The following is a 144,179-nucleotide window of genomic DNA, read 5'->3' on the forward strand; positions in this document are numbered from 1 at the left end:
AATTTCATGTGACCTCGAGCTTGAATATTTCAGTCATTTTTAAAGATATCAAAAAAGTAAAAATACAGTATTCATTCTAATTTTTTGTAGTTTTTTTTGGCATCTTCAACAAAAATTGTGCGCCATGTCCATTACAGGTCGCTCTAGTTTCCTTATCATATTTTTCACAGTGGCGTTGCAAATGTCCGTTGAAAAAAGAAGATTCGTCGTTTTGAAATAGATTTTTTAAATGAGGCGGAAAGATGTCACGGCTCTTATCCTCATTTACGTCCCTCGCCATTCTAATTTCTGTAAAATTGCTATTGTAAACCGTCAGGATATATATTCGTAATTTCGATGCCTCCTGCTAGGTACGACAAATTAACCAATGGGGATGTTGCCTGGGTCAAAAAGCAAGAGTTTTAATTAGTCCGTCAGTTAACTTATCAAAAAATACTCAACTCGTATTTTTCACTTTTTCAAACTAATGAAAATTTAAAGAGATAAAGCGCCCCAAAGTTCATAAGAAGAGGCCCGTGACGTCAACGCTTGCTTAAAAATGCCGCACGTTGTGACGTCGTGCGCAACTTCAACGCACCATAACTATGTAATTATTTGTTAGATTGACAAATAAAATTATACGTGTCCAATATTTTTTGATATTAAACATTACGGACTAAAAAAATTTTTTTAGGCAACTAGCCTATTGTAGTCCGAAAAATAAACAAGTTGAACCTATTCCTACAGGAGAAGGACAAAGGAAGATAAATGCGAAGTCTTAGATCTATGACTGCGTTAGACTCGTGAAATTCTATGATAAAATCAATTTCAGATTTTATCATAGTCTGATACGGAAACTGACATCACCTTTGAAGATTCGGAGTCAATTGACGAGTGATAAGTACTTCCTATCCGATATATCTGATTGAGCAATTTGTTAGTGTTTGCCTTGATCACTCAAAATAAAATTAAAGTTAAAAAAGTTTTAGTCATTTATCATCATAGTGCACGTATTACGTTTTTCCTTGGGTTATTTTATTTATTTTGAAAAATAGATAAAGTTAAACTTTTTCCTATATTTTTTCTTAAATTATTCAAGTATCTGAAATTCATCATTTCATGTTGAGCTGATGATGGGAGGTAAAACTTCTTAACGTTTACAAGTTGGAGGATAATTATTTAAATATTAAAGGTACGAATAGACCGACATTTGTATTCTTTCAGGTTATTAAGGTTGGCTGATGATGGAAGGCTGACATTTTAGGTTGCCAATTTACTAACTTGTAACTTACTAACCTGTAATTTGTAGGGAAGATGTCTTTTACACCTACTTAACATGGGAAAAATATTGCGTGGCGCAGCACGGTGTAGGTACTCGGGAAAGAGTTTCATATGCCTGAGTGTTCTCACTCTAAAGGTTCGACCAAAGCAACGCGCCATCGCCATCGCTCTTTTGACAGGGTGCGGTACAGACTCAGACAGAGCACCACTCGCGGCGTCGTCGTCCACGCATAGCCCGACACAACACCATGTTTTTATATTAAGATGCGTATATTTATTTTCATATCTTTAAAAATCAATAACATCTTAAGATAAATTATTTGCAATATCGCTCAGTATCTTAAGATGCTTAAGATAAAATATATATTAAGTTCGTCGTGTGTGATGGTTCATAGGATTTCTATGGTGAGCGATATTCTAAAATATGCTCTAAGATAATATACAGGGTGTCCCGTAATGCAACGTCAAGCCGGAACTGGGTGTTGAGGCAAGTTATGCTGGTTATCAGAAAAATATAAAAAAAATCTATGTGGCATTTTGTCAAAATAATAGGCATTTAAAAAAAAAACAAAAAAATCTACTCCCGGTGACGGTCTTTTTACTCGTGTTGTCACAAATATTCACTTTTTCCAAATTTTTTTTTGTTATGTAACCCTGAATAATGCTTCTCTAAATTGTTATCAAAATTACAAAACCAGCTGCTCCAGCTTGGATGAAAAAAATACATTATTCCCAAAAAAAATTTCGAAATAAAAATTTTGCTTAGTTTAAACTGACGACTGTAGTGAAAAAAAATTGTACGACGCGAGTGTGGCAAGTGACGTCATAATTTGGCGCATTTAGTAAGGATTCCAAAATAGTATAACACTTGGTAAATTCTTGCTTTAATTGTCGACAATTTTTGGTTATTTGGAAATAATCCCGTTTTTAACTTCTCGTATCTACCTTGGTTAAAAATTATTATTCTAATGTGCCCAAAATTCAAGTTTCTGGCTTAAGTGAGGTGGAGAAGCCATTTTAAAAGGTATGAGCGGAACGGAGAGGGCCATCTTACCAAGCAGGGATGTTATGGATATCCGTAACCGTAACCGAAACTATCGGATATCCGAAATAAAAAAATATCCATAACCGAAACTGATTCAAAAGTTACGGATAGTTTCGGATAAAGGCGGAGTCTAAGGGTACAATTATTCCAAACTGCAAAACTCTATGAAATCTGCAGTACATGCCGCAGCAGCAATGCCGCGCTGCCGATTTCATAGAGTTTTGCAGTTTGCGGTCTGCGGCACGTCTTGGAATTGTACCTTTTAAATCTTAATATTTGTTACCAACTTATCTGGCATTCCCTGGCACCATCTAATATGCCAGCCTGTTTTACCTTTATCATACATAGGTGTCGTCTTAGTTGGTACATAAAGTAGCTATGTGGGTTACGCAGCATCTTACTATTTGAATTATACCTACATTTTTGAAATTCTAATAATTCCGTAACCGAAATTATCCGAAACTTTCGAATATTCTGAAATGATTTCATATCCGTGACCGTAACCGAAACCGGTATATTATTCTAATATCCGTAACCGTATCCATAACAGAAACTTCATATCCTTATTATCCCTGTTACCAAGTACAAGTGCAGGCAGAGCAGGTAGTAAAGGCGCGCGCGCACGGGTGACTTTTGTCACAGTATGTCAACTACTAATTACTGTGATGGTGACAAAAGTTTCTGTGACTGACTGTACGGTAGTCAGTGTTTGTTTGGTAGATAAAGTTAAAAAAACCAAAAATTGTCGACAAATACAACAAGAATTTACTAAGTGTTATACCATTTTGGAATTCTTACTAAATGCGCCAAGTTATGACGTCACTTGCCATACTCGCGTAGTACATTTTTTTCAGTACAGTCAGTTTAAACTAGGCAAAATATTTATTTTGAATTTTTTTTTGGGAATAATGTATTTTTTTCATCCAAGCTGAATCAGCTGGTTTTGTAATTTTGATAACAATAGAAGCATTATTCAGGGTTACATAACAAAAAAAATTGGAAAAAGTGAAGATTTGTGGCAACACGAGTAAAAAGACCGTCACCTGGAGTAGATTTTTTTGTTTTTTTTTAAATGCCTATTATTTTGACAAAATGACACATAGAATTTTTTTTATATTTTTCTGATAACCAGCATAACTTGCCTCAACACCCAGTTCCGGCTTGACGTTGCATTACGGGACACCCTGTATATTGTATATATTATCTTCGCCGTGTGTGACGCGCTTAACATTTCGTAGAAACGTTGAACTTTGCGAATATACAGGATGTCCCAAAATTAGCACTGCCGCACAATTTATAAACGCAGTAAGTAACACATGAACAGTTTCGAGAAAAACGCGATCAAAGTTGAAATTTTATTTTGGGGTGTCTACAATTAGTTACGCAAATATTTGTAAAAAAAAATATATGGGCTTATAGAGCTAAACTCAAAGTTTATTTTGATATGAGGTTTTTGTATTTTAATTAATATTTTGTATTTAAAATTATTAAAAAACTGTTTATGTTATGGATTAACTAAGTTTTCGTTCGATACTTACTACCCATGAATGCAGTATGATTATTCCTTACTGCGTTTATCAGTAGTTTTCGTTACTTACGGTACATGTGTTAAATGATTGATTTAAATTTTAGTTCTTACAACGTAATATATGCGCCGTATCTTTACAACTTACTGCATTTATGAGTGGGAGTGTGAATCAAAATAATTTATCAAAACTTTAAATGCGCAGTAATAATACAATTATACTGCGTTTATCATAAGCCAATAACGCTTTCATGTTGAACTTTCCCAAATGACCAAGGGGTAAATGAAACAAGTATTACAAAATAATTGCTGAGATCGCTTGTTATTCAATCAAAAATTAAGATATGGCACCCACTTTTAGATCTTAAATATACCAATCTAATAAAATAAAGACTCGGTCGTTCGTTTCAGCCGAAAGACGTCCACTGCTGGACAACGGCCTCCCCCAAGGATTTCCACAAAGACCGGTCCTGTGCCGCTCGCATACAGGCACCTGACGCGACCTTCACCAGATCATCGGTCCACCTAGTGTGAGGCTTGCCCAAGCTGCGTCTTCCAGCTCATGGTCGCCACTCAAGAACTTTCCTGCCCCAGCGGCCATCAGACAACTTATAGTGTCTCCAACCTTCAGAGGAGTGGGTACAGCACGGCATTTGACATGATTTTTGTCTTGTCCATTAAAGACCCATTTGTTGAGAGGCTCTATTGAGGCAATCGAGGATTGAGCTTAGATCCTCCACGTTCTCAGCCATGACTACGATATCGTCCGCGAATCAAAGATGGGTGATGTACTCGCTGATGATATTTATGCCCAATCCGCTCCAGTCCAGAAGCTTGAAAACATCTTCCAGAGTGGTAGTGAACAGTTTTAGAAATATGACATCTCCCTGTCTGACCCCTCGCTGCAACTGAAGTCCTGATCCCGGAGACGGACTGACATTGTGGCCTATTCGTACAAGCCCTTCATGATTATAAATATCTATAGTAAATTTGGCACCGTTGGAGAGACTGTAGCTTGAAGAGAGTAGTCTTACTCATAGACCACAAATGCCAGACAAAGTTGCTGATTATTCTCCTCAGTTTTCTGCCATAGATAAGTATGTGGTCTATCATACTAAAGCCTTATCGGAAACCGATTTGTTCGGGAGGCTAGATGTCGCGGGAAACCATTCATGATGACTCTCAAAGACAGAATCAGAAGTGAGATGGGTATAAAATAAATTCTTCAACAAGGTTTTGTTGCCTTTTTTGAAGAAGAGTATCACCACACTTCTATGCCATGCCGTAGGCGTTTTTCCCTCAAGGATGACGGAATCGAATAGCTTCTAAAGAGCCTTTAGAACCGGCGTTCCGCCTGATTTCAGAAGCTCAGCCGTGATTCCATCATCGCCCGGTGCCTTGTTGTTTTTCAGCTGTTTGAGAGCCATTCTAATCTCGTACAAACACGTCCGGGATATCTTCGGTATAGTGTCGGGTCAAACTAGCTCTTGGGTCTTCGGCTAGATTTGTCATTTGGACAGGTTTTCAACTTCTTCCAATAACGTAAGAGTCAGCCACTGCGTTCATAACATGTTAACACCTAGGCAGCACTCTGACAATCCTTAGTATGTACGCAGTATAATTGTAATTACTGCATTAATATTAAGTACAAGTCATCTGTTTTCCCTATGGAAACATAATATCAGTGTGTGTTTAAGTGGAATTACTGCACATATACTATGTGCAAGGTGAACTTAACATTTGTAGAAACATAATTAGAATGATGTAATTGGCACATACTGCACTATTACTGTGTAGCAAATTAAGTAAATGCGAGTATTCACGTAATATTAAGTTATTACGTGCTCTTACTGCTAACATAGTATGTGAAGAAACCTACAATCTGCTCTTTACTGCGTTTATGATAATACGTATCTTCCGTTCTAAGATAGATAGAAAAAAACGGGTCTTTGATTCTTATAGATCGCGATGTCAGGATTCAGAATATTCAAAACAATCATAAACGCAGTAAGTGGTACTTACTGCGTTTATAAATTGTGTGGCAGAGCACGTCACTCACACTGACACCGGAGGAGGTAGCCGAGTCTAAGACGCATCGAACAAGCTTAATAAGTCCATAGAAGTTTCATAAGTTTTAAGATATGACCAATTTTATTTATTCATTTCCATAGAAAAGTTTCATGAGTTTTGAAATATGACTCATGTATTATGCTTATAATAAGTCAATTCTGTACATGAAATATATTTTCAAAATAACTATCAGGGGGTGATTAGTGATCGATACTGATGCCAAAAATGCAATCAGTAAAATTTTTGCCTGTCTGTCTGTATGTTCCTTATAGAAACAAAAACTACTCGACGGATTTTAACGAAACTTGGTACAATTATTCTTCATACTCCTGGGCAGGTTATAGTATACTTAGGAATTCCCACGGGTACGGGAATTAGCGGAAAAATCCTTTTGTATGAAAAATCTAAACCGCTTAAGTTAGACGCTTGAAATTTGGCATGCAGGTACCTTAGTAAACTTAAAGCTTAGTTACAACAGGATATTGCAAAATTCCCACGGGAACGGCAGTTAGCGGGAAAAAACATTTGTATGAAAAAATCTAAACCGCGTAAGATAGCTGAAGGGGGTAAAACGGGATCCACGCGTACAAAGTCGCGGGCGGCCGCTAGTGTTGTAATATACTTGTTAGATGCGTCTTAAGCTCTTTTACGTCTGGTGTCAGTGTGACGTACAAATGGCAATGCCAGATTTTGTATGGAAAGTGGCGTCTTTTTTTTTTCGCGCGGCCATCGACCAAACTTTGTTTTTTGATTACAAAATAGTGTAATAAACCAAACTTACTATAGCATGTATACCTCTAAACTCAGTCTGAACTGAGTTACGAGCGTTAGAAGTTTGATGATTTACATACTAGATTTGCTTTTTGCGCGCAAGTTTTGTAAGAAATTGCAACAAAATATTTCGCTATTTTTTTATTGCGCTGATACTACTCCACACTGATGTCTGGAGCCTTTAATGGACGGTATTGTTTGTTTACACATACAATGTCACTATTTTGTTGCAATTTCACACAAAACTTGCGCGCAAAAAGCAAATCTAGTATGTAAATCATCAAACTTCTAACGCTCGTAACTCAGTTCAGACTGAGTTTAGAGGTATACATGTCATAGTAAGTTTGGTTTATTACACTATTTTGTAATCAAAAAACAAGGTTTGGTCGATGGCCGCGCGAAAAAAAAAAGACGCCAATTTCCGGCATTGTCTTTTTGGGACACCCTGTATTTCAATGAGACAGACCCTTGTCAGGCGGCTGTCTAGATTAGATTTAGCTCGATAGCCTAGAGATAATAAATTGCCACTTTGTGCTGAAGATAATCACTACAATCATCTCAAATCTATCCTCCAAGTCTGCATTCGTCAACGCAAAGGATGTGGTGTTGTGAAATGTGATGTGTTAAAAATATTTCGTGAATTATTAAAATAGATTGTCTTTATTACCTGTGACAATGTTGGATTTCTTACGAAATTCAATTTTGAAGCAATATGCTGTTGTGATTGTTGGTAAATACGAAATCCTTTTTAATTACCACAGAAAAGTTTATAAAAAAATGCTAAGAGTTTATCTTTGTCAAGTCATAGGTACCTTAGTTACTTCTGATTTCGTAGTAAAAAAACTTAAACTACTTTAACTCTATTTAGATAGCAAGTCTACCTAGAACTTAACATTTAAGTTAAAATCGACATCAAACATCACAATCGCCCATGTTATAAGTAGGTATCTACGACATTAAAAATTTGTAACCAAGTTTGCAACCCTGAAAAACCATGTGCTACCTAAGAATTCGAAAAACTGGTAAAAACATTTCCTCTAATTCCAGTGAACTTAAGCGTCCTCTTAAGCGGTATGGGACTAGCATGGCCTTCCCCAGTGCTGGTGAAGCTGATGAGCGAGACGGAGACAGTTCTCTCGCGACCCATCACAGAGGAGGAGGGCTCGTGGATTGTGTCCATTGGTCCTTTTGTTGGGACTTTCTGTAAGTACCATCGAACTCCTCCTATGTTCTTCTGATTAATTTCGTAGCGAGTCCAATGACAGTTTAACTTTCCCCCGGGACAAACTTGACCTTCACTTGGTTTTTATTGGCGGTCAAACTGCATATCCTGGCTACACAGGAGTTTCAGTGGTGGGAACGAGAGTTGAGAACAGTCTCACATGCTCCCGAATGATGATGCCGAAACATACGGTTTCGACGGGAACGCTCAGCTTTGCCTGGCCTCCTACTATGACTATGCCATTGAATTTATTTTCCAGCCGTCGTCATTCCAATCTTACTCGTGGACCGCATCGGCAGAAAGCGCTGCATTCTCCTTGCAGCAGCTCCGAAGCTAGCAGTGGGTCTGCTGCTGACGCTGGCCAGTGACGTGTGGATGCTGTTACTGGGACGATTGATCTGCGGAGTTTGTGACCTGCTGGTGTTCACTGTGGTGCCAATGTACGCGGCTGAGATTGCCAGCGTGAGTATCAAGTGAGAATCAATCAACAGAATGCCATACAGAGATCCGACTTTGTTTTCATAACGTAGCTCAATGATGCCTACCTTCATTTCCAGACCACAGTCCGAGGCTCTTTGGGCACTATCCCGCAGTTGATGTGTTCGCTCGGCATGGTCATCATGCTGTCCATAGGCCCCTACACCTCGTACGTCACTCTCAACACCATCTACACCTGTGTCGCCGTGATCACCTTCGCCCCACTGCTGTTTCTGCCGGAAAGTCCTTACCACTTGTATTCCAAAGGTAAAAAAAGTTTTTCACCCGCATACGTATCTGCGACGGCTTGCGGCCACGAGTTAGAAGTTCGGCCTTTGGCCTCGCAAAAATTGCATGACCTCTGGAGCTAAGTTGCAAACGATAACCACCCCATGTGCATCATGTAGCATCAAAAAGTACCAGAACTTTGTTGCTTTTATACAGGTAATCTGGGGGCACGGCAGTGCCCCCGCCAAGTCGAGCGCGAAGCAAACACTGCCGTACCATCCTTTACTGGAACCATTTCGCCGCATTTTCAGGCCTCTATTTGAGAACCTTTAGATAAGACCAGAACGCAGAAATTTTCGTCATCTAGTAAGCTATAATCACACACTTAAAATCCAAAATTTCAAGTCTGTAGGTCAATTAGTTCCGAAGTTAAGCGAAAGCAAAGTTTCGCATTTATGACACTCACTCACTCACTGATGATCATCAAAATAGAACTAGTACTTCCCATTAACTCAGAGAGCTGAAATTTGGTACAGAGTTAGGGTTTAATGGCCACATAAAGGGAAAACTATAAAAACTAGGAAAATCGAAGATCTGGAGTAACACCACATTCATAATAATCAATACTACTAGCGCCACACCGGCGCCGTGGTGTTCGCCTGTACCGCTCACCGCTAGATGGCGCTAGCACTTTGAGCGTCGATTTTCTGCACCGCGGTGTCCAGATTTTTTTTCCCCTCTAGTTATTATTAAATCAATTCTGATTCGTTGTCCTTTTTAAAGATGTGTTTAATATCGTAAAAAAAATGACGATAATATTAAAGGACGACGACGTTAAATAATTATGCCACATTCTACAAAAAGAAGTGAAATCCCACCAAAAACATTCTGTAAAAAACTAGCCAAGTCTCGATGGAGCTGCTTGTTTATCTCTAAAAAGTAATGAAATCTAGACAAAGTCGTGCCAAGTCTATGGTTCTTTACTGCGATTTCTTTTTTATTATAGTTAATGTTGTGTGACTTGGCCGTTGAACAATCTTTATTAAGATAATCAATAATTATGCATAAGTATTATTGAAATACGCAGCTTTATTAAGCCTACAATTCACTGGTTATTAAATCAACGTTTTCCAAGTGGCAATTTTCCATCGTCAATGGGTAGTGGTTCTGGCAACAGATTGGTGCAATGGTGTCATGGAGCACCTGGTTTTGTACCCTTCAACGGCCAAGTCACACAACATTAACTATAATAAAAAAGAAATCGCAGTAAAGAACCATAGACTTGGCACGACTTTGTCTAGATTTCATTACTTTTTAGAGATAAACAAGCAGCTCCATCGAGACTTGGCTAGTTTTTTACAGAATGTTTTTGGTGGGATTCTTCTTATCGCTCGGCCTTCGGAATCGCTTTTCTATTTGTCACTAGGCTCGTGTTCAGTAAATTATCTAAGAAGGTTTTTTTAAAAGAAAGTTGACAGCATCAATTGTTTCAGAAAGAAACGAAGAGGCCATCAAACTGCTGATCCATCTCCGGGGCTCGGAAGCTTTGGCCAAAGAGGAAATAAAGGAATACGCCCTCAGCCAGACTGATGAGAAAATTAGCAAGAAAGCACTCTTCAAGAACCGAACATTTCTTAAGGCTCTTGGGATATCCATAGTTTTGTTGATGGGAACTCAACTGATCGGGTTCAACGCAGTTTCTTTCTATCTTCAGACAGTTCTGAAGTCCACACAAACCAGTGTGGCTGAGGAGACGGCATCAGTTGTGATAGGCTGTATACAGTTGTCTGCAACTTTTGTGACCGCACTCATAACGGACAGGTTCGGCAGAAAACCGATCCTGTCAATTACGCTGATTGGGATGACCTTTGGAATGGTAACTAACTGCATTTGAGTATCATCTAAAGCCCGGCCCGTGAGCACGTAGATTTTATTTATTTATTTATTTAAACTTCAGCACACATAATAACAATGCACTGTTTGGGACCGATCCCCGATCCAGTTTAGCCAGGTGCCTGGAGCTCCCCAGCACTATCGCCTGACACTTGCCAGGATTGACCCTCACACCGAACTTTCCGGACCAATCGGCAATACTGTGTAGGTCAGCATTTAGCCGCGAAACCGCATCAGATATCTCAGAAGGGTCAGCTTGCACGTAGAGTTTGAGGTCGTCAGCGTAGATGAAGAAAGGTGAGAAGTAAGAATGTTGATGAAGACGGAAAAAAGGATAGGTTAGAGCATACCCCCTTGAGGTACGCCGGTAGCAAGGTCCTTCCACTCCGAGTATGCTCGATCGAAACGCACCGCCTGTCTCCGACCGCGAAGATAGGATGAGAACCAATAATATAGAATTTTGTCCAATGACCCCAAGGTCCCCAAGCTACCCATCCTTATCGCTCGCGCGTAATTATAATGCTGTCGCGACTGTGCGACGGGCGCGAGCGATACTTATTTGGTAGCTTGAGTGGAGTCATTGGACAAAATTCTACGTGCTCACAGACCAGACTATAGGTAGGTAATATCTATAAAAGCGAAACGTCACTGACCCACTCATCACAAAATCTCAGAAACTACAAGTGCCCGGAGTCTCAAATTTTGCACAGGGGTTCTTTATAGAACGAAGGTGCCCACGAAGACGAGATTTTGCAAAATTCAACTCCTAAGTAAAACGGGATCCACGTGTACGAAGTCGGGGGCGGCTGCTAGTTATCTTATAAATACTTACAGGAATATGATTTCTGCTAACGGCATAGGTGGGTAGGTAAGACTGGCAAAATCCATCGGGCAGCGTCGTCCTACACACATATGCTTGAAAACTTTCATTAAACCCTTGAGGACTAGATACAATACCTACAATAAATTAAATAAAATATCTCCTTTCGAGGCCCATCATAGAGATTAAAAAACTGGTTTTTCTACGAGTACCTAATACCCACATACTTAGTTTTTGTTTCATTTCAGGTGGGTCTTGGAGCGTTCTTCAAAATACAGGAGAAAGATCATCCCATTTCAGGATTCTTGAATTACTTACCTCTCATTTCCCTGATCCTGGTAGTTTTCTGCTATAATGCAGGTTTGTGAATGACAAAATTTCTTTATTTGTATAGACTATGCAGATAGTATAGTGCTTGTTTTTTTTAATAATTAACAGTTTACTAAAGTAGAAATCTTTATTAACGCGATGCAGGTTTATAGGCGCGGAAGCATGTGCCTTAATAAGCTTGTATCAGCGCCATCTATTGGGCAATGCCTGTCACCAGTAGAACAGACGGCCGATGGGGCAGCAAAGTTCTGGAGTGGAGGCCACGTACCGGAAAACGCAGCGTGGGACGTCCACCCACAAGGTAGACCGATGACCTGATAAAGGTAGCAGGAAGACGCTGGATACAGGCTGCTACTAACTGTACGATGTGGAAGTCATTGGGGGAGGCCTATGATCAGCAGTGGACGTCCTGTGGCTAAAATGATGATGATGATGATGATGTCACCAGTTTGTGCTGGCAAGTCGATAGGTGTTTCCACATTTCCTTTGGATCAATAATCATTTTTACCTTCTCAGGTATCGGCTCTCTAATATATGCGATATCAGCTGAACTCTTCGACGGACCAACGAGGGTTTATGGCGTCTGCATATCCACTATCATGTCAGTCCTCTTCATGTTCTTAACCTCAAAATACTTCGCAATGGTGTCCACCACCCTTGGACCACCCACCACGTACTGGTTCTTCAGCGTGAACTGCGTTTTATTATGCATTTTCATACTCTTCTGTTTCCCTGAGACTAAAGGAAAGACCTTTTTGGAAATTCAAGAAGAATTGGGCGCCAAAAGAAGCAGGAGTAAAGATGGTATTGAGAAAAATGGTACCAGTGTTAATGACATTGCATAGAAACATAATTTTTGTATAAATCGTGATAAGTAAGGTACTAGTTGTTTTATGTAAATTGTTACGTAAGTAAATGAATTTTAATAAAAGTCTGATTTAATAAAAAGTTTTATTTTAATGTGCCGTTGACAACACCACACAACACCTAAAACTGTCCCTTTAGACCATTAGTATGTAGGTAAATAAACCTTTACTAACATCACATAAAAAGATAAAAGTTAATCAATGTAAAAAAATAAACAGTCTACGTTTGTCCAAATCCAACTCAGAAATCTGTCCTATTATTGACGAATCCACTTAGATCAGTCATCATCCATGTCTACATTCTTCTAAGGGCTGATTTTTCAATCGTCAGATAACTTTTAACCGAAGAATGAGTTTGACAGTTTCAGTATGAGAAATATGTCAAAGTGTCAAGTTTATTCTTCAGATAAAAGTTATCTGACGATTGAAAAATCGGCCCTTATTCAGATAAGGGTTATCTACCTTCGCCATCCTTCACAAGTTTCCCTTCCAGAGCCATTTGTATTTCGTCAAACATCTTCCCTTTCGTTTCTGGGACACACGTCATTGTAAACATAGACAATATAAAGCAGATGATGCTATACATCCAGAATATTCCGGAGAGACCAATGGATGATAGCAGGATTGAATAAAATTTGCCAACGGCAAAAAATCCTAAGGATAGAGCTATGAAACTTATTGATACACCTAGAGCCCTCTGTGCACCTTCAAATAGTTCTGGAATCAGGATGAACACTATGGATCCATAGCCTGGAAAGAAAATAAGCAAAATTTTAACTTGATTGAGATCTATTGTTTTAAACTTTAATGGTCACTAACAGAATAATTTATTATTGACGGGATTGCTACCATGTAAGTACCTTAATTTCGGGTGTCCGATATTTGGCACTGTTGCAAGCGCCATGATTAATATGATCATGGAGTAAATTGATTTGATTGAGATCTCAAAATAGGTGTCCAATCGATTTTCAGCTCATCTCTCTATGACTGTTAGGTAATCTTTAGTTGGTAGGATGTTAAAAAATCAATTTAACATTTTATAGCAGGTTTATTTGCTGTTCATTTAGGAAGATCGATAGCAATGATGTAAAACCTAGTTCTTTTTTGTTAATTAATCTTCCAACAATAATATTATTCGTTATCGTTTTTTCAAACTCAATAAAATTTTCCATGTTATGGAATTATGTAGCCTTTTGTCTTTAAACAATCCTAATTAAAACAAAAGAAACAGAAAAAATAATCTTACCAGATCCGGCGAAGCTAACGATCGAAGCGGAGAGCAGTGGTAATATACTCAGAAATGCGTTAATCTCGTAGCCGTTATCTTTGCACCAGAAGAATGTTCCTAACATTACCTGGAAATAGAAGAAAATGAGAACCTAAACACCACACATTACCATGAAGGTACCAAACCACTGCAATATCTAACATGCGTTGTAGATTGTGGCTTCATGTATCGCATGCATCTTAATATCAACTCACGAAACTCATAACTGTAGTGATGATAACGATTCGTGATATATTTTGGTCTAAAAATTAGTTATTTTCTAAAAATATTGATATAGGTATTTTAAGTACCTACCTAGAAGCACAATACCGACTGTGCATTCAATAGGTAAGGACGTAGCTACGAGATTATGAAATTGAATCTATCACGAATGTTACAGTGTACAGAAAGAAACCAGGACGTAGTAAAATCGGTAAACACATAAATTTTTGGTTCCAGAATAGTATAGATTGGTATAGTACTAGAACTCACCATTCCAAAAGTCATAATGATCATATTACACGACAAAATCGGTATTCTTCCATATTTGTCTGACACGTATATCGGTGGAAAGCACGCCAGTATTTGAACTACTCCTAGGATCACCGATGCTACCTCAGGTTTATTGGTTCCTGCTTCTTCCATGATGTTTTGGAGATAGAAGACAATTGTACTAAAACCAGTACAAGTTCCAACACCAGTTAGGAACACAGATATTCCCATGGATTTCCAAAAAACTCGCTTTCTTAGAACCTGTTTAAAATCTAGCTTTTCTTTGTTTTCGCCTTCTGAAAACATTCTGAGCTCGTCCTGTACTTCTTGTTTGGTTTCCCTCAGGGAGTTAAGTACTTCTTCTGATTCTTCGATTTTACCTGAAGGTTTTAGATTTACATTATTACAACATTATTACAACTATATCAACATTTATGATAGCTTTTCAATTATTTGAGGTATTGAAAATGTTAAACTTAATTCATTTTTAATGTACTATTATAAAACCATAGTTCTATTTAGAACAAATCCTACTCAAACATGATAGACGGACTATAGAGAGAGAGATGATTCTGTTGGTTGTTCTCTAGGTCTAGTCCAATGGACTATGGAGCCATGGATACCATGGTAGGGATTTGTAATTATATTCCAGACTCAACACTAAAGCACCGTAAAAAAGCTCGTAGGTTTGTTACACCCTTTTATTAGAAAATCTCTTTCCAAACTTAATGAAGTTGATGATCTTACCTTTAGAATACAAGAAGTAGGGACTCTCAGGCAACAATACAACAGTAAAAGCGGATACGATAGTGATGGCGATGTAGACAATATGCAGGTTCAAGTAGTTCAGGAAGGGACCGAAGCTAAACATGCCCACGATGCCGAGCGATCTAAAAATCTGGATCAACGTTCCCAGTGAGCCTCGAATATTTTTCTGGAAAAAAATACAATAGTAGGTAAATATTGGAGGATTATAAAATTTTGTTACTCATAAGTTAGTATTATTAGTTTGCACATTGGATTAGAATAGAGGTCTTTTTTAGGTCGTCATTCCATCTAATAGCCCTGGGCTGAACTTTTGGACAACAGTTGAACTGGTGGACCTAACAATACATTGCTTTTTGTATTCTAGATTTTTTTAAATCTTCTATGATGTGAAATATTGTAGAGCTCTGTAGTTAGACTGAATTATGATTGATTAAACCCCTTCACAGTAGGTACACTGTGACAACACACTTGGAAATCGTACCCAAAGATCTGGACTTCCTCAGGGTTCGATTTTCGGACCGCGAAAGCAAAGGGGCTTTAAAACATTTTACTTTCATCATCATCATCTCAGCCATAGGACGTCCACTGCTGAACATAGTTGGTAGCGGCCTGCGTCCAGCGCCACCTTTATGATGTCGTCGGTCCACCTTGTGGGTGGACGTCCCACGTTGCGTTTTTCGGTACGCGGCCACCACTCCAGAACCTTGCTGCCCCATCGGCCGTCAGTTCTGGGTACTATATGCCCTTAAACATCTTACTTTACCTTAACATAAATAAACAAACGTAGAAAAAAGTTCTTACATCAGCAATTTCCGCGGTATACGTAGAGGCGCTCACATAACTGAAGGCTAACGACACTCCCTCAATCGACCTGGCCAGCATCAATGCCCATATCCTGGTCCCGAAGATGAAGAGGAGACAAGCTACCAACTTTGGAAGGTAAACCAGTAATAGACCGTACTTTCTCCCTACACGATCAACGATTGGTGACCCTATGAGTAGAACTGGAAAAAAGATGAAATAGTGTCAGATATCAAATAAATTGTGGTACTCGTACACTGTTAAATCCACCCTTTGTAACAGGTTCATCGTTCATAGCTTACAATAAAGGTAGGGTAGTAAAGTTTACAAAATTAGTATCATCATTAATAGGAACCTAGGTACTTAGTCTTGTTCGTCTATCCTTAGTTCACAATACTGTATTGAAGCGGTCGTGATAGACCTAGAAGTAGGTCTATTCTTTTCATTGGTCTGTTTAAAAGCTTGTTCTTCTGCAGGTTTGACCAATTCTACATTATATTGAGCCTTGTCAATGAGGGCTATCGTTTTTATACTCAACAGTTGGCACCCCTGGCGATTGACAGGACCTTACTCTACAGTGGCGCCATCTTGATGAGTGCAAATGCGATAGTCCTCCTACGACTCGCGCTCACCAGTTGGCGCCACTGTCTTCGCTACTAGCAAGTGACAGGACCTTACTCTACAGTGGCGCCAACTGGTGAGCGCTAAAACGATAGCCCTCATTACCCGATTGAGCTACCTGCGCACCTCGCTGGAATGTGACTCTCTCTCACACTCAACCGCATACCTCCGTCCTGCCTCCGTCCACCTGCATTCGCCAGGTCTCTACCAGAGCGGCGATGTGTGATCACGGCTGCCAGGTACAGTCGCGGAATGAAAAGGTTCGTCACCTTAGTGTCGGTTTTCGCTTGCACTAGGTACTGTAAGAGTCAAACCTGCCAACATAACCGTGCAAGAAACAATGCTGCTAATATTTAAATAAATATGACGTTTGCTAACGAATGAGGTTTTGCTTGTTTATTTTTCTATCCCATCAGTGCAATATTGTTACAAAATGTATTTTTTTTTAGTAGATAATGGCAGGTTGAACCAACAAGAAGGTTTTAGTTTATCAATCATAATAATCTTCTTGACAAGTTAAATCGTCAAACAACTTTGATCTGAATAATTTTGAACTTTATTGACGAACAGTTAAAGATTATTTTCTCTAACTCGAGATTATTCTGTAACATAGTTTCAAAAGGTAAAAATTAAATGTGCTCGCGATTCGTTGAAGGAATCAATTGAATTGAAAACTGACGAACCTTTTCATTCCGTGACTGTACATAGTTAAGTCGATCGGATTGTAAATAAGTTTTATTTTACTCACAAACAATACAAGTCAGTTGTGGAGCCGACACCAGCCAAGTCCCTTCATCATTGGTTATCAGCTCAGGCAGAACCGTGGAGTTCCTGTCCTGTAGCTTTACCAGCACTGGAGACGACCAGCCGACGCATAGCCCTGATGCCAAGCTACATAGGTCTGCTGGAAATTACAATTCATTTATTAGACCAGAAGCACAAGATGTCTGCCCTGAGTGCCCGAGCAACTGCAGGCAGGAGGATTTCATTAATGCTGCTGACAACGCCACTCTTGTAGCGGAGTTTCGGGCTGACACTGTGTAGGTTTGTTGTCATAAGAAGAAGAATAACACCAGGGGGCTAACTAAGAAATGTATGCTGTTTACGTAGTTTCGGGCTATCTGTCGCCATCTGTGGCATCATCGTGGCTTTGGTTGAGAGAAACTCGGAGAACATCAGAAACTTCAGAATACGTTTTTCGGAGTAGCCCTACACTCTGTAGGACATGGGACTCTTCCCGTGGATGTCGTAACTCCTAATAGGCAATTAACGGACAATAAAATTATGCGAACATTATGCAAGCTAGCGTGGGGAGTGTTGGCCAAATCCTCCACTTGCCTCTGTTAAATTGAGGAGAGTCGTGCTCCTGCAGTGGATGTGACTAATTAAATGGATGATAATAAGTAAAGTAGGTATAGCCTGACCAGGAACATAAAAACCCTGGCATAGAGGCGCGTCAATTGCATTTGATAGTGCAACACTGAGTACAGTCGTACCTGTGTTAAATTAATAGGCTAACTTTATGTATCAGGATTCAGGATTACGGGCTAATTTGATATTTTCATAAATTAACGAAAACATATTATTATAGGTAACCTGGTTTAAATAAATTAAATGAAACTATCAATCGAGCTAGTAGGATTTATTTTATTATTCATCAATAATCAAATTCAGAACTTGAATATTCAACTGCAATGTCTGCTCATGAACGCTTCAAACTCGGTACTTCTTTCCCAATTCCATAAAATTCAACACTTACAAAGTGACAAAAATCTTTAAAATAGGTAGTTGAAACAAACCACAGCTCATTTTCATAGTGGACTGCACTATACGATAAACATGTCAGTCAATTTGACAACCTTTGTCGGAAACATTATTCAATGAAAATATTGCCGAACCCTTAGTATTTCTCTTCGACAAATACTTTAACACATTGTGAACCACTTTTCTTTCTTGACTATAAAAAGATTTTAGCAATTTAATTCACAAAATCAATTGCGCACATTTAAAATAAAGTTTGTTTACACTTTGACAGCAATAGACTGACATGCTAGGTGACATATCAATGAAGTTTTTAGTTACTGTGGGTCTAGACAAAGTGCAAATTATAATCGCAAACCAGTCGCAAAGTGGTCGAAAAGCCCCTTTTTTGTATGGAGTTTTGACGGATTCGATTTTCGATTCGATCAAAAAGTGAGTTTTGTCTAGGGGGGCTGTTGCCATTAAAAGAAATTAGTACCATTCGTTTTCCGCAACATGGCGAGGGTTTTTATGTTCCTGGTCAGGCTATAGGTACTTTTACGTGTACCTACGTAATTTTAACGAGAAAGTTCGTTCGAACAAAGTAATAAAGAATATTCTACTTACCGACCATAACATAAATACATTGTCGCACTTTAGGTGATAGCGAACAAAATAGTTTCATTATTAATCTGAAAAAGTTATTTATTTTGTAGCAAACTTTTGGGACCTACAATACAACCCTTATAACTCGATTCAATCTCCTAGATTATAATCCTGAGCTGTCTAAATTCAAACGATCAACACTTCAAAAAGCCTTAACCTATTCTTGAAATTGAGTAAAAGTTTTGAGTTTCGTTCTGATACACACACTCTACCCTGCTAGATTTGTTATTACATTTTTGTAGTACGAATACTTAGTTCACTAAAGTGTCTTTTGTTGGATCATTATCTTTATTGTTATATACCACGCACATGTGACGGCGTGAACAAAAGTACGAATGCGAAATTCTTCTTTAGGTATTGTAGTTACAGCCAAAACAGCATTAAAATGCACGTCACGTATATCCGTGAAAAGGCGTAGCGAAAATTTCTTTTATCAGTCTCGCCAAGGTTGACTCTACTAGTAGTTAGAATATACCATGTCCTTATTTTTATACACCAAAGTAACTGTCCCACAGCCGTTGTTAGTATTTCTCTGATCAGTTAAACTGTCCTGTCCATTGATCGCTGTTTTCTCTGTCCAATTGCAACGTCACTTTCTTCTTGGTCGTCTTCTAAGCAAATTTTCTTTTATATTTTACTTTTACGCATGTAAAATATTACTTAAAAAATCTATTTTTACACACGACCGTATTCTTAGCGAATGTGAATTTGACTTTCAAATGTTTTAATTTGATCAAATGGCAGAGCACACGGAGCGATAATAAAAATAAAGAAAAAACAGAAGATAACATGTTTTTTCAAGTTCGTAACGACTTGTTTGACATCTTTTTGCACTAAAATAACAGCATCATTTATCACAATATACGTGAGTTCAAAATCAGCAAAGTGCGAGTCGTACCCACATAGGGAGGGTTTCGTACCATTGCAGAAATTGAACCTTCTATTGGCATTAGTAACATTGAACAAAAATGTCAATAAAATACCAGAGGTAACAAGAAATGCGTCGACCATCCGACTGTCTCATCGAGATTGATAGTTAAGACGCAGTGAAAATTTTAGATCGATAGTTTTTATCCAGGTTTTTGAAAGAGAGTCATGTCATCTTTATGTATGTATAAGACAGATCGAACTTCACACGGGCAAATCCACGGGCAAAAGATAGTAAAAAATAAAAACAACCAAATATGGTATACTATATTTTTCTTCCCAAAGTCTTCTGGATTTCAGAGAAAGTCTTTCCTTTAGTTTCTGGTATACAAAACGTAATAAACAGTCCTCCAAAGATGCACACGACTCCGAAGCTCAAAAACGTCACTGCCGGTCCCACTGCATCCAGTACTGCAGTCAAGTATTTTGAAGTAAGGAATAATACAATGGAGCTAGTGCAGGACCCAATAGACACCCCTAAAGCTCTCGCAGGTCCCTCAAATAATTCAGATATTACAGCGTAGAATAGTGATCCTTGTCCTGAAAAGAAAGAAAATACATAATTGACAAATACAATACATCATTATTTACAGACTTGAGGGATGATTTTCCTAAATCGTGGAAACATATTGTTACGAAAATTTTATTTATGGATATCAATTTGTGATCATGTTTAAGGGGTTTTACGATAACAGATTTTTTCCAAGATCAAATAGCTCGCGCGTGTTTTTAGCGTGGAATCGTATTTTTTACATTTAGTAGCTTTATTTAAAGAATTTATAGTTTCTCAGTTGAAGTTCAAGGAGATAATTATTATTCTCTTACCAGCACTGTCGCACCAAACGATCAACACCAAGCATATAATGGGTATGTAGTTGATAAAGGCATACATGTCTTTGGTATCACTACTGATGTAGAAGTAAGCGCCAAAACCAACCTGTAAAATATAAGGTCTAACAACAATATTAGCAGCATTTGTTTCGGCAGTTGAAGGTAAGATAGCCAGTTCCTCTATCGTTGAGGATTTTGGGTGAAGCTCGCTTCTATCTTCGCTCTGATCATCACTTTCCATCAGGTGAAATGCAGGCTAAGAGCTTCCTCGTTGTGGATAAAAAAGTTTGAAATCGTTGTGGATAAAAAAGAACTTGGAACTATAGCTGCATTCTTATATTTTATTTGAACAATAATTACTTAGACCTTTTCTAGGCGAAAGTGACTAATTATGCAATTAATTTATCTGTCTGTAAACATGATAAATTCGAACCTGTAAGCCAGCTGTCTGAAATCTCACTAAATTAAAATTCTTACCATTCCAATAGTCATTCCAAAATACGTCCAAATCAAAATAGGTTTCCTTCCAAACCTATCTGTGATGCTTGCGGTCATAAAGGCACCCACCAACTTAATAAGACCTATCACTGCTGATGCTAGCTCAGTACTAATATTCATCTTAGTTGACTGCAGTATTGGTTGCAGATACAATGTTATGGTGCACGCTCCTGTTAATTGATCGAAAGTACTGAATATGATCACCAGGAGTATCGTCTTTAGAAGAATAAAGTCCTTCAACAAACTTAGCTTCTTGACATTTTTGTCAGATTTTGTCATATCGTATTCCACTATTTCTTGCTTTGCCAGCGTTTCTGAACCTCGCAATGTTGTTAAGTTTTTCAGGGCTTCGTGGCTTCGGCCTGGAAATGTTTGAAATACAGGTATAATAATAAATAGAGTTTGTTATAATCTAAGATCATCAGTCTGATCCACAAGATGAGCCTAACTACGGACGCTGTCGAGCATGTAGAAATGCGGAGTGCATAAAGCACCTACTGTGTGAATGCGACGCGCTAGCGAGAACTAGGATGGGTCTCCTGGGGTCGCCCTATTGGGCGCCAGAAGAATATAGGTCCCACTCACCAAAGCACTTGATTCGCTTTATGGATAGGATTTTTGCGGATGAGAGGGAATAAAGGTAAAGGGAAGAACTAAAGATCCCAATGGGTTGACATGGACTGCGCTCATGCGCGGTTCTGAATAAGAACATTTTCGACATTCCACCAGCTCGCACTAAGCGTTTCGACGACTCCTTTATAATGCGAACAGCTAGGGACTGGAATTCGCTGCCTGCTGCTGTATTTCCTGAACACTATAATCCGGGCGTTTTCAAGGCGAGAGTGAATAGGCACTTACAGGGCAGATATGTACCATCCTAGACTGCATCTTACTTAACACCAGGTGCGATTGCGGTCAAATATCTGCCTTGTCTAGCATAAAAAAAATACTGTGGGTCCTATTTAAGTCTTAAAATAATATTTTGTTTCATTTTTTTTTCTTTACCACCTAAGTATTTTTTGATTGACTCTGCATCATCTTAACTGTCTATGGTTCTTCTTTTCTAAATTAATAAAATGTTAACGTTTAATTACCTTTTGAATGCAAGTAATAAGGACTTTCGGGCAAGAACAATATTGGCACTGTTGTGAGCACAGCAAAAATGGCGTATACTACATTCAGGGACAAATATGAGACAAATGGTCCCACAGCCAACATTAGAGTGGCACCAATACAAACTGATATTTGTATTATAGTTCCTAGGGATCCTCGGATTTCTTTCTGAAATAGAAACTATAAGTATTAGGTCATCGTTATACAACCCGATCGATCAAGCTTACTGCGCACCTCGCTGGAATGTGACTCTCCTTCCCCCTAACCCGCACACCTCCCCGCGTTCGCCCCTTCCGTACGTGAGTGTCGATGTGACGTCACGGCTGCAAGATGCGCAGTTTACTCGACCGGGTTGTAAGTTAATGGGATGCTCATTATCGAACTTATAGATTTCATAAACAACAGGCTTATACTTCCGCAAAAGAAAGCAATATAATAAACGGTGTACTGCAAGGTTCTATAATAGGACCACTTTTATAACTGTAAAATTCATAGATACAACGAATAGCAACATTGTTGCATGTAATAACAAAGTTTTCTGCTGAAATCGTTATTCTAGATAACCAACAGTAAACGAATATAGGGAATTGCTTTCAAAATAATTATAAATAACTTGAAAAAATCGAACTTCTTAAGGCAGGAATCGGACCTTCGATCTTTCGCTTGCCAGGCAACTGCTCTTCCATCTGAGTTACTTAGACACTGGATCAGTGGTTCTTAACCGGTGGTCCGCGGACCACTGGTGGTCTCTGGAGGCATTCCAAGTGGTCCACGATGTGCACTTGCACACCTTGGTCAAAACCACTTTTAACTGATTTTTGCAATCAAACTGGTTTTGACCGATTTATGAGGTGGTCCCTGACAAGACAGAATTTTGGTTAAATGGTCCCTCATGACTTAAATGTTAAGAACCACTGCACTGGATGAACCAGTCGAAATTTTCAAGTGTAATATACACTGTTGCGACCGTTGATGGCTTTCAATTAGTCATAATATGAGGCTGTAGTATTAGAAATGTAATGTAGGTAGTAAGATATTATCAAGGAAAAGTTACTTACGCTAGCAATCTCAGCAGCATAAGTCGGAGCCACATTAAAGCTCATAGCCATAGACAATCCCACCAAGAATCTAGCTAGGAACAACAGCCAGACTTTACTTGCGAAGACCATGGCCAGGCCTCCCATGATGAGCGGCACCATAGCTAGGATTGCGCTGTACCTTCTACCTAGATTATCCAGTAACATTGGAACTACGAAGACAGCTGCAAAATAAAACAAGCAGGTAGTTACTGGTACAGTCAGTCAAAATGGTTCGTGATACCCAAAGTGGCCAAAAGTTGACAACACAACTTTATCGTGTTAACTTTTTGGCAACTTTGGGTGTCACGAACTATTTGACGCTGACTGTACATTAAATTAGTTGAAAAAGTTACGTATGTAACGGAATTTGATGCAATCTATAGTCTGGTCCGTGAGCACGTAGAATTTTGTCCAATGACCTCTAGCTACCCATCCTTATCGCTCGCGCATAATTATTATGTTGCTATCGCGCTCGCACACTCACTGCGGGCGCCCGTCGTACAGTCGCGAAAGCAATAAATTACGCGCGAGCGATAAGGATGGGTAGCTAGGGGTCATTGGACAAAATTCTACGTGCTCACGGACCGGGCTTTAGACTGTAAAGGTTCGGCTAAACCAACGCGTGTGCTTTAGTCAGTTCCGAATAGCACAAATAGATGGCGCTCTCCATAATTAGCTCGCGATATCGTTTAAGTTAATCCTTCCGCCACTTGCCACCAGTTGATGCTGAAGAAGCTTTTCTAAACTAGAAGAGGTCCTCTGAAGATTACCTGCCTATTATCAGCCTAAAGATATTTTTTACTCAAGCATAAATCAGACTATAGGTATACATTTTCAATTCAATTATAACTACAATAATGTCACAGTATCTATACTTCTATACTAATATTATAATAATATTATAAAGCTGAAGAGTTTGTTTGTTTGTTTATTTACTTGAACGCGCTAATCTCCGGAACTACTGGTCCGATTTGAAAAATTCTTTCAGTGTTAGATAGCCCATTTATCGAGGAAGGCTATACAACATCACGCTACGATCAATAGAAGCAGAGCAACAATGAAAAATGTTGCGAAAACGGGTTTTCCGCGTACGAAGTCGCGTTCACAGCTACTTAGTTTAAAAATAAAAGTTTGCATACCGAAAGTACACGTCAAAAACACAGTAGACACGATCCAAGACATATCGCTACTCGACACGGGCTCGTCGAACCCCGACTCCGTGACATTCGCCAGCTTCACCAGTATCGGAGAGGACCAGCCCAGGGTCATCCCTGCGCTGAGCATGCTGAGGTTTACTGGAAACCAAAATAAAAATATAGTTTTAAATAAACAACTTAAAAAAATGTAACAGCCTAAGACGGGAATCGAACCCACGACCTTTCGCTTGCCGGGGAGCCCGGGGACTGCTCTTACAACTGAGCTACTTAGACACTGGATGAACCACGGGATGAACTCGTCGAAATTTTCAAGTTTATTACGCTGTTATGGACGCGTTTTAAATAAAGGTTCTATCGTTTCAGCCAAATGACATCCACTGCTGAGCCCCGATTACGGTAACTTTTAACGTCTACAATCCAGACACGCTTCATCGATTCTGCGATACGATTGGTCAAAACAGCTGGCGTACGCTGTTTACGCTTGCGTACGTCAGCTGTTTTGACCAATCGTATTGCAGAATCAGAAACGCGTCTGGATTGGAGACGTTAAAAATTACCGTAATCGGGGCTCTGGACAAAGCCCCCCCCCCCAAGGATTTCCATAACGACCGGTCCTGTGCTGCCTGTCCAGGATGCGGGCAGCTCAAGACCGTATATTGTGGAAAACCTTGGGGGAGGCTTTTGTTCAGCGATGGACGTCATTTGGCACTCACCTGTTTGTCCTACTTTGCAGTTATCTACATTATTTTATTTTGCAAATCATGAGTATAATAATAGCCTTTTACGTGTTATTATTTGTTACTAGGTATTTTATTTACCTACCTAATAAAGAAAACTATCATTGCACAGTTGGAAAAAGATATTTTTCTACAGGTTTATTCAGGTTCAGGTCAGATTTTTACAATGAACATGATCACCATGTCACTGACCCATGCAATAATGTAATTCACAACTTGCACAAGTGTCGATTCCATTATTATGGTTATAGTAAGTCAACAAGAATAATCTATAAATAATATCTATTTATGTACAACAATATACGTTAATAAACTATCTGAATAGTTAATAGGTAGCATGATTGGCTTTTTAGGGTTCCGTAGCCAAATGGCAAAAAACGGAACCCTTATAGATTCGTCATGTCTGTCTGTCCGTCTGTCCGTCCGTATGTCACAGCCATTTTTTTCTGAAACTATAAGAGCTATACTGTTGAAACTTGGTAAGTAGATGTATTCTGTGAACCGCGTTAAGATTTTGATGCAAAAATAAAAAAATAATAATAAATATTGGGGGCTCCCCATACTTAGAACTGAAACTCAAAATTATTTTTTCATCAAACACAATACATACGTGTGGGGTATCTATGGATAGGCCTTCAAAAATGATATCGAGGTTTCTAAAATATTTTTTTTCTAAACCGAATAGTTTGCGTGACAGACGCTTCCAAAGTGGAAAAAAGTTGCCCCCCCCCCCCTCTAACTTCTAAAATAAGAAAATTAAAAATTAAAAAAAAACATATGATGTACATTACTATTAAAAACTACCAACGAAAATTTTGTTTTGAACGAGATCTAGTTTAAAAAAAAATCATAAATCAATGGTACGGAACCCTTTGTGCGTTAGTCCGACACGCTCATGGCCGGTTTTAATTATTTAGGGAGTAGCGACGGCACTGGGAAAACCTTGGATTTAGTGTGTTCGAGTTCCATAATTTACTTCTCATAGCACCTATAGACTATAGAGTATTTTTGAGGTTTTTGCCTACAGCCCCGACTCTGCAGCGCTGGCCAGACAGATTAAGGAACTTGTACCCCGAACCCAAATCTATAGTATCTGCGCTGTTCTAGTTTTCAATGTCCATATATATAGCAAAAAGTTTACCATAACTTAACGAAAACGATATTTTTTCGTGCTCAGAGTTCGTATTACGTACACCCACAGAAAGAGTGGTCCTATACTCGACTCTACCGGAACCATTTAGCGACTTGGTCCCCCCTGTACCCCCTTAGGAATCCCGTCTTAGTGAACACCTTCGTTCTAAAAGAGCTTACATTAGCCTAGCATTTGTACTTTATGAGATTTCGTGATGAGTGAGTCAGTCAGTGACCTTTCGCTTTTATAATCTAGATTTAGAAAACTCACCTGTTATAACCATCGCGTATTGGCGTAAGTGCGGCCTTAATTTTAACATCGTAACACTTTTAATTAAATTAACTTAAATTAATGGCTGATATTGTTAACTATTTTAAATTAAATAACAATATTAGAACATTAACAAAGTAAGGAATAGAAAAATCTATTTTAAGTACGCGTGTTTCCACATACGTTACAAACGGAATAATAATAAAAATATACTTACTTAGCTGTAAATTGTTTATTAGAAGATAATAATATTGTACTGTTTTTAGTCTAGCTACGTAATAGAGTTGTTAAGTTGCCTACTAAGTACCTACCTAGATATTTTATTGCTTTTTGTAGAGGTTTTACCTATATAAAGTTATACCTAAAACTATTATTTCGTTCATCACAGTATTTACTTACAAAATCACACGCCATTTTAGCCACGATAGCCGAACGGAAAATGGGTGGGACTGTCCGACTCGAGATCCGAGGAATGCGGGTTCGAATCCCACCATTCGACTATTGTGGTGAACCCACTCGTAACACAAGCTTTATTTAGCTTAACACTAGGGGCTAGCGGGACTATTAGTAATTTGTGTAATAACAAATTACTAATAATCTTTAAAAAAAAAAAAAAAAACAAAACAAAACAAACAAAACAATTTGTGCAATACAAATTGCTATTAATCTTAAAAAAAGCAAATAAAAAAGCTGCGCCAATAGATTTTGGAATTTATTTCAAACATCATGACCTTACCTACCTCTTTGGTAGATCTGAAATAACTTTATTGATCTGTGAATTTACTTTCTGATTGTTGTTCTCTCAAAATTGACATAATTTTAACACAACAAAAATGTAATTTTATAAATTTTAACAGTTTATTTAGTTTTTCGATGCAAAATTCTAGTTTTACGCGATGAAGCTATTCAGATTTATTCAAAGATTGGTCCCGTTGAGTTACCAAGTCAGATTTTATAAATGTAAACCACAGTAAGTAACAAACTGTTAATTGTGCTGAAAGTCCAGGGTTCCGATCCATTTCTAGGTGGCATAGGATGCTGGTTGGTCAGTATAGCCATACAAAAGGACTTCGTCCCAACTGTTCACACTTCAGAATGTCTACCTATTTACACCAATACCTACTTATTGTAAAGATGAAAGATTTGTTTGTTTGTCTAGAATAGACTCCGAGACTACTAGACCGATTTAAAAAATTCTTGCACCATTATGATCATCGGGTCAGCTAGTACCTAACCTACTATAAAAAACAATATGAATTTCAGATCTTCAAAACCCCGTCACCTGATCTGCTTCAAGCAATGGACGGCTACCATGGTAATGGACATCATCACGAGTGCCCTCAACCTGAAGTGCCGACACGTGGACACACATGGGAAACGACTGGTTGGTGGTGATCATCAGATTCATCAGTTCACTGGTAGGGTAAAAAGATTATGAGACATGTAGAGGCTCCTTAAGAGCATATGACGATTTGTAAGAACTATTTACCTATTTAGTCCAGTCATTATAGTAAGTTCACCTCGGAATTCGAGATACCCAGCTGTAAGTCTGTAAATACGTGTATACTGACACCCTAAAAGTTGTCTCAAAACCTACATATGGTAGGGTGTAAGCAACTATTAAATTTCAAGGTCAACGGTCACAAAAATCGGTTTTTTGCGCTTTTTTTAGAAATATCTCATTTCCTGTGGGTTTTTTGCTATTTGTATTTATTATCAATATTGTAGAATACTAAATTCTCTACAAATTTTGTTTAAAAACTTTTTTTATACGGTGAACCGTTTTCGAGATAGAGGGCGGAGAGCGCGCGGTCACTGCATCACTTCAGGTCTACTTAAGCGGTTTAGATTTTTCATACAAAAGGATTTTCCCGCTAATTCCTGTGGGAATTTCGGGAATTCCTTGTTGTAACTAAGCTTTGAGTTTACTAAGGTACCTACATGCCAAATTTCAAGCGTCTAACTTCCGTTAAGCGTTTAGATTTTTCATACAAAAGGATTTTCCCGCTAATTCCTGTTCCCGTGGGAATTCCTAAGTATACTATAACCTGCCCAGGTGTATGAAGAATAATTGTACCAAGTTTCGTTAAAATCCGTCGAGTAGTTTTTGTTTCTATAAGGAACATACAGACGGACAGAATTCTATACATGAAATATATTTTCAAAATAACTATCAGGGGGTGATTAGTGATCGATACTGATGCCAAAAATGCAATCAGTAAAATTTTTGTCTGTCTGTCTGTCCGTCTGTATGTTCCTTATAGAAACAAAAACTACTCGACGGATTTTAACGAAACTTGGTACAATTATTCTTCATACACCTGGGCAGGTTATAGTTTACTTAGGAATTCCCACGGGAACAGGAATTAGCGGGAAAATCCTTTTGTATGAAAAATCTAAACGCTTAACGGAAGTTAGACGCTTGAAATTTGGCATGTAGGTACCTTAGTAAACTTAAAGCTTATTTACAACAAGTAATTACCGAAATTCCCACGGGAATTAGCGGGAAAATCCTTTTGTATGAAAAACCTAAACCGCTTAAGTTGACCTGAAGTGATGCAGTGACCGCGCGCTCTCCGCCCTCTATCTCGAAAACGGTTCATCGTATAAAAAAATTTTTTAAACAAAATTTGTAGAGAATTTAGTATTCTACAATATTGATAATAAATACAAATAGCAAAAAACCCATAGGAAATAAGATATTTCCAAAAAAAGCGCAAAAAACCGATTTTTGTGACCTTTGACCTTAAAATTTAATAGTTGCTTACACCCTACCATATGTAGGTTTTGAGACAACTTTTAGGGTGTCAATATACAAGTATTTACAGACTTACAGCTGGGTATCTCTAATTCCGAGATTCTTACCTAATTTAAGCTTAAATGACTGGACTAATTAGTCTAAACAAATAAAGAAATTTTTGACTTTTGACTTTTGACACATAATGTTAGTCCAATTTATGCTTTTTAGGATTTCCCATATTAAGTCTTCTCGCGTCATGAAAAAGTTGTCAAAGCAGCTTCTAAAGTTCTAACTCTACATGGTCTACTTACTTACTTAACTCTACAAATGTGGCATGGCAATTTCGCTATTGCCAGCACCTGGGCGTAAAGTAGCTAGGTATCACTGTTCGTCCATTCATCATCATCATCTCAGCCATAGGACGTTCACAGCCGAACATAGGCCTCCCCCAATGGACCCCAATGCTTACCATGTTGCCCGGTTGGTAGCGGCCTGCGTCCATGCGCCTTCCTTTATGATGCCGTCGGTCCACCTTGTGGGTGGACGTCCCACGGTGCGTTTTCCGGTACGCGGCCTCCACGTTCATTATTGATGTTGTTAGGTCGTTGTCCCATATTAACTTGAGATTGCCTGGAAAATTAATAACGAAAATCAGCATCAGACAATCGATCAACATTCTGAAAGACCACTGTTTCAGAAATAGGCGGCCTCTAAGACCATTACCGAGTTCTCTTTGAAGTGTGCCTCTGATTGGTCAAACCAGTTGGCCTTTGATTCTCTTCCGTTTCAGGATGTTCTGACGAATTGTAAGGTGATGATACTCCAAGAGGTGAACGAGCCGATCCTGAACATGGCCGTGTCGAAGGCCGCGACGTTTCTGGGCGCTTACGACGTTAACATAATCGATCATCTGGTTTGGGATAAGGATTACTTTGGAAAGTGAGAATCCAACTCATTGTAAGTAGGTAGTACACTTTTAACCCACTGCCCAGGATTTGCAAGGGTGCAAGGTACTATTGCACTTGCATAAATAAATCATTAAAATCATGAAGGTAGTCAGAAAGCCTACGTCGAAATAAATAAGTACCCGCGTAAAAAGTGTTTTGTTGATGTCAAGAATCAAGTAGCACAGAACAGTAACTGAAGCTTTCTCGGAGGAAATGCTTAGAAAGTAGGTACACTGACGGAGGATCACTGCATTTAGGTCCGTCAAAGGTATAAATCCAACCGCTATACTTACTCGTTTCTGCTTTCTTCTCAGTCGTACACTCTTCACAGAATGATTGTGGTCGTTTGAAGTGTGGATTATTGTGTTGTGTCGCCTGTACGATGTCCCGCCATCTTTGCTTGTTGGTACTTCTACATACAGAATGTTAATTATAACCTCTTCACATGGTGTTCTCCATGACGACGGACGTGATCTTTGTGGTGACGGCGACACACATGTCCAACCAAATTGGGTTACACTACACTTCTTACCTACAATTATCGTATTCTTCTTGCTACGCCAATACGCTGCTGCTGTAGACTAAGGCTGTATACAGAAAGAAAACTGGAAACTTATAAGCGCTTACCAGCGCTTGTCAGCGCTGGTCTGTTCGTTCACGAAGGATGCAAGTTGAATGGCATTTTATATGACAGCGTCCAGCGCTGACCAGCGCTGAAATTTGTCGGCGCCGTTCAGTGCTTATCGGCGCGCGTTCATATATTTTCCTGCGCGGGTTACCAGAGCTGTCAAACGCCGGTAAGCGCTTATAAGTTTCCAGCTTTCTGTATACGATAAATACGACTATGACCCGCGTCTGCTTTTAGGGTGTTCTCCATGATGACGGACGTGATTTTCGTGGCGACGGCGACGCATATGTGCGTGCAGCGGTTCGCTGACCAGGCGACGGTGCCGGTGCTGTGTATGCGCTCGCGCACGCATGCCAGCATACAAGCGCTGGCGACTGTGATGGCTATCATTGTTAGTATATTTTTAAAACATACAATAATGAAATTCTTTGGTCACGTCTCTAGAAATGAGAACTCGATGGAGAGACTGGTAGTTCAGGGCCAGGTGGAAGGCAGGAGAGCACGCGGTCGATCGCCAACCCGCTGGATGGATGCCATGACGAAGGCCACTGAGTACACCATGGTCCAATGTACTCGCGACGCCTCTAACCGTCAGAAATGGAAGCACATCGCCAGGAGAGCTACCCTCGGAGATGACATCACCCATATGACATGTACCTCGTCAGCGCAACCACGACCATTCTGACAAGAGTGCCTGACTAAGAAGCCACCATCTTACCTAGGTCTGTCGTCATAGCAGGATTGTTGTGTTCCAGCAGTTGGAGGCAAGATAGCCAGCTCACTTCCACCTTCGACTTGATCATCACTTTCCATCAGGTACAGTTCCAAGAGTTCCTCGTTGTGGATACAAAAACACTCCACGCTCTCATCATCATCATTATCTCATTAAATGTCACACACCACATCACCAGTAGGTAGTATTAAATAATCTTATATCATTGCAGGAAGAATTCGGCACAATGAAGTCGCTCAACGTTGCGTACATAGGAGCGCCCCATCCAGTACTGAACTCGTACCTGCTTCTGTGCCCGATGTTGGGAGCCAATATCAGATACAAGTGCTGCTGCAAGGAGGTATATTCGGCCCAATACTTTTATACTAGAAATAAGTACAGGAAGCTGTTTGGTTTCGGTTTCTGCTGTGTTTTTCTGCTGTCTTGTCTTTGTCTAGTATCTAGCTCATACTAGGTATCATCTTCCAATCCTGGGGCACCAGACCAATCGTGCCATTCCTGTCCCCTCGCTATACATAATACGCGCATGCAGCAGTTGTGATACAATTACTTACAATTTAGTCTTAATTTCAGACAGGAGGTATCTGTCCCCTCCTTCACAAAGCGAGTGAAGACCTCACGGCCCAGACCCGCACGGAGTGCCGGGAGTGCGAGTCCTCTCAGCAAGTGCTGTGCAACACATCCGTGATCATATCAGGGCCTACGTCTTGCAAGAAGGAGGCCGCTAAGGGCTACAAGATTAATTTGGGGGTATGATTATTTTTCTACCAACCGTGCGATGTGGAAGTCATTGGGGGAAGCCTATGTTCAGCAGTGGACGTCCTGTGGCTGAAATGATGATGATGATTATTTTTAAAACAATTTAAAGAGTGGCCGGCGTCACTGCAAACAAGCTGCCTACAGCTGTTTTATGGTTTATAGCAGTTATTAGATTTGTTTGTAGTTTCGGTTCGGCAAGCGACAGGATTTAAAAACATAATTATTTTGTTAGACAGTGGCTTTCCTACATTCATGCACATTAAATTTTGTTGATGAATGCATATTATGCATATCAAAAGGATAAGTTTAGGACAAAATTTCTAAATAATGTTATTAGCTCTGCTTATAATGTCCAAGAACTTACTGCACAAAAAAAAAACAAGATACTATTATAAAATAAAATATGAGCAACTCTGAGATAAAATGTACAGAGTTTAGATTGAACAAACATCAATAATAATTAGTGTGAAAATTACTTTCATTTTATATTAACTATACAATTTTCAGGACATCGAAAAGTCAACGCCCTGTGAATGGATATTCTTCCACACCTGTCCTCGTGGGGACGAGTGTGACGATGACCTTTTCAACCATTGCAACTCTCGGACGTTTAAGTCGTTCCAGAACATGCACTATATCACAGCTGCGCTGATGGCAAACGCTGTTAAGGGACTAAAGTTTTAACATTTGACGTCAAAATAAAAATGTGTTGTTGTAAAATTTGTTTTACTATAATACATTATGAACTAGAGCTATCTACAAACATTATAATTATTATTTTATTGTATATAGGTTACATGTTTAAATGCTAACAGGATATTTTTTGTAACTGCTTTAAATCCATTTCTGAATGAACTTACAAAACAATGTTTTTGTTAGAAGGGGTGAAACACAAGATAATTTTACATTATATCCATTAAAAGAGTTAACAAAAGTAAATAAGTGCATAACAATAATAAACAAAATGCAGTTTCATATTTTGCTCCACCCAAAGTCAGTCACATGAATTATAATTTTTATAGGTAATGAAAAACAACACAAAATACATCTTATTAACAAGTAAACACGTCTTAAAGTAACAAAATGTCTTAATTGGCCGGGTTCTTGTATTTTCCCCTCATAAACTTGGGCAAAGGAACTACACCAGGGCACGGAATTTGACCATACACTTCACATATACACGGTCGCTCGCAACCAACACCAAAGTTCGCAGGATTGTCTTTCTTCTCTGCAGCAATCGCCTCCGCTTCTAAAACCTCTTTGGATTTCCCCACAGTCGCTATCAAATGCTCCAAAATCTCATCTTTCGATTTGTTGTCGACATCCACCAAAATCTTCCTTCCATCTTCGAAATAACACTTGATAAACGGTGAAGGTGTTAGATTCTTCAACGTAGCAACTTGCACATCAGGATTTTTATACTGTATTTGAGGCAAATACCAGAAAACGAACTCTTTAGCACCGTTGTTGTTGGTACCATTTATGTTGTACGCCACCGAGAAAATTTTGATTTTGTCCTTCAAAACTAACCTCCCAGCGTTTAAATAGTTTAGTGTGCGGCGGATTGGGGCTCTTCCTTTCATGAAAGGCATCTTGGTGGACTTTTAAAACAATAATTCCAGAAAAACGAAAATAACCTCAAATTCCACCGCGATTTTAGAAATTTAGAATTGTCAATGTCAACAAATCTGTCAATGTCAGACTGACGTATAGGGATACCACCATTATTAAAAATTGTATAAAAAAAATTACTAGTTGGCCCGCGGGCAAAATAACACCTGAATGTCTCCAACTTCCTCATTGGCCCTAGAGCAATTCCAAGTATACCATCAATAAAAGCCTAATTAGAGTCATCAAACCTCTCAGTCATTCAATTAGAGCCATTAGAACTTCATAACTATGAGTTGTTTTCTATGTGTAAGCTGAGGACACGTGTCTCCAGCTGACACATCTGTATCTTCGTAAATATTTATGCTACGATAATGTATTATACCTCAAAAATTACAGTCGAATCCAAATAGTAGGCTTTCCACTTTTCAAGACTTTAGCTCAAATACTGTTAAAACCACGATCAAAAAACTATGTGCGAGCTGGAGTACCGTGTCTCCAGCTTACACATCTGTATCTTCGTAAATATTTAAGCTACATCAATGTTTTATATCTCATAAATTAAAGTCGAATAAAAAAACCCGACTTCAATTCTTTCAAAGCTTTATTTCGAACCGTTTTCGAACTACGAACCGATACGTATGTGTAAGCTGGTGACACGTAACACACGGTGGATTATTAAAACCGTATAAGTTAGAGTTGCGTTTTAAAGATCAAATAATTAATTATAACGAATTATTTGATCTTTAAAACGCAACTCTAACTTATACGGTTTTAATAATCCACCGTGTGTTACGTGTCACCAGCTTACACATACGTATCGGTTCGTAGTTCGAAAACGGTTCGAAATAAAGCTTTGAAAGAATTGAAGTCGGGTTTTTTTATTCGACTTTAATTTATGAGATATAAAACATTGATGTAGCTTAAATATTTACGAAGATACAGATGTGTAAGCTGGAGACACGGTACTCCAGCTCGCACATAGTTTTTTGATCGTGGTTTTAACAGTATTTGAGCTAAAGTCTTGAAAAGTGGAAAGCCTACTATTTGGATTCGACTGTAATTTTTGAGGTATAATACATTATCGTAGCATAAATATTTACGAAGATACAGATGTGTCAGCTGGAGACACGTGTCCTCAGCTTACACATAGAAAACAACTCATAGTTATGAAGTTCTAATGGCTCTAATTGAATGACTGAGAGGTTTGATGACTCTAATTAGGCTTTTATTGATGGTATACTTGGAATTGCTCTAGGGCCAATGAGGAAGTTGGAGACATTCAGGTCAAAATAACCTCAGTTTAAATGTGAAACAATCATTTACATTTTTTATAAAGATTTTTTGGACAACCATCATCTTTTTGTGTTTTGTAGCCACAATAATTGCAGATGTTAAATACTAGGTCTACACGAATTCTGAATTTTGTAGGGTGAAGATCTACTTTTAAGTTATCTTTACACATTGCTAATATTATATTTACTGAAGATACCTTAGTTTTGCAAGAACATAGTAAAGAACTTCATCAATAAATGGGCGAAAATTACATTTATTTGTTACTAAAAATCATCATCACCGCAGTCCTGACAACAATCATGGCAGTCGACACCACACATTCGCAAGCACATGGCACACAGCGTTATGCAGCAGACGATGCGAAGGCATCTGCCGCAGCAGCCTCCGCACATACAGCACATTTCAGGCGATTCCTTGAAGGTGGCATTGGGTTAGTTTTGTCAAGTTTTAGACTACGTAATTCTTCTGATAAACATGGGATTTTGATTCGAGCAATGTTTTCATTTATTTAGTACGCTTAAACACAGTTCACTTTATAGCAGACATTTCTTAAAAAATAAAATACGAGTAAACACAACAATTTTACAGAAACAAACAGAAGTCAGTCAGTCAACCTGACAAGTAAGACAATTTACTTTGACGACATTCTTAAATTGGCAAAGGAAATAATTTAACTGCTTTGTAGTGATTTTAATCGATTGAATAGACAAAAAAGTTTCTCTACCACAAAACTCCTAACCGCAAAAAAGTTCAAGTTTACCTTGTAAGTATGGCACAAAAATATAGATGGCGCCATGATGGCGCTATTTTATTTATTTTCATTCTGCCGTTTATCTAATCTGTGGCTTTACTTCCGAACCGCGAAAACTAAAAAAGTTAGTTTCATTCAAATTAAATTCAAAACACATACCAAGATATAAAGTATAATTCATACAAGCATAAAACAGGACATTTTGTATAAACGATCACTTGTTTCCTTGTCGGCGCATCCAACTGGGGTTGAATCCTGTGTCGCGGAACAGCTGGTCCACGTCTTCTTTGTCAAACATCATGGCGGCCTGCAATAAATACAAATAAAAATTAAATCATTTTTAATCATACACATAGGCGTACATATTTCAGACCGTCCCCTGAAATTGTAAACTCTACATCTACTTTGTATTACGTTTTTATAGTGTCTAAGACCGGGAGAACCAGCCTACAAACCTCTAATTTACCTAAGAGTAGGCGCACACCGTTGATTTTACGTCGGCCGATAGTTTAGTCGGGCAGTTGATCAGTATGGGCATGTATGGGAGTGCGCACACTACGCCGATTCGATTTGGCCGATTCTTCATACAATTTAAAATCGGGCACAACTATCGGCCAACTAAAAATCAACGGTGTGCGCTCTTACTCTTATATCATAATTATTGTCAATCCAACATACGATTGAAGACCGATGAGTGTGCGCTGTGACAGGTAGGTTCAAAAGTGCGTTGGCTCCTGGCCTGTAATTTTATTTTTATTATTTACATTTATGACCTTGTTGCGATGATTTAATTATTCAATGTATTTTGTCATCGAATATGTCAGCATTTTAAATTGGTTGTGGCTAGAATACTTTAATTAGTAAAATATTTTACCTTTGTGGTCTATCCCTAGTTTGCTTCCATTTGTGCCTCACTACTAATGCCTGAAATTAAAAATAAATTGTGATCAAGTCAAGTCATTTTGGTCCAGTTTTTGACGTCCACTGCTGGACAAAGGCCTCCCCCAAGGATTTCCACAAAGACCGGTCCTGCGCTATCCGCATCCAGGTACTTCCCGCGACCTTAACCAGATCGTGGGCATGTAGTCGCCACTCGAGAAATTATCTGCCCCAACGGCCTAAAATGCTCTGCCCATGCCACTTGCCAATCTTTTCATAAAATAACAAAAATGTAGGGATGTTATGGATACGGTTACGGATATTAGAATAATATTATACCGGTTTCGGTTACGGTTCTTCATCATTCATTTCAGCCACAGGACGTCCACTGCTGAACATAGGCCTCCCCCAAACAGCACGATAATAATAAAACAGGCGGGCGGGGATATCAGATTGTGCCAGGAAATGCCAGACAAGTAACAAATATAAAAAAAAATATTAAGATTTAGACTCCGCCTTTATCCGAAACTATCCGAAACTTTTGAATCGGTTTCAGTTACGGTTACGGATATTTTTTTATTTCGTATATCCGATAGTTTCGGTTACGGTTACGGATATCCATAACATACCTGCAAAACATTTTTTTTGGTCGAAGCAAATACCTAAGTAACTCTTAGGCCCAGAACACACGGTGAAACGCAACTGCAACGATACTGCACTGGACGCTATGGCAGAAACTTAGATGCAACTCAAAATGGGATGTTTCTCACCTCAGGGCTAGTAGTGACTGCCATGTCAGTAAATCTACGGAACTCCGGTTCTCCTTCTAAAAGAACAGCTGTCTGTTTTCTGCTTTTCGTCGGTATTGCTTCGTATCCCTCCATAGATCTTGGGCTAGAATATTTACACCATTTTATTTATTTATTTATTTATTTAATTAACTCTAATATCTTAATAATTTAGATGCGAAAATACTGTATCCTTTTGGGTAACGTTTTTACGCCTTTATTGCAGAACTAGCGGCTGCCCGCGACTTCGTACGCGTGCATCCCGTTTTACCTCCTTAGGGGTGGAGTTTCGTAAAATCCTTTCTTAGCGGGTGCCTACGTCATAACATCTACCTGCATGCCAAATTTCAGCCCGATCCGTCCAGTGGTTTGGGCTGTGCGTTGATAGATCACTATGTCAGTCAGTCACCTTTGAGTTATATTGATTTAGATAGATCTGATCTAAACCAAAATTCTCCTCTAGGAGATTTTGAGAAAAGCGGTTTTTTTGTCACAAAACTTAATTGAAATGGGTGAACTAGATGTGCTCTTGTGCAGTACCTATCATCTCTAAATTCACATTATTTTATTGTTGTTAGAATCTACTTGGGTTAAACCGCGGACAGAAGATAGTTCAAAAAGAAATATTTATAAAAGCACTCTATCAATGATTTTGATTATCTTACTGCCAAGAATCCGAAGTCCGAGCTTGCCAAGCTTTAAAGCTTTCGAACTTGTCCTCTGCCTTCTTCCGGCTGTCTAGTTCTTGGTCCAACTTATCTAAGAACAAGCCTTTAGTGGTCCTCTTTTTTGTTGTGGCTGAAATAAATTCTACATTGAAAATAATTTAAAAATCCATCGCATCTTTAAATTTTTATATTTTTTGGACTTCATTAAGGCCATACTTGATAATTTTACAACTCTGTCAACATACTTTATATTGTTCCTTAGAAGGAACAAATTCATTCGTAGGTATTTACATTGGCAAAAGTTTTAATCACTAACATGAAGCCACGATAGCCGAACGGTGAAAGGGTCGGACTGGCCGACTCGTTATCTGAGGAACGCGGGTTCGAATCCCACCGCCACTCGACTATCGTGGTGAGCCCACTTGTAACACAAGCATATTTAGCTTTTGTGAGGGGCTAACGGGAAAAGAAACGGGCCTTTTCAAGGCGAGAATGAACAGGCACTTACAGGGCAGATATGTACCATCCTAGACTGCATCCCACTTAACACCAGGTGCGATTGTGGTGAAATACCTGCCTTGTTATGCATTAAAAAAACCACTTACTCCTAAAAAGCAGCACAGAATCCCTATCCTCTATGGTCTTTTCTGAATGGGTATACTTCTTCCAGTCCTTGATCTTACTATTTTTCTTGTCATACAGCACAGCTTTGGTCGTGTTCCGCACACTCTCTGTTGTGGTTTCATCATCATCATCTTCTTCTTCGGTATCTGCTTCTGTTGTTTCTAGAAGATCGTCTTCTGTTTCCGACTCGTACTGCTCTGTTCTTGTTGGGTGACGAACCTGTTCAATGATAACGAATTATTAAGGAGCTGAAATGTGAAAGTCCATCGATATTATTTTTTTATTCACGTTATGTTATTACAAATACAAATATTTTATTATGAAACACATGTTACATTGTCATTTATGTTATTAGACTCATATGTAATTCACAAGCTATGGAAAAATCTACGGGAATCAAACGTCGTTATAGAATAAAATCCAGCCTTTCATTGGCTGTCAAGCGTAGGTCCTCGGTACACCAGTGTTGCAGCCACAGATTGTGGTTGCAGGGGTGGGAAAGTGAGGTGTGTATACATATAGATCCTATAAAATTGTTTTCTTGTTTTTCCATATTGGTGTCATTTAAAAAGTTGTTGTAGTTATTTGAGCACCAGAATCTTCATCTTGGACTTAATACTGTAGGTCATAACAAGATTTCCAACCTACAGGAGCACAAAGCAAAGGATACGCCGATCTTAGCTTCCTCGCAATATGTATCGGACAGGGAACCATCGGGCCAGGTGTCAGGGTTCTCTGTCCCAGCATATTGGTGTGAGAGAAGTCACAAACAAGCAACAGGCTGGGTTTTCTAACTTACAGGGGCACAGAGCAAAGGATACGCCGATCTCAGCTTCCTCGCAGTATGTATCGGGCAAGGAACCATTGGGCCGGGTGTCAGGGTTCGCTGGCCCAACATATTGGTATGGGAGAAGTCGGAAACAAGCAATAGGCTGGGTTTTCAAACTTACAGGGGCACAGAGCAAAGGATACGCCGACCTCAGCTTCCTCGCAGTATGTATCGGGCAGGGGATCATCGGGCCAGGTGTCAGGGTTCTCTGGCCCAGCATATTGGTGTGAGAGAAGTCACAAACAAGCAATATGCTGGGTTTTCTAACTTACAGGAGCACAGAGCAAAGGATACGCCGATCTTAGCTTCCTGGCAGTATGTATCGGGCAAGGAACCATTGGGCCGGGTGTCAGCGTTCTCTGGTCTAGCATATTGGTATGAGAGAAGTCACAAACAAGCAACAGGTTCAGTTTTCTAACTTACAGGAGCACAGAGCAAAGGATACGCCGATCTTAGCTTCCTCGCAGTATGTATCGGGCAGGGAACCATTGGGCCGGGTGTCAGGGTTCTCTGGCCCAGCATATTGGTGTGAGAGATGTCACAAACAAGTAATAGGCTGGGTTTTCTAACTTACAGGGGCACAGAGCAAAGGATACGCCGATCTCAGCTTCCTGGCCGTGTGTATCGGGCAAGGAACCATTGGGCCGGGTGTCAGGGTTCTCTGGTCTAGCATATTGGTATGGGAGAAGTCACAAACAAGCAATAGGCTGGGTTTTCTAACTTACAGGGGCACAGAGCAAAGGATACGCCGATCTTAGCTTCCTCGCAGTATATATCGGGCAAGAGACCATCGGGCCGGGTGTCAGCGTTCTCTGGCCCAGCATATTGGTGTGAGAGAAGTCACAAACAAGCAACAGGTTCAGTTTTCTAACTTACAGGAGCACAGAGCAAAGAATACGCCGACCTCAGCTTCCTAGCCGTGTGTATCGGGCAAGGGACCATCGGGCCGGGTGTCACTGTCAGCGTTCTCTGGCCCAGCATATTGGTGTGAGAGAAGTCACAAACAAGCAATAGGCTGGGTTTTCTAACTTACACGAGCACAGAGCAAAGGATACGCCGATCTTACCTTCCTCGCAGTATGTATCGGGCAGGGGATCATCGGACCAGGTGTCAGTGTCCTCTGGCCCAGCATATTGGTGTGAGAGAAGTCACAAACAAGCAACAGGCTGGGTTTTCTAACTTACAGGGGCACAGAGCAAAGGATACGCCGATCTTAGCTTCCTCGCAGTATGTATCGGGCAGGGGATCATCGGACCAGGTGTCAGGGTCCTCTGTCCCAGCAGTGGCGGCGTAGCAAGGGTTGGTACCCGGGGCAATCCCCCCCGTCAAGCATATTGGTGTGAGAGAAGTCACAAACAAGCAACAGGCTGGGTTTTCTAACTTACAGGAGCACAAAGCAAAGGATACGCCGACCTCAGCTTCCTCGCAGTATGTATCGGGCAAGGAACCATTGGGCCGGGTGTCAGCGTTCTCTGGCCTAGCATAGAAGTCACAAACAAGCAACAGGCTGGGTTTTCTAACTTACAGGGGCACAAAGCAAAGGATACGCCGATCTCAGCTTCCTCGCAGTATGTATCGGGCAGGGGACTATCGGGCCAGATGTCAGCGTTCTCTGGCCCAGCATATTGGTGTGAGAGAAGTCACAAACAAGCAACAGGCTGGGTTTTCTAACTTACAAGAGCACAGAGCAAAGGATACGCCGACCTCAGCTTCCTAGCCGTGTGTATCGGGCAGGGGACCATCGGGCCAGGTGTCAGGGTTCGCTGGCCCAACATATTGGTATGGGAGAAGTCGGAAACAAGCAATAGGCTGGGTTTTCAAACTTACAGGGGCACAGAGCAAAGGATACGCCGACCTCAGCTTCCTCGCAGTATGTATCGGACAGGGAACCATCAGGCCAGGTGTAAGGGTTCTCTGGCCCAGCCTATTGGTGTGAGAGAAGTCACAAACAAGCAATATGCTGGGTTTTCTAACTTACAAGAGCACAGAGCAAAGGATACGCCGATCTTAGCTTCCTGGCAGTATGTATCGGGCAAGGAACCATTGGGCCGGGTGTCAGCGTTCTCTGGCCTAGCATAGAAGTCACAAACAAGCAACAGGCTGGGTTTTCTAACTTACAGGAGCACAAAGCAAAGGATACGCTGATCTCAGCTTCCTCGCAGTATGTATCGGACAGGGGACCATCAGGCCAGGTGTCAGGGTCCTCTGTCCCAGAATATTGGTGTGTGAGAAGTTACAAACAAGCAACAGGTTCAGTTTTCTCGGGCCAGGGGTCAGCGTTCTCTGTCCGAGCATATTGGTGTGGAAGAAGTCACAAACAAGCAATAGGCTGGGATTTTTAACTTACGGGAGCACAAAGCAAAGGATATGCCGATCTCAATTTCCTGGCCGTATGTATCGGGCAAGGAACCATTGGGCCGGGTGTCAGGGTTCGCTGGCCCAGCATATTGGTGTGTGAGAAGTCGCAGACGAGTAATAGGCGTGGGTAGCTGGCGCCGTGTCGCACCGCGCCGCAGCCGACGGCACGAAGCGACCACACTGCTAGTTGGCTGAAGTGGCCCCAAACTGCACCCCTGGTAACAAGCATTACCTATGCTGTAATGAATTGTTGGATAACTAGCTTCATAAAGGCATCTCACGGCTATCATAAACATTTACGCCCGTATTCACAAACGATGCTTGCATAAGTGAAGCAGCAAATCGAACGCACAGCGTTGAATAGAGCTGAGATTGGTTCGTATGTGACCTTGTGCGTCCACGCGCACTTTGAGATCTCATAGTAATGTTTGTGAATACGGGCGTTAATATTGTACCGATATATTTTTAGGAGACATTTCTATCCTGGCAGGTGACAATAGATATTATGAGTCGCTAAGTGTACAAAAAAGAAATCACTACCCTGTAGTTCGTCTTTATCAATCTTCATAGACGTTTGAAATGGCTCAATCAAATTTTGAGAATCAGGCGGATTTTCGTTCAACCTTTAAGTAATTGAAACATTTTCACTTACTTGGCAGTCATTCTAAAAGGAGCTGTTAACTGGTGAGGCTGCACTCTCCTCCGCTCGCCCCACCAGGCATCGAACACCCGCCTAATGGCTCGCTGTGCCGTCAGCGTCTCAGAGTCACTGGATCTACGCCAACGCACTTCACCCACCGTCTGACCCGCGTAAGGGTAGCGCACTGGAACATAGATAATCATAATATCTTCATTGCTTCATAGATAGACTAAGGTTTATTAGATACCTAAATATTTATCTTTGACAGATGCGCACTTTTTGACCGGAACCCCTGGAAACTAGGATAGTTTCAATTAGAAGCCTAACTCTGATATTGATCATAGGTTTATTTTGATTGGGACTTCAAATGGAACTATTCCGCTAGACTATTTAGGTAAAGCCACTTCTTCTGACACAAGCAATATAATTTAGTGAAACCTGTGGCTCTGCAGTCGTCGTGGACGAACGTGCACTGGTCTGCAAGCCTTTGGGCAAGTATGGCCAGTTCTCGATCCCATTCCTGGAAAACGAGTAAATTAATTGATTTTTGAATTGTTGAGGAGCTAAGATAAGACAGTTATAGAATGAATACCTTATTAAGTATTTGTTACGGCAGAATAAAAGAGGTTGTCTGATGTCAGTAAAGCAAATGGGTCCAATGACAGTTTAACTTTTCCGGGACAAACTTGACCGTCACTGGTTGGGTTTTTATTGGCGGTCAAGCTGTAGATCTTGGCTACACAAGAGTTGCAGGGGTGGGAACGAGAGGTGGGAATAGTCCCGTTTATTAGTACCTAATGCAAAATAAAAAACTCACAACAAGCATCATGACTTCTGGCTTCGGAAGGTGGACACCTCCCCGTACTCTTTCTGTGCCAGATGCTATCCTTTGTCGCCTCCTAAGTACAAAACTCGTTTACCAATCATTATCATGTAAGAGGTAGGTACATTTTAAAGAAATTTGATTCTACTTAATTGCCATTTTATTAAACAAAACAGTTTTTAAGCAGTTAAAAGTTACGTAAATTTATTGTAAGTAACTTACCAAAGGATACCTAAATTAAGAAAGAAGTCAGAAAATTCGTAACCTGTTAATGTAATGTGTGATAAAATGTTTCAGATCGTTGTGAAATTGTATCGGACGGTAGTTCTTGCAGGAAATCCCGGGACCAGCCTGGAAAATTTACAAAAATCTCTGAAAGATCACGAGGCCGAGTGTTGTCTGGGTAGCTTGAATTGTAAAGGAACGCGCGCACGGGTTACGGATGTCGCCGTACAGTATTATCCGTGATAGTTGTGGTTTAGGTAGTATAGGTATCTGTTTCTTTTACACCTTTACTAATAAAGCGAAAAAGAGATAGGTGGGTGAATTTCAACAAGTGCATATTTTTGCCTAATTTTGGTGAAAATTGTTATTTGTGTATTTTTATTCTTTAATTATAGATCAAATTTATTGGAAACTTATACTGTTTCTAAAATGATTAAGACATTAAATTTTGTCCAGTAGTTTTTTAGATTTTCCTTACACCAAAATTAAGAGAACACCAAAATTTATATTAAAGCACCAAAATTAGAAAATATGCTGTCAGTCGGTCATATCTTAGTGCCAAGCTCAAGAAATGGTTTTAAATTTACCAGCACCGACTCCAAAAATATTAATCATGGTATATTGTCCTAATAAATAAATAACGACGTACTTATTTTCTACTTTTAAGTGATTGTTGGCGTCGGTTTTAATTTTTTTGTTAAAATTATTTTTTTTCATGCTTTTTAGTTGATTAGTCCTTGTTATTGTCACTGAAGAGGGACAGTACCTATGTTTAATGTGATTAAGACTATAATTTTCCATTTTGTAATGGAAAATTATAGTCTTAATCACAATCCAAGTGTAAATAATCTTCCTAGCAAAATACAGGCTCCCTACTTTAAATATCGGCAACTAAAAAGTATCAATGTATCATGTGTCAATGTATGTATCAACAAATGAGTATTGAGTATCATCTAACTCCTAACTTATGTTGTTTGACCTTTCATCATCAGCTCATCTTAAATACCTGAAATAATACAACTGTATGTACATACCTACCTAAAATATTTAAAGAATTATCCTCCAACTCCTAAGCGTTAAGGAGTTTTACCTTCCATCATCACCTCATCAACATTAGATGATGACTACTTGAATAACTTTAGAAAACGTATTGCATTCCTACAAAATTTGAGGTTTACTCTCGATTTCCCTAGGATCCCATCATCAGATCCTGACTTGGTGACAATGGGACCACCACATAAGTGTACCCTATAGAACAAAAAAAGAATTTTGAAAATCGGTTCACAATTGACGGAGTTAAGTCGGTTAAAAATGCTTTGGTGCACCACCAAAAACACCAAAATTGACTCACCAAAATTAGATTCTCGTTGAAAAAGCTAAATTATATGAAATCTGTTTTAAATATAACAATAACATTTTAACACATGGTATGAAAACAGTTCCTTTACATTATACGAGGAATTCAACTAAAAAGAATAGCTTAGAAATCTTATACAAAAAGACACCAAAATTGCAGAATTGTTGTCCGTTTAAAAAAAAACAACACATTTACGTTTTTGGCGGGAAGACGCAGAGGTCTTGCACCCGTCTGCCGTCACTGCTCGCGGGGGCGGTACTAAACCTAACGAATGATGGGAGTGTTTAAATCCTGTTTGATCTTTAAAGAAACTGACGAGCTATTTCATTATTGACACCAAAATCATAAATTTTTCGCGGACAAAACTTAAGGACGTGACTTAATCACAGTTATTTGGGAAACTTGCTTAATTTGGTAATCTTAGATAATAGATAGATTGTATAATCCAAAAATATACTTTTTCCCTAAGTTCTGTTTTGATCTTCGGCTAAAAAAAATACATATTGTAAGAAATTAAGGATGTGGACACTGCACCAAAATTAGAAACGCTTAGTTCAATTATTTTTTGTCGAATTTGTAAAAGAAAATACTCATTAATAATGTTGTCCTCAAAATGGAACCTCTGTATATTTTCGTGTAAAAAAAAATCAAATTTCTATGTCATAAAAAACATATGATTTTCAGCTACGCCGCTCAAAAAATGTGTTTGGGAAATTGACCCAGGTACATACTGTCACGGTGACAAGTCACTAGTGCGCGCGCGCCGTAAGTTTTCAAAACGCTTTGTGCTGGCAGGTAGAATGTAATGAATATCGGGATCATACACAAATTTCCTTAGACAAAGTAACATTTATGATAGTTTCAATGGTGATATCGCCGCTGCATGGGACGAAGCAATTAAATGACGACGTATCAAAAACTGACTATTTTTGAATTACGACTGTCACGTTTGTAACTTTGTCCCATTTAAAACATGCTAATATTATATCTATACGCACGTCAGGAAACTGGCAGCCTACATGCCTCCCTTTCCCTTGACACAGCCTTCGGTACCGCACGGCGCAGTAGGGCTGGTCGTCCACCAAGCCCGCTGCGGTCCATGACGCTGACAACGTAAGGTAGAACAGAAGGGAAGAGACTATCGGCATTGCTGAAAGTTTAAACGTTTGTTAAGATAATCTTTGATTCTAATAGCACTTCGTTTGAAGCAAAGGACGTCCACTGCTGAACATAGGCCTCTCCCAATGATTTCCAGTTTGTTGCGGCGCTTCTTCTCAGCAGTGCCGGATTAAGCCAGCGCGGGGCCTGTAGCAAATTTCTATCAAGGGGCCCTTGGTTTGCTTTAGGTTCTCAAGTTTAGGGTAGGTATTAAATGAAACAAAACTTTTATCTACAAATGAACTTTTCTTGATTTAATGTGGGCAAATTTAGAGATAACACTTTTAATATCAACTTCTTTAAGGAAATCATGCTCTACGAGTATATTCAACAAAGTAAGATGATTAAGACGTTCTTGTCCCATCGTGTTCCTTAATTAATTTTTAATACGTTTTAATGTTGAAAAAGAACGTTTGCCACTGCAGTTAGTGATCATGACAGACATGTAAATGCGCAAGGCAATTTCTAAGTTTGGAAAACACGATTCTAAAGAATTATTTATTAAAAGTTTATAAAATTGCTGCTCCAGAGGCTCCTGTTTCTTGCTGTCAATATGAGTAGCCACATCTGTTTTAAGATCAAGTAAGTCAAGAAATCTGTTTTCAGAAGCTCTGCAAACTGCACTAAGTAATTCGACACATAAGCTGTTCTCCAAATCAATTAACATACTGACAGTAGTTTCACATTTCATTTATGAAAACCTTTTATATTATGTTCGCAAAAATATAGAGCAATTCACGAAAAGGAGCGATTTGCATAACTTTAATACAAGAAACAAAAATAAACTTGCCGTTCCAAATTTCTAGGCCAGTAGAATTAGATTTTGAATCGGAAATAATTCCTACAAAAGATTTTATTGCTTTAATGGCTTCATTGGTTGCCCATTAAGACTCTACTAGGTTTTCGACTTCGACGGAGTTGTGCTTAAGTGGTGGGGGCCTCCGAAAGGGGCGTTTTTTCGGTTTTCCGGTTATACCGCGTAAAGGACTTACCGTATCGAAAAGTGGTCTTCAGGACGGTTAAAGGGCACTTAATTCTGCATTGAATAAGACCAAATTCATATGTTTTGGACAAACCGTTCTCGTGCTTATCTTCGACAAAGTAGAAAATGTACGTATAATTAATAACCCTCTCTATGTCCAATAGCTCGTCACCCGCAGGCTCCCAAGCCTTGTAAAGGGCCGCCTTAACCAGCTTATCCCTGTCAAGGCTCGCGAGTTGGATTCGCTTATCCTTGTTCGTCCCAGCCGATCCTTAACTGCGGTTGCTGCACCTCTTCCTTGCACTCTCCTGAACGACTCTGTGTTATCTACTATGGCTGCCCCTCTTCCTTGTACCCTCCTGTACGACTGTATTGCTTAGCCGTATGCCTGGTCCAAGGTTCGACGCCAAAAATCAACAACAACAAGTTCATATTAAAACGCTGAAGAGTTTTTTGTTTGTTTGTTTGACCGCGCTAATCTCAGGAATTAGTTGTTTGATTTAAATAATTATTATTGTGTTGAATAGCTCATAAATTGAGAAAGGCTTATAGGATACATACAATCACTCTACGACTAATAGAGGCGAAGCAGTAAAGAAAAATGTTGCAAGCACGGGAAATAGTATTTAAACTATTTTCACGCGTATGAAGTTGATTTTGAGGCATCGAACCTTGGACCAGGCATACGGCTAAGCAATACAGTCGTACAGGAGGGTACAAGGAAGAGGGGGAACCATAGTAGATAACACAGTGTCGTTCAGGAGAGTGTAAGGAAGAGGTGCAGCAACCGCAGTAAAGGATCGGCTGGGACGAACAAGGATAGGCGAATCCAACTCGCGAGCCCTGACCGGGATACGCTGGTTAAGGTGGCCCTTTATAAGGTTTGGGAGCCTGCGGGTGACGACCTATTGGACGTAGAGAGGGTTATTAACTAAACGTAAATTTTCTACTTTGTCGAAGATGAGCACGTGAACGGTTTGTCCAAAACATAATGAATTTGGTCTTATTCAATGCAGGATTAAGTACCCTTCAACCGTCATGAAGACCACTTTTCGATAGGGTAAGTCCTTTACGCAGTATAACCGGAAAACCGAAAAAACGCCCCTTTCGGAGGCCCCCACCACTTAAGCACAACTCCGTCGAAGTCGAAAACCTAGGAGAGTCTTTATGGGCAACCAATGAAGCCATTAAAGCAATAAAATCTTTTGTAGGAATTATTTCCGATTTAATTCATTTTTGTGTTTAATTCTACTGGCCTATTCAGACTGCATAAGATTGGTAATTCATTTATGGGAAAATGTATTAAATTCTTTAATAAATTACCACAAACTGTTGTAGAACTACCCATTGACCATTCATAAATTCAAAGCACATATTAAAAGTACCTTAATGAAAAAGGGCTACTATAAAGTCGATGATTATTTCAAAGATAAAAATGTTTGGGATCGTTACTGCCTAGCTCGCATAAATATTTATAGTTAACTTTGTACATTTTAAAGCCTGTAAACCTTTGAAAAAGAGGCAGACAATAGTGACTGAGTTTCTTGTGCTGCTTCTTCTCAGCACTGGCCCATTTAAGCAGTGGTAGGGTTAATACTGGGACGTTAGATTTTCAAGTGAAAGTAAAGCATAGCCTAAGCGCTTCGCGTTTAAGGCATGCAAGATATTTTACGCTCCTGTCTAAATTAATCTTTTTTTTATTTCGGTCAGACAGACGTTGGAGCGCGGGGCCCCCAAATTCGCGGGGCCCGTAGCATTTGCTACTCTTGCTACGTGGCTAATCCGGCACTGCTTCTCAGCACTTGCCAATGTCTCGAAGCGCTGGTAGGGTAAAAAAGAATGAGACGTGTATAGGCTCCTTGATTATTTGACGATTTGTAAGTACTGATTCAGTTAGTTTATGATAATTTTTAGTTTTTATGCTGTAGACCTGTATCCAGCGCCAGTTACTTTTATGAGGTTTTCTGTCCACCATATGGGTGGATATCCCACGCTGTACTTGCCGGTACGTAACCTCCATCCATTCCAGAAACTTGCTGCCCCAATGACCATCATATTTTCGTACCATTCCCTCCATCTTGCTGCTCCGTTGGTTTATAAAGTAGACATTTATTGCAGCATTCAATGTTCTAGATTTTCTGTTAGTACCTAAACTAAGTTATTTACTTACTTATTAACATCAATGAATTAAAATAACTGCAACTGTTGATCTTCTTCAAATTATTTCTTTAATAAAACCGTTGAGTTTGAAATGACAATGAATCTTGCTTTTTCATGTGAAACAAATAATACTATTCAACATTTTTGATTTATTTTCTAAAGGTGCGACACGCGTACAAAATTGCAGAACTAAAAGGTTCCAACTTCACATAACTTTCTTGAAAAAATTAAATTAATACAAAACTTGTGGTAGGCGATACACAAATGTCATGTCCTACAAAAATATGTCGCGATATGACATGGGAATTGGGATGGACGTGAAGTAAAGCAGAGAGAAGAAAAGAGTTTGGGGTAAGAGGTCAAATTAATATTTTTATTGTTATTGACTTTTGACTTGTAAGACACGCACAATATTCAATAATTTATTTTATGGATGTAATACTTGTGCCTTATAACTGGAAGAAGGAACTAGTGTGTCTTCACTTGCACACTAGTTCCTTGCATAAGTATGCCACCAACTGTATACGCTAACTATAAATAGCACGTCTGTATCTCACAAAAGGGTATATCGCAAAACATTTTCGGATTTTTCGGACATAAATTTTCATGCTAAGTGAGGCTGAGGATGCGGGGGATACAAACCCGACGATACATTCATGAGCAAATTGCATGCAAGTTGAACTTACAATTGTAATCTATTCTAGTATCATATTTTATGATAAGAAGCATGCAAGCTACCGTAAGTGAGCTGTACTGCCTCATTTCCTTGTGAAAACAAAAATTTTCGTTATAATTATTTTTTCTTTCTAGTCTACTTTTTTTAAATCTCATCCAATGCTTCTGTAGTTATTCGAAACAGATATAATGACGGAGTTTTGAAATTTAAAAGCATAACGGGTTCCGCAGATTTTCTCAATAATACACAAAAGTTCAATCGATTATTTTATTATGAAATACAATAATTTATGTGACAGGATATTTACAACGCATTAACGTTTAGGCTTACACACTAATACTATGTCAACAATAGTACAATACGCTATACTATGCATATGTTACAGGAGTGACTGAGTGCGAGTGACGTCATTGGAACTCTGAATTTCATAAATTAACGGCTAAAAATTCAAATTAACAGAAATAAAAATGGCTACTGTAAATAAACTTTGGAAGATGCAATTGTGGAAGTTTGAACTCTTTAATAGGAACTATTCCATCAAACCTAATCTGGTAATTTAACTTTAATTTGATAGGGAATTAATAAATTTCCTAACTGAGAGGAAATTACAGAACTTGGCACCACATTGAAAGCACATACACATGCGTGAAACACACTTGGGAAAAATACGAATATTATTTTAGGTAGGTATATTAGGCATATAATAATACAAAATCACAAAACATAATTATGTAATAGTTTACGAGACTGATGCTCGTTTTTACCATTTATCCCTATTTTTAAGTGACCCCTATGAAAATAAAAATCTTGTTATGTGTTACCATAGGGGTCACTTAAAAATTAGGGATTCATGGTGAAAACAGGCATGATAATCTGGAGTACCACCACTAGTTCATTTATTTAAAAGCTGTCAAAACGCGACTCCCATAGATTGTGTATAAAGGGATAGTCTATGACGTCACCAATTTAAATATTGGTTTCATACCTACTGAAATATAATTTAAAGAAGTTCCTTTTAGAATTATTGTTTAAATTTTACGTACTAAATAAGTATTTAAGAGTTCACATTACGTCACTCGCACTTTTAATATTGTTCACAACTTGATGCTTGGCATGCAAACAATTCGTAGTATATTCTTACTAATATTCTAACGGACAAGCTTTACTCGCATTATTTTTGTAAAAAACAACACATACAAAATGAGATAATTTTGTCTAACATAAATAATAATATTCATTTGGAGTCCATCTTTAAAAAGGGAATACAAATCGATGAGCCACCTACGTTTATTGTCTTATAAACTAGTAAATAAATAATGATTTGTAAATATTATAGTCTTTTTTGACTATAAATAAATGCTATTATACAAAAAATACAGGACATTTCATACATCGTTCGTTATGTAAATCAGAATAGAATAATAATATTTCAGTAACATAATTCAATCAGTAATAATTTTATTCCAGGAATTAATTGAAAATAATAATATTTAACATTAATGAGGTGAATAAAAATGAGCAATGTATACAACTGAGAAGTAATAATAATACTATTATTATTAAAAATAAATTAACTATTTAAAAGGCACGTGTGAAATTATGAAAACATCGGGACAAAATAAAAATAACTGCGATCAAACTGTCTATTTGTTCATATTTTTGAAAACACAATGATTATAATAAAATACAATTGTCGATTCAGTTGTTTTATTATTATCAACAATTAAAAATGTCTTTTGTAATTAACTACATTATTAATAATACAATATTGCCTTTGTCTAACGATTGCTTACGTTGGTAATCAAATTGGGAATAACGGGGTACGAAGAATTGAGTTTGTCTAATTTGTTAATTTAAATGAGTAACAGCCAGTAAAGAGAATATTAATATTATTAGTACGGTCGACATCACACGTTTGTCGCGATATTAAAATCGATTGCCAGGAATTAAGATGCCTATTAGCTCGATAATATGCTGACATTTGTACGCCTTGAATATTGCTCTAAAGCAGGGGTGGCCAACTTGATTAGACATAAGATCTACTGTTTACTAACGAAACTCTGGGCGATCTACACTTACATACTTCATGAAATCTTAAATGGAACAGCATCATTTAGTACACAATCATTTAGTATTTTTTGCCTTGCCACGATCGACTGGACTAATAATCGCGATCGACCGGTTGGCCACCCCTGCTGTAAAGGCTCTGTAATGGAAGACTAAATGAGAAGGATTTCAGGAGGCTTACATAATTTTATTGAAACTGTATTGATTTACAGTTGAAATAAATTATATTTGGCATGAACTTTCAATTTTAGACTGTATTAACTTTGACACTAAGTTCTTAATAAGCCTCTACTGAGGATGTTAAAGGGAAAATCTGTGATGTTTAGGGGAAAAACTTTCCAAATAAGAGAAGACTTCAAGCTCTTTATGGGGTCTAATTAAGGTAAACTATAATTGAAAATGAGTTACATGAGAACGAATCTTACGAGACATTTATTTTATTTAAATTTTATTGCTCGATTCGCCTAAACTACAAAACACTCATATCTTGACGCATGACATTAAAAACATGTTAGGCCCAGAAAAGACGGTGAAACGCAACTGCAACGAAACTGCAACTGCTAGTTACTTTTGAGTTGCATCTAAGTTTCTGCCATAGCGTCCGTTGAGAGACCACACATGACGCGACCAGTTTGAAACATTCAGTTTCAGTTTCATTCATCAGAAAGTTGCAGTTTCGTTGCAGTTGCGTTTCACCGTCTGTTCTGTGCCTTAGTGATTTTTTGAAAAGCTAAATGAGTTGATTTTTAATGATGAGATCATTATTTTATGATGATTTGAAATAACGTAAGTGGAAGGGAAGTGGAGGATTGATCTGGTATAGCAATGTAAATAATTTTCTAACAAATGTTCTTCCATATCATATCTAAGAGATTTCTTCGTCTAATTTTTATTGTTATTATACAAAATAAAAATCTACAAATGTAAAAATTGGGACTCGTATGCATTTACGCATAAGGTAGTTAATTTTGGCAGTTTAATCTATTTATTATGATTTGAACTTTATATTATTGGAGAAAAATATTATAAGGTTTATAAAGCTATTCATAAATAAACAATAAAAATGTTGAGATTAGTTTCAGAAGGGAAAAACAACAATTTTTTTAAAAATTTTCGTTTATATTGTTTTACCACAACTTTATGCGAAACGTAAAGTCTGCTATAGCTGCACTATATGCTATAGAAATCTTGCAAATCAATAGACAATTTACTTTGTCAAGCACCTCTCTATGGCTATAACTTGTAGTAATTTGAGTGAGCCGGTTTGTGATTGCCTGAGACAGTCAAGTCGTTGTTTAAGTAGATTTTAACATAAATATTTTATACATCAGACATTTTTATTGCAAAATACTACCTATTACGACTACTTAAAGTTAACACGCAACAGTGCTAAACTTTTGTATGAGGTTACATTATAGCTAAAAGATTTAAAAAAGTACTTTTAAATTTGGTAGAGCGTTCATGTTTTTTCGTGAGTTTTTTTTTGTAGCCACTTTAATTTTTTTAATGATTAGGTCTGGAACTAATCTCAACATGTATAATAGGGAATTTCATAACTATTATGATGACTATCGTACAATTTATTACAACTAATCTAAAACTAGCGGGTGGTGCGTCAAATTGGCAACTATTCGAGGAATATGTGTAAAACTAGTCAATATACTTCTCTGGTGACTAATAAAATAGCAAATTAAGAAGATTATTAACTATTCTAACTCCACAAAAGAACTGAGGTTAAATATTTACAAAATACATTCGAAAATAAAAAATAAAGTAAATAATTCGACGCAACACCCGTAATAATACAAATAAATGCCACCATACAAAACAAAAATAAAATTTTATACACCATTTACACGTCAGTCGTAAGAAAAATATAAATATCATTATAATAGTCTTGTCAAAGCTGCTTATGTACAACTATATTAAGTGTAATAGTGATTTTTACGTATTACATGATATTTTAACTATGTTATTTTTATATTTGTGATGTTATTATACTACTTGACTACGTCGTTGTCAGTATTAAGATGCCGAGTGGAAATTGCAATGTATATTTATAATTAATACGAATAACGGACTATTTCATCACTTTTCATAATTCATTAATTAAGAATAATATTTTTAACAATCTTAATAACGAGTTCAGTGCTTTTGCGTTTTCTACAAGTTACAATGAACCACAAAATCTATTCTAGAATGTATGAAAATACATTAAATTTAATTTTTTTAGTTATACTTTTATTTATTTGCAAAATTCATTTTTACAAGCAATAAAACGTAGAAAAACGCAAGCTTATGTCGACGACTACGCTCTTAAATTGAACGAAATAAATTATGTTTTATTTATACTTTAACATTAATTCAATAGAGAGATTTCTTGCAAGTATTGGTTGGTTGTTTGAACACAATACTTTTTGATGTTTATTATAACGTACATAAAGTTAATTTCGCTGCGACGTACTAGCTGCCTAAAGGTGCACTCACGACGTGACATAAATATAATTATTTGGCAACATTGTAAGCGGAAGTCAGTGATTTTTTTATGTGTACACCCTAAATGTGATGTTTAAACGTATTTATTTTATTAATTATTAATTAACAGTAACAGTTGATGGCTTATTTTGAAGATGTTCATATCTAGAGATTCAACAGTTTTAATATAGTTAGCAAGAAAAGTTTCCAAATATTAATTTCATTTATAAAATTATGAATTGAATTGAAGCGTCTTTTCTTGCCAACTGAACATTGGCTACAGTTTTATTCTACAAAATCATCAAATTCCTGACTTTAACAATGCACAAAATTTCAAAAAATTCATCAGATCATTCATTAAATTCGCAAAGACAAGAAAGTAATTAAAAATTACGATACACACCTCTCGCTCTAACAGTATGAAGATAGAGCGAGAGGGGTGTAGCTGCCGCGACTTCCAATTCAATCCATTATCCGTTCGGTTTGTACTAGTCATGAATTGAAGATACATATCAAAGTCTACTGTAAAAAAATATTTCATCTCACCACCAAAATATACATATACGGATCATAATGGCAGACATATTGCTGTCGCTACTCTGGCACAGTTCACTTCATAGTACAGCGGTTATTGTGGGAATTTACAGTTAAATTAATTGAAAAGCACTACTATTATTTTGTTTTTTTCTTTACTATTTTGAAGCTTAATTTGATATCATACAGTTCAAAATCTATTGGTTAATGCATTATTTTGTGGATCTACTACCATCAATTATACATGAATTTAAAGAAAATTGTAGAAGCCAGTCCACACGCTATAGAAGGGACGTCCAAAAACGTAATGGCTGCGAGAAACATATTTAAAGAGAGACGCACTTTCTTTTAAAATAAATAAAATTACTAAGAAAATGCTAGATTCAAAGGGTCATTTAGACCAATCATAATCCTGGGTCTGTCTTTAAGTTTGAAGTTAGTTTTTATACCGAGTACGGTCCTGAATTTGAACTACAAAATAAAATAAATAACTACCCACAACAACCGCTGTAACGCACACCCCTACATCTGTACAAACGCAATAAGGTTGAGTATTATATTGAGCAACGCACTAGATATCTATATACATCACTTACATTACACATATATACATTGGTGTTGTATCCTGTAACAATAGAAAAAAATCTTGTTAATAAAATCATAGTGAAATAATGGGAATGTGAGGTACCTAGTATCTAAGATGGTCCAGCTGCTTGCTACTAGGCCGTGCGCTTACGAGTCACAAGGCCAGGCGTCCGTATAGATAGTCTAGCTAGTGATAGCCACACGGACAAAAAACCTATATGCTTTTAAAGTGAGGGACCTAGTGTCTAAAATGCTCCAGCCGCTTGCTAATAGGCCGTGATGATGCGTATAAGAGGCACAAGGCCAGGCTGTAGAGAGGTACCTTTAGTGTCTAAAATGGTCGCTGGCCGTTTGCTACTAGAGCGTGCGTTTATGAGTAACAGGGCGAGGCGTCCATATGCTGTGCTGGAGAGCCTTAGAAGTACTTGTTAAGTTAGCGACCGTCGAGTCTTTTAGAGCGACTGTCTACATGGTCTGTATTAAGGTAGGGCTTGGTATCTTGCTACAGCAAGATACTAGCGTAGTCCTTTGTGGGCGGACCCAAAGAAAAGGGGCGGGATCATATTAAGACGCACTGCGTGCGTGCGAGCGCAAGCGAGCCTCAGAAGTCTTGCTATAGAGTGAGGAGCGTCACTGCTAAGCAACCGCGCTAGATTGTAGTGGTGCACAGTGTTTTATTTTTGCTTAGAAGCGGACATCCCTGTTTTATTAATTCAATCGTTAGATATTACTATTATGTATACAATTGATGAAGGAACTAGTAGTTGTATTTGTTTAGTTTCGAAGAAATATTAGATTTTGTGATTTTATAAAAAAAACTGTTTTAGAAGCATATTTTCTAAAAAAATTACATTAAGTCAGAATTTTGTAAATAAATTTACCTATCACTATAACGTCTACCTTTATGTAAAAATAAATGGTTATTGCTGCAGTAATTTAGGAATTATTTAATAATTTATGATTTTCAGAAAACATTTTTTTCTCTGTTGTCCTAGAAAAATGGCAGCTAGACTTACTTTATATTGATGCATGATATAATTATCTATAATACCTGAAAATATTACTGGGGGGGGGGGGTTTACATCCTATAGCGACTGCATAGTAGTCTTGATGTCTGCGTGGTAGTCTTGAGCCTTTCGCCTTGGGAGTGCGGCACCTAGAGATGCTCCTACCTGTCAGCGGTGGTCGGGGCGCTTGGCGGGCGCGGGCGGCGCGTGGTGGCCCAGCGTGACGAGCGCGGAGGCCACGGCCAGCCCGCCCAGCGGCGGCGCGCGCCCGCTGCCGCCCGTCGGCAGGCGCACCAGCAGCGACAGCACCGGCTCGGGGCGGCGCGTGACTATGTGCTTTAAAGTGAGGGACCTAGTGTCTAAAATGCTCCGGCCGCTTGTTAATAGGGCGTGCGCGCTTACGAGTCACAAAGCCAGGCGAGTTATGGGCTATGAAGTAAGGTATCCTTAGTGTCTAAAATGGTCCGGCCGCTTGCTACTAGGGCGTGCGCTTACGAGTCACAAAGCCAGGCGAGTTATGGGCTATAGAGTGAGGTGCCTAGTGTCTAAAATGGTGCTGCCGCTTGCTAGGGCGCGATACTGCGTATAAGAGACACAAGGCCAGGCTGAAGATTGAGGTACTTTTAGTGTCTAAAATGGTCAAGTCGCTTGCTAATAGGGCGTGCGTTTATGAGTGACAGAGCGAGGCATCCATATGCTGCGCTGAAGAGCCTTAGAGGTACCAATAATGTCTGCGATGGTCTAGCTTTCTAGGGCGTGTGTATGTGAACCGCAAGGCTATACTGTCTAAAAGTCCGAGCTGTAGCATAATACCTTTGTAGACAGTTGTGGGAGGATCCTTAGTAAGGGGGCGGGGCTATATTAAGACGCGTTGCATGTGGGCGAGCGTAAGCGAGCCACAATATTTTGCTATAGGACGAGGAGCATCACCGCTGGCGCGCGAGGTTATTGTGGTAGTCTCCGTTTAGTCAGTTGTGGGCGGGGCTTGGCGAGGGGGCGGGGCTATAAGAGCGTGGTGCTTACGGGCTTGCTGTGGAGAGAGCGTGGAGCTTTTAGGCTTCCTGTAAGTTACCTGGTTGGTAGTTTAGCAGCTCAGGAGCGCTCTTAGAGACCTGCACAGTTCTCCAGCTACCTGTCAGCGGTGGTGTGCGGTATTCTCGAGCCTTTCACCTTGGGAGTGCGGCACCTAGAGAAGCTCCTACCTGTCAGCGGTGGTCGGGGCGCTTGGCGGGCGCGGGCGGCGCGTGGTGGCCCAGCGTGACGAGCGCGGAGGCCACGGCCAGCCCGCCCAGCGGCGGCGCGCGCCCGCTGCCGCCCGTCGGCAGGCGCACCAGCAGCGACAGCACCGGCCCGGGGCGGCGCGTGACTATGTGCTTTACAGTGAGGGACCTAGTGTCTAAAATGGTCCGGCCGCTTGTTAATAGGGCGTGCGCTTAAGAGTCCCAAAACTAGACGAGTTATGGGCTGTGAAGTGAGGTATCTTTAGTGTCTAAAATGCTCCAGCCGCTTGCTACTAAGGCGTGATACTGCGTATAAGAGGCACACGGCCAAGCTGTAGAGTGAGGTACTTTTAGTGTCTAAAATGGTCGCTTGCTACTAGGGCGTGCGTTTATGAGTCAGATGGCCAGGCGTCCTTAGAGGTACCTATATGTCAGCGGTGGCCTTCTAGGGGAAGAGTACGCGAGCCACAAGGCTAGGCCGTCTATAAAGTCTTCATTAAGGAAGCGCTTGGTATCTTGCTATAGCAAGATACTATTGTGGTCGGTTGTGGGCGGCTCTCGTCAGGGGGCGGGGCTATGTTAGCACACGCTACGTGCGCGCGAGCGCAAGCGAACCACAGAAGTCTTGCTATAGAGTGAGGAGCGTCACTGCTAAGCAACCGCGCTAGATTGTAGTGGTGGTATCTGTTTAGACAGATGTGGGCGGGGTTTGGCAAGGGGGCGGGGCTTTAAAAGCGTGGTGCTTACGGGCTTGCTGTGGAGAGAGCGTGGTGCTTTCGGGCTTCCTGTAAGTTACCTGGTTGGTAGTCTTTAGCCTTGCTTCAGGAGCGCTCTCAGAGACAGCTGCACAGTTCTCCAGCTACCTGTCAGCGGTGGTGCGTGGTACTCTTGAGCCTTTCGCCTTGGGAGTGCGGCACCTAGAGAAGCTCCTACCTGTCAGCGGTGGTCGGGGCGCTTGGCGGGCGCGGGCGGCGCGTGGTGGCCCAGCGTGACGAGCGCGGAGGCCACGGCCAGCCCGCCCAGCGGCGGCGCGCGCCCGCTGCCGCCCGTCGGCAGGCGCACCAGCAGCGACAGCACCGCCGCGCGCCCGCCGCGACACGGTTCCAGAGCGACCGGCGCGGGCACGCCTGTGCCTGGTGGGAACAAGACGATAGTTTATTAAACTGTTGCATTACAGGATATTTTTGACAATTGGAGGTAAAATAGCCAAAGGGCTTAGTGTGAAAAAAAATACACGAAGATTTAAAAAAAAAAAGCTTCCGCTAGGGGCGCTGTAGGTACAATCCGTTATACATTTAATGTCACTTTCTTACGCAGTCGACATCGAATGCGTTTAACGTAAACTCACACTACGCCCTCTGATCCTTTGTGTTTGAAGTGTTTGAAGATTTCCAGTGAATTTCGCTTCCACCTTCAGCCTGATCATTAATTTCCATCAGGTGAGATGGAGCCCAACAACTTCCTCGTTGTGGAAAAAAATATAATACATGAGTGAGTTTACTTCATTACGAAAATTCGTATTCGCACCAAATAGTAAAATATATCAAAATGACATAAAAATGCACAGAACAAAAAGATCATTTATTCACCGAGACAAGATTATGGAAAAAAAAAGATATCGTAACACATAAGTTGTGCTGCATGAGGGAAGAAAACTGATCGTTAAAAAAAATCACAACCACTACAATATCACGCTTTCACAACAAAAACGTCTCGAGTAAGAAATTCGTCGAGCCCAGGGCGATTGCTCTTAGTGAAATTTACAAAGACATAATGGGAAATACTATCTTGCTACCTGTTGAATTAATATAAACTTACCTCCTCCAACCCAACCGCGTTCTAACTCGACGCAGACTTGGCTGAACGGCCTAGAGGCCATCTGTTCCATCTCCACGAACAACCGCTGTCTTCTTCTGTACAAGTCGTATTTCTGGAAATAAAAGCTTTCGATCAAACAAAAGAAGTAAACAAAGAATAGTATTCTTAAGGTGTATCCACACCGGATGAGGTACGCTTTGCCTCATGACTTCATATCATAAGCCTCGCGAGCTCATGCGCCGGTGACATTTTATCGGTGAGTACGAAAAATAGGTATAACGTTTGAATAACATTTTCTAATTCATTTTGTAATAGTCGCATCACAATTGTAATCACAAAGGGATCGAGTTTCTTCCAGCACCAACCGATGCTTGCCCTAAGGAAAGATAAAATGTTACTTGTTGGACACCAATAGGTTGTTTATTAATCTCCAAACTGTACTGTCTGTCTGGATTTGGATATGTCAATATCACCTTAATTTTTATTTTCTGACATAATTCTGTCACATTACACTAATCTACAGTTAGAATTTAATCCACAATACTCTTAACAACCACTCACCTGCTTAATCTTCCACAGCGCAGCCGCCACAAGCAACAGCAGCAGGAAACACGAAGAGAACGTTATGAAGAACTGTTGCAGGTTCAGTTTGGGGTACTGCGAGAACGAAATCTGTATCCACAGCGGTGGCCGAAAGTCATACACGTAGACGAAGAACGTGGTCAAAGTGACGTTGTCTTCCACGCCGAAGGAGTGCTCCGACTTGGCGAACCTGTAGTGGAACGTTCTGCGATTCATTACAAGGAAATATTGATGTAGGAAATTATAGTTTAACATTTTATATTACAGGTATGCGTATCTGATGTATAATAATAAATATCTTTGGACAATCTCACACAGCGCCATCTAGCCCCAAAGTAAGCAATTAATATGCTTGTGTTATGGGTGCTAGCTTAGCGGATATACTACTTTAAACTTTTTTTTAAATACATACATATTATACATAGTCACACCCAGACCCGTCACAGAAATTAAAATTCATCATTTCAATTTCTGCCCGGCCGGGAATCGAACCCGGGACCTCTCGGCGTAGTAGTCCGTTCTGAACCACTACACCAAACGGCCGACGTATGTATGACGTGACAGAGGATACAAGTCTGGCGCACATCTGAAGTGCCGCTGACGTTTGACGTCAAAAAACACCCGTGCCGGTCCCTTATCTCAGGCACCGGATCAGTTATGCGGAAGATTCTGCGACTCAAACTTCAGATAGCTAAAGTGGTATTTTCCATCTATTTTAGGTAACCACATATTAAGCGTTCTTTCATCAGTCGGTCAGTAAGCTGAACTAAAAACATAAATGGACGATAGCTGTCACCGTTCATGTATTTTACTTGCTAAAGCCTGGTCCGTGAGCACGTAGAATTTTGTCCAATGACCCCAAGCTATCCATCCTTGTCGCTCGCGCGTAATTATATTGCTGTCGCGACTGTGCGACGCGCGCCCGCAGTGAGTGTGCGAGCGCGACAGCAACATAATTACGCTCACGGACCAGGCTTCACTAATAACACATACTACTACAACCAATAATGGAAGCGTCAGCTCTGTAGTCTTCATTTTGAGACAAGATATTTTAAATATCTACGTGAAGAAGTGGTATAAGAAGACTGATATTACAGACCTGAAGTATTATTTTCAGCACTATACTTTAATCCAGAAGATACTAGCCAATTAAAATTAGGTTAATTAATAATGCTCACTTGTATCGGAAGTTGGTGCAGTTGACGTCACTGAACAACGTTCGCTCGGCGGGTTCGGCTCGCGTGCGCACTGTGAGATTCATCCGCGCGTGCGCCGAACATGTTATGCTGAAGTCCGCGTCCACATCCGGTTTGACCGGCGCGTTACGGAAATTAATGGCAGTCAAATGACGGTCTTCTTTCTTTGACAGGTTAAATGTGAATTGGTAGTCTACTGCTAGGTCGTCTGTGAACATAGAAATTGATTTGAAGTAAGTTTTTGTTGCTAAATAGCTCCTATAACTTCATCATCATTTCAGCTAAAGGACGTCCACTGCTGAACATAGGCCTCCCCCAATGATTTCCATATTGCGCGGTTGGTAGCGGCCTGCATACAGCCTTCCTGCTACCTCCATGAGGTCGTCAGTCCACCTTGTAGGACGTCGTACGTGGCCTTTCCTCCAGAACCTTGCTGCCGATTCGGCCATCAGTTCTGGGTACTATGTGCCGTGCCCACTGTCACTATATAAGAAGACAGTAGTCGGTTAAAAATATAGCACTTGCCCCAGCCCTTTAGTAGTGTTTGTTGCAAACTACCTCCTATCCCAAAGGCATAAGGTACTCAGTAGCAAGCGCCCTTGTTGAGATGTCATCCTGGTATTGGTACATGTTTGTCGCAAATTAGCTCCTATCCTAAGGGTATAAGGTAGGTACTCACAGTAGCAAGCGCCCTTGTTGTAGATATCCGCATGGTAGTGGTTAGTATTATCACACTTGTCGCAGCGGTCGCCCGCTAATCCCTTGGTAGTGCAGTAACACCGGCCAGAGTCGGGCGCGCACGACACAGCTTGCGAGTTGCAGTCACACGCTGGAAGGAAAAATGACGCATTATGAGGGTAGTAGTGAATTACAAAAGTCATGGTTTAGAGTGAACATTAAATTAATAACTTGTAGATGACTTTTTTTTTATACAAGACAGTTATTTGACCGCAATCGCACCTGATGTTAATGCAGTCTAGGATGGTACATAATTATCTGCCCTGTAAGTGCCTATTCACTCTCATTGATTTCAATTTATAAACAGAATCGTTTGTGGCATTGTGTGTGGGTGTTACAAGTTAAGCTATAGCTACCGGGTGAGATTAGGTTTATTGAATAACTGCCTAGGTTCAACTACTCTAAAAAATAGGTGCAACTCTAAAAAATACTTGCCAAGTTTCTTGCGCCGTTCCCTTTGACCAATGGGAATCAGTGCTAGAGTTACGCAAAGAATTATATATGACTTTTATTATTCTAAGATAAGTTTATCGTCAATTTTATAAACTCACGCTGACAAGAGCCACCGTTCAACGGGTGACCCCAATGGCCGGGCGCGCACGTATCGCAGTGATCACCAATGGCTCGGCCACTGCATGGCTGGATGCATCGCGCGGAACTGTCGCATATCGCGTGTCCGTTACACTGGCACGCCGGGCAGCGGGTGAAGTGCCATCTGGGGAAGGAATAAGATCGATGAAAAAATATATTTTTAATCTGGTAACATCGGTGTGATCGGCAGACACATTGATAATTTATTGATGGCAACTAACAGAAGAGGTTACCAGCTACTCAGCAGACACAGTATTTTTGTTGCAGCACTGCTGTAGGCTTTTTTTGCCCTGGTAAATGGCCTGTCTAATACCTGCTGCCAGGGGGGAGCAGGTTATGTGAGCTCCTAACAAGCTCGAATCCACTATTGTTCTGAGGTGTTCCTTCTGCCGCATAGTGGTCGGCGCTTTGTCAAATAGAAACGAGGAAGTTCAGCTTAATTTCACTAAGTTTTAAATCCAGCTGCATCAGCGTCATCAGCTAACATTTTGATAATTTATTTATTTATTTATTTTGGCTTTTCAACAATGAGTACACTATTAAAATTTAAAATACATAACCAAAGTTACATGTATAAGTGCCCCATCACTTAAAGAAAAGCACTGCATCTGCTAAATAATGTGTAACTACGCAAAAAAAAAAATGCAAATGCTACCTACACTACAGTACAATTTTATTGCTACAGTATACAATAATACAGATGCATCGAACATATTCGCAAATGTTTGTTACAATAGAGATAACCAATACAGTATTTAAATAAATTCAGTTAATTTTAAGTGCATGATTATTCCAAAGCAAGTATGGCCTTCTTTATACCAGGTATTGAGGCAAAGTTTAAATCTATGTCGGTTTCATGGTCCATATACAATGTATACATCCTGGACAGCGAACTGTGCTTTCTCAAATTGGTGCGGCCTTGCGGCAAGCTGAATAGTTTTTTATTTAATTGTCTGGGGAGAACACGTGGCACATGGTAATAAACTTTGCTAAGTAAATCGGGACAATTAAATATACCAGCTGTAAGTTTTTTTAGAAAAACTAAATCCAACATTTCTCTGCGCCTCTCCAGCGATGCCATTCTGAAATATTTTAGGCGATCCTTATATGATTTGAGCTTTTTCCACAATTTGCAATTTAATTACAGCAACTAACAGAAGACACTACCAGCTACTCAGCAGAACCTTTATTTTTGTTCCAGGCCTGCCCTATCACCAGTAATTTCAACTCACCGATGCTGTGCGCAAACTCTCGGTGCATGAGGCCTCCTCGCTCCTCCCGGCAAGCAGACCCCGCGGCCACCGCCAGCGCCATCGTCGCACCAGCCGCAAGCGGGCTCAGCGCGGCACGAGCTGCAGGATACATGGGCGGCGCAGCCGTGCGCGTCGCCGCATGTACTGGCCATAGACGACAGCCGCCGAGAGGAAATGAGGCGCCGTATGCGTATGATAGTATGAGCCGAAGGAAGTTCAACTCCATCTCCCCATTATTAAATCCAGCTGCATCAGCGTCATCCGCAGATATTTTGACAATTTAATCATTGTAACAAACAGAAGACACTACCAGCTACTAAGCAGAACCTTTATTTTTGTTTCAAGCCCGACGCAGCATCTGCTAAGGACTTCATTACGAACTCACCAATGCGGAGCTCACACTCTTGGCAAGGAAACACCCCGGCCACCGTCAGCGCCATCGTCTCACTAGCTGCAAGCGGGCTCAAACAGAGTCAAAGTAACTCTCCATTTTACCACGTTTCTAAATTCAGCTGCATCGGCGTCATCCGCAGATATTTTGACAATTTAATCATTGAAACAAACAGAAGACACTACCAGCTACTCAGCAGAACCTTTATTTTTGTTCCAAGCCCGACACAGCATCTGCAAAGGACCCCATTATCCAGTAATATTAACTCACCGATGCTGTGCACAAACTCTCGGCGCATGAGGCCTCCTAGCTCCTCCCGGCAAGCAGACCCCGCGGCCACCGCCAGCGCCATCGTCGCACCAGCCGCAAGCGGGCTCAGCGCGGCACGAGCTGCAGGATACATGGGCGGCGCAGCCGTGGGCGTCGCCGCATGTACTGACCATAGACGACAGCCGCCGAGGGGAAATGAGGCGCCGTATGCGTATGATAGTATGAGCCGAAGGAAGTTCAACTCCATCTCCCATTATTAAATCCAGCTGCATCAGCGTCATCAGCTAACATTTTGACCATTTAATCATTGTAACAAGTAGAAGACACTACCAGCTACTCAGCAGAACCTTTATTTTTGTTTCAAGCCCGACGCAGCATCTGCTAAGGACTCCATTACGAACTCACCGACGCTGAGAACAAACTCTCAGCGCATGCAGTCGCCTTGCTCCTCCCACGTTTTAAATCCAGCTGCATCGGCGTCATCCGCAGATATTTTGACAATTTAATCATTGTAAGAGACAGAAGACACTACCAGCTACTCAGCAGACCCTTTATTTTTGTTCCAGGGCTGCCCTATCACCAGTAAAATCAACTCACCGATGCTGTGCGCAAACTCTCGGCGCATGAGGCCTCCTCGCTCCTCCCGGCAAGCAGACCCCGCGGCCACCGCCAGCGCCATCGTCGCACCAGCCGCAAGCGGGCTCAGCGCGGCACGAGCTGCAGGACACATGGGCGGCGCAGCCGTGGGCGTCGCCGCAAGTACTGACCATAGACGACAGCCGCCGAGGGGAAATGAGGCGCCGTATGCGTATGATAGTATGAGCCGAAGGAAGTTCAACTCCATCTCCCCATTAATAAATCCAGCTGCATCAGCGTCATCCGCAGACATATTGACAATTTAATCATAGCAACTAATAGAAGACACTACCAGCTACTCAGCAGAACCTTTATTTTTGTTTCAAGCCCGACGTAGCAGCTGCTAAGGACTCCATTACAAACTCACCGATGCTGAGCACAGACTCTCGGCGCATGAGGTCGCCTCGTTCCTCCCACGTTTTAAATCCAGCTGCATCAGCGTCATCAGCAGACATTTTGACAATTTAATTATTGTAACAAACAGAAGACGATACCAGCTACTCAGCAGAACCTTTATTTTTGTTTCAAGCCCGACGTAGCATCTGCAAAGGACTCCATTACGAACTCACCGATGCTGATCGCAGAATCTCGGCGCATGTGTTCGCCTTGCTCCTCCCACGTTCGTTTTAAATCCAGCTGCATCAGCGTCATCCTCAGACATTTTGATAATTTAACCATAGCAACTAATAGAAGACACTACCAGCTACTCAGCAGAACCATTATTTTCGTTGTAGCTTTGCTGCAAGTTTGCAAAATATTCACCGATCATCATTATCATCATTTCAGCCACTGCTGTACATAGGCCTTCCCCAATGACTTCCACAACGCACGGTTGGCAGCGGCCTGCATCCAGCGCTTTCCTGCTACCTTAATCAGGTCGTCGGTCCACCTTGTGGGTGGAAAATACTCACCGATGCTGTGCGCAAACTCTCGGCGCATGAGGTCTCCTCGCTCCTCCCGGCAAGCAGACCCCGCGGCCACCGCCAGCGCCATCGTCGCACCAGCCGCAAGCGGGCTCAGCGCGGCACGAGCTGCAGGATACATGGGCGGCGCAGCCGTGGGCGTCGCCGCAAGTACTGGCGCCGCCGCTGGTCGACCATAGGCGACAGCCGCCGAGGGGAAATGATGCGCCGTATGCGTTCTGAGGAGAAAAATTTGGTTAGAATTCGTCATTAAATTCATTGAGTTTCCACTGCTAGAGACACTCCCTAATTTTCATCAGAGGCAAATGGAAGACTTAGCCAAGGTACCAAGGGCAAATACGTTTTATTTGTGAAAGTTATGGCCACTCCCTGCCAGAAGGGCGGTGCCTAGCCAACCCACTAAAACCCGACGGTTTTCTCCAGAATCTAATGAAATGATGTCACGGTGTCACTTGGGTAGTGGCGCTGCAATAAAGTTTCTAAAAATTGCATGAAAACTAGCGTAGGGCTTCCTCATGCCTCTAATTTGAAGGCATTTATGTTTTAACTAAGTATTCTGCTTTGCACCACTATTTACGCCACACCCTGTATGTATACTTGGGCTCTTGTACTTTTGAATTGGATACTATTGAGACTAGTCTCTCGCACCTTATCCACGCATCTGCCAGCAGACGCGCACCAGATGCACTCTTCAGCGGTGCAGTTTGCGCAAGTCTGGAAGGTGGAACACGGAGCGCTGCACGGGCCAGCCGATGCTACGCTCCTGAAGAATGACAAGAGAAATTAATTAAAACTTATTAACTTTTGTTTTAAAATAGCACCTATTACTATTTATTAGTGATGGGCCGACTATGGTCTTTGCCGACTAACCGACTAGCCGACTAATCGGTTTTCAAATTGCCGACTGTTCGGCCGACTAATCGGCAATGCCGATCATTCTAATACCTACTTATCCGAAGAATAATATCTAGATTTCTAAAAAGAGATAAATATATAAACGTCTTAAGAAATGAGATTTTTGAATATGACAAAAAATAAAAATCAATATTATAATCACCTAACTAACAGTACCTGAGGTAGATGTCATAATTTTCGACGGCGGAGGGGTCAGGGGAGGTGACAATATGATCGCCTCCTGCTGGGCTACGATGCGCGCCGTGATATTAAAAAAATCATCTTGGTGATTATGAGTTTTATTTCATTCACATATTTAATTTTGTAATGCGCCGATTATAATCGGCATATTTTGCCGAATAGTCGTCACTAGTCGGCCGACTACAAATGATGCCGAATAGTCGGCTTTCCCGACTAGACGGCGACTAGTCGGCCTATCTCTATTATTTATTTATTCAGGAAAAATGTTTTTACAGTGTGTAATAATAACAAGTTATTAAGCAACAGGTGCAGTATCATAAGATGCCATAGCGTTTATCTCGATGCGCCGTCGTCTTTATAATTAGCACCATATTTATTTACTATCATGTGATCTTATAAAGCCTGGTCCGTGAGCAAGTAGAATTTTGTCCAATGACCCCAAGCTACCCATCCTTATCGCTCGCGTGTAATTAAGGCTTGGTATTTCTGCTAAAGTAGGTATTTCGCGCTGTCAAAATCTGCGCGCGCAATAGTTCGCCGAAGACAGCGCGCCAAAGAGCTCTCGCGGCTACACAGTATAGAAATACTCAGTTAGTTAGGTTAGGTTGACTTCCTTCCGTTCAAGCGTCACACTCACAGCACTTTCTAATACAAATCATATCCAAGTGATACTAATTAAAACAACTTTCAAAAGTTTTGGGAATATATTTTAGAATCGAATATATATAGAATATAACTGCCAAAGTAAACACGGTTCAAAGAGGCGTGGCGTCACCCGACCTTCCGGAAGTTCCGCGCCGGCTAAAAGAATTTCAAGATTACGTCACTCGCTCGGGAGTTTGAGCGATTGGAANTTTATTTTTAAAGTACCTAATTAAAAAACTAAATCTTTTGAAAATGATTCATGAAATACGAGGCTGGTGACAGACAACATTTAGCGAAGTCATAGTAATAGGGTCCCGTTTTAACTCTTTATCGTTTAAGGTAACAGAACCCTAAAAATTAGTAATTTCAAGATCGGTCTAGAAACACTGACAAAGAACCGCAGTAAATAATTTTAGTTACTCGTACCTTCACCGACCGTAACGCCTATGTAATAAATTCGAGATCAGAATGAAGTATAGTTTAGTTTAAAGTCTTAATTGAGGTTTGACTAAAACAGAATATTAATAAGTACTACGTACAGAAGTTTTACTTCGCGAATGTATTTAAAAAAATGTATGCTCAATATCATTAACAATATGGTGTAATTTAGCCTGTCTCAAGAGTCAAGCACCATTTTGTTGACAAACGTCAGTGATCGGCACTGCGCCGAATCTATAGGGCTGACTTAGGTAAAATGATGTGACGTGAGGTGCCAAACTGCGGAAAATGGCGGAGGAAATACATGATTTAGCATGAATTATCATGAATACTATTAACTACTTATTTACCTCTCAGTGTCTTGAGGCAACTTAAAAAAGTACATTTTGTGTTTTTATTATTATTTAGGCAGTTAAATACTGCACAGTATTTAGTACACCATTTTCTTTATTTTCTTCCATCATACACAAGAATACGCGTGCGTGAGTCAATGTTCGCTCGTAAGTCGTATGTGAGGCCTTGTCGAATAGTATCCTGTAGGTGGGCCATCGTACGTGTTTTGTTTTCGATGCAAACTCGCGGAGATGAACAGGCCTGGTAAGACGATTGTATGTAGGTACTATTAAAATGTAATTTTAAGTCATTGGTTTTGTTTCATATTTGAGAAATGTACTATGTATCATGAGTAGAGTCTTCGTTTAAAAGGATGCGAACGATTTAAATTTCAATAGGTAGACAAAATTTATAATTTTTAATTATCAAAAATTTAAGCTTTCTCCAGTAACACTGATATTATTATACTGTGACTCATCAAAGTCATCATTGTCAAAAATATTGACAAATCGCGAACTGTCACGGCCAAAAAACTGACACGCGTCCGTCCTCCGTAAGCGCCACCGCGCGACTGATTGAGATTGTCCAAGCCGTCATGGACGATTTTTTCCACATTTTTTAACATAGTAACTAAATAAGACGCAATATAAAAATTTCATCCGTTAAAAGCCCTCAAGTTATTTCTGAACTTTAGTTTAGTAAAAGATTTAGAATCTCAAATCGCTTATTTTAAAAATAAAACCATAAATAGAAAACGAATAGAGGTAACTTTGGGAATTTATTCTATCGAGTCAACTTCATCAAATCGTGTTTCCATCCGTTAATAGCCCTAGAAAATATCCTCAACTATGCCCAATAAAAATCTTAGCCTTTAATTTTACTGTTTAGTACCTCAAAAATGAAAAATGAAAACCTCATTTTCGCCATTTTCTCTGCTACCCGGCCTTAAGTTGCTGTCGTGGTCGCACACTCACTGCGGGCGCCGATCGCAGTCGCAAAAGCATAAATATTAGTGCATTATAATTTACCTTATATCATCCGAAGAATTGGCAGGTTTACATTTTATCGTGTCGTAGTCCCAGTAACATAGCCGTTGTGTTAATTCTTCTGAACCCTGGAAAAAATTAATAACAATGATTTTTTTATCAGAAGAAACATTATTTATTCTTTCACTACTAGGCGTTTTTTTTATTACCAGAAGACTGCAAATTACGCTTTCACTATGAGGCGGTTTACGCCGCAACAGGGACAAGCGACCGAGACGAGACTGCGACAGTTATTTGACTTAGGTATCAGTCTTGTTCGCAATCGTATTTTTTTATTTCATCGTTCCTTGCGAACATCGAGTACCTGCGTCTTTTTTGTTCTAAATCATTACGAATGTGTTATAAGCATAAGTTTTTTGTTTGATAAGTATGCAGAAGAATGCAATGTTTTTTTGTTGTTTTGTTAGTTTTTTGAGCAGGAGACCCTCCTTTAGGTATGTAGATAGGTATAGTTGTTGCAATTCACGAAGGCGAGTGAGCTTTACATGTGTGGTGGCTCGCTACTGTTCGTTTTTCAAAAGTTTTGGTAGACATTAAACTATCGTTATGTGCATGTACGTACACGTACACACACAAGTAAAGCTCACTCGTCTTCGTGAGTTCCAGGAACTATAACTTAAGTATACATGTAACTTACGTGTGTATGGTGATGTTGGTGCGCATAGCAAGCTGCGCAGGAGTGGAAGCGTCCGCACGCTTCTCGCGGCGACTCGCTCGTGGCGCCGCACTCTTCTAGCGAGAGCGCCATCTGTGAAAGATTGTTTTAATATAAATAAATAAATATAAAATAATATCCTTGGACATTTTACACTGCGCTTCTAGTCCCAAACTAAGCAAAGCTTGTACTATGGGTACTAGACAACGGATATAAACATAATTAAATACTTTTTTTTTTGTAAAAACATACATATTATACATAGAAAACACCCATTCCAATACAAACAAATATGCTCATGCACACAAATGTTTGTACTGTGCGGGAATCGAACTCGCAACCTTCGGAATAGTAGTCCTTTCGGACCACTACACCAAACGGGCGATGTTTTATTTACATAATATGGTTTTTAGTAACAGTTTTGTAAACGACACACTACGGTATAGTTCGGTTCATCCACGAAGACGCGCCCCACCAATTTTAGGTCTCGGTCGCGCGGGGTGCGGGGAGTTTGATCCGAGCAATCCAAGCGTCATTATTGTAGTGTGCGTGGATAATACGCGTACTCATGGATAAATAGCGTGTACCGAAACACTCAAACATTACCGGAAGAATGGTGGGGCGCGTCTTCGTGGATGAAACGAACTATGACAATGTTTGGCTGAAATATAACTTCACTGTAATGAATTGGGTCGACAAGCATAAATTACCAATTTTTTACGCAATAAAGTGCATTTATTTTATCGAATTTAGAGATTTTCTCGCTATAAAATATGTAGTAGCTAAACGATTACCGGTTTTCTATACTTACAAATATGTGTAAATAACAACAGCTAAACAATCACTAGCCAAGTATGAATGCTTATCTTTATAGATACGTTTATTTCTGTCACACTGCTGTTGTTGTGATTGTCTTTAAAAATAACTCACGATTTGGCTTCTGCGACGGGGAGCGAACCATCTCTGGCAAGAAAACAAGTGCATTCATTTATCTTCAGTTACGAGTTACGAATAATTTTATTTTCAGATAGTTAAGGTAGCAGGGAAGCGCTGGACGCAGACCGCTACCAATCGATCATCATGGAAAGCATTGGGAGAGGCCTATGTTCAGCAGTGGACGTCCTATGGCTGAAATGATGATGATGATGAGTTAAGTCTTACAGCTTTTTAGAACTTTTAGTACCATGGAGGATGTCCCTAGTCCCATTGTGGTTCATGTTCAATCAATCCAGCAAACATCATAAATCATTGACTTGAGCGTTACCTAGCGGGTGTAGCGCGTTACCTAGCGCGTGTAGCGTGTTACCTAACGGGTGTAGCGCGTTACCTAGCGGGTGTAGCGTGTTACCTAGCGGGTGTAGCGCGTTACCTAGCGGGTGTAGCGTGTTACCTAGCGGGTGCAGTCTGTTACCTAGCGCGTGTAGCGCGTTACCTAGCGGGTGTAGAGCGTTACCTAACGGGTGTAGCGCGTTACCTAACGGGTGTAGCGTGTTACCTGGTGCGTGTGTCGCGTGCAGTACAGAGCAGACGCGAGGCAGGCGCCGCACCACGCGCAGCCCGCCGCCGTGCAAGCGCCGCAGCTTTCTGCCGACGCGCATAGTCGCTCGTCTGTAGAATACAGCACAAATACGTGTTACATAAGGCACAGACTCCTTTAGTATTTTGGCTCCTTTAGTATTTTCATAGATAAGACTCCTAACTGGCTCCTTTAGGCTAAGAACTCACGGCGCGATTTTCAACCACGCCCGCGGCGGTTGTGGAATTGCGGTTTTATTTCAAAACTCACGGGAGCGGTTATTTGCGCGGTTATTCTAAGAACTCACTCTCTGCGCGTGTTAAGACACTGGTACAAAATGGTCGCCTTCCGATAGGGCGGTTTTCGCGCGGGCAAAAACCGCCGAGCGGGACCCGATTACAACCGCGCCCGCTGCGGGCGGAAACCGCGTCATGAGTTGTGCATTAGTTTTGACATAAGTTTCTGCATTCTACAGAAGCTGCGGGCCCGCAACCGCGCGAGTTCTTAGCCTTAGTCATTTTCATAGTTAAGACAACGAAATCATCTCACAGTTATATGTCTTAAATTAATTAACTTAACATAAAGCTGAAAATAACTCTCGTTTCTTACCAAAAGTGGGTTCTGCGACGCACGCTTTCACGTCACCCTCGAAAGATTCCTTCCATCCAACTTCTTCTAACTGAAAAATACAATTTGGTGATCAGTTTTCGTTGTTATTAGATATCCAATTTGGGAAGGTTGTCATTCGTCACTCGATTGCATGCTCTGCATTTAAAAGACTTCTAGCCTAATTATTCACAATTTTGCAACTATTTGACAGTTCGGAAGCACTTAGTAGCACGCTGAAAATTTGAACTCTGAGATATTTTCAGATTTTACGTGAGTGAAATCGTGGATGTTTATGAAAAATAGTGCTTCAGAAACGTGGTGACTAGATAAGTGATTGATTTATTGTACAAAACAGTAAAATAATCCTGACACTGACACACAAATGACATTCAGTGTCAACCAAAATCCGTTTCGTATGACAGCTCGTGGTTGTTGCTCTATTCCGAAGGAATATCGAGCGATATGGATGGGTAGTTTGGGGTCATTGGACAAAATTCTACGTGATCGCAGACCAGACTATAGTACCTGCCCTGTTCTTCGCTAACGGTTGATAAACTCACCGGCATACATATCCTTTTGTGCGCGCGCCGCGTGATTCGCAGCAGCCACACATGCTACTTCATCATTGTACGAGGAACACTTGTCACCCGTTTCGAAGAGAAGCGCGTCAGAGCGCAGAATAAAATCATGCGTATTTTTTTCTTTTTTTTTTCGTCAGGAAAAGCATGAAATGGACCGAGGGAACAAGTGTGACGCTCTCCATGCCAGATGGGCAGGGCCTACTCATTAAAACCTGACGGTGTCCTCCCAAAGTCTTGAGGACGGAACTGCGAGTTATTGTCCGAGCAGATTGCACTCCACCGCGCCACACTTCTTGACTCCCTACAAATGGCTTCAGGGGAGTAGTACCAGAGTAAATACAAATGAGTAGGTCATCTTCATAGAAACGAACCAAGCGCGGTTTGTATGTGAGCGTGCCAATACGTATGCGGCGCGCACGCACACACTGACAAAATTTTGCGGGGATTAGCGGGGTGTTGTGTTATATGAAGATGAGGTCATCTTTATATAACACAACACCCCGCTAATCCCCGCAAAATTTTGTCAGTGTTGGGTTAAAGTCTTGGGGACGGAACTGCGAGTTAGTCCGAGCTAGACGGCCTAGACATTCTTCCGCCCCAGACTGGCTTGCTCCGTTTGAGCAAGCGACGACTGGCTTCAGGGGAATATAGGGACAAATCCCACCACCACCCATGGCCATACCAACCTCGCGTTTATACTGCTGTGCGCGGAAATGCGGCTGCCTAGGGCAGATTGCACTCCACCGCGCCACACTTCTTGACTCCCTACAAATGGCTTCAGGGGAGTAAAGCCCGGTCTGCGAGTACATAGAATTTTAGCCAATGACCCCAAGCTATCCATCCTTATCGCTCGCGCGTAATTATATTGCTGTCGCGACTGTGCGCAAACGCCCGCAGTGAGTGTGCGAGCGCGACAGCAACATAATTACGCGCGAGCGATATGGATGGGTAGTTTGGGGTCATTGGACAAAATTCTACGTGCTCGCAGATCAGACTATAGTACCTGCCCTGTTCTTCGCTAACGGTTGACAAACTCACCGGCATACATATCCTTTTGTGCACGTGCCATGCGCACGCGCGCGCCGCGTGATTCGCAGCCGCCACGCACGCTACTTCATCATTGTAGGAGGAACACTTGTCACCCGTCTCGAAGAGAAGCGCGTCGGATCGCAGGCGGCCGTCGAAACTGCGGATATAGAACCGATATAAGACTAAAAGCAGAAATTAAGATATCGTATAAGCGAATGTACGATTAATATAAGACTCAAAGCAGATTAGAATACCATCACGCGTCTATTCGCTGGGTGCGAAGTACTAGGTGGGGGTAACATAATCTATCGTAGCGCTCATGGTGGTCAAAAGTAGAAATAATGTAAGCTCTGTCATCAGATGTATCTGTCAATGGCAAAGCTATTCTACATAATACATTTTAATATCATTAATTAATCGCTAGAAAAGGGTCCTACTGGGAACTTAAATAAAAGAGTGGACTGTATTTCGATAGGGCTGGTTTAATAGCCGTTTACAATTTGGAAATAACTAGACTATACAATGTGGTAGTTCAAAAATGAGTCACAGTAGTTGTTGTGCACAGATGTTTGCCTTAAGATGAGAGCGTGAAATTATTAACTCTGCCCTTGTTTTGTTCTTAATTCTTCTACATCTCGGACTTGTCCAGCCAATACCAACAACTTTCCTTGTAATACGGTTTGTGGTTGGAATTTGATATTGTAATACTCACAAACCCGGTCTTCAAAACAATCCTCATTTCGATCTGAAAACGATATTTAATTTATTACTAGCGATACAGGAACATTTAAATATATTTACTGTTATATAATGAAACCGTTAAAGTAGCTTTTTCTTTTTGTTTTACTGTAAAACTACAACTATAAATGAAGTAAACAAACCCTGACACAATCAAAATTAAACACACTTTTTGGACTTACCTCATTTGATTTGAATGACCAAAATGATTTCAAAACCTTTTTTCCATCCAAATCGTTGTATCACAACAATTTATTAGTCGAAAATATTTGTTATTTTTTCATTTCGATATTTTTCCACAAATATACGACCTAAATGTCAATGTGACAGAGCCCACAAAGTTGTGGACGCTAGTTGGCGCTGTAATCGTGCACAGAGCCAATAAGAGACGTGCGTCTGGTCGCAGGTGGCCTTCGAAGCTTCGACAAATATACAACGACTAAACCTGTAGCAAGCAACATAGAATCATAAAGGACTAGCTTTTGCCCGCGGCTTCACTGAACTCTGAAAGATTCAGCTGAGTGTCACAGATCGGCATGAATTATAGCCTATATGTTAATCTGGGTTACAAACAAAAATACTGTAAAGTTTCAACAAAATCCGTTCAGTATTTTTTGCGTGAAAGATTAACAAACATCCAGACTTTCACATTTATAATATAAGTAGGATGGAATAGTCGTGTAGTTTCAGCAGAGTAGAATATGGCCCTATTCTACTCTGGATGTTGTGAGAGGCGAAGATTAATAATAATATGCTATCATCAGGCCTCCCTAACCCATCTGGCCAGCGTGGGGAATATAGGGCAAATCCGGCATTTACCTCTGGAAAGCATTTCGATCATGCTTTCAACTATCCTTAACAAAATACCTTACCGTTAGTGGATAGTTGTGAGTGTGACAACTGAGGTCTCAACCCATAAGAAAGAAGTTAAACTTTTAAAATAGTTTGGCCACTAAAAATACAGTAGTGTAGTGTATCCGCATACCATCCGTGTATAATAGCAGTGCGCCTCCTCTGCCACTCGAAGGGCCCATGGCGACTTTTTACGAAACGCGCGACAGCATCGCTACTAATGCGCTACAGAAGCGCGATTGCATCGCAACAAAAAGTCGCCGTGGGCGAGGGCCCTAAGGACTGCAGTAATTGTCAGTTTCAGTTGGCACGTAAAAATTGAAGGTATTACAGTATATTATCAACATACCCTCCGTGTATAATAGCAGCGCGCCTCCTCTGTTGCGAAGACTGCAGCTGAGGCAACGACGCCGCCGCGTGCGCCGCTCTCGCTGCCCCGGTAGGACTTGAACTGGTTATCCAGGTCTTACACCTGGAAATAATGAAAAAAGTGGTCACCAAAGGTCACTTAATTTAATATTTTCATCATCAACATTTCAGCCATAGGACGTCCACTGCTGAATCTAGGCCTCCCCCAATGACTTCCACAATGGCCGGATGGTGGCGGCTTGTATCCAGCGCATTCCTGCTACCTTTATGAGGTCGTCGGTCCAACTTGGATGGCCTCCACTCCACCTTGCTGCCCTATCGGCCGTCAGTTCTGCGTGCTATGTGCCCTGCCCATTGCCACTTCAACTTGCTAATCCGTCAGGGTATGTCAGCGACTTTAGTTCGTATACAGATCTTCTCATTTCTGATTCAATCCCGTAAAGAAACAGCGAGCATAGCCCTCTCCATAGCACGTATACGTACGTAATTATTTATTTATTAATATAAGGGAAATAAACAATTTTGATAGACTATTAATTTTTAATACATAAATCAGCAAAGTTCCCACACAGCCGTGTAAAATAAATAAATGTCTCGAAGTGCTACCACCACTTGGCACCACGTGCAAGCTATTTGGCATGTGTATAAGCGGTCTGGAAAAGTCCTAAGTACTGAATAAATTATCTTGTGCTACCTTATTTAGAAAAGAGAAGTGTTGTTTATATTACCTGACGTTGTAGAGTAAAGCGCCGGCGGAGTAGCAACGCGACGCGGCCGCGACTGACAAGCTATCGTTGTGTGCGTTACCACCGAAAACTAACATTATACCTGAAACGAGAACACAACATGTAATTGAATTAGTTAATCAATAGAAAGAAAGAATAATGAGGGCTATCGTTTTTATATTTAACAGTTGGCACCCCTGGCGATTGACAGGACCTTACTCTACAGTGGCGCCATCTTGACGAGTGCAAATGCGATAGTCCTCCTACCACTTTAGCGCTCACCAGTTGGTGCCACTGTCTTCGCTACTAGCAATTGACAGGACCTTACTCTACAGTGGCGCCATCTTGACGAGTGCAAATGCGATAGTCCTCCTACCACTTTCGCGCTCACCAGTTGGTGCCACTGTCTTCGCTACTAGCAATTGACAGGACCTTACTCTACAGTGGCGCCATCTTGACGAGTGCAAATGCGATAGTCCTCCTACCACTTTCGCGCTCACCAGTTGGTGCCACTGTCTTCGCTACTAGCAAGTGACAGGACCTTACTCTACAGTGGCGCTAACTGGTGAGCGCTAAAACGATAGCCCTCATTGCAGTGGGATATCACACAAATATAGATTGTTTCATCAACGAAGACGCGCCCCACCCTTTTGGTCTCGTACGCGCGGGGTGCGAGGAGTTTGATCCGAGCAATCCGAGCGGCATTATTGTAGTGTGCTTGTGCACTCATAGATAATTTAGCGTGTACCGATAACACTCAAACATTAGTCTTCGTGGATGAAACGATCTATAGCTTGGTGGTTTCATTTCGCGAGCGAGTAAGCCCCAGAACAGACGGTGAAACGCAACTGCAACGAAACTGCAACTGCTAGTTACTTTTGAGTTGCATCTAAGTTTCTGCCATAGCGTCCGTTGAGAGACCACACATGACGCGACCAGTTTGAAACTTTCAGTTTCAGTTTCATTCACCAGAATCATCAGAAAGTTGCAATTTCGTTGCAGTTGCGTTTCACCGTCTGTTCTGGGCCTAAAAGACAGAAATAGGATTCTCTCTGTCGCAGTGCAAACCAGGGTTCAAAATTATCAAGATAATTACGCTTCGTGATAATTATTAGATAATTATCGGATAATTATCAGATAATTATCACGAAGCGTAATTATCAACAGTGTAAGATACATATTTGTCATATTGTTTCATAAGAAATTCTGATGTTACATTGAGAATGTTGCTTTATGTTATTGGTTACTGATTGTTGTCAAGTTATCCATCGCTAGTCGCATAAAGCGTTGTGGAAAATAGATAAATATTTTGACGCTAGTTAACGAGTGATCGTTATGGAGCTAAATAGATAGGTTTTAGAACTATCTATGTTAAATAACGTCCACCACAGTCACACGAGTTTGAAAACTTCGAATACAGTTAACTTTTACGGAGCATTTTTTTTTTGTTATTATCAACTGATAATTATCCATCTGTTATTATCAAGATAATTATCATGATAATAACAGACCTTTCGAACCCTGGTGCAAACTTTATGATGAATGTTTAGATAAATGTCGTTACCTGGCGATACAAAAGTAGCGGTGTGCAGGTATCTGGGCGACGGCGCTGAAGGAAGCGGTTTCCATATCTTCTTGTTCACATCGTACTCGTACAGCGCCGCTGACGGACCCTGAAAGCAACCATTATTTTGTATTTAACGCCCGTATTTACAAACATTGCTATGAGGTCTCACAGTGCGCGTAGACGCACCAATCACAGAGCTCTATTTTACACTGTGCATTCGATTTGCTGCTTCACTTAAGCAAGTATCGTTTGTGAATACGGGCAAGTGTCATTTACAATTTGATAGTTGACACCATACACCACCGCCGCCCAGCCGTGGGTCTCTACTGCCCACGCGCCTTCTTCAAACATGGACCAAACAATGTGGATAGATTCTACAGTTCAAATGCAACAACTTTTCTCAAGAGAAGGAAGTAAAAATCTTCAAAAAAAAAAAACCTTTCCGCACTGTCATTAATACCTAAATCAGTCAGTGCGCTTTTGGACATTGTTTCGATATGAAAGTCGCATTTGAGCAGTGGAATCAATATTTTTGTTTGACCCATGTTTAAAGGGACACTGTATATCCCCATCTCTCTTTCTCATTATACCTGGGTAGCCTCTCTCTCTTGTACATACCTGGGTGTCCTAAGACTGGGTGGGTCTCTGTTGTTACCCACACGCCTGCTTCAAACATGTACAGCGCCCCCAGCGGAAACTTTAAAGAACTAAAATTGACATATATTTTTTTTTTAGCTCAGGCCTCCTATGAATAGTGTTTCTCTCTCTCTTGTACCTGTGTTCCTTCAGCCCTTCCTTCCTCTCACCCCTGCCTGCGTGGCCTCAGACTAAAGCCTGGTCCGTGAGCACGTAGAATTTTGTCCAATGACTCCAAGCTACCCATCCTTATCGCTCGCGCGTAATTATGTTGCTGTCGCGCTCGCACACTCACTGCGGGCGCGCGTCGCACAGTCGCGACAGCAATATAATTACGCGAGAGCGATAAGGATGGGTAGCTTGGGGTCATTGGACAAAATTCTACGTGCTCACGGACCAGGCTTTAGGTGTATACAGTACATCTCTCTCTTACCTGTGTAGCTTCGGACTCGGACACAAGGCCGCCGTGCACGTAGACTCGTCCCGAGAGCGGGTCCCACGCCGCCGAGTGACATGATCCTATGAATAAAGTGTTTCTGTCTCTCTTGCCCCTACCTGCGTGGCCTCATACCATGTGGGTCTCTGCTGTTGCCCATGCGCCTTCTTCTTCAAACATGGATCAAACAATATGGACAGATTCTACGGCTCAAATGCAACAACTTTCCTCAAGAGAAGGAAGTTAAAATCTTCCAAAAAATTATTAGCGAGTTAGTGCGATTTTACCACCCACAAGGTGGACCGACGACCTCATAAAGGTAGCGGAAGGCGCTGGATGCAGGCCGCCACCAACCAGCCATTGTAGAAATCATTGGGGGGAGACCAGAAAACTAAAAAAAACTCATTAAAACTCATTTATTTCTGTAAATAGGCTTAAAAAAAGCACTTTTACACGTCCCAGTATTAACCCTACCCTACTACGAAGAGCTCAGCAGAGGACGTCCTATGGCTGAAATGATGATGATGATAGTGCGATTTTTGGACATTGTTTCGATATGAAAGTCGCATTTGAGCAGTGGACTCAATTCTTTTGTTTGATCTATGTTTAAAGGGACACAGTGTATCTTCATCTCTCTCTCTCGTGTGTACCTGTGTAGCCTCTCTCTCTCTTGTACATACCTGGGTGGATCTCTGCTGTTGCCCACACACTCACTGCGGGCGCGCGTCGTACAGTCGCGACAGCAATATAATTACGCGCGAGCGATAAGGATGGGTAGCTTGGGGTCATTGGACAAAATTCTACGTGCTCACGGACCAGGCTTTAGGTGTATACAGTACATCTCTCTCTTACCTGTGTTGCTTCGGACTCGGACACAAGGCCGCCGTGCACGTAGACTCGTCCCGAGAGCGGGTCCCACGCCGCCGAGTGCCCGAAGCCGGCGCGCGCCGCCCAGCCGTGGGTCTCTATTGCCCACGCCTTCTTCAAACATGGATCAAACAATATGGACAGATTCTACGGCTCAAATGCAACAACTTTCCTCAAGAGAAGGAAGTTAAAATCTTCCAAAAAATTATTAGCGAGTTAGTGCGATTTTCCCATCCACAAGGTGGACCGACGACCTCACAAAGGTAGCGGGAAGGCGCTGGATGCAGGCCGCCACCAACCGGCCATTGTAGAAATCATTGGGGGGAGACCAGAGCTCAGCAGAGGACGTCCTATGGCTGAAATGATGATGATAGTAGTGCGTTTTTTGGATATTGTTTCTGAATGAAAGTCGCATTTGAGCAGTGGCATCAATATTTTTGTTTGACCCATGTTTAAAGGGACACAGTGTATCTCCATCTCTCTCTCTCGTGTGTACCTGTGTAGCCTCATATCTCTCTTTCTCTCTTGTACCTGTGTAGCTTCGGATTCGGACACAAGCCCGCCGTGCACGTAGACTCGTCCCGAGAGCGGGTCCCACGCCGCCGAGTGACATGATTCTATGAATAAAGTGTTTCTCTCTCTCTCTCACCCCTACCTGCGTGGCTTCAGACTAGGTGGGTCTCTGCTGTTGCCCACACGCCTTCTTCTTCAAACATAGATGAAACAAAATGCAACCACTTTCCTCAAGAGAAGGAAGTAAAAATCTTCCAAAAAAAAGTCATCAATAATCAGCCAGTTAGTGCGTTTTTGGATATTGTTTCGGTTTGAAAGTTGTATAATGAGCAATGGAATCAATCCTTTTGTTTGAACCACGTCCCTTTAATGTACATCTATCTCCATCTCTCTCTCTTTCTCATGTGTACCTGGGTTGCTTCGGACTCTAAAACAAGCTGCCAGCGGTTCCCAAACTTATTTAGTCTAGTGCCCACTTTGAGAATAAAATATTTTTTAGCGCCCCCCATTTTTGTAGTCAAGAGTCGAGCTCAGTCGGTGTCTAAGAGTCCTCCTAGTAGATGACGCCTCCCAGGCCTTTACACAACGTCCCGATATTTTTTTCTGGGTCTCTTACCGCCCCCCTTTAAGCCTGCAGCGCCCACAAGGGGGCGTTATCGCCCACTTTGGGAAAGACTGCTCTAGTATAAGTACATCTCTCTCTGGTATGTACCTGTGTAGCTTCGGACTCGGATACAAGCCCGCCGTGCACGTAGACTCGTCCCGAGAGCGGGTCCCACGCCGCTGAGTGACCGAAGCCGGCGCGCGCCGCCCAGCCGTGGGTCTCTACTGCCCACGCCTTCTTCAAACATGGATCAAACAATATGGACAGATTCTACGGCTCAAATGCAACAACTTTCCTCAAGAGAAGGAAGTTAAAATCTTCCAAAAAATTATTAGCGAGTTAGTGCGATTTTCCCACCCACAAGGTGGACCGACGACCTCATAAAGGTAGCGGAAGGCGCTGGATGCAGGCCGCCACCAACCAGCTATTGTAGAAATCACTGAGGGAAGCCAAAACTCAGCAGTGGACGTCCTATGGCTGAAATGATGATGATAATAGTGCGCTTTTTGGATATTGTTTCTGAATGAAAGTCGCATTTGAGCAGTGGAATCAATATTTTTGTTTGATCCATGATTAAAAGGACACTGTATTATATCCCCATCTCTCTTTCTCACTGTACCTGGGTAGCCTCTCTCTCTCTTGTACATACCTGGGTGGCCTCAGACTGGGTGGGTGTCTCTGCTGTTATCCACACGCCTTCTTCAAACATGTACAGCGCCCTTTAAACTTTCAAGAACTAAAATTGACATATATTTTTTTAGCTCGGGCCTCCTATGAATAGTGTTTCTCTCTCTCTCTCTCTTGTACCTGGGTGGCCTCAGATTCGGACACAAGCCCGCCGTGCACGTAGACTCGTCCCGAGAGCGGGTCCCACGCCGCCGAGTGGCATGATCCTACGAATAAAGTGTTTCTCTCTCTCTCACCCCTACCTGCATGGCCTCAGACTAGGTGGGTCTCTGCTGTTTCCCACGCGCCTTCTTCTTCAAACATGGATCAAACAAAATGCAACCACTTTCCTCAAGAGAAGGAAGTAAAAATCTTCCAAAAAAAAAGTCATCAATAATCAGCCAGTTAGTGCGTTTTTGGATATTGTTTCGGTTTGAAAGTTGTATAATGAGCAATGGAATCAATCCTTTTGTTTGATACACGTCCCTTTAATGTACATCTATCTCCATCTCTCTCTCTTTCTCATGTGTACCTGGGTTGCTTCGGACTCTGAAACAAGCTACCAGCGGTTCCCAAACTTATTTAGTCTAGTGCCCACTTTGAGAATAAAATATTTTTTAGCGCCCCCATTTTTGTAGTCAAGAGTCGAGCTCAGTCGGTGTCTAAGAGTCCTCCTAGTAGATGATGCCTCCCAGGCCTTTACACAACGTCCCGATTTTTTTTTCTGGGTCTCTTACCGCCCCCCTTTAAGCCTACAGCGCCCACAAGGGGGCGTTATCGCCCACTTTGGGAAAGACTGCTCTAGTATAAGTACATCTCTCTCTGGTATGTACCTGTGTAGCTTCGGATTCGGACACGAGCCCGCCGTGCACGTAGACTCGTCCCGAGAGCGGGTCCCACGCCGCCGAGTGTCCGAAGCCGGCGCGCGCCGCCCAGCCGTGGGTCTCTACTGCCCACGCCTTCTTCAAACATGGATCAAACAAAATGGATAGATTCTACGGCTCAAATACAACCACTTTTCTCAAGAGAAAGAAGTTAAAATCTTCCAAAAAATTATCAATAATCAGCGAGTTAGTGCGATTTTACCACCCACAAGGTGGACCGACGACCTCATAAAGGTAGCGGAAGGCGCTGGATGCAGGCCACCACCAACCAGCTATTGTAGAAATCATTGGGGGGAGGCCAGAGCTCAGCAGTGGACGTCCTATGACTGAAATGATGATGATAATAGTGCGCTTTTTGGATATTGTTTCTGAATGAAAGTCGCATTTGAGCAGTGGAATCAATATTTTTGTTTGATCCATGATTAAAAGGACACTGTATTATATCCCCATCTCTCTTTCTCACTGTACCTGGGTAGCCTCTCTCTCTCTTGTACATACCTGGGTGGCCTCAGACTGGGTGGGTGTCTCTGCTGTTACCCACACGCCTTCTTCAAACATGTACAGCGCCCCTAGCGGAAACTTTCAAGAACTAAAATTGTCATATTTTTTTTTAGCTCAGGGTTCCTATGAATAATGTTTCTCTCTCTCTCTCTTGTACCTGGGTGGCCTCTGATTCGGACACAAGCCCGCCGTGCACGTAGACTCGTCCCGAGAGCGGGTCCCACGCCGCCGAGTGCCCGAAGCCGGCGCGCGCCGCCCAGCCGTGGGTCTCTACTTCCCACGCCTTCTTCAAACATGGATCAAATAAAATGGATAGATTCTACGGCTCAAATACAACCACTTTTCTCAAGAGAAAGAAGTTAAAATCTTCCAAAAAATTATCAATAATCAGCGAGTTAGTGCGATTTTACCACCCACAAGGTGGACCGACGACCTCATAAAGGTAGCGGAAGGCGCTGGATGCAGGCCGCCACCAACCAGCTATTGTAGAAATCACTGAGGGAAGCCAAAACTCAGCAGTGGACGTCCTATGACTGAAATAATGATGATGATAGTGCGATTTTTGGACATTGTTTCGATATGAAAGTCGCATTTGAGCAGTGGAATCAATATTTTTGTTTGATCCATGTTTAAAGGGACACAGTGTATCTCCATCTCTCTCTCTCTCTCGTGTGTACCTGTGTAGCCTCTCTCTCTCTTGTACATACCTGGGTGGATCTCTGCTGTTGCCCACACACTCACTGCGGGCGCCCGTCGCACAGTCGCGACAGCAATATAATTACGCGCGAGCGATAAGGATGGGTAGCTTGGGGTCATTGGACAAAATTCTACGTGCTCACGGACCAGGCTTTAGGTGTATACAGTACATCTCTCTCTCACCTGTGTAGCTTCGGACTCGGACACAAGGCCGCCGTGCACGTAGACTCGTCCCGAGAGCGGGTCCCACGCCGCCGAGTGGCCGAAGCCGGCGCGCGCCGCCCAGCCGTGGGTCTCGGCCGCTGCCCACACCCCTTCTTCTATGTAGTACTCCTGGGAATAAAAGGGATGGTAGCTCAGTGATTTAATGTTGGTAGCTCAGTGGTTAAGATAAATAAATAAATATCCTTGGACTTTTTACACTACGCTTCTAGTTCCAAACTAAGCAAATCTTGTACTATGGGTAGGGTAANTATATTCAATAATAAGACAAAATGATTATGTATAGGGAAAACAAAATAGATTTGCATTTTTTTAAAAGATTATGATAGCTCTTACCTTAGTAAAAAACGAATATTTCGATTGTTTTTTTCGCACAGGTCCCGGTTTGTCAAACAAATGGTTGATGCGCCGCGGTGTTTGAAAAAATAAAAAACGTGTGTAGCCAGTTGAGTAATAAATGATATTACTGTACAATTTCTACTAAAAAATATAAGGTTCGGCTACAAAAAACCTTAATTTTCTTAAAAAACTGGAGCATGCCAATAAATTGGTAGAGTGCCAATGATTGGGTGGTTTACCCTACTAGACAACGGATATAAACATACTTAAATACTTTTTTTTTGTAAATACATACATATTATACATAGTAACACCCAGACCCATCACAGAAATTAAAATTCATCATTTCAATTTCTGCCCGGCCGGGAATCGAACCCGGGACCTCTCGGCATAGTAGTCCGTATCGAAACCACTACACCAAACGGCCGACTATGACTAGATGTTAGTAAATCAGTAGTTATATGTGGATAGCTCAGTGGTTAACACGTTAATAGCTCATTGGTTATGACGTGGTTGCCCAGTGGTTAAACCGACGACACATCAGTGGCATATTACGGAACTAACATTATTGGTAGATCATTAGTTAGCACGTTGGTAGCTCAGAGCTAGCTTAATACGGCGACACCAAACACCGCCAATTTATTGGCTTAAGATGGCATGATGGCCACGACACTGTCACATTTTTTTTTAAGATTACTAGTACTCTCGTTAGCCTTTTGTACTAAGCTAAATATGGAAAGCATTTGAAACCTTTCGAGCTTCACTCCACGGCACATTTTAGGCGTTAGGTATTAAATTACTATTTTATATTTTTAATGGGATGCAACATACTGAGTATTGCCCATTCAATTTTGCAAAGAACATACCTGTACTGTGTGTAAGTATCCGTAGTGCGGTGAGTGTCCGAAGAACACCAGCATGACTGGCTTCCTCGTGGGACCCAATCTCACCACTACAGCCGAATGACCTGACACGTGTAGACCGCCTGAAAATGACAATTTGTTTTAAAGTAAGTACTGTGTTAAAAAACCAAATAAAATACTGCACGATAAGTAAGGTAAAAATACCTTGAACTTTGCATACTGACTGATACTGGTGTCACGCCGAAAGGTACAAGTTTTGAGCCGACTACACGCAGCAGTCATGTTGCTAGCAACGCAGATTATTTCACAGAAATAAAAAGAAACGCTGCTACATGAATTTGGCTACCTAATCACACCTTAAGGCAGATTAGTTTCAATTTTCACTCATAGATGGCGTTGTTCTCAATTAACTCGCGATAATGACTGAATTCAACAAAGACGCCGGCCTATGCGGAGAACAATTGACGGGCGTAGCATTCCTCTACTATAGACGTATCATATAATTACCTGCCATAACCATTGCTAAAGCATTTCCAACTTTACTCTGTCGAAGTTGCCATTGCACTTTGAGCCTTAGTATTGTCTTGACTTAAGTACCATATTGAGTCTACTCACCACAGTGTTTCAAAGGCGCCGGCCTATGCGGCGAACAGTTAACCGGAGTAGCGTTCCTCCACTGTGGTCGAGGCGTATTTAACGCTATACGCCACAGTTCATTCGTGACCTCGCCCGCTCTGCCTTCTAAGCCTGCTAGGCCTCCACTGGAAATTAAACATGGAGTGAATTTGTCATCATCATCATTGGCGCATTTCTTTTCGGTCTTTTGCTGAGGGTCCCATAACGTAGCGTAGCATCTCAGACACAGAAATCCGCCCTCGTAAAAAATAATAAACTCAGTATATTCACGGATTAGCAAGCTGAAGTGGCAATGGGCAGGGCATATAGTACGCAGAACTGACGGCCGATGGGGCAGCAAGGTTGTGGAATGGAGGCCGCGTACCGGAAAACGCAGCGTGGGACGTCCACCTACAAGGTGGACTGACGACATCGTAAAGGTAGCAGGGAAGCGCTGGATGCAGGCTGCTACCAATCGATCAACGTGGAAAGCATTGGGGGAGGCCTATGTTCAGCAGTGGACGTCTTATGGCTGAAATGATAATGATGATGATATTCACGAAAAATAAAATTAACAGTATAGAAGGTCTACGTAAACTACGTCTAGAGCTCAAATCAGTCAGTGCCTGAAGTAGGGAGTTTCTGTGACGTTAAACGTCAGTGAGAGTTTATAAATGCTTTGTGACGTCATAATATGTCATGTCACCCCTCCCGTGCCGATCATACCTCAGGCACTGACAGAGTTATACGCTAGTAGTTCGTCCTTACCCTCTCTCTGGTTCGTCCGAAGCCACCACCCCGCCATAGACAATCAGCTCGTGGTCATACATGACAGCCGCGTGCGCGAAACGAGGCGCCGGCGCCACGCCTCGCGTCTCTATGGTCTCCCACGCGTTGTCGGCTACTTTGTATCTGAAAAAAGTATAAAAACATTAAGTAAAATACAAAAAAGTTCTAAGATTGCCGAAACGGTTAGGGCTGGGACATCAGTACCATTCCCAAGACAAAAATGTGCAGTCAACAACACATCAGACATTATTGTTGCAATACAGCATCTTTTTCAACTACATAGGACGATACAGTATGTGTCGTCGTCTGTTATATGGATGTTTCCTGGGTAAAGAAGCAAGAGTTTGAATTAGTCCGTCAGTTAACTTATCAAAAAATTCGCGTCAACAGTTCGCGCCAACAATTAGATTCCCAAGAGACAATACTATGTGCAGTCGACACTTTGTTGTTGGAAAATAGCTCCTATTACAAGCTACATAAGACGACACAGTTTATGCTATCTTCTTTATTAACTAACCTGTATAAAAACGGCGCCGGCGCAAAAGTCTCGCCACCAACCCTCAGTAAATCTTCCCCATAGTTCAGCAACACATGTCCGGCGGCGGCAACCGGCGTGTTTTCCGGCGGCGGCTGATCCGGCCACGCCCAGCCCCAGCCGACGAACTCAGTGACCTCATAGTCCAGTCAATGAATGCCTTAACGACGGTGTAGAGAGAAATCCATGGAACACAATTTCTGACCTCGGGACTTTATTTAGCCTAGTTAGGTGGTGAACATAGCAAAAGTCCCCGCCCTTAGCCCTTGAGCCGGCGGGGAGAGGGGGGTTTAAAGGTACCACTTTTCGGTTTTTCGCTTAATCCTCGGAAACTATGCGTCCTAGTGACATGACTACTATGAACCAAAAAAAGCTTATTCAATTTGCTACAGGTGAGACTATACAATTTATAGAAAAACTTGTCTATCTCATCTGTAGCAAATTGAATATGCTTTTTTTGGTTCAAAGTAGTCATGTCACTAGGACGCATAGTTTCCGAGGATTAAGCGAAAAACCGAAAAGTGGCATCTTTAAACCCCCCTCACCCCGCCGGCTCAAGGGCTAAGGGCGGGGACTTTTGCTATGTTCACCTCCTAACTAGTCTCAATAAAGTCCTGAAGTCAGAAATTGTGTTCTACAGTTTTCCATCTATAATGCTTTATTGACTGGACTATCAGTTTTATTCCCAAGACACAACATGTAGTCGACAGAATTCAGCTCACTTTATTGTTGCAAAATAACCCTTATTACCATCTCCAGAAGATGGCACAGTGTGTGCCATCTTCGTCCAACTAATGCAGTGTGTACTGTCTTTTGTATATTTAATTACTAACCTGTACAAAAATGGTGCCGGCGCAAACGTCTCGCCACCAACTCTCAATAAATCCTCCCCATAATTCAGCAACACATGTCCGGCGGCGGCAACCGGCGTGTTTTCCGGCGGCGGCTGATCCGGCGGCGAGTCGCCCGCCTCCCGCCACGCCCAGCCCCAGCCGGCGGCGGCGGCGTCCCGGCTGCAGTCGGACCCGGCGCGGGACGGCGTGCAAGCGCAGCCGGCGGCGGTGCACGATCCGGCGCCGTAGGCTGCGTTGCAATCGTCTGAAGATGCAGAAGAAATTTTAATGTAGTAGGCCCAGAACACACGGTGAAACGCAATTGCAACGGCACTGCAACTTCTAGTTACTTTTGAGTTGCATCTAAGTTTCTGCCATAGATTCCGTTGAGAGACCACACATGACGCGACCAGTTTGAAACCGGTTTGGACCGGTTGAACTGGAACTGGAATTCGTTGCCTGCTGCTGTCTTTCCCGATCACTATAATCCGGGCATTTTCAAGGCGAGAGTGAATAGGCACTTACAGGGCAGATATGTACCATCCTAGACTGCATCCCACTTAACATCAGGTGCGATTGTGGTCAAATAACTGCCTTGTTATGCATAAAAATAAATAAAAATAAAATTCGGGCGCTTGGTGTAGTGGTTTGGAACGGACTACTATGTCCCGGGTTCGATTCCCGGCCAGGCCGAAATTGAAATGATGAATTCTGTGATGGGTCTGGGTGTTAATACAGATTATGACATAAATAGTGAAATAAAATGTATCTGTATTTCCCGCGTATACTGTACTAGCTTTCCGCCCGCGGCTTCGCACGCGTGAAATTTCCTTTGTCACAGATCGTCATAAATTATAGCCTATATGTTATTCTGGATTATGAACAATAATACTGTAAAGTTTCATCAAAATCCGTTCAGTGCTTTTTGAGCCTATTCATTACAAACATACAAAAATAGGTACAAATCTTTCCTCTTTATAATATTAGTACTGTATATCGCTAGTTCACGTCATCATGCTCAACGCAGCGACCGGTTTCTCGGCCGAGTCAACACGCACGCTCGCAAATATAGTCCTTATCTGTATGTTCAGCAGTGGACGTCCTATGGCTGAGATGGTGATGATGATGACACGCGCGTGAAATTCATTATGTCACATTGAAAGACCAACTTACTGACATTTATCATTGTAATTTGATTAATTAACTCAATATCCATACTACTATTATAATTGCGAAAGAATGTGCTTAAATCACTGAAGTGATTTAGATGAAATGTGAAAGTATTAGGAAAAGGAAAGGAAATGACATAAATCATCCTTTTTGTTCGATTAGTTGGAAGAAGGATGCGCACGCGATAAACTTTCTAGACGAAAATTCACGTGGGCGAAGTCGCTGGAAAAAGTTAGTATAGTTATAAATTAAAGGTTTTATGTTATTCTGATGGATAAAAATATATTGTAAAGCAAAAACTAAACGTTTTTGCTTATCCATTTCACTTATCTATGTTCTTCTGATTAATTTCGTTGCGGGTCCAATGACAGTTTAACTTTCCCCCGGGACAAACTTGACCTTCATTGGTTGGGTTTTTATGGCGGTCAAGCTGTAGATCCTGGCTACACAGGAGTTGCAGTGGTGGGAACGAGAGGTGGGAATAGTCCCGTTTATCCATTTCACATGGTATTAGTAGGATAACAAAACATTACCTGGACACACAGGTTGATCGCAGGCCACTCCGTACCAATCAGATTCACACCTACACGTCCCATCTTCGCATTCACCGTGATCTGAAAAATGCAATGTTTAATGGTTAGCAAACGTTTATATTATGACACTATTGAAGTGCATGTTCAATATTTGAAAACATATTTCTTATCGAAATGGAGTGACCTTGGTGGTAGGAACTTTTTGTACTGGGTTAACGTAATTGCATAAATAAATTATTTTTTGTACTGCACATAGGTATTTTGGAAAACCTTGGGGGAGGCCTTTGTCCAGCAGTGGACGTCGTTTGGCTGAAACGAACGAACGAACGAACGAACTGCACATATTGCAGTGCAGTGCTATTCACAAACATTACTATGAGGTCTCACAGTGCGCGTAGACGCACAGGGTCACAAAACCTATTCATAAACAATACTTGAGTGGCGGATTGACACACATGAACCAATCACAGAGCTCTATTCAACGCTGTGTGTTCCACTTCGCACGAGTTGCTGCTTCACTTAAGTAAGCATCGTTTGTGAACACGGGTGTAAGTGTACCATCACATAATAATATAGGCTAAGTACCATGCCTATAACATATTAAAAAATTCAAATAAAACATTACAGTCCACTTTTATTCGTGCAGTGCACCCATAAAGTTATATTATACGTTTTTATGCGATAATTTACTAACTATTTTTAATACAGAACCTATATTAAAGTTTATGAGCAAGATATTATTGATAACAGCAATACCATCGACCGTTTTACGCACAATAATTTATCTATCAATAGCTATTTAATATTAGTATGCTATTTACGTTTCGTAACTAACTTATTTAACAAGTTTATTTTCTTCAGATTCTAAAAGCAATAATTTTTAGAGCTACCATATTTGCGATCACCATTTGGCGCCTGTAAGGTCCTGTCACTCTCCAATAGCGTCTACTAATGAGCGCAAATATGGTAGAGTAGGGCCCACATTTTTTGAAGATATGCACTTTCCAACAGGTAGACTCCATGATTGTAGAATATACTTTCTAATCTATTCAGATAGCAAATAGGATAAGATAATAATCATTACAAAGTCCGGTCGCCGAGCACGTAGAATTTCGTCCAATGACCCCAAGCAGCCCATCCTTATCGCTCGCGCGTAATTATATTGCTCTCGCGACTATACGACGGCCGGCCGCAGTGAATGTGCGTGTGTATTCTCGGCGACCGGACTATAGTATATTTCCATAACGACCGGTCTTGCCTACACTACGTTTTCTAGCGTGGACCGATCGTTATGGAAATCCTTGGGGGAGGCCTTTATCTAGCATAGCAGTGGACGTCATGTCTGAAACGAAACGAAATTATAACCAGAGTAAATACAAATGAGTAGGTCATCTTCATAGAAACGCACCGAGCGCGGTTTGTATGTGAGCGCGCGCCAATATGTATGCGGCTCGCACGCACACACTGACAAAATTCGGGGCAACTCACCGCTAATCAACGCTAAATTTTGTCAGTGTGTGCGTGCGCGCCGCATACGTATTGGCGCGCTCGCATACAAACCGCGCTCGGGCGTTTCTACGAAGATGACTGTATAAACCTTCCATGAAACTTGTTTGTATTAGTGGCCAATAGATGTCACTGTATTTTGAGACGCGTAAAGCTGTACCGCGGTGTCGAGATTTTTTTTCCCGGCTTTAAATACCTGGAGGATTTTGAACCATTGAGAACCATTGATAACCTGTGTCAAGCATTAAATTGTCACCTACATATTGACGTCTTATTTATACCTAGATAAGAGTCCCTTAAGTGCGCCGAGAGTATCCGTGGTTTATTCATGGTCCTTCGAGCCGGATATGAACCAGCGACCTATGGATCTACAGTCCACTTATGTGTATTTAATCTGTTATAGCATTAACTCACTGGAACAATTAGTCCGATGGTCGTCCGAAGGGCAAGAGTACGCAGCATACGTCACGTTGAAGCCCTCCATTGCGTAGGCATCATCGGAAAAGAAGTGTAATAGTGCGCTGCCGGAGCGCGCTATGACTTGTCTCGTCCAGCCCGACTCGCCTGGTTCCAGGACTCCGCTGGAATTAGAAAGGGAGAGTTGAGAATTATTTGGAGTAGAATTGAAATATCTATATTACATTTTGACCAGGATTTGGTACTTATGAACGTCAATAATTCTAAAAATGTCACATGCCTCCTTAGCTTTTGCACTTTGAGAACTAACTTAATAGGTACTGTCGTTCTGACGTGATACATCCAATGAGGGCTATCGTTTTAGCGCTCACCAGTTGGCGCCACTGTAGAGTAAGGTCCTGTCACTTGCTAGTAGCGAAGACAGTGGCGCCAACTGGTGAGCGCTAAAGTGGTAGGAGGACTATCGCATTTGCACTCATCAAGATGGCGCCACTGTAGAGTAAGGTCCTGTCAATCGCCAGGGGTGCCAACTGTTAGGTATAAAAACGATAGCCCTCATTGGACCCAGGCACGGTGGCGCTAGCAGCCACGAACATTGGGTGCTGCTAACATTAGGAGTCAGAGAGACCTGTGTTGGAGGGACTATCGCCCTTATTACGTCCACAAAAGAAACATAATCACCTGAACACAGCGAGCAATCGCTCCGCTCGCACGCTGTCCCCATCATACACATATAGGTGGTCCCACCCGCACTCCGTAGCGAAGCTCTCTAACCGCACCCGCAGCGCCGGTGGCCCTGGACCAAGCCACGGCGGCACTAGCAGCCACGAGCATTGGGTGCTGACACTGTAGTTAGTGGGACTATCGCTCATAATACAATCCGCTAAAGGACCATAATCACCTGAATCGTGCACGTACAGTTATCTACACCATGCTGGCAACCAGAGCGACCCATGTTACTGGGACTATCGCCCGTATTACAGTCCACAAAAGAACCATAATCACCTGAACACAGCGAGTAGTCGCTCCGCTCGCACGCTGTCCCCATCATACACATACAGGTGGTCCCACCCGCACTCCGTAGCGAAGCTCTCTAACCGCACCCGCAGCGCCGGCGGCCAGGAGTAAGAGACCTATGTTGGACGGACTATAGACCGTAATACAGTGCACTGAAGGAGCACAATTACTTGAACCTGTCAGCCACGGCACCGCTAGCAGCTAGGACTCAGTGCGACCCATGTTAGTGGGATTATCACCCGTATTACAGTCCACAAAAGAAACATAATCACCTGAACACAGCGAGCAATCGCTCCGCTCGCACGCTGTCCCCATCATACACATAGAGGTGGTCCCACCCGCACTCCGTAGCGAAGCTCTCTAACCGCACCCGCAGCGCCGGTGGCCAAGAGTAAGAGACCTATGTTGGAGGGACTATCGCCCTTACTATACTCTATTTAAGAAAGATTATCACCTGAAAACAGCGAGCAATCGCTCCGCTCGCACGCTGTCCCCGTCATACACATATAGGTGGTCCCACCCGCAGCGCCGGTGGCTCGGAGTAAGAGACCTATGTTGGAGGGACTATAGCCCGTAACCAGGCCTGGCTCACTCCGCGCGGTACATTCGATAATTACCTACAGCGAAGCGCCCCGCCGGCGGGTATTATATCAGTCGAGTGTCACGCGCGAGGTCCTACCTACCCCAACAATATTCAGTAAAAAATAAATTGTTGCCAATAAAAGTACAGCGAGTAACATTAGATTAAGTTTGTGCAAAGCCAAATACACATATGATTTTCGGGTGATGCCTCTCGTTCTAGGATGTAGCCGTTTCGTGTTTGCGTAGTAAGTAGGTATAGGTATGATGTCATTCTTTCTTCGGTGATAGTAGAAGCGTTTTACCTTACAATAAAACGCATATTAAATACTTACCTTATTCAAAGCTTAATAATAATGAGATAGGCTTTCCATTTTTCGTGCTATTTCCTACCTTTTTCTTCTCCTTTACTTCCGTTTTACACAGCTACTAGCGCCATCTGGCGTTTCCCCCCACCAGGCAGTGTTCGCGATTGCGAACTTCTAGCGTCATTGCACGATTTTATACCAGCAGGCAGGATTAAAATTTAAGCTTTGAATAAGGTAAGTATTTAATATGCGTTTTATTGTAAGGTAAAACGCTTCTATTAAATAGCTTGACCTTATTCAAAGCTTAATAATAATGAGACATGTCTGTTATCGCCTGGTGGTGGAAGAAACGCCAATGTGAGTTAATACAGTATTTAATAAAAAAAGTACCTATTCAATTAGGACAAAGGAAATGAATCGCAGGTGAGTATAAAATAAAACCAAAGCTGTGTGATAATAAATATATTTACCCATATTAATTATAACATAATAAGTCCTCTAACAATAATAATTACAATTTATAAACAGTAAATAAAGGTACATTGCTCAGCGGTACATTATGTACCTACCTATTTGGAAAAAGGTTTTTCAAATTATATTTAAAAACAAGTAATATTAATTCACTGGTTCAAATAGATTTACAATACTTCTGCTACAATTAGTTGATATAATTTCTTTTCTGTAAAATTTTTTAAAAGTGTTCTCAGATCTCCAATTTCCCTTCGCAAGTATATCATCAATAGGTAAATTATTTGCCCAGCTTTTTGAGGCAACAGCAGATCTACAACTACCTGGAGCTGCTATTATACCAGCTTTAACAAGAAGAGATTTCACCCAACCTGCTATGAGCGTCCGTGAAGCAGGCTTAGGTGTGCCTCTAAGATTAATAAATAAATTATTACATTTTGCTTCAACCCGTCTATCATTTAACAAGTCTTTTGTACGATTTACCCAAAATACAGGATCTAAATTTTTATTGACAGAATTACGTAGAATTTTCCAGCCAGATTGCTGGTACGTAGCCGAATCGGTTTTTGAGCCAAACCTTGGCCATAATATAATATTATCATTAGATTGGATCATATGTTGCGGATCAACATTCAAAAGTGTTAGATCGTGTATTCTTCTACCCGAACAGAGCAATAGTAATATAGCAGTATGCCTAGAAGTTTCAAAAACGTTATTACAATCAATTGAACTATTTGCTAAATACAATAGAAGATCATCAATATTCCATACATTTGGTTTTCTTGCTACCGGTTGTTTGAGAGCAATTGATTTTAATATGTGTTTAATCAAAGGGTGATTACTAATTTTACCTGCGTCATTAGCATTGCATAAAGTTGATATCACAGATTTGTGCAGTAAGATCGTATTATAGGACAGGTTCTCAACTAGGAAAAGATCGGCTAAGAATCTTGCAACATTACAAGCTTCAGGAGACAGGGGGTCAATACCCTGAGAGTTTGCCCATTTTAACCAACGAGTCCAGGGAGCTTTGTAGGTCTTTTGCGTGGACGAACGCCAGGCTGACTGTAGTAGATCAACCTGCTGTGGACTCCAGCCCTCTAGGTTTCTCGCCCAGCCCCACATTTCCATACCTCTAATGTCATTTCTTCCACTTTGGGAGGAGGAAGTTGGGTTACCGTGTCTATTAGACAGCTCGAGAGGTTCCTTATCGTGAACGGGGGAGCGATTGCTCTCTGCTTGAGATCCGCCCGCCAAAAAACCCGTTCCCACCGGGGGACAACCAGAATGTAACACCCTTTCGCTAGATTCAAGTGGGTGAGAATCCTTGGTATGAGGTAAGGAGGGGGAAAGATCCAAGCGAGATGATAATTCCATATTTGGGAAAAAGCATCGTGATATATTGCCTGGTTGTCGGTTAGGTCGAGCGAGACATAATTCGCAACGACATGAGCCGTTCTTGAGGCAAACAGATCGATCACTGGAATGCCGAACCGGTCGAAAATCTTTTGCGTGCAACAAGGCAAGAGGTGCCATTCTGCGGTCTGGCGATGGCGGGAAAGAGAATCGGCGTGACAATTGAATCTGCCTGGTAGGTAATGGGGAATTAAGTGTATTTGGTACTGATCTAGAATCTCGTACACCCTGTATGTCAAGTCCATCAGATAGGGGGATTTGGTTCCGCCCTGATTGCGAAGGTATGCCACAGTTGTCTTGTTGTCGCATTGAAGTAGTATTGTTGCATTTATTAGCAACTGACAATTGGTTTGCAAGACTTTCAGGACAGCTAGCAATTCCTTTTGATTGCTGTGCAAACCCTGTTCGAGAGCGCTCCACATTCCTGAGAGAGAATGATTGTTCAGTTTGGCACCCCATGCTACGTCTGACGCATCTGTTGTTAGATAGTGAGTTGGTGTGGGATAGTGAATCGGAGACACCATTTTGTAGTTCTGAAGCCACCACTTTAGATTTACTAGGCACTCTACTGGCAGAACAAAAGACTCTTGCGTGGAGTTTTTGGGAATGGAGTTTAGAAACTTGAGAAGATGGCGGTAGTTTAACCTGCCCATCGGAATTACAAAACTCGCAAAATTGAACAAGCCTATGATGCTCTGAAGCTCTTTTAGGGTAACTGTGCCTTTCTGAAGAACTCGGACGATTTTGTTGGCGCAGCCTTGATGTTTCTCTCGTGGAAGGCATTTGCGATTCAGCCAAGGATCCCATTGAATACCCAGATAAACAATTTGTTTTTGGGGTACAAGCTGACTCTTTTTGATGTTTATTTGCCACCCCAGGTGACTTAGAATTTGTACTACTTTGCACACTTGATTTTTTAGCACTGTGGCATCCTGGTGTGCCAATAAAAAATCGTCTATAAAAACTATTATGCGAATTCCCTGTTCTCTTAATATTTGGGCAATCCAGTTCGTTACTGATGCGAAAATCTTCGGGGCTGTGCTTAGGCCAAACGGAAGACATGTCATCTGTAACAGTTCCCCGTTGTAAATTAGCCGTAGAAACCGTCTTTGGGCTTGGGTTATGGCGACATGAAAATAGGCCTGCGAAATGTCGATTTTGCATAGCCAGTCGTGCGGTTGTAGAAAGTCCGGCACTCGGCACACATTTATTAGTTTGAAATGCTCTGTTATAACATATTTGTTCAGAGTTTTTAGGTTGAAAATGGGACGGTAGGAATGGGCGTCTTTTTGGATTAAGAATATTGTTGACAGAAAGCTTGGAGTTGGAGGTTTTACCACCTCCAAAACTCCCTCTTTTTTCATTTGATTTATTATTTTTGTCATGGCGGGGGAGGGTGGGATATTCAAAGCACTCTTCTCCAGATTTGGTAAAGCAAGAGGTGGCCTTTGTGCAAATGGAATACGATAACCCTTTATGATTTGGAGAATGTACTTTGGAGCTCCCATCTCCTCCCACTGGGCAATGAATTTGGTCAATTGCCCTGCTCTGAACGCTGTAGCATTCGGCGAGTCATGATTTTTTGTTTTTATTTGTAGTTTCGGATTTCGTGTTCGTGGCTGTGGCTGCGAACCTCCGATTTCCACGGTATTGGTCACCAGGTCTGTATTGTCGCCCGGGACGGGAGCGAAATGCGCCTCTAGAGTTGCCTGCTCCTCTACGATTNTCGTAAGAAGAGTTCAGAGGCACGCGATAGAAAGAGACAAAACTTGTAGGTGAATAAAATTGTAGGTACGTAGTGCTGTGCGAGCTGAATTCCACTGTATCGCGTCGTAGCAAGACTCGCATTTATTTAAATGGTCTTGCGGAGTAATCCTTCTGTACCTGTACTATTACTTATTCTGTGCCGTAACACAGTCCAAAGAAGAAACACTATCATCTGAACCTACCAGGCACGGCACCGCCAGCAGCTAGGACTTAGAGCGACCCTGTTTAGTGGGACTATCACCCGTATTACGTCCACAAAAGAACCATAATCACCTGAACACAGCGAGCAATCGCTCCGCTCGCACGCTGTCCCCGTCATACACATACAGGTGGTCCCACCCGCACTCCGTAGCGAAGCTCTCTAACCGCACCCGCAGCGCCGGTGGCCCTGGACCCAGCCACGGTGGCGCTAGCAGCCACGAACATTGGGTGCTGCTAACATTAGGAGTCAGAGAGACCTGTGTTGGAGGGACTATCGCCCGTAACACAGTCCACAAAAGAACCATAATCACCTGAACACAGCGAGCAATCGCTCCGCTCGCACGCTGTCCCCATCATACACATAGAGGTGGTCCCACCCGCACTCCGTAGCGAAGCTCTCTAACCGCACCCGCAGCGCCGGTGGCCCTGGGCCCAGCCACGGCGGCGCTAGCAGCCACGAGCATTGGGTGCTCACGCTATAGTTACCGGGGCCGTCGGTTATGACCCCAGTAGGGGATGTCAGCCTGGAATGATAGAATTTGAGATAAGTACACTGTAAATGAAGAAGAATAGATTGATATCGATAGCAGTGATACTAGGACTCCATTGGATTAGAACAGCTGCTCAACAAAAAACACTAACCTTGGGTTGCATCATCTTACTTTAATTAGTTATAAAAAATGACAAACAAAAACTTAAGTTATAGTTACGGTTAAAGTTAAGGTGATGCAACTCAGCCTATAAAAGAGGTCCATATTACAGAACACAACTCAAAAAACACTCTGGACGCATTCGTAACTAGATTCCATTTCAAACATAGATGGAGGCTTTTATTGGTTGAATTTTAATTAAACCACTCACCCAAATGGACTCAAAATTGGATGACAAAAAGGGATTGGATATGAGATTTAGGACAAGCAGAAAATAAAAGAAGCCAGTAATAGCTTATATACAAAAATGCATTTGTCCATTTATTATTTCTTAAATCAAACTGCATAAAGTTTTATCAACATTTTCTACACAAAAATGATTGGTAAACACATTCATTCATTACATAAATAAAATTCATTACAGCATAATAACATCATCAAAAGTATTAAAATGCTAAGTTGTAAACAAATATGAAAGCAAGGTCAATGTTGGTAATTAATTAGGTATTATTAATAGGTAGTAAATTTTCCCTTAGTAGTCAGTCTCATAATCAGTAAAACCTAAAAAATATCACATAATTTGAGCGTCATATTGTCTAGACCAGTGTTTCCTAATGACTATGACCCACCACTGGGTCGCGAGCGAACATTGAGTGGGCCCTGCCTGTAGAACGACACACCACCTTACCGATCCAAGTCCTTTATTTAGATATATTGGTAACGGTTAAATTTCCTATAGGTGGGTCTCGAGTTTGGGAACTTGTATTAGATGAGTCATAGCCGAGACAACTTTGGGAACCACTGGTCTAGACCAGTTATTTCAGGTTTATTCACGTTCTATCAAAAAACAATACAAAGGATTTCAACGTCAGTGCCAGTAGAACAATAAATGCAATGATCATACACACAAAACAGATGTAGATAACGTTTGCCATTGCTGTTCATTTGCATAAATATAAATAACTTCCACATTATCAGGAAAGCGACCAGTTTATATCTGATTGCGTTGGAAAATCACCAAAAACATTATTAAACAATTAGCAGGAAATTTTTACACACAAAAACATTTAAAAAATTGGTCATTTACGAATACTTTTTTGATATTGTATTTAAACTTTGAACCAAAAATTTTATGTTGATGGTTACTAAAGTCCATCTTGCTGCTTTGCTGGCAAAAATCCTAAATAGTTGCTTAATAATGATGAAGTTTTTACAGTCCCATTAATTAAGTTTTTAAGCTAACTAAAAAGACAAGGAAAGACATTGCACTAACTAGATAGGTAACATGCTAAAAAGACTAATAGAGAGGGGTCNATAATTTCTCATAAATCTATCATAAAAGTCATGTCTAATCAGTGATAATTATTATATTATTATTATAGTAGTAATTTAAAATTGATGTTATTAAACCTCTATATTTTAGGTAGGTAGACAGACAGGTAATTAACTTCACCAAAATCTAAGAGAACATGCTTCCCCTTAATTACCTCTTGAAATTTTAAGAAATTTTAAAAGATTAATTTTTATTTCCGAATGCTCGTATCTCAAAATCAATATTGACATGTTCATTAATTATGGATAATCTTAACTAAACCGGTATAATATGTATTAAGTAATTATGAAACCATTAATTGAGTGTGTAGATTAATTAGCTTTAAAATTAATTCAATGATCACGATTTGCTCAAAACTGATTCGAATCAAACTTATGAGGTTTTGTGAGGGGTCTGGCCAGACTTCCGTCTGTGTGCACCTTGGCAGACTCGAAACGAACCCACATAATTAATTATTCCATTCGAAATAATAATTATAGTAAGTAGTAATTGCAGAATCGCACTTCCTCCGGAGCTAGGGGTGTGCCGTTCATTAAATGAAACAATGCATTTTCAACAAATGAAAGAAATTTATTGTATACAGGTTTTAAATATCCTCGCACGTTCTTACACCTGCCTAACCAGCCACGTCATTAAGATATTAACGTAAGTTATAAAGATCTTACAGATAAAGAACATTACATATGAAAAAAAAATCACCTCAAATGATGCTAAAGTTACAGTATACGTAAGAAACAGTTTTTACAAACATTGTCTACAATTCCACAATTTCAAATCAACTTTTTATGTCGCCTAGCGACTTTTTTTTGGACGTTATTTAACTTTTTATCAAAAAGTCAGTCGAATCGCCGTAAGCTTAGCTCTTTCAATTTTTCCCACTCAAAATTTGACTAGATTTAATACAATATGCTTTGCCAATCACGTTTTTGCCAATTTCACCTTATTTTCCACTCGAGTGTGTGAGTAAAGAACAATAATAAAAACTATAAACATCACTTTTCTTACTGAGGAAGTGAAAAAAATATATAATATTCATAATTAATTTATCAATAAAAATAATATTAATGAGTCGCTAATGTTAACGAAAAATCATTTATCTTTTATTATAATTAAACAATAATAATAAAAACTAAAGGAACAAAATAACAAAAATATAGAGGCGAGTAAGGTATATTGAAAAAAATATTTCATTAAAACTTGTACTCAATAATTAAATAACAATATAATAATTTGATCTTGTTAGCTTCTTTAGCGAATTATATATTATAAAAAAACATGAGCCATTCAATTATAGGAGATAACACTGTGAATCTTATGTATTGGTCCATTACCTGATTTTTTCCAATCACAAACGAAAATTAGTAATTTTTAACGTTTTCGCAAAGAAACATTCTTAAAAAGAAGGAATGTTCCTCAGCAATGTGATGTGTTTTGTCGTTAAGCGTCACTTTTCAATAAATATATCGTGAAATAAGTTGAATGTACACTATCCACTTCAGTTAAGATAACATTATTAATATGTCTAAAATTAAATGCTTCTTCTTGTACATATTTTTAAAAAGAAACGAATGTTGAACATTCTATGTCGCATCAGCAACATTAATTTACTGTCTGTATCATATACCCTTCCACGATAATTCTAAATGTCAATAATAATAAGTCAATTATTGTAATAATAGTACAATAATTATTGTTTAAAATTAATCATCTAGAAATACATACAGTTGTAAAGGAAAAAAAAGTGACAATAAAGATGGAACTTACATTTAGAAACGCGTTTGGTCGTTTTTCAAACACAAAAGTACAATTTGGGACATAAATATGTTTCTTTAGGTGCTATTCAAAGTACATAATGTCTAATTCTGTGTTTGAAAAACAACTTGAATTATAGAAATAGGTACAGTTACACAAACAAGTAACTTGTGTTCACATGCTTAGAAATAAGATCTGGCATTGTCTTTTACAAATCCCGTCCGACGAAAGCTATGCGCGATTCAAATTCAAAATTCGAGTTAGACCATTCGAAAACTGAATATTTTTTTTTATAACCATCACGCAACAGTTTCGAGTTTCGGAAACGCGTTAGGAGGTACGATTGCACTCACATTCTCGCTGAAATCTAGTTTATATTTTTAATTAAAAATGCAACTTCCCTTCATTGTCTTTTTGTTCCTGGACCAGTCGAGGACCGTTCAAGACTAACCTAACCCTTACGCAGAATTTATTTTTACGAAAAAAATTAACAAAATATTAAAGAATTACTACCTGCTACCTATTAATTCAAAATTACACTACAATACAACTAAAATGCTTAAACTATGTGGAAAAATGATTGAACAATATACAATAAAAATGATTCACTAATAAACCAGTGATCCCTTCGGCAGACAAAGACGCTCAACGCCAAAGTGTTGTAAAAACTTTTTTGCCATTCTTTTATTTTTTTACTATTATAATGAGGTATTTCGACAGAGGCAGTTTACAAACACGAAATTTATTATATTTTAACATTCTTTTGTCTTTAATTTTGTGACTTTGACACGGAGCGTCTTTCTCGGCGTTGTTTTTAAAATAACCAACTGCGTAGAAAATTGCTTTGGGCTCAGCGTTAGTCAGCGTGTATTCTAGTAAACTATTTCCAGGGCTGAGTTGATTATTTTAAGCGCTCGGGACCATTGTCAATAACATGTTAAGTGTAAAGGCGGCGTATACCTTTGTACAGACCGGCCCAGTGCAGCGCACTCGGCATTTTCTACTACATATCAGTCGCAACTCTCATTAACCGGGAATGAACCCCAAACACTTTGCACAAAAACAATGACGTATAACATCTCAATATAATATTATAATCATATATTGGGTTATTTAAAAAATAAAGCCACTTAAAATTAACTAACGTTACAAAATAAGATTAAACAACATAATTATTTGTTCCCGATGCAAAAAATATTTTTTTATATTATAATAATAATAATAAAAAAACTAATAACATTCTAAACGGAATGTTTATTAATATCTAAGTTCTTTTTGCAAATTGTCCCATCCTATTTCTGTACAAACTTACACAAAAATAACCTTTTTATTTAAGCTATCAACAAATGTCAGGCATAACACACAGATTCGTGTACGTATTTAAAAAAAATGTTGTTCGATTTTCAAATTTTCAAACGCAACTCGAAATGCGGTCTGGTGGGGGCTTATTATGTAACACGAAGAATAAAATAGATTTCTCCATACTTAATGTCCAATGTAGAAAAAGTTGACATCACTTAGATAAATGCACATAACGTTTAATATAATATAGATAATTCTTTAGGATTAAATGCTAAAAAGACGTCGAAAATTATGCACAGTGAAACAAAGGTGAAGACATGCTATCGACTAGTTTAAAATTTCGAATATAAAAATTTTTGTTTATTTTTTTTCTCTCAGAGAATGCTTTCGACATCTCGCCATCCGGATATGTATTATGATTCAGATATAGCCAACAACACCAACTATGAGAGACCGCGGCAGGCAGGTACTAAGTGTATGTCGAAATGTCGAGGCTATCTCTCTAGTACCCCTATTTTGCACATCACTCGTGGTCTTTCAAGAAAAAGTATGACATTAATTTTTAACTTGTATATAATATATGTATATTTTAATTACATACACAATACAAAGACTTCTTAATTTCCTTGAGGCGCACATGTACACATAACTTACAATAAGTATCGTATGATAATTTATATCCAAATAGTTTTTACCTAAATTTATTCTGGGAGAGCGTATACAATTTTTCATCTCGTACTTCATTAATATACTTTTGATTGAACACCAAAAAATTTCACAAATTTGAAGATATCATTTTTTTTGAGGATTTTTGGGCTAATTTATTTTTTAAAGTTGACAAGAATATAATAATGATTATCCACACTTTTGTATAGTCGATAAAACATTTAAAACTTGGACCATGAAAAATAAGAATATATCTTCTTAAGATACAATAATAGTACATAAAATATATATAAGTTCGCTAGATGTATTAAAGTATGTACGTGTATGTATATATGTGGGGTGAGTCCCCGGTCGTCGAACAAACCGCACTCGTAATACCTAAATATCACATTCAGTAATATGGAAATCCACGTGTTAGCTTAGACACAGTTAAATTACTATTTTATACAAAATAATAATTGCACATAAGTTCGAACTCGCGTCGTACGGCCGAGCGTCGGAGACAACCCTACTGCTCTCTCTTTCGATAATCTCGCGATAGAAAAAGACGGCACGACAACCGCACTACCCGCCGAATAGCGCTAATAATTTCATTCAATATATTACCTATCTAATTATAAAAACACCGCACAAAATCTGCAATAGTTCACTTAAAAATCGATAACATTTACACTCATAGCTAGCTTTATAATTAATTTGTTACATTGTTTTTTTTACTTAAAATTATTTAAATAGTTAATTTTTAACTTTAACTTTTGGTTGTCTTTTACTTAAAACAAGGTCAAAAATCGAGGCTTTTCAGTTTCGCGGAAATTTTGTACAACCCTGACATCTGTGGAACGCGCAGTGTCATTCTGTACTCGGTTACATTTTTACGAAATCATCTCGGTGAAGAATTTTTGAACGACTTTAAAAACGTATCAATGATAATTTTAAAATGTAAATATTAATTTGTTTTACAAGTAGGTGCCACTCACGAATCTGGATTTGACAAGTCAAAATGTCTTCGTAACGAAATGAAATGTCATAATGGTCAGAACAACACTGGAGCCTCAACGGATGACGCCAAAAGGATCCGAACGTCGGTATCTAAGACTACTTGTGATTTTGCATAGTAAAGCTGTGTTACGTTGAACTGGTTGTGACTTTTAGGTAACTATTGTGTTATTTGGTGATTAAGGTGTCCACGTATATGTAGAGTGAAGAGAGTCTGGGCCGACAGAGGGAAGCTAAACCCAAACCATATGCAAGTGTGAAACGACCGGCGCGAGCGGCGCGGTCCTGGGTACGGATAAAAGCCTGCAGCTAACGTTATTGTCACTACAACAGTATACACAAATAATGCGTGAGTTTCGTACGAAGAATCCTTAAATGTTCTATTGCACACTAAAAAGTCGTCAATGAAGTGTCGCGTCGCCTCGCCGGTACGGGGCCGGTCCGGCCGGGCGCAATAGGCCCCCGGGGACCGCGCGTACCCGCGACCGACGCCCAGGCACAGCGGCTGGCCCCGGGCGCGGGGCTCGCGCCCCGGCGGCGCTCAGGGCAGGACTCGCGCCTCTCCCAACGGAATGTACTTTACATAATATTATCACAAGACTGAGGAGATCGGAGCGTCTCGGCGCGTTTCGGAATCGGCGACCGACGGCGGCCGGGAGGGGCGGGCCTCGGGCCCTAGGCGCGGTCGGGGGGCGCGGGCGGCGCGGCGGGCGGCGCGGGCGGCGACGCGGGCGCGGGCGGCGTGGGCGTGCCGTTGCGCGGCNCCCAGAGACCAATATTTCAGTTTTATTGCAGATATTTTACTCAATAACAAATAGGTAGTTTTACAAATAACACAGCAATAAGTTGTGTTAATGCATTGAGGAAAAAGGTAACAGCAACGTCTATTAAGATTATGGTGGAAAATTATTATGAAGGTAAGAAACTGATGTAGGTAAATGAGTATGAAATGATTATCTAATCGTAAAACTTGTTATTTTTTGTTTTACGTCATTATAATGGTGTATAATGAACGGATTTTTTGATGGATTTGAATTTTGTTTACCTCAGTTAATAAATATTAATTTTATACACTCAAATATTAAGTCCCAATGAACAAGGCTCTTCTCTGGGTACCAGATAATGTTATAACAAAAAAAATACATTTAAAATCTTTGTGACCAGTTTATGTAATTTTAAGAGTATGATTTTTTCTAATACATAATAATAGGGAATTAATTATGGTTCTCAACCATGATATTTATTATGTCGTACAGTAGTACGATAAAGCTTGATGTCGGCTGTGGTTCTACAGCCGTGGTCACTATTAAAAAGCCATGTACGCTTATTTTTGATATAGTTGCTGGCAGCAAATCATATTGTTTAGAATGATTGATAGAATAGGTAAGTCATCATCATCAATTATAACAATAATAGACCAGGTCAAGCAGTTTTCTTTCATGTTAAAATTTACATTACATCTGTTAACCATTCCTACAAGTTTGTTAACAATTGTGAGCACTTAGTGGATGAGCAATCCACTAGTATTTCCAATTGACTTGTTAGGGTTAATCCTGTAAATAACCTGCAAAGTAAGTTGTCTTCTAAACCAGGTATAGGGACATAAATAATAGAAAGAAGGTTCTTAATTTACCAAAACAGAAATCATACGGGTCTTAGCCGAGACATTCGCGACAACCAAGTCACTCGACAAATTACAGACTTTAAATTAGTCGCAGACGGCCACGGCCTTCGTAATAGCTCAGGAAGAAGTGAAGAAGCCAAATAAGATAATTGGATAATCCTACGCTGGCTTTCTCTTGCAAAATCACACTTGTTTTCAACATGTCACGAAGGCGCGTCTGTCAAATAGGTCACTGACACTGAACTGGCAATTTCGCATACAATTTTTGAGAAAACCACACAACAAATTGCACTCACTTGACTTTCCCGCCGCAGTATTGACACTCAGGACCCTGCCAACCCTCGTAGCACACGCATGTATCATTTTTACACACACCATTTATACAGTTATGGTCACTACACCTAGAAAGTACACCATCACAAAACAATAACACTATGAGGACTGAACATAGGAATGGTGAAAACCATGAGAATTTTCGTCTGTATTTTGATTTGAACAGAAATAAGAACATTTGTAGCGATTCTACCATTTTGCTGTGTGCATTTTCAACGAGTTTTGTTAGCGCGGACGTGAAGCGGTTCAACGTCGCGTAGTTTTCGTACGGTACTAAATTTTGGGGCTGCCACATTTGAAAAAAATATTCCCTAAAATATTCCGACAAATTAAATCATCTCAAAAGTCAATCCAATATTGTTAAGTTTCGTAAAATTCAAATTTTTGTTTCATACGTGGGTATTTCGCCGAAACAGTAAATTTTCTGTGTCCAGGCAGGCGAACACATGTTTTTTTATATCTATACGTATAAAACTATTTTTATGGGAAAGTTCATCAAAAGTTTTATTTGTTTTTGCTATTACAATAGCAGATACTACAAATAATAGCGTAGAAAAACTTAATCAAAAGTCGTTTTTCTAATTTCCTTGTTATGTCCATTACTGTTGTTTGCCAAAATGAAGGCACACTATAACAAATTGAAGCGTAATTTCATTCTAATAGCACTCTGTTTATATTTGAGAAACGTTTGGCTATCGGAAAATACAAAGATTAAATGTCAAATACTTAAAGGAAGGAAATAAAGTGAAGTTAAGTTCTTGTCCGAGTCAAAAGTATAATTTCCCTGGGTCTTCATTTCGACCATTGTAGTAACGAAACGAAAGAACTTAGAATGTAATGCACTGCACCGTTACACTCGGCCATTTCGTCCCAAAAGGCCATCGAGGCAGGGCAGTACTACGTTGACCAGTTTCGCCACAAATCGCATAAGTAGGTCCTCCTTGGGTTTTTGTTTACTAAAAAGTCAATTTCTTTGGACGGCTTTTTGCAACTAAACAATGGATTAATTTTATTGTTTATTTACACAGATGTAGTGTCTGTAGGGGTAAACCCATGATTTAAATAGTAAATGCATAGGGTAAATAGGTTTTTGTCTGTGGTGTCTTTTAGGCATAAATCTAATTTCTTTGGCTCTAATTTCCTTGTTTTCCGTGGCATAAAATGGCCTAGGAAATTATAAAAGACCATTTTTAATTCGGCGTAAAGTAAAATTTTGGGTATTTCTTTATTGGAATAAGTTTAAAATTGACATTTTAATAAATGGGTATCATAATAGATATAGAACAACTTGTTTTTAACTCTAAACTCAATCTACTGCATTTATCTTCCTTATTTGTGTAAAAAGGTCGTAATGATACAATATTTATTGCTATGTTGGCTTGCGAATGTACACAAAAATGGGTCGAACAAAAAAAAGCAAATCACAGAAGAAAACTTAGAGAAAAAAATATTTATAATAATTTCCTTGGCTACCAAAAGTTCATGACCTTATAACTTTGTTACTAAAACGAATTATGACACCCCTTTTAGATATATTAGCTTAGTTTTTGCTACTTAATGCAATAGGAAACTAAAAATAGTTAAAAACAAAAAAATATTTCGTACCAAGGAAATTAGGCAAAATTGACCATTTTTGGCGAAATACCCACGTAGGTATTATTAATAAAATAACTTATGAGTCTAAGTAAATAAAGAGAGACAGTACCAAATTACAAAATTCACTTAATGAAGTAAGTAACAAAATTCAGTATGGTAGGTATAAGATTTCGTATGTTACAACCATGATTTGTGACGTGCTTAATAAAATTACATAAAGTATTAAAGACAAAAATAAACTTTCGAAAAAATTTTCACGATAATAATACAATTTCAGTTTACTAATGTTTCAATATCGAAAGAAATATTGTATGGGAATCAACTTATAAACTAATAAGTGTCTGTGTCTGTTAAAAAAAACGTATTATGATGAAAAAACAATATGAAAAAAATAAAAATGTTCCAATGGAAAATACGAAAACTAAATGAATTTTAACCCTGTAATCGATGGTAGAATTTTAAAACTTGCAACCCTTAGATGACATTAATGTTGAAGATGAAGGTGCGTTCAAGCAATTATTTTTTTATCTAGTTAACTATTCAAAAACTAGTTGATAAAATATAAACTGAAATTAATAAATTTTGTCATAAAAATCTTAATAATAATAATATTTTAATTAATACATTTTTCAAATTTTTATATACAACTTAACTATCCTAGTGACATCTAGTGTCAAATTTCGAAGTTGTTTTGTACTGTTAGTACAAATATGACACGCTAGATGGCGTTAGCTACACACAACAAAAATATTATCCGACTACAGAAATGAAGGATAACCATGTTACAACCCCAAGGACTGGATGGTTAGGATTAGATCGTATTTCGTAAAAATATTTTGAAAACTAGTGAAAAAAATAGTTAATTGAGGTTTTGTTGCAACAATATTTTATTAAAAGCTCACCTTTACTCCGATGGTGAGATGGTGACATGCCCTATCCAAACTTTATTTTTTAAGGTATCGGTACAGAGATCTCAGTCCTTGACTGACAAAGACATAAAAATGTGGTAACCTTAATGATTTAGTTAGGCGGTAAGTAAGGTAATACTTAGTAGTTTTCATAATACTTAAGAAATATCTCCCGTATAGTTATTCCATAACATTTTAAACTTCTCCTTAGGAAACATTACCTATTTTTAATAGCAATCTCTCTGTGCTTCCACGCAGCACAGATTCAAAAACAATCGGCCATTACAGCTACGCAGGCTGCAAAAAGACATTGTTCTGAGAAAAGGTCTGAAACGCAGTTTTCTTTTGTTTGGAAAAAGATCATTTTCACTATGATTGTAGCACTGAATGCTCTCATTATTTTAATAAGTAAATCATTGTAATGTGAAAAGCACTTTTTACTACACTTTGTTTTTAGCTAAATACTTACAACACCTGATCACCTGTGAAACACACTTTCCATTATTTTACGTTGAAGAGACGGTTTTGCAGCGATAAGACCGCCAAAACCCGTTTCAATTGTCTTTATTTTATTTATTTTTCAATTTGGGGAGAACGTTACGTGTAGGTATCATTATTATGGTCATTTCTACTGCAGTGCCCTTTTAAAAAGGAAAATTATTGAAGATTTGGTCTACACTTTCCATGGTCAGATGGATTAGAGAGTCCTGATGTTCGCATAATTTGTTCCTAAGTCGATTCCATAAAGTTAAATTTTACCTAGTTATAGGGTCGCCTCTTACGATATCCACGAGAAGCGTGGGGTGGTTCCATTCCACTCTGTCGGAAACACACTTCCTAATGTTCATGCGTCATCATTATCATCGTCACCATCATCATCGTCATCATTTCAGCCATAGGACGTCCACTGCTGAACATAGGCCTACCCCAATGATTTCCTTAATTTATCCTAGCAGCGCCCCTTCGGTCGTCAGTTCTGCATAATTTGTGCCATTGCTACTTCAGCTTGCTAATCCGTCGGGCTATGACAGCGACTTTAGTTCGTTTACGGATCTCCTTATTTCTGATTCTGAGTCTAATGTTACTGTTATACTTACATAAAAATCTCCCCATTTTTAGAAAATCTAACAGAAGTTTAAAGAACTGAAGTAACTGGCTATCATTATTATGTAGTTTCGTGTGGCGTGCTATATTCGGCTAAAAGACTAACATAAAATGCTGGACTAAATACAATACCACGAATTTGGAGTGCCTTGAAGTTTCATTTTCGACTAGATTCTATCTCGTGGCAGTTTGTGAGATTCAGAATGAGTTTCTTAATGAAGTAGTTAGTGGATATCGATGGGTAGGTACTTCATTCAGCAGCCAATTTTGACTTTTTGATGTCATCTTACCAGAGCATCTTGAGTCTATAGAAGGCTTCTTGCTTAAGTAGGTTCTTATGACGGGAAATATTTCTGAAAAATGCTTATAAGATTTGATATGAATTAATTAACAGACGGAGGTAGGTACATACTCGTACTTAATAGGAACTTTCCACAATAACAATGCACTAATAAATTTTAAATTAAACGAATTACCTAACTCAACGAAGAATAACAATTTTGCTTCTATAACATTGTTAAAACAACTTACTTCAGCTTAATTTTGCTCCCAATTATAACTATGATCGATTTTCACATGAATTTGAGCTCGTAAACAACGATTGTTAAGGGCATTAATTTAATTATCCTCCAAAGAAACAAAGTTACAACATTCGTATCACGTTAATTTACTAGGCATTTTTGTCCGGTAAAAAAGCGGAGACTCTATTAAGTAGCGCCAGTTGCTATCAATTCCATTGTAAACTCTATCAAAACTTTATTGATTACAATACACGGGAAGAAGTTTAATTTACATACTAAAACTTTATTGCACACACAAAAAAAAGCGGTACCTACATAAAGGCGAACTTAATGCCATGTGGATTGTGCCATTCTCTACCAGCTGAGTTTCGGTTCTTAAATAATATTGTGCTCAGTCAGGAAGTGTTATGTATAATAAGTATTAAGAAAGTATTTTTTTAATGTCTGAAGTTCTATTACTTACCCATAATGCAAGATTTGCTTAGTTTGGGATTCGTCGTTCGTTTGTTCGTTTCAGCCAAATGCCGTCCACTGCTGGACAAAGGCCTTCCCCAAGGTTTTCCTTCCACATCCAGCATCCCGTATCTAGCCTCTTCCCACTCGGGAATTTGGGAGCTCAACTAACAGGTGTAAACTGCATTGGACCGACTATAATTTACATTTCCTTTTTTTTATGAAATGCCCTTTGTTATGCTCAGGGCCCCGATAGGTTAAAAGACGGTCCTATCATTCAGGTCCTAACAGCCATGGTCATGGATGAATGACAGACTTTTAAAACTGAAAGAAAAGGGTCTCAAAATATTATGTAGTCATGTACGAGTACCTATCTACTACAGAGGTATTTTGAGACTACGTACTTACGGTAGACTCTTCGGTTGTTTCTTAGCCGTGGTCATAAGCAGACTAACGCCCGTATTCACAAACATTACTATGAGGTCTCACAGTGCGAGTGGACGCATAGGGTGACACACGAACCAATCACAGAGCACTATTCAACGCTTTGCGTTCGATTTGCTTCTTCGCTTAAGCAAGCATCGTTTGTGAATACGGGCGTTAGTACATCCACAAGGAAAGGGCTGGTCTCTATCAGCTTATCCCTTTTCGTAACAGACCCCTTTTAAGCTTTTCGTCGAAAATGCTCAGCGGTACTAATGCTCGGCGCGCATGCGATGATATTTCGAGGCACGTTAATTTTTGAGAGCCGTTTGTGATAAACTCAATGCTTTAGTACAGTTCACAGCAGAAGACTACGTGCAGTTTTAAAATAGTTCCTATTGCAGCTAGATAGTACCTACTGATTACGTGCTTACTGGCGTTGCAGACGTCTGTACCTACTTAAGTAAGTAGGTATACGAAAAGTAATGAACAGGGATACCTAAATTTTTCACCTTTCCAAGTTTTGTCTAAGGTGTATAGGGTTTGTGAAGTTAGGGCGTTTAGAGTTAGAAGATTGGCTCTACATGAGATTTTGAGGTACCTAAAACAAAACTTTTTGTGATAATTTATAAGGATAATTTAATAATCAAAAATATTTTGTTTTCCCTCAAAATCCCGAAAAGGTTGTGAATTTTGACCCACTAATTTTAAAATTATAAGGAACTTGTTCTCGAAGTTTTTTAGTTCGAAGGTAATTAATAAAACTGTAGCTGTGTGCAATTTTCTTTAGCAACGCCTGCACGCGAACTCTGGCGCAACTGAACTCTGCCCGTTTAAAAATCATGGACTTTAAAATTCAAACGCTATTCGAATTATAAGTTCGAAAATGTTAACGTTCTAGAATTTTATGTTCTAAAATCAATTTATTCACAACAGGCCGCTGCATAACGTGAGAACTAATTATTTTAAGTTAATTCTTGTACCATATTTTAATGAAAAACTTGTCTAGTTGGCTGTGTCTAGGTGAACAATTTTACCGTTCATTCAATTACGTAAACTTAATTAGAAAATCGTGTCTGACTAACAGATCAATCAGGGTATAGCCAAAAATACAGTCTAGGAAGTGAAAAGAACCAGCTAACTTTGAAAACTCGAGGGATTTGGAAAAGACTGTCACCTTAAGCCACCAAGCCACCAACCAACAGTACTAAACTATCTTTGTTTAATAAGTTTCTGATTAAATCATAATATTGAATGACAGATAGTTAGACACGTGACAACTTACTCGTAAAAGGGCTCTATTGTTTACCAAAGTTTATACGAAACTTCCAATCTAAAACTAAAAGTCACATAAGTAAATTGCAAGAAAGATCAATGATTCCACAAACGTTTTGTTTTACTTACTCTTAAATTATTTGAAAACACGCTGCAATTAGGACCTACTAGGTAGGTTGAAGTAGGCGTCAGTTTTCTTATTTTAATTCTTATAACTTAATAAATATCATAGCTTAGCATCTTTTAAATAAATAAGCTATATAACTTCATAAGTTTATTTTCGGAAACACATAAAGCTATTCCAAAATCGTTACAAACAGTTGTCGATAATTCCAAGCATTGTAGAGTCCGTTATTTGTTCAACCGAAGTCGCGGTTAAAAAATAGCTTTCGGCGAAAATTTTAAACCACCGAACTATAATTATACCAAAATTGCTATGGGGTTTTGTTTTTGAAGTCGGAAGCCGAAGTAATACTCAAGATAGTATCTCTACAAGGATTCCCAGATGTGAGTGTTGGTTGGGTAGTTTTTAAGTGTCTTCAGAAAGGGTTATGTTAGTATGTATTTCATGAATTTTTTTTGTAGATTTAAATAAATAATGAACATTGTTTCTTCCTGTAAGAATTATAATGGATGAAAGTTATTTTATCGAACAAAAAAGTTTTTAAAAGTCACATAAAAGTATAACTTAATTAGTTTTCGGTAATTAGGCTTTTATAAAGTTACTAGCTTTCCGCCCGCGGCTTTGATTCTATGCCAAATTTCATCAAAATCTGTTCAGTGGTTTAGGCGTGAAAGCAAGACAGACAGACTGAGTTACTTTCGCATTTATAATATTAGTATAGAAGTATTAGATCAGAGTAGTTTAAATTACAGCTTGTCTATAAGTTCACCGACTACAGAATCGGGATTCAGTATGTGCTATTTAATGGGTTTTTTCAACCAAGGTACCTACTTAGGTAAATTAGGTTTGCAAACAAATTGGAATCATTGCGTCATTCCAAAAAATTTGAAAATGTTACATAGGTACTTTTAATTTCATCTTGTTAATTCTACACTACTTTTTTTTAAATAATTGTCAAACGACATCAAACGATATTATACATTTTATGTTATGTACTTACTCGCAGTTACATATTATTATGTAATTTATTTCCAACCCTTAAAACCTCATTTCCAACCAAGATTTCCCATCTGCATTCCGCCCAGGCCGGTGCTCTTAAAAAACAAAAATTCAAATTTCGAATCCGATACCGAAACGGGCAGGCTCCCCAGTGCAGCTGCGGTGGCCAAGGTCAGTGCCATTGTGCGAGTGCATTGCCCAAACACTGCGAAAAATACCGCGCTGCGCGAGTGTGCGCCGACGAAAAGTATCCGAATTGCGCGCCAAAGATTATTTTGGGGGTGCGCAGAGGTGCACGTTTGTTGAGGTAGGTCTTGCGCACGCAGGTGGATCTTAAAGGTAGAGCTACCAGTATTATTATTATCTGTGGTAAAGCACAATTACGACGGATTATGGGCATTTCTACTGTACGGTGTATTTTTTCTCAATTCGGTGCTAAAATTTATATTTAGTTTTTTAAGTAGTTTCAATACAAAAAAATAAATGTTACTCCATTCTGAATGTAAAAATAGCATTGTCACTAAATATTGTTAAGTGGTTTATGAGAAATGTTAAGCATCGAATTGAGAGAGCACCGAATTGAGAAAATGAATCACGGAATTGAGAAATGAATCTCCAAATATAAAAGTCGCTCCGCAAACTTAGAATTGATGACATTATGAAGCAATACCTAATGTATTTCAATAATTAATATAATAAATACTTAAAACGTTTTGATATCTGATTGCTGGTCTATTAGTTAGATGGTTCATTTTAGGTTTATGTGGTGTTATTTTTGGCCCCGGACACGTGATTTTCTTGGCCGGTGGAATGACCCTAAAACCCAAGGACTTGCAATAAAGAAACTCATTTATATAGCTTTATTAACTATCCCTTGTTCTGTGAATGTGGGTTTCATAATGGGGAAGTTATTATTTCAAAAGTTATGAAGCAAAAACGAGTAAATTCTGGAAACCGGACACTCCATTTTAGGCCAAATTTCGCCCGTTTTTGAACTTTCGGATTTTTTCAAGGCGAGATGTAAAACCTGGCGGTCTTCTAAATATGCTCTCCATCAAGTCAAGAGTCTTATAAATACGTGTGATTTTTTTCAAGTCCGTACTTCAATTTTAAAGGTTCATTTTTCGCCCCAGTAGGTCGATCGGTCGTCCTCGTAGAAATGCCCTTATACAATTTTAATGCTCAGTGATTTACATTGGAATGAAAATGGTATTTTCATTCAAATACCACTTATTTGTCCTTGTCCAGCAGTGGACGTCTTTCGGCGGAAACGAACCACTTATTAGCCCAGCGACGGCGTTCCTATCTATAGTAATTTCTTTTCAGATTGGATTCATTGTGATAGAGGTGATTCAAGTATAATTTTATCTACATTTATAAATAGTACCTAATTTTACCTAAGATATTTTTAAGTATGTGTCTCACCTGAGAATTGAACTGATGATCGCCCGTCCACGAGTCAAACACTGACCATTACGCCACAAATGGCACTGTCTTTGATTTAGGTACTTAACTATAACTTGCCCACCATTCTTCTTTATTCTTTGACCAGAATAAGAACAAAAAATATCGTCAGCCAGTCATAGCACCCGAATTGCACACACATGCGCACACAAGAGCAAGAGAGTAAGGTCATGGTCTCTTTTTGCGATTCGGCACTTTTCGGCCGTTTTCGGTTTCGTTCGGCGCTGCTCCGGCGCAGGGTCAGGGTTGGACGGTGATTTTTAGACTTCTTTTTTCTTTGGCATCCTTTGTTCGGCTTTTTCGGACCTAAAAGGTTTGTTTACATTTATTTTTAATGCGTTTCGAGTGGCCGGCGCACGTTCAGCGTCTACCTGTTTAGGGCGTTACTTTTTATTACATAGGTAACGATTGGGTCCTCCTAATCGTATGTGGTTTAGTTTAAATACAATGTATTTTGCTTTCACTGGTGGTTTGTTACGTATTACACATGGTATTACATTCTACTATGTTCTGATTAGACACACAACGTAATTTTTAAATGACTTAAAAAGGAGGAGGTTCTATGTTCCATTGTATGTTTTTTTTAAATTTTGTAGTAATAAAAGTTTGATCAAACAGATTATGTAGCCTTTTATTTATTTTTTATCAAAAAGCCATGGATATGTTGTGTGTACAAGATACATTGTAAAATCATAATTACAGCTTTTGTATTCCAAAAAAGTAAAGCCGCAACTCAGGCCATCTCAATTTATTTAGATACAAAAATAGTATTGCAATTTCAACAGAAATAACCGCCGAATTGAACCGCTGCGAACTGGTTCCTCTCTTTTATTTTGGCGGGCCCGCATTAAGCCGCCCGCCATCTTGAGGTTTTGTTTTTTTCTATTTTGCAAAATTCGTAGCCTTGGGACCGAGCGGGCCCGCCGGCGACGCGAAAAATGATCAACAAATTGAACACTCAAAATTGAATTATTGAAGGAAGTGTGTTATTTGCGGTTTTTTGACTCGGCTACTGTTCTTTACTTTATCTTTTCAGCGGTTATTTTTTGAGATATAACATTTGGCCGATGCGAGTTGTCAAAAAAAGTTTTCTTACAAAATTGAGGTTTTGAGGTCAAAAATAGTTGACGTTCTGTAATTTATTTATTTGGTGTTTTGATGATAAACTGACAGTTGCATGTTGTCAGTTTTTGCTCTATTTTTTCAGTAAAACAGTTGTTTATTTAAAAGAGGCAGTTAAGTAACTACTTAGGTACCTATTTGGTTTTAGATACGTAATAGTAGTAGGTAATAAGAAAAAAAAAACTGATTAAGTAATTTAATTGTAGCGTCAATATCGTATCTTTTCACTATGGTGAAAGAAGATACTTATTAAATTAATATTTACAAAAAAGGGAAATAAATGTTAAACTAAGTATAACCCTTTCAGCCCAGCCGAACACAATTGTGACGTTAGTTTAAAGATAAATTTTGGCGGTATTTTAAGACGTAAGTGATCGGGCCCACAGCCGCACAATTGTGACGGATATGCTCTATCTATTGGTGTGAGTAAGATAGCCAGCAAGCGCCGCGAAATTCAAATTAAAACGGGTTCATTTTGCCGTTGTTGTTGTTCAGGGTATCGCTGCGTGTGAGTGATTCTAATTACATTAAAATTATGCCATTGCTATGTTATTATTGTGATTTATAGTTAATTATGAACTGTTTTACGTAACAGTGAATTAATTTGTTTGTATTTTTGGTTAATTCTCAAGAAAAAGTGTCACAGAAGTATAAAGTCACAATTGTATCACTGCGGGCCCAACTACATACTACATTGCAATGGCTAGATATATTTTTTTCCCTAATTACGATACAATTGGGGTGTTACTGGAACAGTAAGATATAGAAGATGTTCATGGGGCATGTGTGCAAGATTAGAAGATTCTTATTCCTCCAAGAATGATGCTCCACTCTCATCATTGAGGGCAACCCCCAATCAAAATGATGGCAAATGGATAAAAAAAAAGATTTCGTGGCAAGACTACTAGTCAAGCTCAAGATAAATAAAGTAATGAACAGCCCAAATCATTAGCGGAGTACTTAGAAATTTATTTTAATGCCGATCTGTTTGTAATGTTTGCTATCGCTGCTGAGCAATATTAAATGGCCGAAAAAGGCCAGCAAATGAAATCGCAATGTAGATCTAATGAAATCAAAATAATCTTTGGGGTTCATGGGACTATGAATTGCATTATATGCCCTCGAATCAATTTTTTTTGTATTGTGACTTTGAATGAGTTGGGCCCACGATGATACAATTGTACGCCCCCTGAAAAACCATGAAAACAACATAGTACCACTGAAAATGTTCAATTTTCATTTTCTCTGATCCCCAAAGATAATGAATATCGAGTTTTTTTATTACTACCTTGTTTAGTTTCGTCGTGGGTCTGAAAGGGATAATTTCTCATAAATCTATCATAAAAGTCATGTCTAATCAGTGATAATTATTATATTATTATTATAGTAGTAATTTAAAATTGATGTTATTAAACCTCTATATTTTAGGTAGGTAGACAGACAGGTAATTAACTTCACCAAAATCTAAGAGAACATGCTTCCCCTTAATTACCTCTTGAAATTTTAAGAAATTTTAAAAGATTAATTTTTATTTCCGAATGCTCGTATCTCAAAATCAATATTGACATGTTCATTAATTATGGATAATCTTAACTAAACCGGTATAATATGTATTAAGTAATTATGAAACCATTAATTGAGTGTGTAGATTAATTAGCTTTAAAATTAATTCAATGATCACGATTTGCTCAAAACTGATTCGAATCAAACTTATGAGGTTTTGTGAGGGGTCTGGCCAGACTTCCGTCTGTGTGCACCTTGGCAGACTCGAAACGAACCCACATAATTAATTATTCCATTCGAAATAATAATTATAGTAAGTAGTAATTGCAGAATCGCACTTCCTCCGGAGCTAGGGGTGTGCCGTTCATTAAATGAAACAATGCATTTTCAACAAATGAAAGAAATTTATTGTATACAGGTTTTAAATATCCTCGCACGTTCTTACACCTGCCTAACCAGCCACGTCATTAAGATATTAACGTAAGTTATAAAGATCTTACAGATAAAGAACATTACATATGAAAAAAAAATCACCTCAAATGATGCTAAAGTTACAGTATACGTAAGAAACAGTTTTTACAAACATTGTCTACAATTCCACAATTTCAAATCAACTTTTTATGTCGCCTAGCGACTTTTTTTTGGACGTTATTTAACTTTTTATCAAAAAGTCAGTCGAATCGCCGTAAGCTTAGCTCTTTCAATTTTTCCCACTCAAAATTTGACTAGATTTAATACAATATGCTTTGCCAATCACGTTTTTGCCAATTTCACCTTATTTTCCACTCGAGTGTGTGAGTAAAGAACAATAATAAAAACTATAAACATCACTTTTCTTACTGAGGAAGTGAAAAAAATATATAATATTCATAATTAATTTATCAATAAAAATAATATTAATGAGTCGCTAATGTTAACGAAAAATCATTTATCTTTTATTATAATTAAACAATAATAATAAAAACTAAAGGAACAAAATAACAAAAATATAGAGGCGAGTAAGGTATATTGAAAAAAATATTTCATTAAAACTTGTACTCAATAATTAAATAACAATATAATAATTTGATCTTGTTAGCTTCTTTAGCGAATTATATATTATAAAAAAACATGAGCCATTCAATTATAGGAGATAACACTGTGAATCTTATGTATTGGTCCATTACCTGATTTTTTCCAATCACAAACGAAAATTAGTAATTTTTAACGTTTTCGCAAAGAAACATTCTTAAAAAGAAGGAATGTTCCTCAGCAATGTGATGTGTTTTGTCGTTAAGCGTCACTTTTCAATAAATATATCGTGAAATAAGTTGAATGTACACTATCCACTTCAGTTAAGATAACATTATTAATATGTCTAAAATTAAATGCTTCTTCTTGTACATATTTTTAAAAAGAAACGAATGTTGAACATTCTATGTCGCATCAGCAACATTAATTTACTGTCTGTATCATATACCCTTCCACGATAATTCTAAATGTCAATAATAATAAGTCAATTATTGTAATAATAGTACAATAATTATTGTTTAAAATTAATCATCTAGAAATACATACAGTTGTAAAGGAAAAAAAAGTGACAATAAAGATGGAACTTACATTTAGAAACGCGTTTGGTCGTTTTTCAAACACAAAAGTACAATTTGGGACATAAATATGTTTCTTTAGGTGCTATTCAAAGTACATAATGTCTAATTCTGTGTTTGAAAAACAACTTGAATTATAGAAATAGGTACAGTTACACAAACAAGTAACTTGTGTTCACATGCTTAGAAATAAGATCTGGCATTGTCTTTTACAAATCCCGTCCGACGAAAGCTATGCGCGATTCAAATTCAAAATTCGAGTTAGACCATTCGAAAACTGAATATTTTTTTTTATAACCATCACGCAACAGTTTCGAGTTTCGGAAACGCGTTAGGAGGTACGATTGCACTCACATTCTCGCTGAAATCTAGTTTATATTTTTAATTAAAAATGCAACTTCCCTTCATTGTCTTTTTGTTCCTGGACCAGTCGAGGACCGTTCAAGACTAACCTAACCCTTACGCAGAATTTATTTTTACGAAAAAAATTAACAAAATATTAAAGAATTACTACCTGCTACCTATTAATTCAAAATTACACTACAATACAACTAAAATGCTTAAACTATGTGGAAAAATGATTGAACAATATACAATAAAAATGATTCACTAATAAACCAGTGATCCCTTCGGCAGACAAAGACGCTCAACGCCAAAGTGTTGTAAAAACTTTTTTGCCATTCTTTTATTTTTTTACTATTATAATGAGGTATTTCGACAGAGGCAGTTTACAAACACGAAATTTATTATATTTTAACATTCTTTTGTCTTTAATTTTGTGACTTTGACACGGAGCGTCTTTCTCGGCGTTGTTTTTAAAATAACCAACTGCGTAGAAAATTGCTTTGGGCTCAGCGTTAGTCAGCGTGTATTCTAGTAAACTATTTCCAGGGCTGAGTTGATTATTTTAAGCGCTCGGGACCATTGTCAATAACATGTTAAGTGTAAAGGCGGCGTATACCTTTGTACAGACCGGCCCAGTGCAGCGCACTCGGCATTTTCTACTACATATCAGTCGCAACTCTCATTAACCGGGAATGAACCCCAAACACTTTGCACAAAAACAATGACGTATAACATCTCAATATAATATTATAATCATATATTGGGTTATTTAAAAAATAAAGCCACTTAAAATTAACTAACGTTACAAAATAAGATTAAACAACATAATTATTTGTTCCCGATGCAAAAAATATTTTTTTATATTATAATAATAATAATAAAAAAACTAATAACATTCTAAACGGAATGTTTATTAATATCTAAGTTCTTTTTGCAAATTGTCCCATCCTATTTCTGTACAAACTTACACAAAAATAACCTTTTTATTTAAGCNCGCCCGCCAGCCGCCGCAGCAGGCTGGGCGCGTCCTGCGGCGCCAGCGGCGGCCGCGGCTCCGTCAGCCGGTGCATCAGCGCGGCGCCCGGCCGCTCCAGGCTCGACCTGATGATGCCCTCGAGGAAGGAGCCGTTCGCCGGCGGGGGCGCCTCCTCGCGCAGTCGCCGCATCATGTGCGACGCGTACAAGTCCGGTGACGGCGGCGCGAATCCAGCGCCGGGCCAGAACGGATATCCCGGCGGATACGCGGGAGTCTCGGGGCCGTTGAGCCCGTTCGAGAACGGTTTCGTCGGCGGCTTCGGCGGCGGAGGCTTCGGCGGCTGCGGCTTGACGTCCTGCGGGGGCTTCGGCTCCCGCTTCCTCGGCCGCATCAGATGCCGCTCCTTCACCTTGTACTCCAGAGTGGAGTGCGGCACGCCGTAGTACGAGCCCGCTCGGTGCACGGACATCTCGCCCCTCTGCACGGCCTTGACCGCCTCGACGAGGCTGTCCCTGTCGTAGTTCCGGTACTTGCCCCGCTTGGGGCGCGTGCCCTTGCCGCCGCCGGCGGGCTGGCCGTTGTTGTTGATGGCGGCCTTGGAGTTGCTGGGCACGGGGTAGCTCCGCTGGTTGTCGGGCGGGGTCTTGATGACGGACACGTGGCGGTCCGGCGCGCGCATGTACAAGTCGGCGGGCTGCGGCGGCCGGTCCGGCAGCTGCTGGAACTTCTGGCTGATGCTGCGGACGATGACGTCGTTGATGGACGTGAAGAGGTGCTGGTTGGCGGTCGGCGGGTCGGCGAAGAACGCGGGCAGATGTGCGGAGGGGTTGAGAGAGGGCTGGGGCTGGGGTATGATAGGTGTTATGGGTGTAACGGGGGTGGTGACGGGGGTGGCAGGGGAGGGGCTCTTTTCGTCGGGTGGGGGGAAGGTGGGTATTTTGAGGATGACGGAGGGTGGCGAGTCTGGTCTTTCTTGGTCGCTGTCGGGCTCGGAGTTGTCGGCGGCGAGGCCGAACTTGTTGACCTTGTTGCGGAGCGTGGAGCGCGGGATGCCGTAGACGACGGCGGCGCGGCGGGTCCCGAGGCGGCCGGCCTGTATGTCTCGCAGGGCCGACTGCAGCTCCTCGTCGGTGTAAGTGCGGCGAGCGGCGCTGTTGCCGGCGCTGTCGATGGCGCTGCGTTTCAGCCTGCAACAATAGTAGAAGCGTCAGCAAATCGATGTGAAGAAATTGGATCAGCATTGGCGTGATTTTGGTTCTGGAAGTACAAGTGTTGGTATCCAACATTTGCACTTAACATTCTAGTGACTTTCAAACAGGACCTTCCAAATCATCGATGCTGATAAAAGTGATGCCAACTCAATAATTTCTAGAAATAGTGTGGTTTTTGTTCTGGAAGTACAATTGTTGGAGTCCAAGTGCCCAACATTTACTGGTTATGTTACAATGTTCTTAATCGTCCACGTTGATAAAGGTGCCTACTGATTATTATTAATTTCAACTAAATATCATTATGTGACTTTCCTAAACAATTTTGCACACCCCTATGAAAAGAAGACTGAAACTGCAAACAGTCGCAGAACGACCCGAGAAAACTTTGTAAGGATAATTTGGTTTGTTCCTGACTATGACGAATGTCCGGGCACACCCACAGAAAACGCACGCTCCGTGAATCACGCGATTGGGCGCGCTGTCGGTCACCGCATATTTCAAAACTCATATTAATCCAAGATAGCGATATTTACTCAAGTCTCACCGATAACGGGCTACCATGAATGCTTCTTTATCTTTATTTATTTTTGTTTTAACAAATTTTAAACCCTGCACATTTCATCCTACGGTCTCATATCCCTTGCCGGGCGCTGACGTCTTCATCTTGGGTCTAGCTTTCTTATTTTTCGTGGCAATTTCCAAGGGATTTTGTTCTTTATATTGATCGTTGTTGAGTGCATTGTGGTGTGGGTATGCGTGAGGATGCAAGGTCGATGCACCGGGGACTATCGGTTGCATTTTTATTTGTTTCGGCGAGTCATGCGACCCAGATCGCGGTCCCAGAGAATGAATTTATTCAGTTATCGATTGGTATTGTGTATAATATTGGTGTTGGAGACCCTTTCGATGTGTGCGCCGGTTCATTATCTTATAAATGGATCTTTGCTACTTGTGTTTGTTTTACAGCGTGAGACTGATCTTGAGATTGATCTTAAGCTTAAAGCTTACTCTTGGACTTGGAATAACTTTATGTGAGGCTGTTTTGGTAATGTCACGGTTATAGTTATTAAAGAGTTGACCATTCTGTGTTTACAATTCATCAGTTAGATGGGTGATACGCAAAGAACCTAACTATTTACAGCACTATAGTTTTATCACACACTAGTTTGCCCGCGACTTCACCCGCAACGTTTCAATAGTTATAAATCCTAACTGTTTGTAGCTTGCTATGGGCTCATCATCAAAATCCGTCTAGTAGTTTTTGCGTAAAGATTTACAAACCGATTCATCCTCACAATAAAAATGTGTATCTTTTCTTTTGTGTAGAGATATTATGACTTTAATGCATCTCTTCTAAAATACAAATAGAAATAAAGATTAATGCATTGGTGTATGCAGATCTTACGTGAGTCATTTGGTTCATTATACTGTATTAAATTCTCTATCAGATGCAGAGATCGATGGCCCATCCAGATATAAGTCAGTCAGTGACTTGCAAAATGTAGGATAGCGACCCCCGCTGGCCTGTCAGTAGAATGGAAGGCTGGATGGGGATCTATGATAGGTTTTGATGCCATTTTCTTTTGATAAAAGATTTTGATCGTATTAAAGAACTGATCTGATCCTACTTACTAATATTATAAATGCGAAAGTTTGTGTGGATGTTTGTTACTCTTTCACGCAAAAACTACTGAACGGATTTTAAAGAAACTTTACAGTATTATTGTTTATAACCCAAAATAACTCATGGGCTATATTTATGATGATATGTGACAAACTAAATTTCACGCGGGTGAAGCCGCGGGCAAAAGCTAGTATTGTAATAAAATTGAAATTATATTCATCATCAATTACTAATTTGGTCTCTACTGCAAGAGAATGACCCTAACCTAATTAAGGCAAAGGTAAATTGAGGATTAGGCTTACACTTTCTAGAGTCTAGACTAAACTATGTCTAGGGCTGTCTTAGTTAAAGATCTATAAAAAGCCAATACCGAATGTCATTTCTGACGACAATTCTATGCTGTGACGTAGTTAACACACAAAAAGCATTTATTTCCAATGCATCTCTAGCTAGTGGCCTTCTAGTCGATAGCCTTCAGAAAACGTTTTTATTTTCTTAATTTACAAATTCCATTATGGCTCCTGTGCTGAAACGAAGCTCTGAACTCGATTCCTACTCGAATCAAGTGTAGATTTGGGCCTGTATTTACCTAATTTAGGCCTGTAATAATGAATTTCAATATTTATTTTAAACCAAGACTAGACTGGACTATTTACTTTTAATCGGCCAAATGTTAGGTCGGTCTCTAATTTGTATGAGATCAATTTTTTTTATTTTTTTATGAGATCAAAGATTTTAATTCTTAGATTTTGCTTAATGTGTATAGATTTTAATTTTAAGTATAAACATAATTTGTATGTAAGTGGTTTGTTTATGTATAATATGTATTTTGCTAATGATAGTTAAATATATGTAGTATCGTTAAGCCTTTATTTCGCCTGAGATACAGGAAAACATTTCCTAGTTCAGGCACATGTATAATTTTACCTTTTGTAGCATAAGATTAGCCTAAAGTTTAAACTGTCAAATAAGTTATTTAATAAAGAATTTATTATTAAGAATTTGTTATTACCTAAAACTCAACCTGCGTCACTTATGTGATTTATGTAAATCATAGACAACTGTAGTAATAAATAAATAATCTTTCTTAATCTTTCTTTCAAGTAGCCGATACCAAATCGGTGTAATGTGCATCGAGTTTAAGTACGCACATTACAGTGCAGATCTGTTAAATAAGTCGTTCATACCGATTAAAAGTCCGACTAAGCTAAAGGCCGAAAAAAAAGTCTGTAGTCGGTCGGAACTCCAATGCAGTCTTTACACCAAACCCGTCAACCCGCCGACATGGAGTCGTTGACGTTGTCAACAGTTATAGTATAAATCGTCGATATATTTCTTTTGAAATAAAGCCGCCGACAGTCGCCGGGTTTGGTGTGTAGAGTCCTTTAACGATACTTTCGCTCGCTATCTGTGTCCCTGCCCTCGAACGGGACTATATTTAGTTCAATTTCATCAGCCGAATGATTCAAGGCGCAGGCGCGATAACGCATTTCGCAATAGGATCAATGACACGCGATGTGCGTTTATTTTTGTTAAAAAGTTCAGAGGACCTTCTAAGATAAGACTTGCTCTAGGTCTTCGGACGTGAGTTTATTTACCTACTTACTGTTAAAAGAGGGAAGTACTTAATTTAATTATTGGACTCACTCACTCTTATGGCGCATTCACATTGCTGTAATTTTTCGTTTTAAACTGCACGTGTAACTGAGCGACATCCGTTATAAGTTTTATAGTAAAACGCCTAGATAGAGCTTGCTCTCTATTTTGTTTCTTTTATAAATACCGCTATTAATAAAATTCAGAAGGTCTTGCACGAAATTAATACTTTATTTAAAGCTTGAAAAACCCATGTTCAGTTCCAGAAACCGAATCATAGAGGCTTTATTATTATAACATTGGAGTACTTCTCCTACAAAATTAGCATTTTAGCTATCAATATTAAAAATTCTGAATTTAAAGAGAATCTTCTCAATTTTTTAACTCCACAATTTTTCACCCGTCTGCCAGCCCTGCGCAGATCTTTCGCAAGTCAAGATCGTTGACACACTGATATACGTTCCTTGACATTACACATGCGAAATGTTTATCGGCAGCTGCTCCGAGCAAATACTGCACTTATTTGTTACTTTGTCTGCTCAGACAGTACATTAACGGGACTATTCCCACCTCTCGTTCCCACCGCTGCAACTCCTGTGTAGCCAGGATCTACAGCTTGACCGCCAATAAAAACCCAACCAGTGAAGGTCAAGTTTGTCCCGGGGGAAAGTTAAACTGTCATGAGGAGTTCGAAGTTAAGGTTTGACAGCACTTTAAGCTAAACTCTATGACATCTTTGTTCGTGTCAGCCAAATGACGTCCGCTGCTGGACAAAGGCCTCCCTCAAGGATTGCCACACCGACCGGTCTACACAGTATCCAGGTATTTCCCGCGACCTTCACCAGATCGTCGATCCACATAGTTGGAGGCCTGCCCACACTACTTCTTCCGGGTGGTCGCCACTCAAGAACTTTTCTGCCCCAGCAGCCATCAGCTCTACGTGCTATATAGATTTAAATGATTTAATAGGTAAAGATGACTGAGATTCTTGCACTACTTCCCCTTAGAACTGACCCTTTATTGTCTTGAATTAGATAGTGGTAGAGTTAAAGAATACTGCGACGTGTAATAGCGCTTTTCAAAAGCCTATTTGCAGAAAATAAATGAGTTAAGTCCCACTGAAAGAATTTTATGTAGAGATGTGCATAATATTAGATTTTAGGACATGTACCCATGAAATCTTCATAAAGCCTAAAACTATGACCAAGAAGAAACAACGTAAGTAACATATCTCAAATTACTTTTGACTGAGCTTAATCTGTTAGTCGAGAAAGTTACTGGCCGTAGTCTAGGTTATTCGCTTCCTATAAAAGCAGTTTTCGTTATCTAAAACAACTAGAGAGAGCTAGTAGCAAACAAAACCCTATCGCCCTATTAAAACTCGTATAATAAACCGGCGTCAATAACAAATTGTAACAATAACTCTCGGATTATCATAGCAAGATGGCGTCGGCTGTCAAAAGTTCGTTGACCCAATCAAAGTTTCGTTTTCGCGTTTTATGGGTGGTTCGCAGGTGCATTGTTTTCGTTACTTGAGCCTGAGGAAGTGGGATTGCGAGCCCGTCACGAATTGTGCGCGCGCGCACAGTGCAAGCGGAATTGGAGCATTTGCGGAGCGATAAGGTTTTACGTGGTTATTTCCTGTTGGTTAGCCGACTGCAGCGAAGAGGGTTGTGTTTTTAGAATGAATATGTCTTTTACAGTGATATAAAAATTTGTTATTGTTTGCTAATAAACAAAATATCTCATCGATCTAGATCGATTCTAGATTATAGATGGAAATGTCAATTTTACTTTCTATTAAACGTCAGTGAACTACAGCCAAAGATAGTTATTAGTTTATGAAATAAATTGAAAAAAAAAACATAGGTATGTTGTAGGTACCAATTTATTTACAGTTTACCTAGAAAGAACATTTTCGTTTTCAAGAACATTTGTTTTCGTGCTTCAACAGTCATTGGTGAAAAAATGTTCACTTTTAAAAACATCTCGATTTTTTTCAGTAATGAAAAGAAAATCAGAATTAATCCAACAAGCTACAAGCTGTCGCTTCCACAGCACTGGACGCGATCCCAACAATTATATGGCCTATGGTGTACCGCCCCATGGAAAATTGTTAATGCAAGTTTCCCGCCGACCAGCAACAGACCCGGTTTTATTGAGCCCATTGAATCGCCATGACTTGCCATTACTTCATAGGAAGCTTGCCATTAGGTGTTTTAAATGAAAGCTATTTAGCTTTTGCTTTGTTTTGTTGCAGTTGAAGACAATTTTTAACCGACTTCGACAAAAGGAGGTTCTCAATTCGGTTGTTTTTTTAATTAGTTAATACATATTTTAGAATGTAACAGTAGATAACATTCTGAGGCTCTGATTATTATTTAAACTAGCGGGCCGCCCGTGACTTCGTACGCCTGGATCCCGTTTTACCCTCTTAGGGGTGGAGTATGCCTACGTCATAACATCTACCTGCATGCCAAATTTCAGCCCGATCCGTCAAGTGGTTCGGGCTGTGCGTTGATAGATCACTATGTCAGGCAGTCAGTCACCTTTGAGTTATTTATTTAGATACCCACTGAATTAAATGAAAATTAGTAAAATGAGTTACATTAAGTTTATGAAAATGCATATTATTGAATTCTAGTAAATAGGTTATATTTCTGTTACGGTGACACATAACAGCAGTTAGGTGTTTCCGAGTCCGAGCGTACATACTTACAAAATTGTGCTAATTAATGCAAATAATAAGTTTGTCCTAGTATTCATAGTGTATGATTACTTATGTGTCATTCTAAATTGGACCAAAAATCGACCCTTGAAACCTGTCTCCAAGATGACTCACCATCTTATCATATTAAAATCCTAGTTTATAATAATATTCTACAAAAACCCTTAGGAAAATTAGTTTCATGAAGACCATTTTAGACGCACGTTTTAATCACTAACTCATTATAAAAAGTTAAACTCTAGTTGAACTCTTGTTTAATTGACATTTAGGCTGATTTGCACCACCTAACTTTGACCGTAACTATGACGATAACCGGTGTTTTTTGTATGGAGTTGGACAGATTTTTGACGTTTGTCAAAGTTAAAGTAGGATGGTACAACTCAGCCTTAGTTTAGAATTGTCATTTTAAACCAGTGTTTATCTCTGGTGTAACTTTTTAATAATAATAAGGCCCTTAAGGTCGAGGTCTCTCATAAAGTCTACGAAAATATTGAAAAGTGCTGTGAAGGCCATTTTAGACGCACGTTTTTACCGCCATGGTCGATATTTAATTTTATCTCATTAGTTTACCTTCGCGTTAAAGCCGTAGCCCCACTAAACCGATCAAGATTAGCTCAGTAGACCTTTAAAAATTAGTCCAACGCGATTATTGGCAAGCCTTAATGAGCGTGGACAGCTAATTTGCGGGCTAATGAAGCTTACGTAAGAGGATCAAGCTTACTTTGATTAGGATTTATAATAAAACTAGGTACTAGGTAAGTAACCACTATTTTTGTAGAGTTCTTTTGTATATCGGCCATTTATTGTCCCGAAGCATTGGTAGGGTTACGGTTAACACTGGGACGTGTAAAAGTGCTTTTGTTGCTTGCAAAAATAAAATAAGTTTTTTTTTATAAAAACCTGTTTGGTCCGATTTTAGTGCTCTATTCAGTATGGGACGAGCATCTGAAACTCATTTCTTCGAAATATGTAGGTACTTACACCGTTAAACACTATTTGATAGGTATTGTTGCTAGCAATTTGTATGGAGACGATTTTTTAAGTTTTCTAAATGGTTTACTATGTAATGGTGGACAAGTTTGTTAATAAAAATAAACATAAAAATTCCTCTGATGGACATTCACCAGAAGTCGAAAGAAATAGGTAATAAGCACACTACAGGAGTAAAAACCACATCTCTCGTTGTATTATCTTTGTAATTCCTTCTTTTTCGCACTCACCAACAGCCTAACACGATATATTAGGCGGCTATGGACTAAATCGATGCATATTTGCATCAAATTAAGGGCAATGGCTGGACAGCTAATCCGTTTACTTGTGGTTCGTTTGATTGCCAATCAGCTGGCCTATATTGTTGAGATAATCGTGTTTGGGCCATCTTTCAAATGATAATGTCACAAGTGTCACAACTGGTTTCGGCAATAGATTCCTTTACTATTTAAATATTAACTGACAAATAAAAGAAAAACGGCACACTTTAGCAAGTCTTATTACTAGGAGGAAATAATTTTTTTTAACATCATCATCTTCATTTCAGCCACAGGACGCCCACTTCTGAATATAGGCCTCCCCCAATGACTTCCACATCGCACGGTTGGTAGCGGCATGCATCCAGCATTTTCCATTCATTCATCTTTATCAGGTCGTCGGTTCACCTTGAGGGTGGACGTCCCACGCTGCGTTTTCTGGTACGTGACCCACTCCAGAACCTTGCTGCCCCATCAGCCGTCAGCTCTGCGTACTATAGGTATGCTCTGCCCATTGCCACTTCAATTCCCCCATTTGCATCTTGTAAAATAGAGAGGGTCAAGTTTCTGCAGTGGAGACTATGACCTGGTGATGATCACTACTAAAGAATGTGAATGCTTCTCACCTACTGTCCAGGATCTTGGCGTCAGGCGGCGGGGTGCCGCTGGTGCTCGAGGTGGACTTGGCGCTGAGGTCCAGCGGCTGCTCCGCCAGCGTGGGCGACGATGGTGCTGCCGGCTTCTCGCCTGACTCTGGTAGCCTGGGGACAGAGGTGTATGTTAGGTGGAGCCTGATACAGTTTAAACAGATGTTGGTAGCCTGAACAGTTGAAACAAAATAGACACTTAAGTATTCCTTAACAACTTGTTTCACGCTATCCGTAGCATGGGACAGTTGTAGCACAGGTAGACTTATATTACAGTATAGATAGTGCCATCCACGAAGACGTGTCCCACCATTCTTCCGCTAATGTTTGAGGCCTTTGTGGGAATAAATCACAGTATTACGTACCTAGTACATATTTACAACACGTCATTATACCAAATCTTATGGTTTAGAATTCAGGACTAAGAGAAACAAATACGAATCCAGAATCATAAAGCCAGTGTTGATATGAAATACGCACAGCTGAAAGAAGTTTTAACCTATACCTTTTAACCAATAAACGTAGTTTAAAAGGAACATTTTGCTAATGAATTAAAGAAACAAATGCCTACCTTAGACATAAATAGTTGTAATATATTTGGAACCAAAAGGAAGGATCGGCAGGGCCCATACTGAAAATTGGTATGTTTTCAGTTACGAGGCGTGGCACTGACTGTGTTCTACTAAACTATACCACGCCAAATAGTGGTGACCTTTAAAGTTATAATTGATGGGCTATTCTGATAATAATATGTATTGTTATCCCACCAAAAACATGCATTTTTAATGTAAAATTATTGACAAGATAAGACCATGTGTGGCTCGCATTGTGAAAGAGTTATTTCAAATCTCATGTAGAGTCAATATTCTACACACCTTAATTACACAAAAAAAAATTATGCAGGACAAGGCAGGTATTTGACCGCAATCGTACCTGATGTTAAGTAAGATGCAGTCTAGGATGGTACATATGATATATGCCCTGTAAGTGCCTATTCACTATCGCCTCGAAAAGGCCCGGATTATAGTGTTCAGGAAAGACAGCAGCAGGCAGCGAATTCCAGTGAACTCTATACCTTAGTTAAAATATTTCGCTTTGCCGTTTTGTTACCACACTATTAGGTAAGAAAGTTTTTGTGCATAAGCATTAAATTGTTTTCACTATAGATTCTGTGATTAATTCTTAAATCTTTTACTTTAAGAGTCTTCCAGCGACTTGATTCACTTTTGGCTTGGTCCCACTCTAAAAACCTAGAGCAGATTTTTGTTGATTTGGTGTTTAACTTATTAATATGCATATTGAAGGTGGGCCCAGTTGTTGGAAGGAAAAAAATTAAAAATTCACTCTGGCGACTTGCCCCGTGAACCCAACTAAAAGTCGACCAAGTTACTGGAAGACATAAAACGAAAGCAATAAAATCAATTCGGCGAAAAATCCCCAACCTTATTTTTTATTTATTTATTTTGTTGTTATTAAGAAACTAAGAATGACCCACCACATAAAAGTTAACAAACGACAATATTAATTGTTTTATCAGCTTTTATTTCGACTCAGGCGCAAAATCGTTCACATTTGGGCGTCATTTGCACAGATGCGCCGCACACTTGACATTTTGTCATTTTCGTTGCATTTTGTCATGGAGAAATCCATTGCAGTGTATTTTCGTAAGTAATTAATGTACAGAAAATGTTAATTTCTACTGTATTTCCATGTAATTTATTCTAAATATTTCTTGGAACCACTTTTGTGAGTTTATTATATTTTAATACAATAAGCGTGGGACGTCCACCTGCAAGGTGGACCGACGACATCGTAAAGGTAGCAGGGAAGCGCTGGACGCAGGCCGCTACCAATCGATCAACGTGGAAAGCATTGGGGGAGGTCTATGTTCAGCAGTGGACGTCCTATGGCTGAAATGATGATAATGATGATGAATACAATAATTACTCGTAGTAATTTTAGTTTTGAGCTTATTTATTGTACATAGGTTTACCTATATGTATTGCTTATAGCTAAGTTATTAATTGATTTGTCATGATTATTTCAGAGATGGGCTTCTTACAAAGATAGTGGTCACGTAGTTAAACTTTGACAACCTATTATCACAAAAATTGTATGTTAAATGCACTTAGATATGAAAGATGAAACAATACTTAAAGATATTTTAAATTGTATTCTGCACTCATTAATTTGGTAAAAACAAGACTGTAGTTTTACTTGTTTTTCAACCTTTCGGCGAGACTTTAAACGTCCTTCGTGTATTTATTTTCTTTGTTCGGGGATCCAAATATTTAGTATGATTCATCTTTTACTGAATATTTGGGAAAATTAGTAATACAGTTCTTGTAACCTTCACGTAACTTTTTTGTAAATAACTTGTTGTAACTTATTTTGATCTTAAAAAAATCTAATCTAAACAAACATAATTTTGGAAACACACCTAAATGTTCTGTCTTATTTTCATTTGCAATGTCGATACTCTCAGTTAAATATAGTTTGTGTGCTTTTAGTATTCTAAAGACCTATCGTTGTACTAAAATATCCACTTTAAAAATAGCATCCAAAATCCACCGAGGACTTAATCTATATTGTACAGTCAGCGTAAAATAGTTCGTGCCACCCAAAGTAGCCAATAAGTTCGCAACACGGCTCTTTTGCAAATGGAATAAAGTTGTGTTGCTATTTTTTGGTTACTTTGGGTGTCACAAATTATTTTATGCTGACTGTATTTATTCTAAACATCTTCCAAGCAAGAAACTCCAAACCGCCATTTTGCGCAACGGCAAACGTTAAATGACACAGCATTCAACTGAAAGTCGGCTACGTCACGACTTCAGCGCTGAACGCCTCAATATTATGAATAGCCAACATTGTTCGGTGTTGGACAGTATGAGGGCAGACGGTTTTGAAACGAGACGAAATTTTCAGGAGTTTCACCCCATAAATACCTTCGTTCGTTCGTTTAATCCTAAAGTCGTCCACTGCTGGACAAAGGCCTCCACTAGCGATTTCCACAACGACCGGTACAGCAAAGACTGTTTTGGAAAATTTTATTTTATTTTAAAAGGTTCTACCGGACTCGCCATTAAAATATTTTGGAAGATGTATGTTATACATAACTAGTTTTCGCTGCAAATTTTGTTATATGTACCAAAGTAATCACAAGACCAGACAATTAATGTTAAATACAAAATTGCATCAGTCTTAAGAAATGTTTTATCCGGGCAAATAAAAATCATGCAAGTACATGGCAAAATAGGTCACTGTTTAAGTTAACCAAACAATTTTTTATCTTTTACTTAATTGCATTCCAAAGTGCGGAAAGATTTAAAACTCATAAAACTCATTTATTTTTGCAAATAGGCTTTTTAAAAAGCACTTTTACACGTTCCTATACTAACCCTACCACTGCTTCGGGACAATAAATGGGCCAGTGCTGAAAAGAAGCAGCGCAAAAAATTCAGTTACTATTGTCAGCCTCCTTTTCAAGGGTTTACAGTCTTTAAAATATACAAATTATAGTCATAAGTATTGACGCGAGCTAGGTAGTTAAACATTCCAAACATTTGTCGTATCGTTTCATTCTCGTTTGCGCATAACGTTACGAGTATTCGTTGCAACTCGATATAGGCCGAACGAAATATGAATGGTCGAGTTGTTGATTGTTGCTCGACAAAGACGCGGCGCATTGTGGTTTGTGTCGAAGGCGACAACTTATTCGATGCCCGATTAGGGTTGCCAAGTCCAAAACACAAAAGCCGGACTCAGTGCTTAATTTGGCCGGACATTTACTAAAACCCGGATACCTTTTTAAATAGCTATCATAGCTTTTTAATGCCCTTATATTTTCTAAAAGCCATAGAATATTTTCATCATCATCATTTCAGCCATAAGACGTCCACTGATGAACATAGGCCTTCCCCAATGATTTCCACAATGGACGGTTGGTGGCGGCCTCCATCCAGCGCCTTCTTGCTACTTTTATGAGGTCGTCGGTCCACTTGTAGGTGCGTCCACTTGTAGGACGTCTCCTACGCTGCGCTTTTCAGTACGTGGCAAGGTAGAAGAATATTTTATGACAAAAAAATTCGACTGGCGCGTCAGTTACATAAAAAGCCTAAAAAAGAGGGACAGGCCGGACGAGAAAATATATCGCCGGACAAATCCGTAAATATCAAACTTGTCCGGCTAAGTCCGGACACCTGACAACAGTGACAACCCTACCAGATTCTAGCTGATATGTTTGTGAGCCACTGAATAGTTGGTAGCCTCGATCGTCTTTTATACGTTTAAGTTTCTGCATGACGTCATTGTTGTCTTGAGGTTGTAAGGGATAAGGGGCGGAAAATTGAGTGTGATGTCAAACTTATTTAGTTCACACGGTTTCTTCGCTATGTTTATCGTAAAAGTGATTTTTAAAAGTCTACTTTTTTATCCACACCGAGGAAGCTTTTATTCAGAATCTCACCTGATGGAAAGTGATGATCACAAAGCGAAAATGGAAGCTTTAAAATAGTTTTGAATTTAGAATAAGGTATGCATGCTACAAGGTGTGCGTGCAATGGGGTTTTATTTACAGAGAGTTTTCAAAATCCGGAACACCATTTACTCGAGTTTAATAGGCACATCACGTTCTTTTTAGGCACACTACAAACAAAAGATACTTCTGAATTCGTAATTATTACTGAACGAATTTAAGATGTAACCACTAGGCCCCTAATTTGTGATAAAAACCTTCAATTTTACCTACTACTTGTTGACCCCAATAAAAAGTAAAAAACTCAGTGTTGTATCAGAATCTTACTCTTGTACACTAAAAACTAGCTGACCCGGCGAACTTTGTTCCGCCTTCTTCTTCTTCTTCTTCTTCTTCTTCTTTTCAGCCAAATGACGTCCACTGCTTGTTCCGCCTTAATGGCAATAAATAAGCAGACTTTTTTTTTAATTTCGAACGGGATAAAAAGTATCCTATGTCCTTCTCCTGGCTCTAAACTACCTCCCTGACAATTTTCAGCTAAATCGGTTCAGCCGTTCTTGAGTTATAAGTGGAGTAACTAACACGACTTTCTTTTATATATATAGATTATAATTTATACTAATATTAAAAAGCTGAAGAGTTTGTTTGTTTGTTTACGTGAACGCGCTAATCTCCGGAACTACTTAATATCCGATTTGAAAAATTATTTCGGTGTTAGATAGCCCATTTATCGAGAAAGGCTATATAGGCTACTAGCTTTCCGCCCGCGGCTTCGCCCGCGTGGAATTTTGTCTGTCACAGAAAAACTTTATCGCGCGCGTCCCTGTTTCAAAAACCGGGATAAAAACTATCCTATGTTCTTTCCCGGGACTCAAACTATCTCTATGCCAAATTTCATCAAAATCGGTTGCGAGGTTTAAGCGGGAAAGCGTAACAGACAGACAGACAGACAGACAGACAGACAGACAGACAGACAGACAGACAGAGTTACTTTCGCATTTATAATATTATAGTTGGGATACAACATCACGCGACGATCAAGAGCAGAGCAACAATGAAAAATGTTGCGAAAACGGGTTTTCACGCGTACGAAGTCGCGGGCACAGCTAGTAGTTCCTAACATAGGATAAGTCTATCGAGTGGTTGAACAGAATCGCGGTTGTCGGCCAAAATCATAAAGGTTGACGGCGGATGCATTCCCGACAACCATCCGGGAGCGGGTCTATAGGCGAAGATTACTTTGTCTGTTTGTTCCCACTTGGTTAGGAAAGGTGAATCAACTTGGCTGTCTTATAAGAAGGCTGAAACTTTTGTTTTGGTTGTCTTAAAGAAAATGTTTATAGGGGGGCATGTTAAAGGGGTTATTAGTTCGGCTGTTACTTTGACTGAAATTAGTTATTAAAATCACAATTAATATACGATGGTAGATTTTGAGAAATCTATTTATTTATTTGCTTATAAAAGTTATTACCACACTGTTAATATAGCTTTTGGAATAACCCTATTTTCGAGGTCTAAAACTGATGAGATTTTTTAGTTTAATTCTTATGCTTCTTTTATATTTTTGTTAGAAGGAAAAATATTTATTTACAGATAATCAAGCAGTATTCAATCTTATTACAAACACAGGTAAAAGATTCCAAGTACAGCGCAAAATGACAATAAGCTACAAAATTGCATAATACAAACAAGTACCTACCTATTTATTCAAAGTAAGGTTTACAAATGACCATCGGAATAAACCATTCATGTACTACTATTATACTTTGATAACAGTATCAATGGTCATTGCAAATCGATCAACGTAAAAAGCGGCCGAATCGCAAAACCCGCAATCCCACAATCTACAAAAAACAAAACAGTCATTATGAAATTCATTACAAGAACACGGCATTCGGCGATTATTTAAACCGGTTTGAACTGGTTAAAATAGTGCGAAATGCCTAGAAAATGATCTAGACACGCCTTGTTACGTCAGCTGTCATCCTAATCGCCGACCTAGATGCAAGACGAACAATAAACGGGGATTTCAAGCTAAGCTTATTTAAATTTCAAATTGGGCGAAGTATGCTACCTTGTGGTACACCTGCTTAGGGCCGCACGATTCTATTTAGAAGCGATTTGGATCAAGAAAGCTTGTCTTGCCTAAAGGCAGAGAGTGGCCTGTTTGGGACTTTATAGCATTATTACTGCCGTGTATTGAACAAGAATAATTATTGCAATTACTGAATTAGCAGTATTTGCGGATTTGCTTGTGTTATGTTTTTCATACAAAATAATATCAAACTTTGTTAAGATAGATACCTACATGTCAGTGTACAGTTTATTGAAATAAATAAGTTTGGGAAGTCATATTATTTGGATATCAAAAGATTATTCGACTACAACAAAGAACACCATGCAGTCCCCAGTAATGTTAATGTTCACTGAAAAAAATTGAAAATTCTCAAAATATGTGATAAAAAAAAGCTTCGATAACCATAAAATGGGTACAATCCATATAATTTGAAATACGGAAGTGGCATTTATACTACGATTTCAACAAAAAAGATAATAAGAAACTGATAAAAATTTGGTAGATCAAAATTACTGACTGAACTTTTATTACAACAAAATTACACGTAATTTCGAAATACTTTAGTACCTATCGAGTCCCAAAGCTGTTTTGGTTCACTGATACGTTTAATCTTGTTAGCCCGACTTTGTCAAAAGCTTTACTCGATTCTATTAGCTGAATTTGATACTTCGGTGGTGTTGACAGGTTGATAGATACACCGGCCAGCTAATCCAATATTGCACACACCGTCTTGTAGCGGGAAGCCAATCGTTCATGTTGTATGGCTAGGGAGTCATCTTGGGATATACATTATGGGGGTACAATTTCACTGTAGCACGCGGTGGATAAATTAGTTTTGGGTAAGTATGGATACTGGTTTGGGTTTAATAATAAACTAGTTATTATCTTTGAAAATATTTAAGAAATACTTAACATACTTAGATTAGCAAAAGTGGGCGACAAGATTTGGGAGAGGCCTATGTTAAGCAGTGGACGTCCTGTGGCTGAAATGATGATGATGATACTTGAGGTATACTATAGGATCGCGAAAAATGTTAAAAGGATTTCTTTCTATGCTAAAAGGGTTTTGCTTTAAAGATGATTCAACGGGGAGATAAAACTGAAGATTGCAGAATTACATTATCACCCCGTGACTTATAAGTGAAGAACTCTTGACAATCTTGATGATAAAATATACTAATGTGCTGAATCTACCATGGCTTGGATTAAACTGTAATTTATGAAACATAGGCCTCCCCCAATGATTTCCACAATGGCAGGTTGGTGGCGGCCTGCATCCAGCGCCTTCCTGCTACCTTTATGAGGTTGTCGGTCCATCTTGTGGGTGGATGTCCTACGCTGCGCTTTCCGGCACGTTGCCTCCACTCCAGAACCTCACGTTGTGACAATTATTTATTACAAGTACTTATAGTGCCAAATCGTTTTCACACAGGAATTGGGGCAATCCTCTTGTTATTCACACTGAGCTGCGTACGCGCGCGACATACGACGCTAACGACGAGGCAAAACCCCGCGAATTATACTGCTCCGGGCGGAATTCCAAAATGTTTCGGTTGAATTGAGTTTTGTGGACTTTATGAAATGAGATCCTGGCTAACAGAAGCTGCAGCGGTGGGAACGAGAGGTGGGAATAGTCCCGTTTTTATGAAATCAGGTGATCGTAATGCATCGATAGGAGTAATAAAAAAAGGATACAAGGTAAGCTCATAATTCTACGTGTCAGGTACGGGACACCAATGATGCTACGAGACAATTATTTTTAAAGGACTAGCTTCAAATGAAGCAATCAAATTGAAAAATTTCAGGCAAACAGTTGTGGATTGCTTAGGGCATCAGTCTTAATCCGGCACTGCAAGAGTTTACTGAAGTTGATGGATTCTTACGATCTTTATAAACAAATCAAATCAGTAGAGACTTCTGTGCATCCAAGCGTAGCAAACTTTATAAGTGCTAAAGGATTCCAATATGGATTCCAATACATCCCCTTTGGAACAAATTCCCAAAATCGTATCGCATCGGATCCGCGCAGATACGACAAATAGTTAAGCACGAGGCTTCTATAAATAAAGATAAATCCTTGGAACGTGAACAGAATCGCTCTTCACACATAGACAGTGGAGAACAGCCAGCTCATTCCATACAAAAATCCTGTACAAATTGGTATTGCTTATTATGTTATTTTAAGGGCATCTTCTGAGCATACTTGCTCAGTCATAGATTGCATCTGTTTCCCCGAATGTGAGCCGAATGTTATCACGAGCATGCCCATTCTACATTCAAAGAAGATAAAAAAACTATAGCTACTTCAAAATCCTTTGGCTTAAAAGTAACAATGTTATTATATCGCTTTACAAAAGTACATAACAGTATTGGCGGAATATAATTGCCATGTCTGACATGGCCCTATTGCACCAATGAAACTAATTTTAGCAATACATAATTCACTTTGTTCACACAATCAGTGGTCATTTGACTAATCTTGGTATGCTAAAAATATGTTGTAGTATCAGCAGTTTGTTGGTGTCTAAAAAGAAACTGAAATTTCTATTCTGGTGATATTTAAACCAATTTTAATTAGCTTTATTTTGCGGATATAATAAGTCTGCTTTGGTTGGATTTCCATTGGTAGATTCTGAAAACAATGCACTCATGCAGAAAACTTATGGTAAACTGCCTTTGAAAGTCCTGGATCTGTCAATAGGCCGTATAGGCCGCGGCCTAGGGGCGGCAGCGTCCTAGGGGCGGCAGATTTCAGATGACGCTTACTCGATTTCAGAAGATAAAAGTTAAATAAAGATCCAACCCCACCCTAGCCTACGGGCGGCAAAACTGTAAATCCGCCACTGGCTTTTGAAACGTGATTTTTCAAAGTACTCGTAAAACCTGGCCGTTTTCCCCGGGCTGTGCACGGAAACACGCCGATAGGTTTAGTCCGCGGTTTCTACCGGTTTTAGGTATCACCCAGTGATAAGTCGGGCCTTGAGCGCGGTATTAACATGTTGAATTCTCGATTAACGCGACAGGTTTCGCTGTTTGAGATAAACACTTTGCAACGGTGGCAGTACAAAGTACGAGTAAACTTATTAGAAGACACGGTCTGAACTTTAATTAACAATTTATTATTTATCTTTAGGACAACATTACGAAGACATCCACCAAAGAGTAAATGCTGAGGGACATAATTTTTGAGGTTTTTTTGACAAAAAAGTAAAGAAATAGTTGCTAGTCTTTTTTGACTGTTCAAAATTTTTGGTCTTAATGCAGTTTCTGTCTATTTTGTGTGGCTTTTTAACCAGAAGGTAATCTGTCCTTTAGGTAGACCTAAGAGTTCGTCTTAGTCTGCATCATTCACCAGTTAATATACATATTTTGACAATACATTCTAGATATAGGTATAACATGTTACTTCTAATGCTTTGAAGTCAATTAAATTGACACCAAGTGTGATACCAAGTCAGCTTGTTCAATGCAAACCTTGAGCTATATCTAGCCCTAAACATAACATTTAGAATTCCTCATTTTGTCATTGACATTTGAATTTTTCCTCCATCGTCCGTGGGAAGAGCCTCACAATCACAATACAGCTGTTAACTCACAGCATAGCTCATAGCTAACAAGACATAATGATTTATGTAACAGATAGTATTCAGGAAAATATTTTATGGGGCCTTGATATTTCGCCATAAAGGTTAGGCTACATCACGCCCTAGCTGTAAGGTAGGCCTATAATGCATTTTGAAGCTTGAAATTACTGACTGACGTTGACTGACTGTCGACAGACGATGGAAAAAGGATTGGGGTCAAAAGGTTTGGAAAATGGAGTTCCCACGAGCACAGATTTGCAAAATAACTTTTTTTTATGAACAAAAAGGCAAATATTTGATCGCAATCGCAGTGAGTCTAGGATGGTACATACCTGCCCAGCTCTATTCACTCTCGCCTTGAAAAAAACCCGGATTTAGTGTTCAAGAAAGACAGCGGGCAGCGAATTCCATTGCATTCCATGTTGATTTGTTTTTTTTATAATGAGTTTTTTATGGATATAAAGTCTTTTTATGGTGTGCTGTGTGTGGTTTTTTTTGGGAAAAAATGTCTGGGAAAGAGTATGTCTGGTTCTCACAGAAGAAAATAACGATGTTATCCTATTAAACTCTACCGAAATTACTACATAGTAATCCGAGCTATACTCGTAAACCAGTCAAAGTGTGGTGGTACCCTAAACGAAAGTTCAATGCCGTTAGAACGGCCACTTTTGAGGCTGGGATCATCGTAAATGGGCAATTTAGATTTCCACTATATTCAATAACTATTGGGATTTGTAACCTTGGCAACTTTTACCATTGTTAGGTAGTTCTTTATTGAATAGGAAGTTTGCAGGTGCAGGAGCTAAGGCTGATTGCTGATTAATTAAATTACATTTTAAGTACGAATATTTTACATAATGATCTGATATAAATTGGTTGCACCTGTTTGATAGAGTTTTTCGCGATTTTATGAAAAGCAGCCTTTCACACGTAAATTCTAAAAAGCTTGACTATACATTCTACTATTAAACACTTTACCAACCAGTAAACAATAATCTAAGTACCTACTTTCTTCTTCTAAAATATGTAATTTTGTGCGACAAAAGCATCTAAAATTGATACAGAGGTTTCATCTTGAAACTGAACTGAACTGAGAGTTACTTTGTCATTTATACAGGTACTCGATCGAGGCTTTGTCCTTTTGTCATTTTATAGTAACAAAAATTACTATCGCATTATTGTGTATATTCAATCACACAGAAGTTAGTATAGGACGTCCCCAAAGCGTCGAAAAAGCGAGACCGTGGGTGACATAGCTTTCACCCTGGTTCACGTTTTTCGAGATATGCCAAATTAAGTTCTCAGCTTAAATATATAAGGATCAAATCTCCACTCACCTATCCGTAGCATGCTGCCTGTTCTGCGCGAGCCGCTGCATGAGCCACACCTGCGACAGAGCCGGCGGCACCAGTCCCGTCCCCAACGCCGCTAGCGCCGCGATCATCTGCTGGAACTAAACATAACACAACATGAACAAACAACGAAGCATACAAACAAACAACAAACGAAACGCTGGTAGGGCCCAAAAGATAAGGAGACATGTAAAATATTTTTGATTTTGATTAGCAGGTGTGAATATTTGCCATGTGATTCGTTAGAGCAGAATGGGACCCACTCTTATCGTGGATATCGGAAGCAACAACAATAGAAAATATAGAAATCATCAATCTAAAGGGACTTCACTCAGCATGAGCCATGATCTGCATGTCTTCCTTAATCGCCTCTTACGACATCCATGGGAAGGGTGGGTGCTCTATTTTATTTTGCCAGAACTTCATAACTCAGATATTCTCATAGTTTCATAATTTACTTCATAATAGATGCAATAAGCGTCCTCTCACCTACGCGATGGCTTGAGGATTCTGTACCTGCGGCAGCAGCTGTAGGGTTTAGAGCCTCTTAAGATATCCACGGGATGAGTGGAGGTGGTGCAATGTATTCTTCTCTGTCCTTCTTCTTATCGTGTCGACAACAAACAGTAGTGTCAGCAGTTGCTCGAGAACTTAGGGCACGACATCATTCTGCCCTAACTAGATGACTGAGATTTACGGGACTATTCCCACCTCTCGTTCCCACCACTGCAACTTCTGTGTAGCCAGGATCTACAGCTTGACCGCCACAAAAACCCAACCAATGAAGGTCAAGTTTGTCCCGGGGGAAAGTTAAACTGTCATTGGACCCGCAACGAAATTAATTAGAAGAACATAGGAGGAGTTCGAATTAAGGTTCGACTTCCCTCCATTGCAAAACGGATGACAGGAGATGACTGAGATGAGGGCTCTTGCCACGCGATACGGAGGTTCCGTCCTCAAGACTGCTCCGTGGGAGCTGTAGTGAAGGGTAACTCACCCGTACGACTCCGCCTGTAGCTGCAGCTGTAGCAGGGCTAAGATCCTCTTAAAATATCCACAGGAAGAGTGCAGGTGGTCCAATTCTAGTTTGCCCTAGCCACACGGCTCAGGTAGCCTCTTAGTTCTCTCACCTGCGCGATGGCCTGCGGTGTCTGCGCCTGGAGCTGCAGCTGGAGCAGGTGTTGCAGCAGCGGCGGCGCGGCAGCCGGGCTTTTGGCGCCCGACACCGAACTGCTGTCCGACTCCGACGCGGGACTCTGGAAGAGGAGGAGCGGTTAGTACTGCTGAAGTAGTAATAGGAGATGCTGGAGTAATAGAAATAGAAAATTAAATAAAGATTACAGAAACACTTTATTGAACCAGTAATGATGATTTGCACCATCTTAATTTGACTTAACAAACGTCAACAGTCTCTCCAACTCCATACAAAAAACACCAGTCTTGGTTATAGTTACGATTAAAGTAAGATGGTGCAACTCAGCCTAAGTACATAATAACAACAATACAACAAGAACAAAAGAACATGCTCGTAAAGGCATGTCAAGAAGCTGGTTTTCCGCGGACGCCCTTGCTTTTGGCATCGCGCATTCTTTCGAGGAGACACGGAATTGAGTTCGATATCCCGATATCCCTCAAAAGGGTTCGCAATACCAGTGATGTTTATATACCGTAAAGTACCTATAACAGAAGTTAGTTGCGACATAATAAGGGCTTAATTTGTATTACGAAGAAAGACTATAAATGAGCGGTCAGTTTAATACATTTACACGTGATATCCCCAAGTTTCCATTAAAAAAAAAATTGAGTTTAAAAACTCAATTGGGTGAATGTGGCTAGGCTCAGTTTTAAAAATCAAGACCTAACGTCTTCCTTGGCATACTTTATCCTTGAATTAAACACCGTAGGGTCAGTTTCTATTCTCAGTTTAGGAAAATCATTTCATGTAGGTAACTAACATATTTATTGGGTGTTTTTTCTCAAACATACGGTAAACAAAAAACTGTTTACACTATCTGCGAGTAATTTGAGCAAGTTTACGTATACAGCGTGCCGATAAATTTGAATTTCTTCCATCAAAATTGCTTTCGCAAAACATGGAAGTTTGGAGAAACCACGGCGATGCTCTAAAATGCATACGCGTTGAAGTTTTAGCAAAAGTTACGGTATGTTTAGTTTACCAAGTTTCTGGGTGAAATAAGGTTAAGTAAAAGTTTGTTGTGTGTACATACAAGGCCAAAAAGTTGCAAGAGATAGTTGCTACTAAAAAGTTATACAGCAGACTTCCCGGCGGTGTAACGGGACTATTCCCACCTCTTGTTCCTACCGCTGTGACTCTTGTGTAGCTAGATCTTTGTATAGCTTGACCGCCAATAAAAACCCAACCAGTGAAGGGAAAGTTTGTAAAAAAGTTATACAGGTTGACCTATTGGTGCGAGATCAAACAAAAAGGATTGATTCTACTGTTCAAATGCTACAACTTTC

At 39.9% G+C, this 144,179-nt stretch overlaps 7 protein-coding genes across 7 annotated transcripts in view; 2 read left to right on the forward strand and 5 right to left on the reverse strand.

The window, feature by feature from the left end:
* Positions 1-7,210: 7,210 nt before the first annotated feature.
* LOC114352282 (facilitated trehalose transporter Tret1-like) lies at positions 7,211-12,578 on the forward strand. Its single transcript, XM_028303817.1, has 7 exons — positions 7,211-7,401; positions 7,719-7,874; positions 8,153-8,355; positions 8,451-8,637; positions 10,092-10,474; positions 11,560-11,671; positions 12,158-12,578. Exons 1-7 carry the CDS (start codon positions 7,347-7,349, stop codon positions 12,484-12,486), a joined length of 1,425 nt encoding a protein of 474 aa, XP_028159618.1. The 5' UTR covers positions 7,211-7,346; the 3' UTR covers positions 12,487-12,578.
* A 214-nt stretch (positions 12,579-12,792) lies between these two features.
* LOC114352279 (facilitated trehalose transporter Tret1-like) lies at positions 12,793-26,655 on the reverse strand. The gene is made up of 12 exons (XM_028303814.1): positions 26,607-26,655; positions 24,450-24,605; positions 23,290-23,492; positions 22,213-22,399; positions 21,323-21,480; positions 18,824-18,926; positions 17,205-17,360; positions 15,836-16,038; positions 15,014-15,200; positions 14,267-14,646; positions 13,754-13,862; positions 12,793-13,257 (listed from the first exon to the last, which is right to left on the reverse strand). The coding sequence occupies exons 1-12, from the start codon at positions 26,653-26,655 to the stop codon at positions 12,962-12,964; spliced, it is 2,187 nt and encodes a 728-aa protein (XP_028159615.1). The 3' UTR covers positions 12,793-12,961.
* Positions 26,656-27,450: 795 nt separating this feature from the next.
* Positions 27,451-33,122, forward strand: LOC114352281 (ornithine carbamoyltransferase). The gene is made up of 7 exons (XM_028303816.1): positions 27,451-27,576; positions 27,870-27,990; positions 30,137-30,285; positions 31,159-31,312; positions 31,866-31,994; positions 32,228-32,404; positions 32,921-33,122. Exons 1-7 carry the CDS (start codon positions 27,503-27,505, stop codon positions 33,095-33,097), a joined length of 981 nt encoding a protein of 326 aa, XP_028159617.1. The 5' UTR covers positions 27,451-27,502; the 3' UTR covers positions 33,098-33,122.
* Positions 33,123-33,251: 129 nt separating this feature from the next.
* On the reverse strand, positions 33,252-34,074 carry mRpS25 (mitochondrial ribosomal protein S25). The gene has a single exon (XM_028303815.1). It carries the CDS (start codon positions 34,003-34,005, stop codon positions 33,502-33,504), a length of 504 nt encoding a protein of 167 aa, XP_028159616.1. The 5' UTR covers positions 34,006-34,074; the 3' UTR covers positions 33,252-33,501.
* Positions 34,075-36,266: 2,192 nt separating this feature from the next.
* Positions 36,267-46,407, reverse strand: LOC114352271 (uncharacterized). The gene is made up of 12 exons (XM_028303803.1): positions 46,258-46,407; positions 43,943-44,028; positions 43,672-43,753; positions 43,293-43,374; positions 42,867-43,038; positions 42,204-42,429; positions 39,009-39,246; positions 38,401-38,545; positions 37,718-37,841; positions 36,943-36,992; positions 36,714-36,807; positions 36,267-36,375 (listed from the first exon to the last, which is right to left on the reverse strand). The coding sequence occupies exons 1-12, from the start codon at positions 46,405-46,407 to the stop codon at positions 36,283-36,285; spliced, it is 1,542 nt and encodes a 513-aa protein (XP_028159604.1). The 3' UTR covers positions 36,267-36,282.
* Positions 46,408-52,968: 6,561 nt separating this feature from the next.
* Positions 52,969-107,016, reverse strand: dsd (attractin-like protein dsd). Its single transcript, XM_028303818.1, has 26 exons — positions 106,720-107,016; positions 98,412-98,624; positions 92,342-92,508; positions 90,422-90,502; positions 88,719-88,983; positions 87,330-87,473; positions 86,562-86,707; positions 85,950-86,068; positions 84,706-84,855; positions 78,717-78,825; positions 77,156-77,255; positions 76,408-76,530; positions 74,478-74,625; positions 72,859-72,928; positions 72,229-72,341; positions 70,716-70,826; positions 70,061-70,146; positions 67,170-67,284; positions 66,510-66,739; positions 63,009-63,172; positions 62,399-62,548; positions 61,702-61,927; positions 60,503-60,713; positions 59,942-60,053; positions 59,057-59,256; positions 52,969-55,936 (listed from the first exon to the last, which is right to left on the reverse strand). Exons 1-25 carry the CDS (start codon positions 106,950-106,952, stop codon positions 59,060-59,062), a joined length of 3,783 nt encoding a protein of 1,260 aa, XP_028159619.1. The 5' UTR covers positions 106,953-107,016; the 3' UTR covers positions 52,969-55,936; positions 59,057-59,059.
* Positions 107,017-121,162: 14,146 nt separating this feature from the next.
* Eip93F (Ecdysone-induced protein 93F) overlaps positions 121,163-144,179 on the reverse strand; it is a 145,663-nt gene continuing 122,646 nt past the window's right edge. The window contains exons 3-6 of the mRNA XM_028303805.1: positions 142,829-142,954; positions 141,684-141,799; positions 130,188-130,322; positions 121,163-122,342 (exon numbers count right to left, since the gene is read on the reverse strand). Coding sequence (XP_028159606.1) covers positions 121,163-122,342; positions 130,188-130,322; positions 141,684-141,799; positions 142,829-142,954 — 1,557 coding nt within the window. The remainder of the gene's footprint in view (positions 122,343-130,187; positions 130,323-141,683; positions 141,800-142,828; positions 142,955-144,179) is intronic.

The sequence above is a fragment of the Ostrinia furnacalis genome, unplaced genomic scaffold, assembly GCF_004193835.3.
Source record: "Ostrinia furnacalis isolate ACB-3 unplaced genomic scaffold, ASM419383v2 OfSCF1301, whole genome shotgun sequence".
Lineage (NCBI taxonomy): Eukaryota > Metazoa > Arthropoda > Insecta > Lepidoptera > Crambidae > Ostrinia > Ostrinia furnacalis.

What these genes read in the sequence shown, in the direction of transcription:
- LOC114352282 (XM_028303817.1), top strand. Translation starts at nt 7,347, where the DNA reads ATGTTGGATTTCTTACGAAATTCAATTTTGAAGCAATATGCTGTTGTG. An exon ending in ATATGCTGTTGTGATTGTTG is followed by an intron (nt 7,402 to 7,718) that starts GTAAATACGAAA and finishes CTCTAATTCCAG; the next exon opens with TGAACTTAAGCGTCCTCTTA. An exon ending in TCCTTTTGTTGGGACTTTCT is followed by an intron (nt 7,875 to 8,152) that starts GTAAGTACCATC and finishes TTTATTTTCCAG; the next exon opens with CCGTCGTCATTCCAATCTTA.
- LOC114352279 (XM_028303814.1), bottom strand. Translation starts at nt 26,655, where the DNA reads ATGTTAAAATTAAGGCCGCACTTACGCCAATACGCGATGGTTATAACA. An exon ending in ATGCTGCTGAGATTGCTAGC is followed by an intron (nt 22,400 to 23,289) that starts GTAAGTAACTTT and finishes TTTCTATTTCAG; the next exon opens with AAAGAAATCCGAGGATCCCT. An exon ending in TTATTACTTGCATTCAAAAG is followed by an intron (nt 21,481 to 22,212) that starts GTAATTAAACGT and finishes AAACATTTCCAG; the next exon opens with GCCGAAGCCACGAAGCCCTG.
- LOC114352281 (XM_028303816.1), top strand. Translation starts at nt 27,503, where the DNA reads ATGAAGCTATTCAGATTTATTCAAAGATTGGTCCCGTTGAGTTACCAA. An exon ending in ACAAGTGCTGCTGCAAGGAG is followed by an intron (nt 31,995 to 32,227) that starts GTATATTCGGCC and finishes TCTTAATTTCAG; the next exon opens with ACAGGAGGTATCTGTCCCCT. An exon ending in GCTACAAGATTAATTTGGGG is followed by an intron (nt 32,405 to 32,920) that starts GTATGATTATTT and finishes TACAATTTTCAG; the next exon opens with GACATCGAAAAGTCAACGCC.
- mRpS25 (XM_028303815.1), bottom strand. Translation starts at nt 34,005, where the DNA reads ATGCCTTTCATGAAAGGAAGAGCCCCAATCCGCCGCACACTAAACTAT.
- LOC114352271 (XM_028303803.1), bottom strand. Translation starts at nt 46,407, where the DNA reads ATGCCGATAGTCTCTTCCCTTCTGTTCTACCTTACGTTGTCAGCGTCA. An exon ending in TAGGCTGCCAGTTTCCTGAC is followed by an intron (nt 44,029 to 46,257) that starts GTGCGTATAGAT and finishes TAAATTTTCCAG; the next exon opens with GCTGGTCCCGGGATTTCCTG. An exon ending in ATCACACATTACATTAACAG is followed by an intron (nt 43,754 to 43,942) that starts GTTACGAATTTT and finishes TTTTGTACTTAG; the next exon opens with GAGGCGACAAAGGATAGCAT.
- dsd (XM_028303818.1), bottom strand. Translation starts at nt 106,952, where the DNA reads ATGGTAGAATCGCTACAAATGTTCTTATTTCTGTTCAAATCAAAATAC. An exon ending in TCGGACGAACCAGAGAGAGG is followed by an intron (nt 86,708 to 87,329) that starts GTAAGGACGAAC and finishes TTTAATTTCCAG; the next exon opens with TGGAGGCCTAGCAGGCTTAG. An exon ending in GATACTTACACACAGTACAG is followed by an intron (nt 84,856 to 85,949) that starts GTATGTTCTTTG and finishes TTTTATTCCCAG; the next exon opens with GAGTACTACATAGAAGAAGG.